At 44.4% G+C, this 144,179-nt stretch overlaps 5 protein-coding genes and 1 long non-coding RNA gene across 10 annotated transcripts in view; all 6 read left to right on the top strand.

The window, feature by feature from the left end:
- Positions 1-7,362: 7,362 nt before the first annotated feature.
- LOC115543049 (protein mono-ADP-ribosyltransferase PARP12-like) lies at positions 7,363-13,216 on the top strand. Its single transcript, XM_030355591.1, has 7 exons — positions 7,363-7,497; positions 8,482-8,581; positions 9,784-9,880; positions 10,863-10,902; positions 11,205-11,335; positions 11,645-11,796; positions 12,776-13,216. Exons 1-7 carry the CDS (start codon positions 7,363-7,365, stop codon positions 13,126-13,128), a joined length of 1,008 nt encoding a protein of 335 aa, XP_030211451.1. The 3' UTR covers positions 13,129-13,216.
- A 49,652-nt stretch (positions 13,217-62,868) lies between these two features.
- On the top strand, positions 62,869-106,646 carry LOC115542678 (protein mono-ADP-ribosyltransferase PARP12). Its single transcript, XM_030355044.1, has 11 exons — positions 62,869-62,975; positions 65,244-65,412; positions 98,024-98,123; positions 98,523-98,619; positions 99,571-99,652; positions 99,739-99,869; positions 100,202-100,353; positions 101,106-101,443; positions 101,747-101,877; positions 102,725-102,876; positions 103,649-106,646. The coding sequence occupies exons 2-11, from the start codon at positions 65,278-65,280 to the stop codon at positions 103,999-104,001; spliced, it is 1,671 nt and encodes a 556-aa protein (XP_030210904.1). The 5' UTR covers positions 62,869-62,975; positions 65,244-65,277; the 3' UTR covers positions 104,002-106,646.
- On the top strand, positions 81,477-90,799 carry LOC115542712 (uncharacterized). The gene is made up of 2 exons (XR_003976597.1): positions 81,477-81,594; positions 90,697-90,799. It is a non-coding gene; the product is annotated as an uncharacterized LOC115542712 (long non-coding RNA).
- Positions 106,647-109,309: 2,663 nt separating the features above from the next.
- Positions 109,310-126,583, top strand: LOC115542696 (protein mono-ADP-ribosyltransferase PARP12-like). Of its 2 annotated transcripts, none has more exons than XM_030355069.1 (11): positions 109,310-110,165; positions 113,342-113,453; positions 117,292-117,345; positions 117,496-117,622; positions 118,211-118,379; positions 122,926-123,025; positions 123,468-123,564; positions 124,288-124,360; positions 124,522-124,652; positions 124,956-125,107; positions 125,844-126,583. In XM_030355069.1, exons 2-11 carry the CDS (start codon positions 113,387-113,389, stop codon positions 126,125-126,127), a joined length of 1,254 nt encoding a protein of 417 aa, XP_030210929.1. In that variant the 5' UTR covers positions 109,310-110,165; positions 113,342-113,386; the 3' UTR covers positions 126,128-126,583. The 2 variants fall into 2 exon arrangements, with proteins under 2 accessions (XP_030210929.1, XP_030210928.1); XM_030355068.1 differs by having other exon boundaries at positions 124,285-124,360.
- Positions 126,584-127,266: 683 nt separating this feature from the next.
- si:ch73-252i11.1 (WWE and TCCD_inducible_PARP_like domain-containing protein) lies at positions 127,267-140,739 on the top strand. 4 transcript variants are annotated; one of them, XM_030355021.1, is made up of 12 exons: positions 127,267-127,675; positions 128,086-128,224; positions 128,753-129,212; positions 129,573-129,626; positions 129,777-129,903; positions 130,177-130,402; positions 130,673-130,772; positions 132,183-132,279; positions 133,242-133,320; positions 136,869-136,999; positions 137,328-137,479; positions 138,232-140,739. In XM_030355021.1, the coding sequence occupies exons 1-12, from the start codon at positions 127,395-127,397 to the stop codon at positions 138,762-138,764; spliced, it is 2,379 nt and encodes a 792-aa protein (XP_030210881.1). In that variant the 5' UTR covers positions 127,267-127,394; the 3' UTR covers positions 138,765-140,739. The 4 variants fall into 4 exon arrangements, with proteins under 4 accessions (XP_030210881.1, XP_030210880.1, XP_030210883.1 ...); XM_030355020.1 differs by having other exon boundaries at positions 133,239-133,320; XM_030355023.1 differs by having other exon boundaries at positions 127,268-127,675; positions 130,177-130,345.
- Positions 140,740-142,212: 1,473 nt separating this feature from the next.
- syn3 (synapsin III) overlaps positions 142,213-144,179 on the top strand; it is a 104,323-nt gene continuing 102,356 nt past the window's right edge. The window contains exon 1 of the mRNA XM_030355039.1: positions 142,213-142,310. The gene's annotated coding sequence lies outside the window, so the exon portion shown is untranslated. The remainder of the gene's footprint in view (positions 142,311-144,179) is intronic.

Raw genomic sequence — 144,179 nt, 5'->3', positions numbered from 1 at the left:
GGTGTGTCTGGTGTGTTTCCAGCATTCGTAGTGTTGATCAGCAGATATATAGTCCGCCAAGACGTTGAGGTTGCTTAGCAGCCAGAGACTCTGTCCATGCAAGTGAACGGAGCGTTCACTCTTCGTCATAACTATCAAACCAAACATCCTTCACATTCACCGAGCGAACATTCTGAAAGTAAAATGCACATTTCTCGCTAAAAATGTTTCCATAAACGCATTTAATGGCGTAACTATGTTACTATTTCCACCCAGAAAAAAGAAAGATGTCGGCCGTATGCTTCTGTGCAAGGGTCACTACTATGGTCACTACAGTAACGAATTGCTTTACGGCACAGACCCACAAACACGGAACCGGCTCGATATAAACACAAGTAACTAATGGATTGTTATATTCATCATAGATCAGCCGACTAAAAAGAGACAGAGAAACCCAATGTCGGAGGAACAAAAGAAGAGAAAAGGGAGACAGACCGGCAGAGAGGCCAGACACGAGTAAACGTTGGGCAAGCTTTTCAGGAATTGCGTGAACTGAAAGAAAAAGACTGCAAATCAGACGCCGACTCGGCCGTGTTGCTTTTGAAATTGAAAGTACCCTTGGGTGAACTTTGTCTGCGTAATATTCTTGATTCTGATAGTCTCTGTACACATGTGTTTGCTCAACCATTTTTTTGAGCCCTGTAAAAATTGTTTTCTCGACCGTTTTGTTGTGAGCCCTGTTTGTTTCTAGCTTGCTTGGTTGCAACCATATAAACACCTTTGTTTCCATGGGTGTTTTGCTGTTCGTCTGTCTCGTCCCCCAGATACAGACTGAATCCCCGAATCCAGGTTCTTGTTTATTTAGATTATTATGTTGGCCAAACCTCTTACACTGATTGTTCTGTTCAACCTAAGATAAAATAATTATAACCTAGGGTATAAATTCTCCCCGTCAACTATAAAAAATGATGGATTTATGTTTATTGCAATGCAAAGACACCATTTAAAAAATGTATAACCTTGCCTACACTTTATGAACATCTATTTCGGACATGGCTCCGCGCATTCGCCGGCTTCTTTGAAAACAAATGCACATGGCTCGCGTAGAAGAGCATGGGGAAGGGACGTCAACGAGTTGTTACGACAGTGTTGTGAAATATCTACTACGAAGCTTTAGGGGGCGCTGTGTAGAGAACTGTGCGTGCCAAAACCAAGAAAACAGCGAAGACATGCCCGAAGTTGCATAGTGGGCCTTTAAAGTGCCCCGAGTTTTGCCAGGCATTGGAAGAAATGTGTTTAGTCACAATACGGCACTTTCTCTTCTGAAGTGAAAGTGAGATATGGGAACCAGGTCGTTCCTGTAGACGTGTGTGGACGACTGGTTTTTAACGGTAGAAAATGTAATTGAGATAATGTCCGAAAGTAGATTGATCTGAGTGGTTTAAAAGCAAGTGTTGCCAAAGCGAAAGCTCCCAGTGACGTGTGTGTGTGTGTGTGTGTGTGTGTGTGTGTGTGTGTGTGTGTGTGTGTGTGTGTGTGTGTGTGTGTGTGTGTGTGTGTGTGTGTGTGTGTGTGTGTTGTTTCAGTCCGCCGCCCAGCCCGCCGGCCTCATGGAGGAGGACCCCGCCCGTCTACCCCCCCACCTGCGTGAGTCTCACCTGCGCCACAGACAGACAGACAGACAGACAGACCAGCACACACCCACCTGCATACTCATGCATACACGCAGGCACACAAGTACACACTGACACACACAAGGGTACTTACACAGACACGGACACAAGCACATACACAAACACCCGTACATGCTGACGCGTACACGCTGACACGCACACACTAACGCACGTACACGCAGACACGCATGCAAACATACACATGCATACGTTCAGTATACGCTGACATACACCTGCATCATCACAAACACACACACGCGCACACGCACACGCACACATATGCATTGCCTCTGGATTGCAGCGGTGTTCAACCATATCTGGGGGTGGTTGACGCTGGCCTGTGTTTATACAGTAGAGAGGTCCACTCCTCCACGGCTGGCCCACAGTCAGAATGGACCTGGGCCCCGTTTCCCGAAAGCATCGTTAGCCTAAGTGGATCGTGAAGTGCGTCGTACGAGCATCGTACAGTTTTCACAGTGTCCCGAAAGCATCGTTGGTAACGAACGTCGTGAAAACACTCGTAGCTAACGAGGACTCCAGGAGTACTCGTAGGATGCTAAGAGCATCGTTAGCCTACTCTAGCCTCAGTGGCGTCACCAACGGACATTCCGTGTATTGAATGCGTTTCATTGAAACACATCCAATACTACGGAATGCCCAGCTGGCGCAATTTCGCAACCAAAAACAGTGGTTGCCGCCGATATATTACTCATAGACTACTGTTAGATTTAAACAGCAAAGATAGAGACATGTTAGAAGTCAACAACAACATATTTTATTGCAGCAATTTAAAATTCCAAAAATACATGCGCAGCCGAAACGTACTGATCAAACGCCACGTCACAAGGCGTATAATAAAATCGAATGATTCCATTGCTCTTGTGTGGGAGGTCGCTTTCGAGCTGCACTTGCTGTCTCCCTCTGATTTTAATTCAACCATCGTGGTTAAAATGTCCTCATATTGATCAATGACAGAAGACATAGGCTACTGTAGACACGAATCATGCTGAGACCAGCGGGTGTCGGAGAATTTCCCCAGGCGTCTTTTGTTGCGATTGTTTGCATTAAGCACTGTAGGCACTTCGGTGAGGCTGTGATGAAGTTCACTATTTATTGAACCCTGTCTAGACAGTAAAGAACATCCCTTACCATAGTTAATCGCGTTTCTAGTCTACACTCAGACGTGAACTCATTATTGCATGCAGGTGCCCTCAATCATAAAGAAATTTAAACATTCGGGAGTATGCAATAATACATATTATTCTAAAGAGGTCAGAGACTCTGTGCGCAGCCCCGCCTTCCCCAGTGAATCAAGAAAGTCTGCGCCGTGACGAACGGGGGATTTGACCCCCTCGGTTTTACATAGGAAACCTTATAAGGAATCAGATAAAGTCGGCTCTCTTTGTTGCGCAAGGTATGTTTCAGAAATCAGCACATTAAGATAAATGTAGTTGTCACACAAGCTTTTTGGGATTTTTGTATTATGGATTTATTTCAGGGGGGGAAATGCCGGGAAAAAACATTTGCGTCCTGAATTAGAACTGATATAGAATGTCGGCCAAGGCCTAATCAATTGTGTTTTAATATCTTTAGCATGCATATTATTGAAGTATATTCTTTTCGGAGGCTACTCTGCTGTTGGCCTTGATGGGGAGGTATTTTAACCCTTTTTAACCCCATTTTCCTGCGACATTCCTGCGTCTCCCCCTCCTACATATCCCGTTTCAGGGCTCTGTCAGTGGACAGTTAAAATCCTATGAACGTCATGAGTGCAGTGAACACGCTTTCATGTTTAGAGGAGTTTCGGGAAACATCCCTGCCGCTGCTATTGAGCTAGCAGGCTGGACTGTTTACCGAGCAGACCAAACAGCTGACTCCGGTAAGGATAAAGGCGGCGGTGTCTGCATATACGTCTGCAACTCATGGTGCACCACAACTGAAATTGTAATTGAAAGATAGTCTTGAGTTCTCCCAACCCCAAATTGAAATTCTGATACATGAATGCATCAAACTAAAAGGAACCGTATCACCTCTCCACCCAAGTCACCAAACTTACGAGAGAAAACCAAATCATGCAAGAAACCATAATGGACATTCAGTGCCGCAGCATGGCGATAATCGCATATTATCTGGAATAGACTTACCTCCACAAAACACACCCGACGACCCAGAGAAGGAAAAAAAGATTTCATGCAGGACTCCCTTAAACTGCCCACCGCAACATTTAAGGAGATAACATTCCACCAAGTACACCGTCTCCCATCTAAAGACCCTAAAAAGCCACTTCCAAAAATCGTTAAATTTGAACACTATAATTACAAAGAACTTGTTAAAAGCAGAGGAAAACAGCTGAAGGATTCTGCATATGGGATGTATGACCAGTTCCCAAAAAATTCAAGAACGCAGAAGAAAACTAGTGCCGATAATGAAACAGTTCCGTGATGAAGGAAAGCGAGCTACATTATCGGCGGACAAACTCAACGTGTATGGAATACCGCGATCAAAACATCACTACTTGGCTGTAGCCTATCCTAGTGAAGCTACCATTCTCCATCCCAACACTGACTGTTCTGTTCCATACTCTGTATTCCGTCTAGCCAGATGGCTATAATCTGTCACTTGTTCCAATCGCCACGGCAATAGCTATGTCAGAGCTCTGATTATGCACCCTGACGTCTTTTTTTTCTTTTCTTTTCCTTCCAACAATGCAACTGCTTCTAGCACCGCAGGCACTGTGTCACTAGTTGTATCTGTTTCTTTCCTTGTTACTCGCTATTCTCTCTCTATCTCTCTGACATGGTCAGAATCTCTATCTATGTGTAACCTTCTGGTGACCCCTAGAGGTGGGTTATCTATGCTTACAGTCTTTATCTACGTTTGTATCATGTTACTTAAGATTCTAGGTTCACATTCGATTGGTAAGGAGATTGATTGTGGCTTGATACACGTTAGATTAATGAGACCTCCAACCCACACAACAAACACGGCACCACAACCTGAGAGAATGAAAGTTGTGTATGCATAAAAATACTTTCAAGAAATAAATTGTATTCGTTCTCTCAGCAATAAAGTAAACAAGATAAATATCGACCGAAAAGTGAAAAGGAGCGGTACCTTAGCTGAATTTGTGATTCCAAGGACATGCGTGTGTGCATGTGTGTACTCCCATTGCAAGACGTCGACCGAAACTTGGCCAGTCTTCCCTCCCTGATCCAGGGTCTGGAAGGAAGAGCAACACAACTGTTGTGCATTGTTTCGTGGCGTCTAAGAATTGCCAATGGGCTTTCGAGGTTCCCAGTATCACAAACTAAATCTAAGTCAAAAGGCGAATCCGAAAAACTGCGTGCATACACTCACACATGCATATATGAACACATAAATGGAAGGATGGAATGCATGTTGTGCATTGAGAACAGCCAGCTCATGATGTGATACAGCGTTCAGCTGTGTAACACATCATTTTCTTCTTTTTCAATCTTGATGACTTTTGTAGTGCTGTGTGTAGCTAGCCACACGTTTGCCCTGAACTTAAATACGTAGTTCATTTTCCTTTCCTAGCTCCTCTTGTTTATGTTGGTAGCTTAGCCAATTCATGTCACGTTGTCAACATTGGGTACATGGAGCAGAACATAGTGGGTCATATGTTCAATGCGTTTTGGAAACGTTTTCTTCATAAAACGTGCCAGACAGATTTTGCATACATTTTATTCCTTAGTAATTAGCTACATGGGTATAACGTCTTTCAGAAACTTTGATTACAAGCACTAAGGAGATAAAAAAAAGTCCATTCCCATTGTCCCCAGCACTTCTGAAAATATACTTCCGAATGCGTCTCTGTCCCCAGCACATTTCAAACCAAACTGAAGCTCATGATGATATGGATGATTTACTTCGCAACAGTGAAACCGAATTGTGATTGGTTATTTTCTATTCTCAAAGGCGGCAAAAGTGAGTTTTTGCATTCTTTGTCTCCCTTCAGTGGCTTTCCCCGGACGTAACAGTCGGTCAGCCTTCTGCCTTGAAAAGACACTTTGATTTTTTTTTTTTCACATTTTCATGTAATTATTGAGTAATAACCACACATTGCACATCGATAATATCTATTTTTTTTTTTTGGTTGAAAATCACGCGGAGGCGTTGCCTCTTCTGCTTCCTCTAAGGAACCGCCCCTGGTTGGCTGTTACGAAGGAGGATGCTAGTTCGATTCACCGACTACTTTTATCTGAGTGGCGAGGTGTCTCTGCGCGAGGCACCTCACCCTAACTGCTCCAGACAAGCTGGATGACGCCTTACGTGGCTGACACCGCTGTCGGTGTGTGAACGTGTGCATGAAAGGGTGAATGTTGGGCAAGATTGTAAAGCGCTTTGAGTGGCCACTTGTTAGACAAGCATTGCATAAATGCAGTCCATTTACTTTGATACATCTGCGTTTCAAAACAACGACTAAATATTATTTGAAATGCAACACAGAGTCATAAATGTAATAAATGATGACTTAGTAAGAATTGTTTTGAGTGCAACACGATGTCTGGAGAACTGCAGAACATCTTTAAAACCCATTTTAAACCTTCCATGGAAGTGGTTGTCCAAGTACCTGAAAACAGTTGTTCATTGTTTGTTTCGTCTTTCAGATAAAATCGAGATTTGCTTGTTCTTCCTTAAAGGCCACTGCATCCACCCCATAGGTGAGTTCAAACTACTGAATCATATTTTACAACCAATCGTATAGCAGAGTTCAAACCGGATGCCACCAGAGCACCAGAGATTACCTTTTGTTTTAGTCTCATAAATCACTGATACATAATACATTTTTCCTCTCTGTCTTCTCCAGAAAAATGTTGCGGAGCCCATTACAGGCTGCCTTACAGCTGGGAAGTTCTGGAGGGCAATCAGTGGACGCTGCTGGAAACTTCAGAGGATATAGAAGAGTTTTACTGTGACCCCCAAAATACATACAGGTATGCAATACACAACAGCATATAGGATTGATGGTGCTGATAGGATGAGGAGGCTCTAGTCGTTACAAGCAGACCTGCCACTGCTCTTACATCTCTAGTCAAAACTCTTTGGTGTAAATTAACCTACTCTGTTTAATCTAAATTTGAAACCCTTTTGGATTAAATTTGCCTAGTCTGTTAAAACCAACTTTGAAACCCTTTGTGTTTGTATTAGCCTACTCGGTTTAATACCAGTTTGAAACCCTTTTGTTTTAAATGTGTCTAGTCTGTTTAATACCAGTTTGAAACACTTTTTGTTTAAATTAACCTTCTCCGTTTATTCCCAGTTTGAAACCCTTTTTGTTTAAATTGCCCTACTCTGTTTTGTCCCATTTTGAAACCCTCTTTGTTGAAATGAGTCTACTCCATTAATACCAGTTTGAAACCTTTTTTGTTAAAATGAGCCCACTCTGTTTTATCCCACTTTTAAACCCTTATAGTTTAAATGATCGTACTCTGTTTAATCCCAGTTTGAAACCCTTTTAGTTCAAATTAGCTTACTCTGCTTAATCCTAGTTTGAAACCTCAGTTTGCTCCTGTTGATTTCTAGTGTCCCCTAAATCCTATCTATTTTTCATCATTGAATTGATTGAACAAATTTTGTGTTGTGTTTTTATTCTTCACTTGTGATCTCTAATCCCACATACTGAGGGTCAACGGTGTGTGATGTTTCCTGCAGCACGGTGGATGGAGGAGCGGTGTGCTTTGACACCATGACGTGTGGACTCAAGAATGTCAGACGTCTCTCCTCCGCCTCCTCGGTCCTCCAGCCCACCTCCATACTCACCACCGAGTGGCTCTGGTACTGGGAGGATGAGCATAGGAACTGGAACCAGTACGATACACCAGTGAGTTCAGGACCATCGCAAAGCGGTGCCAGCCTGACTCGGCTCACATCCGCAGACGCAATAATCCAGCCGATAGTTTATTTGTGGTTTTCAAACGTTAAATTCAGAGTACCTGCTAGGGGGGGCAAGGTCAAAATATGCCATCAATTCTGCTTAAATATTTTATTTGAAGAACTGATTTGAACAGACAAATAAACAGAAATTCCAACATGGTCTCACAGGAATCCGTGAAATTACTACGGTCGGACGCTTAACTCGAAATCCGTGGCCACATAGCGGAAACACGCCGATATCTGTGTGTGAGCCACGGAATAACAGTGTAATTTACTTGCATTGGAGCAAATTCCGTGGCCACATCACGGACAATTGAAGTGTTTCCGTCAGACCACCACAGATTTTGAGTTAAGCCCCCGCTGTGGTCAAATGTGGCACACACGAAGATTGAAACGGGAGCACACACACAGATTGAAACGGGAATCTGTGTGTGTGCCACGGAATATCATTGTCATTTACTTGCATTGGAGCAACTTCCGTGGACACAACAAGGACAGTGTTTCAGTCAGACCACCCCGGGTTTTGAGTTAAGCCCCCGTGGTCGACTCGCTCGTTGAAACGGGGACCCGTGTGTGAGCCACGGAACATCAGCGTCATTAACTTGCATTGGAGCGAATTCCGTGGCCACATCACGGAAATCGGCGTGTTTCCGTGATGTGTTCACGGATTTCGAGTTATTCGTCCGTAGTCATTTCACAGATTCCTGTGAGACCAGGTTGGAAATTCTTAACCAACGACAGCATTACTTAACGAATGTGTTTAAAACCATTGCTGTGTGTGTGTGTGTGTGTGTCTGTGTCTGTGTCTGTGTCTGTGTCTGTGTGTCTGTGTCTGTGTCTGTGTCTGTGTGTGTGTGTGTGTGTGTGTGTGTGTGTGTGTGTGTGTGTGTGTGTGTGTGTGTGTGTTCATTCGCCCGCTCGCTCTCTCCAGCCCAACAGCAGCACAGAGCTGGAGCAGAAGTTCCTGAACAACCCCCAGGAGGTGGTGGAGTTCACCGCAGGGACCCAGACCTACACACTCAGCCTCCAGGGTGAGGCCACCGTTACCCCCCAACCCCCGACCCACCCATCGGTGTACACCCCATGAGCTGGTATTCTCATACAACGGGGGACGAATGGTGACGATGCTAGGGAGTTTCAACCGCTGGGACCGAAGAGGTTGCTTGTTCAAACCCCAAGCTCATTACATAAAAATGTAGGGCATTTAGAATACACTTTCATCCAAAGCGACAGACAACCACACACACTCGTCAGGAGAGGTTAGGGTGAGGTGTCTTGCTTGGGGTGACGATTTCCCAATTCACCAGATGTGGGACAAATCATACGTTTGTGTGGGACAATGTGGTAGTCTAAAAGCAACAAAAAAAAATCTAAAAACATCAACATTTCTATTCTGCCCCTTTGCTCATAACATTAGCCTACTATGCTTTGCCATCTGGTTGATTCAGTAGCACATAAAAGCCTGCAAATAAAAACGTAACAAATATAAATTATTTAAATGCAACTTTCCCGTATGCATAAACTGGGAAGCCTCCTTTTGATCAACACGTTTTTGAGTCTTGCATTGTCTGTGTGGTTTCACGTCGTATTCACCTCCTCCTTGTGAAACGGGAAAATGACTCAATCAGACTTCACACAAAACCCAGACTCGCCTTGCACTGGTTTCACCCCGGGATTGATAGTTTCAAATCTCTATTGTAGCTGCATGTCCTCTTCTTAGCCGTACGGGTCATGCTTTCCTCCATGTGTGCTGCATGACGTTCTGACCTGATGCATTGTTTCTAGTTGCTGGGCGTACCCTTAAGCTGCGTCCCAGTTTGATTGACATGATCAAACAGCCCGCCCCGCCCTCTGAAGACAGCCCTCACTGATGTCTCCGCACACAGCTATTTGATAAATGCCAGATTATAAAACACGCATTTCATGAATCCAGTCTGACTGTCAATAATAATGTGGTACAACGTCACAATTTGCGGTACGTGTACAAAGTAATGGAAATGTGTGACCATCCCACACAAAGCGGGACATCTGGTCACCCTAGTCTTGCTCATGGATACCTCGACACTCAGCTAGGAGGAGCAAGGGATCGAAACTAGCAACCTTCCGGTAACAAGTCAACCCTTTATTAATGATCTGTTATGTGAACTCTCTGTGAGTCACTCCAGACAGCGTGTGCTGGATGACTCAATTGAAACGTAGCATCATAAGATTTGTGTTCCTTTGCATTTTGCAGACATGATTCAGACCAATATGACACATGGCACCAAGAGGATGGTGAGGCGACGGCCTCGTTTCCTGTCCTCCGCCGACGTGCAGGTCATCAGGACAAGGTGAGTTCCACCTGGAGGACAGACTGCCTCTCTGTTTGCTTTTAGAGAAGTTAAACGTCTTGGTCCAGCTACACAAGAGCCTCTCAATCTTTTTCTACTAGTGTAACCCCTCTAAGAATTTAGAAGGCAATAATCATGAACATTAAAAGGGTCAATTTTCAACCAGTTTTACATTTTCTAGATTTGTTATTGTCTAGCTTTTATAATTTAAAGTTGCTCAGTGAGAAAAAAAAAGATAGTTAACTTTAACATTTTCTGAGTACCCCTTGCAGTACTCCAAAGTACCCGAAAGGCTACACGTACCCTAATTTAAGAACCACTGCACGAGACAATATAAAAAAAACATGAATCAGCCCCCTTCATGCACACCCATACCCAGGCCAAATTCTGATGAATCCTATCGCTGTCACTTTACCTGCTTGATGACCATGAAGCTTTGGAAAATGTTACATTTTTTCTGTATGAAGATGTCTATGTACAGATAAGATAAGATAATTATTTATTGTATGTTTCACAAGTTTTATAGAAAATGTCCTTTGACATGGCTCAAGCTGACTGTGGTCTTTATTTTGTTCTGATCAGTAGGGCTATGGCAGAGGGGATGAAGGATTTATTGTAGGTGTTTTTACGGGCCAGTGATACAGGGAAACGCTTACCTGATGGTAGCAGCCAGAAAGAGTGATGGAGGGGGTGAGATGGGTCCTCTTTGATCAGATTGGCTTTCCTGACAGACAATTCTACGACCTCAGAAAGCGCAACTGAGTTCTCCAGTAAGGCGCCTTCGTATCGCCGTATCTGCAGTCACACCTTTGTCCTAACATTGACCCTCATATTTCAGTGAGACACCGGCCTACTTTTACATCAGGCACTTTGGACCGCTGCCCATGAAATAGACACAGAACCTTCGTATTACGCTTCAAGTGAAGTTATTATTGTTTTTTTATTTCAGTAATGGTCCACTAAATGTCCAACCTTTTCCAAGTCACTGGGACAAGACCCAGGTTCCTGAGACTGGATACAAGGTAATAATAATCCTAATTATAGGGTAAAAAGGCTTACATGCAACAAAATTACCTACACCTTCTTTCCTTAGGTCGAGATCATAAATTCTATGTGCTATTAGAAATATTATATTAATTATTAGAGGGATGATGTTCACCTTAATTCTGATTGTTATCCAGTGTTGATTGGGATGACCTCCTAGTGATAAATAAAGTTAGGTTGTTTTAAACAGTAGAAGAAGATGAGTCTCATGACATACACCTTTGACTGTTGTGACTGTTCTCAAATTTAAATTAAGAGCTCTCTCCTCGGTCTCTGGTAGAAAATACTGCTGCAAGATTCGTCTGAAGAATACAAGGTGGTGGAGACGCTGTTTCGTCAGTCGATGACCGACTTTGACATCGTGAAGATCGAGAGGATTCAGAACAAGAGTCTCTGGGACCAATTTCAGTTGTACGTCGCTCGATCGGAGGAGCACTATGTTCGACACAAAAAAATAACGGCTGTTCAACTGTCATTTTAACCATTTGAAAGAATGGTTGAAATACAGATTTTAAAACACGATTTTTTTATCATTATCATTAAACACAAATTTCTGATCATTATAAGCATTATCGTTTCGATAACGCTTTTATAACAGTATCTTACGTGATCTTGTCTTTACAACGTTATCGTTATAAAATGTTTTATGTAACGTTTAATGACGTAAAAAATAAATGCTTATAACAATCAACCGTTACTAAAAATTTTTTTTTTTAAAAGGCAAGGGGAACAAATGAAGACGAGGAACGGCGGGCGTTCCGTGGCCGAGAAGAAGCTGTTCCACAGCACAGATTCAAAGTATATCGAAGACATCTGCTACTCAAACTATGACTGGAGAATCTGCGGAACACACGGAACCGCCTACGGCAAGGGTGAGCTAACGGCTAAGACATCGCTGCAGGACTTAAATGTGCAGTTTATACGATAAATGGCAACTAGCAGTACAGACTTGGCAGATATTGTTTATTAATAAATGTGTTTCAGTTATCGTATAGCCCATAAAAAAGTATCCCAATTGTGTGATGTTAATTTTTACAATGAGCCTTTAATATCTACAGAGGGAGCGGGTCCGATGCCGAATACATGCAGAAAATGCACCAAATCGTATCCAATAAAGTTTGACCCATTTCGGCACATCTAATCTTTGTTTGTGTAACCTTTGGTTTTCCAAGCCAATCCAACACATGACAGTTCTTAAAGTGGCAGTCTGTATGATTTTGTGGCATCTAGAGGTGAGATGCAACCAAATGCTAGAGGAGATGCAACCAACCAAATGTGCCACGTTTCTAGAGTAACATAGGACGGACAACAAGAAGCTCAAGAATTTTGAATTTAGGCTCTAGACCTAATATTTGGTTCTAGATGGTTCTAGATGCCTGCCTACCTCTAGATGCCACAAAATCCTACAGACTGCCATTTTAAGAACTGTTATGTGTTGGATTGGCTTGGATAACCAAAGGTTGCACAAACTAAGAATAGATGTGCCGATATACTCGTCGGAAATGGGTCAAACTTTTTTGGATAGGATTTGGGGTATTTCCTGCATGTATTTGACAGAATGATGGTTTACGTTTCAAAACACAATCAAGTGAATTATCTGGAGATAAAGCAACACTTTTCCTCTCTTCTTATCTCGTCACACTTCCCTCTCCTCTCTTCCTCCTGTCTCCTCTTCTCCTCTACCTTTTCCTCTTCCCTCCTCTCCTCTGTCTCCTCTTCTCCTCTGTCTTCTTCCCCTCTGATTTCTCTTCTTCTCTCCTCTGTCTTCTCATCTCTTCTCTTCTCTCCTGGCTTCTCCTCTCTCCCTCTCCTCTCCACTCCCCTCCTCTACTCCTCTCTCCCCATCCCCAGGCAGTTATTTCGCCCGGGACGCCAGCTACTCCCACAAATGCACTGGGAATACCTCGACGGCCCACTCCATGTTCGTGTCCCGGGTGCTGGTGGGTCACCACACCCTGGGCACGGCCGACTACGTGCGCCCGCCCTCGAAGGATGTTAGGGACACCCTTTTCTACGACAGCTGCGTGGACAACATCCGCTCGCCCTCCATCTTTGTCATCTTCGACCAGCCTCAGATCTACCCGGAGTTCCTGCTCTTGTACAGGAAGAAGGCATTGGCCCTCAAGAAAACAGATGACTGGTTTGGCTGGCAAAGGTTACTGGCGGCCTGTTGTTGTAAATCGCAACAGAGTTCCGGCACCTAATTAATAAATAAATAGATTCACTCATATCAACTGTCGCGCGATGCTGTTTAAAAATAGCATTAACCCAGCTCTCTTACTCTCTCTTCATTGCGTTCTTCATCAAATCAAAACTTAGCCTAATATTGTCTCCTGGCCCCTCCTGCACAAATATGCGGCTATCTGCCTAAGTTTAACCTGTCATTTCCAAACGTTATGTTTTCAGTGCTGGTGGTCCTCATATCTCCTGTCTGGGTCGAGGCCGGTGCTTCACACATGCAGATAAAAGGTTTTGGAGTCAGTACGAAGCAACCATCAATGATAAGACAAAACAAATTCAGTTATTTGAAATAATTTCTGACTGGCACCACAGTGAGTGCAGTAGCAGGCTTCGCTTTGTCTGGTATTAATTACTACATTGCCATTGACCCACTCAAAAGACGATTGCACCGTGAAGATGAATGCCCATATGAATAAATTCTAAACAAGACTCCCGTAAAACGAGCCACTGATTTAAGCGCTTTGCGCAAACTGTTTGTTGACTGTGAGATACAGGTGCGTAGCCTTGATGTACTAGGTCTTGTAGCGGACAGCTATGGAGTTTATTATATCCAATCTTGTTGCAAATTATCCTAGAGGACATTGCTCTCGAATTCACCAAATCAGAAGCTGATAATGTTCTCAAAGCAAAAGAGTTGATGGACTTTCTGAAATAAGAGGTGGGGAGCAGAGAAAGAATAGTGAATCTCATTTAGAAGAAAGAAGTGTCTCAGAACGAATGGAGGAATGCTGGCACTGACAAGGAACGCACGCCAGAGCGCAGGACGAGAAGGCCCAACTTCAGAACCATGACATCCTCAGCTGCGGCATTCCTGTTTGTTTTGTGGCAAACCTGATCACAGATCTCCTGGCTTTATTGAATCAACAGTGGATATTAGGAGAGAAAAGTTGAGACGATTAGGCAGATGTTTTGTTTGTTTAGGGCCCAGACACATTGCGCGTAACTGCAAGGCGCATGGTATTGAAAGTGCAAACAACATCATAAAACAATTTGTACCCGAAAGTCAACCCAGAAAATAGAGACCACGACTATAACAGAGGTAGACACTGCTCAAACTCAATGTTCAGTTTCGCCAGGTGATTGCAATAGTAAAGCAGTGCTTTTATAAAATGGCAACCATTTTGGTAGATACGCCAGGACAAAGCCAAATTGCCATATGCTTGTTAGATGGGGGAAGTCGATGTAGCTTTATCCGTGAAGAAATTTCTTAAACTTTGAACCTGCCAGTAGTGGGTACAGAAATAATTAAGCTATACTTATTTGGTTCTGTAAATGCCCAAAGAAAGACAGCCAGAAAGGTTAAGGCTAATCTGATAAATCTTTAAACTAATTTGTCTGTTGAAGTTGAATTATTAGAAACCTAAAGTGTATGTTCATCGAACATTAAGCGGGACCATCAAAGAAATCAGACGCTCTCTTGAAGCAAAGGGCCTCAACCTGTGAGAGGCATGGAACAGGAAGGCCTTGGACTTCTCATCGGAGGAGACTACCATTGGAACATTGGGTCAGAACACCCAGAGAGACTGGACAATGGACTTGTGGCTGTAGGGAGCAAATTTGAATGGTTTATCCAAGGAACTGTGTCCATCCCTGTAATGAGCGTGACAAATGAAGCAGTGGACAAAATGCTCTGCATATCAGCGACGGCGAGAAACAAGCACTGACTGACCAATCGTCGGGGATCATGGACATCAAACAGAACCCAGAGACAGATGCGCTGTGGAAGTCCAAGCAGTCAGTAAAGTACCAACAAGGGTGATATGAAGTCATTTGGCGAGGAGAGTATATTAATTTTGCTACTAATTACTGTACTGCTAGAAATCATTTGAATGGCCTAGTGAAGCGTTTTCATGCCAATAATAATAATAATAATAAATATAACCACAAGCGTGATTAACAAAAAGGAAAATTAAAAGTCAAGAACACTAATGGAAGATATATTAATATGACATATAATTATGATGGACGGATGTTCCCATTAATGCCATACTGTGTCTCGGCTTTCAGGTTAGTGGGCTGCAGAGCAATGTCTGAATGTCATGTTCTGCTTTTCATAAGGTTCTAATCGGGATTCGAACACTGTTAAATACACACACACACACACACACACACACACACACACATACACACACACACACACACAAAAAAAGTTTAAATTCAGTGACGATTGATCCCATGTGGCTTCTCGTTGCAGCGCCATCCTTAAAGGCCACTATACCGCCTTTCACCTGCAGGGTGCGGTGCGGTTTGGTTCGCCTCAGTCCGGTTGGGAGGGGGCGTTATAGCCCAGCTCAGTTCCGAGGTAGCGTTTCCACCGCCGACAGTACCCTTTATGGTAGGCCGGATGTCGATCGCCGCGACAGCTACGTAAACATCGTGACATCATAGCAGCGCGACACAGTGTACCCTGCTCAATAAAAACAAAGTTGAACGCGACACATTAAACCAAGAGCTAGCATGGAAGTTGTCGAGCAACAGTTCCTGGCCTTGATGCTTTTCATATGGCAGTTAATCAACTTCCGAATGCAAGCTACTGTTTCGAGGCTACCGTTTGTTTGTTTTTATCCCCACGTCGCCCGGAAGTGATTCTGTCGACCAATCAACGGAGGAGGTGTGTAGCTCGAATTTTCTGGCAGCCTTTCAGGCGTCTCAGTACCCCAACGGAGGAGTATTGAAGACGAGGGCAAAACGAGTACGTCTCAGTCCGGGTCACGCCCACTTTTGGCGGTGGAAACGCAATCCGTACCGCACCTTTGCGAACCGAACCGTACCGCACCCTGCAGTGGAAAAGCGCCATATGCAAACGTCTCGTAGATGAGACTGCGCCTGGGTTATTTTGCTTCAATGTTAGTTATATTTTAAAACAGCCCATCATTGTAGCCTACCACTCGTGGAATAAGGAATTTAAAAGAGGTTATAGTGATTTGACTCAGAAGTGACGTTCGGCAAAGGAAGCACGAGATGTACAGAACAAATTCAACTTCTAGTTCAAAAACATCCACAACTAGGAAAGAAGGTAAGACAAATTGACAAGCAGGCACGTTTTGGGGTTATATACAATAAAATACGTGAACATGCATGTTGCGCTGTTGTAGGCTTGAGCCTGCGTTTCTTTGATATCGAGGCTTTCTTTTTTTTTGCAAAAACTAAAGTGCCTTAGCCCATATTATAGGCTAAATACAACCGGCGGATGGCGGGTGGTTGCGGTTTTGAAAATGGGTAAAAAAACGTTGTTGCAGATGGATGGCTGACGGATGATGCGTTTGTGATGCGGTTGCGGATAAAATAATAGCCCATCCGCGCATCTCTTATAAGCACACAACATCAAGAAAACTACAAGCACACATTTCGCAAATGATTTAAGGGCTTTCTTAAAAGTGTACATATCTGAAAAATGTGCAATGTTAATGGTATCCAGCTAATGATAGTTGTATGGAAGTTGGTCTTATAGGAATATCTTTGAACACTCTGTTGGGTCGGAGTTTTCGCTCAGAGTTTCATGCGGAAGTGGAGCTACCCGAGTCCTCCGAGTTCATGTCACAACAATGGCTGTCCATTTCATTGATCGACCAAAGTGAACTTGCAGCAAGACTTAAGAAACAAACTTAACACCCATTCCAAACAATTGCATTATGATACATTATAGAATAAAATTATAAACATCGGCTGGTAAATTCTCGCTCATGTTCAACTGGTTCAGGACAGCCCCATTAGCCCATCAAGCCAATTTCAGCTCTAGCGCCACCAACCGGTCAAAGCTGCACATGCATTCATGTTTATAACTTTGGACCCATTCATCCAATATTCACAAACCAGGTATCATTGGATTCCTTGAACCAAGTCAAGTTCAACGCACCCTATGACGTCATTTTGCGCCATGATGGATTTCTGCCATCTTGGTTTATGTCCAAAACCTTCAAAATACTCCTATCACACATTTTGTCTAATCATCTCGAAACTTGTCGCACATGATCTTCAGGCCATGCTTGATATAAAAAATGAAAGATGTTTCAAATTCAAATCCGTTTGGCCGCTACAGCAAATCAAATTTGGCGGCAAAGCCAATAACTGAGCTGGGCTATACTGCCCCTACCGGACTGAGGCGAACCGAACCGTACCGCACCCTGCAGTGGAAACGCGGCATTAGTGGCCTCTAAGGAAGGCGCTGCAACGAGAAGCCACATGAGATCAATCGTCACTGAATTTAACCTTTTTGTGTGTGTGTGTGTGTGTGTGTGTGTGTGTGTGTGTGTGTGTGTGTGTGTGTGTGTGTGTGTGTGTGTGTGTGTATTTAACAGGGTAAATATATTTTTAATGTGATTGGTTAAACCGCCAGCCGCCCAAATTTAATTAAAGTATAATTTTTTGTCACGTCATCCGCCCTATCCGCCCAGAGCCCATCTCAGAATCAGAATCAGAATCTCTTTATCGTCATTGCACAAATTGCAACGAAATTGGGACAGAGGCTCTCAAAATAAGTGCTTTTTAAAGCAAAAACTAAATGAGAAAAGGGTTATTTTTTAAAAAATTATATAGAATGTTAAAGAACTCAAACAAATAAATATATATTTTGAAATGTCAGCCAATTTTAAAGGTCAGATTGGTATGATAATGCAATAATTTATAATTCTGCATTATTTAGAGAAATAACAGCTCTGGGGTAGAAACTGTTTTTTAGCCTATTTGCTTTTGATCTGATTCCCCTGTAGCGCCCCCCAGAGGGAAACATTTCAAACAGGTTACGGCCTGGGTGGGATGAGTCTCTCAGGATGCCTTGAGCTCTCCTGAGGCAGTTTCTATTGTAGACATCTTCAAGAGAGAGAAGAGGACATCCAATGACTTTTTGTGCCGTTTTTATGACCCTCTGGAGCACTTTCCTCTCAGCTGCAGTGCAACTGGCAAACCACAGCGAGATGCCGTAGCTTATACAGTCTCAATGGTTCAGCGATAAAAGGTCATCTGCATTTTCTGCTGAAGAGAGCTATCTAAGGAGAGCCTTGGCACTATCTCTTGAGCCCCATTGTATCAAACTTGGTTGCAGTTCCATTACAATTCCACTGGGGTAGATCACATGAGTGCAGATTGAATGGGGGTGTATGGGGCTAGACGGCAAAATGTACAAAATGTTTCTTTCACCTGCTTGTTGTTGAAATATCGCAGATTTTATGGTAGATTCCGCAAGTTCAAAAAAGATTATAGTTCAAAAGTCGAATAAATTAGTACTTATGTCCTTTTGATTTCTTACAGTTTGGGCCGTTGTTGGCTAGCCTGGTCCTACCAGACTCTCGTACTTCATTTAATTTGCACAGAGAGTCTGGCCATTCTCCATTGACAAACGTTAACTCACTTGGAGGCGGCCGTCTGTTGGAGTTTAAAACTATTGGATCTGCCCAGTGCCACTCTGGATCTGCCATAACCAATCGCTAACGTTTGACTAGAACTGAAACTAGCGCAGAACCTCAACGTCATTGTTCTAGTATGTAGGCGGTCAGAGCCAGTTGTTGGCAGTACATGATAGCATTCTGCTACTGAATGCTGATGGATCAGGGACGGACTTGCGACTGATAACAACAAGAGACCCCGCTTGATGGCATCTGAAGCTGAAGCAGAATCAGAAACATTATCTTAAGGAGGACATTCCGTCAAAGTTAGTTATTTTTATATATTATTTGCATATATATATATATATATATAATTTAATATATTATATACAGAACTTGCCGTAAAGCAGGACCTCTGGCAGTGACGTCATTATCTTTTTAAACAGATTTTTAGAACGGATAGAATAACTTAAAAAAGTGTATTATCTTAGCCCCCCCTTTTGAATGCCACTTTCAAATTACTTGACAAAATTATGGAATTTGAGGGTGTAACCCTGTTGACTCCCGTTCATTCTGCACTCACCGGCGAGCATCCACGCATGGACAGAGATATGTTACCACAACCAGGTCAGAAACCGGAAGTTACCAGTTCAGAAACCGGAAGTTACCAGAGAGCGCCGGTTCTCTTCCTATTAGACATTCTCTGTTGCAACTCACGTCACGTGGTGGTACCCCTTTAATCTTATTGCATTGTCCTGCGTACTATGGTGAGGGTTTCAGTGCACCCTAAAAAATGAATCCCCCGCCCCCTCCCTTCTCCGTTCCATTTGGTAACATGTTGGTTTCATTTCGCTTGTTTCAAATATTTTAATTAATTAATTAAGGGCGTCACCAGAGGGAGCCCCCAATACATTTGCCGCCCTAGGCGATCGCCTGGGGTGCATATGCCGAGCGCCGGCACTGCAGCCAGGGAGGGGCCTCCCTTCACCAGGCCTCATGGCCCCACCATGCATAATAGTAAATCGGCCCTCACCTTCCAGGAACAAACTGGCACTCGCCGTACAGGTATGTTTTACAGAGATGTAAACTGCTGCATCCAGGTCCAGCGCACAACAGCCTTCTGCACAGTCGGAGAGCCGTCTTGGCAATCAGACGCTTCTCTCCATTATAATGCGCGTTGGGGAACCGGTCTTGGTTGCTGATGATCTCGTTCACCGTCGAGGCGTCACCGAACACACAGTTGGCCATAACAGGGGTTGACACTAACGGTTGCCCGCTTGCGGGGCGACAGATAATTATGTTTGGGCAAGTTGAGATGATTTCTGGTTGCCCGGAAGGGCAATTGCATTTTCGCCGCCGCGACCAGTTTAAGTACACGAAGTTGAATCTGATCTCATTAAACCACCATAAACAGATAATCCAGCAGCCAAATGTTGGAACTAAACATGGTGTTAACAAAAAATAACCAAGAGAAGGTTTCTTAGGAAAAAGGTAAATTGCCAAAATGGTAAGATAAGTGTCAAAATGGTAAGATATCTACCTGTTTGTGTCTCATAGTACGACATTAATACCAACTGGTAATGGCCAAATTATTTCAGGTTGAAATGTAACCTTCTACTTATGCCATAGTAGTTTCCACATTGAATATTTCACTTGCACAAGAATCTTTCTATTGGAACCAAGATGTAATATTACAGCCCTAGCAGTTTTGGAGATACTCCATTTACTTTGGGTACATTCTTTTCTGGAAAAAAAGTGTTTTCCCCTGGCAAAAAAAGGCGAACCCGACCTGTACTTGCCTGATGGACAAAGGCTTTTGAAACCTTAGTGTCAACCCCTGCATCAGTTCTTTCCTGTTAGTGGATCCGAGGTTCCCGCAGAGATATTTGACTATGGCTGATTCTGCCATTTCAACGCCCTGTATTCACTGGCCTCTCACTCAGTGGCGGATTTAGCAAATTGTAGGCCCAAGGCGAAGATATGTATGGGGCCCACCTCATCCGACCTTTAAAAGAGAACGGAGAAAAAAAAGTACAGAGTGAATGTTTGATAGGCAGGTAAAGCTAATCTACTGATTAAAGTGTCCTCAGAATACTCAGAGTAAGAATGTTTGTTATGTCGTCCTCATCCTCATCCTCATCCGCTTATCCGGGGTCGGGTCGCGGGGGGAGCAGCTCAAGCAGGGGGCCCCAGACTTCCCTTTCCCGGGCCACATTGACCAGCTCTGACGGGGGGATCCCGAGGCGTTCCCAGGCCAGTGTTGAGATATAATCTCTCCACCTAGTCCTGGGTCTTCCCCGAGGTCTCCTCCCCACTGGACGTGCCTGAAACACCTCCCAAGGAAGGCGCCCAGTGGGCATCCTTACCAGATGCCCGAACCACCTCAGCTGACTCCTTTCTAAGTAAAGGAGCAGCGGCTCTAATCCGAGTTCCTCACGGATGGCTGAGCTTCTCACCCTATCCCTAAGGGAGACGCCAGCCACCCTTCTGAGAAAACTCATCTCGGCCGCTTGTACCCGCGATCTCGTCCTTTCGGTCATCACCCAGCCCTCATGACCATAGGTGAGGATAGGAACAAAGATCGACCGGTAGATCGAGAGCTTTGCCTTGCGGCTCAGCTCTCTTTTCGTTACAACGGTGCGGTAAAGCGAACGCAATACCGCCCCCGCTGCTCCGATTCTCCGGCCAATCTCACGCTCCATAGTACCCTCACTCGCGAACAAGACCCCGAGGTACTTGAACTCCTTCACTTGGGCTAAGGACTCATTTCCTACCCGGAGTAAGCAATCCACCGGTTTCCTGCTAAGAGTCATGGCCTCAGATTTAGCGGTGCTGATCCTCATCCCAGCCGCTTCACACTCGGCCGCCAGCCGATCCAGTGAGTGCTGAAGGTCACAGGCCGATGATCCAATGAGGACCACATCATCTGCAAAAAGCAGTGACGAGATCCTCAGACCACCGAACTGCAACCCCTCCCCACCACGACTACGCCTCGATATCCTGTCCATGTATATCACAAACAGGATTGGTGACAAGGCGCAGCCCTGGCGGAGACCAGCACCCACTGAGAACGAAACTGACTGGCTGCCGAGAACACGAATGTCGTGTGACTCTTTAATAGACAGAGTTATTTTCTTCCTTCATTTCTCTTCAATGAGTCATCTTGTTGGGTTGGATCATTCATGTATTTCTTCATTCTTATCATATTACATACTTTAAAGGCAGCTATTCAGAAAGGTGCCAAGGCAAGATGGCCCACACAATTTGCACGCATACATGATTGTCATTGATGTAAATTATTTTAGTCCATGCTATTTCTGATGACATGTTTCAAACAGTTATGAATGGTCTCTTCTCCACATAATGGACAACACCATGTAAGGTTTTCAGATTTTTTAGAAAAGTTAAATACTACAAACATGGCCACTTTGCAAATTCTGCTAAAGCCAAGACTGACCAAAGGTTTACCTCGGTAAATGCGAACATGTAGGCGTGGCTTATTTACCATTCCAACCACTCCCAGTATGAAGTATTCGAAAGATGCTTCATGAACCACCTCAAGAACGAAAGCTTGTTTACCTTCTCTGTTAGAATAAATCACGTGTTGAAAATTTACCGCTCTCCGAGTCATACCATCAAAATAGTAGTATTGGAGAGCAAGCCAGGAGGACCACGATTCGGACAACTCAACTTGGCGAGCCTTGTATTCTCAGTCAACATCCGGCACAGGTAAGCAGAGCATTTCGAAATATGTTGTAGTGTTGGCTGGGTTTTACACGGTAAGCCAGTTTTGTTTATGGGATCCATTCTCCTAAAATAACGGTTGTTTATAAGAGGGTCTTAGCCCTCGGACGTTTGAATGACGACTGGACGGTCCACTGGTATTTACCAGTTAGTGCCCATTGTCAACCAGTGTAGATGAGTCTAATAAAGGCGTAAAGGCAGCACTCAGAGGCTCATTATACAAATGGTATCCATTATAAAGTCGGTTTTACAAACTAATACTCAAGAACTCACGCATCCTGTAGGATTGCTCGTTCTTAAGAATAAAGAGCCACGTTCAAACTAATGCTCGAGTACTCACAGACTTCGATAAGGATAAAGGGAGATGAACCTCATATGTTGGCAGGGGAGTAAGGGGGCATAATAACGGCCATAAATGCCTGTTGACCCTGGCGTTCGTAGGAGCCAGAATCAACATTGAGCCTAGGCAGATGTTTAACGGTACACTGGTGTTTACCAGTTAGTATCTTCCATTGACTAAAACTCGAGAACTCACGGATCCTGTAGGATTAAGGGCTTTTTATGGTACCATGTTCCCGCAACGCAAGGGGGATACGCCTTGTTCACAATACATGCGTCCTTCGACGGATGGCCGAGGGCGTGTTCGACATATCGGGGACTAGTCTTTGTAGAAGCATACAGCAGCCCAATTTTTCCTGCTTCTTCCTGCTTGTTTTGCAAAATGGATCTAGTAGACACGTGGAGTGTATTTGCATAACCGCGATCTGATTGGCCGACGGATCCGGCGCTGCCTCAAAAGTTGAACATTTCTAAAATATTTGACGTAGGCCACAGAGCCGAATGGACCGAAGGACCAACAATTCATTTTGTGAGCGCATAAAAAGCCCTTTACTCGTTCATACGGACAAAGTCAAGGTATGTCGACTGCATTCATGATTATGCAGCAAAACAAAAAGCTAAAATAGAGAGTGCACTGAAACCTAGGCAAAAACTTAAAATGGTACAATCATTTGATAAAAAAAAAAGCGCTACAAATGATCTTTGTAACCCCGGGGACTTGTTTGTTGGTCTGATGTATTTGTTGTGTTGTTTTTGCATCTATTGTTCTCTTTCCCGCTCTCCCCCCCCCCCCCCCCCCCCCCCCCTCACTTTCCCAACCTCCCTCAATTTGCTCACCCCTCTTGTTCTCTCTCCCCTGCTCTTCCTTCCACCCTTTCACAGCTTGTCTGTACCCTCACCCACCCTCTCTCTTGCTCCCCTTCCAATCTCTTGCTCCCTCCCAATCTCTTTCCATCCACCCCTCACTTTCCCCACCTTTCCCCTCCTTTCCACACTATCTCTACCTTCTCCACCTCCCTCCCCGGCTCATTTTAGTTACCCCTATTGTTCTCTCCCCCACTCTTCCTTTCACAACTCATCTGTACCCTCACCCATCCTCTCTCTTGCTCTCCCTCCCATCTCTTTCTCTCTCTCTCCCATCTCTTGCTCTCTCTCTCCCATCTCTTACACTCTCCCCAATGAGCTCTCTCCCTCCCCCATCTCTCTTGAAAAGTAGTATAAATGTTGTTGTCAGTCTAGTTGAGGGGTTTTATCTTATTCTTTAAAAAGCACAAAAATAGAACAATTTAAACAGTCCTCCCCCCTACCGCACATCCAAAGATTTCCAGGGGTCAACCAGCGCTGGGGACTCTTTATGACTTTAGGGAAATCCCTACCTCACCAAATTGAGGAACCCGCCCTATAGGACCCTATGGGAGTTTGGTTGTTAATACTGTCTAAACCTGACGTAGTTTAGTCTACGTTAACGTCTAGAAGCATAGTATATGTTTAGAGCTTGAATATTGGGCCCGTGTGTGTGTGTGTGTGTGTGTGTGTGTGTGTGTGTGTGTGTGTGTGTGTGTGTGTGTGTGTGTGTGTGTGTGTGTGTGTGTGTGTGTGTGTGTGTGTGTGTGTGTGCAGTGGCTGATTTAGAAAATTGGGGGGCCAAGGCGAAGATATGTATTGGCCCACCTCATCCGATCTTTAAAATAGAACAGAGAATTTAAATTTACCGACTGAATTGTGAATAGGCAGGTAAAGCTAATCTAATGAGTACAGTGTCCTCAGAATACTCAGAGTAAGGGTAAGCATTTTTGTACTGTCGTGTGATTCTCTAATAGACAGGTTAATTTGCTTCCTTCATTTCTCGTCAATGAGTCATCTTGTTGGGTTGGATTCTTCTTGTGCTCCTTTTCTCGGTACAGCCTTTACAGGCAGCTATCTAGAAAGGAGTCACGGCAAGGTGACACACCCAGACATGCACACACACATTATATAAGCAATGTCAGAGACAGTTTTTAATTGTAAAGCTTACAAATGTACAATGACTCAAGTAATGGGGTTTAAAAATAATCATTTTGTTTTTAACTTTGTTGTATTTTGCAGAAAATGCACTAGCAGCCTAAGTAAGCAGGACTACGCATGTAGGCCTACGTCAGTATTTTGTTTAATACTTAGTTTTTTTTATATTGTTTTCTGTATGGATGGCTGTTTCTTAGCGTGGTTTAATATGTTCTGATGAAGATCTGACGTCAATGCAAAATGTTCTATATGACTGCAGCTGTTGGTTAGATAGCATTAAAGGTTATAACCACCGGTTTTTCACTTCATCATCTTTCTGCACCCTTTACAGGCAGGCATTCACTGTGGCGGATTTAGCAAATTTGGGGCCAAAGCAGAAGATATGTATGGGCCCACCCAGTGGCGGGCCGTGCATTAAACACCTAGGCCTTCAGTGGTGTCCTAGATTAACTAATCCAACCCTTATTGCCATCATTATGACTCCACAGCTGTAGAAACCATCAACATTACACAGAAATGCAGTATAACAGGGTGTTGCCTCACAGACAGGTTTCTCATGTAGCAAGAAAGAATGCCATTACTAAAGCAAGAAACCCAATTAGGACAATTCAACAAGTTTATTTTCACTGTAGCCACAGCTGCCATACATACATCATCTTTAGCAGAAACGTCAATAATAACCTAATTAAATGACAAAATTATTAAAACAATGCATTAATCACCAAAACTACTGATTATTTGTACGGAGTCCATCCTCCTCTTTCCTCAAGAGTTTGATTACACTGTTGTACAGTTTATCTGTGCGTTTCAGTTCCAAAAATAAATCCCTTTCTATCGCCATTGAGGCTAACGCTGAAAGTCGAGTCTGTCCAGTTGTGTTTCTGGATTAAGTTTTAATTCGCTACAGGGAATCGCATATTTATTTATTTATTATTCACTTTTAGTTTGTGCCGGTAGCTATCGATGCTTTGCTTGCACTGACCTAGTACCTCTCTGACCATCAAAGGACGTGAAAATGCCGACGTCAATGGACGCCTGCTAGAGGGCCTCAGTGTTGCCAACACGAAATCTGATTGGTTAAAGCAATAGCGTCATTGCCACTTACTTTAAGCTACAGACGCCAGCACTATCGATTTTGAAGGTGTCAAGGCAGATTTATTTGACCCTGGCAACATTTGATGGCTGAAATATGATTGATAAAAGCTCTAACATAAAGCCAGAGAAAAGCTATGAAAGGAAGAGAATAGACTATTGGAAATAATTGAATACATATTCATGGTAAAAAATACATTAAAACATAAGTCAGTGATTCTGATAGTTATCCCAGGAGAGAAGGCCTGGCTGGCCCTGAGAGCCCACCACTGGGCCCACCTCATCCGATCTTTAAAAAGTTTTAACAGATCACAATACAATACAATGCCACATGATAAAGCATGGTGCAGTTGGGAGCAGGGTCAAGAGAAGGAGAATGATTGTCTCCAGCGGCGGCCATTTATAGTAGCTCCTCCAGCCCCTGCACCAATCGACAGCCAGCACCTGGAGAAACACCAATGGTGGTAGCACCACCCTGAGGCTGGGAGGAGCAGCACCTGGAGAGGGAGAGAGCCTAAGGGTGGTAACACCACCCTCAGGCCGGGAGGAACCACAGCACAGACGAAATCCATACAACACTGAAAAATACACATCTGACCCTGGGTCATAACAACACAAAGTGTAACATTACACAAACTAATAATCACAATGGAACCCAAAAGAGAATAAGGTTTCAGATAACACCGGTCTTTGTTGTTCCAACAAAAGACCGGTAAAACCAGCACTGTATAACCAGCACTGTATATTATTTTTTTAAGATCAAATCAATATCAATGTAGCCAGCAAGACAAGTTGGCTGTATCGTCAGCAGTAGCCATAAAAAAGTGTGTAATCTTTGACAGCGTTGCCAAATACTTATTTCCTAACTCTTAATTTTATTTTCGTGTTTAGACTTGTCTTGATTCGTCTGTTGTGTGCACAAAAAAAATAAATATATGAGGACATTTCTTTCTTTTTTTTTAGGTTGGTTAGCGGCCGCCTACCAATGCCTCCATGTTAAAACGACACTCTGTGTGTGTGTACTGAAATAAGCAGAGCCATTCCCGAGTTAAGATCTGCAGAACACGCGTGTATTTTGGATAAAAAAATTGAGTTCATAACAAGAGGAGATCCTTTATGGTGAAGTCTCTCCAGTCGCCAAGAAATTTGTTTGGTCACAATATGGCACATTCTCTTCTGAAGTGAAAGTGAGATATGGGAACCAGGTCGTTCCTGGAGACGACTGTTTTTGAACAGCAGGAATTTAAATTGAGATAATGTCCAAAATTAAATTGATCGGAGTGGTTAAAAAGAAAGCGTTGCCAAAGCCCCCACAGTGACGTGTGTGTGTGTGTGTGTGTGTGTGTGCTCTTTCAGTCCGTCGTCAAAGCCCCCAGCCCGACTCCACCTCCTCCCCCGTCCATGGCCTCCGCCGCCCGGCGCGTCAGGAGGAGGAACACCTTGCCCGCCCAGCTGCCCTCCCACCCATGTGAGTCTCACCGTCGCACCTGCGCCACAGAGACAGACAGACAAGCACACACACACCTGCGTACTCATCCATACAGGCATGCACACAAGTGCATCCTCATTGTGTCCAGCCCTTCTGAAAAGGCACTTCCGAATGTGACTTTGTCCCCAGCACATTTCCAACCAAACTGACGCCCATGATTGTATGGATGATTTACCGCGCAACAGTGATACTGAATGATGATTGGTTATTTTTTATTCTCAAAGCCGGCAGAAGTGAGTTTTGGCCTCATCTCCCTTCAGTGGCTGGCCCCGGACGTAAAAGAGTCGGTCAGCCTTCTGCCTTGGAAGGCGGAAGGCAGAAGGCTATATATATATATATATATATATATATATATATATATATATATATATATATATATATATATATATATATATATATATATTTAATATAAAAAAAAAATATATATATATTTTTTTTTTTGAAAATAACAAGGAGGCTTTTAGGAGGATTTTAAACCTTCCATTACCTGCTCGTCCATGGAGCTGAAAACAGTTGTTCATTCTTTTGTCTTTCAGATGTAACCGAGATTTGCTTGTTCTTCCTTGAAGGCAGCTGTATCCACCACGCACGTGAGTTCAAACTACTGAATCATATTTTAGAACCAATTGTATAGCAGACAGCGTTCAAACCTGATGCCACCAGAGCACCCGAGATGACCTGTTGTGTTAGCCTCATAAATCACTGATACATAATACATTTTTCCTCTCTGTCTTCTCCAGGCGAATGTTGCAGAGCTCATTACAGGCTGCCTTACAGCTGGGAAGTTCTGGAGGGCCATCAGTGGACTCTGCTGGAAAGCTCAGAGGAGATAGAAGATGATTACTGTGACCCCAAAAAAGCATACAGGTATGCAACACACGACAGCGCATATAGGATTGAAGGTGCTGATAGGATGAGGAGACTCTAGTCGTTACAAGCAGACCTGCCACTGCTCTTACATCTCTAGTCAAAACTCTTTGATTTAAATGAGCCTACTCTGTTTAATCTAAATTTGAAACCATTTTGGTCTAAATTTACCTAGTCTGTTAAATCCAAGTTTGAAACCCTTTGTGTTTGAATTAGCCTACTCAGTTTAATACCAGATTGAAACCCTTTTTATTTAAATGAGCATATCCTGTTTAATACCAGTTTGAAACCTCTTTTGTTTAAATTAGCCTACTTGGTTTAACACTGGTTTAAAACCGTTTTGGTTTAAATTAGTCTATTCTGTTTTATCCCAGTTTGAAACCCTGTTTGTTTAATCGATCCAACTTCGTTTAATACCAGTTTGAAACCCTTTTTTGTTGAAATTAGTCTACCCAGTTTATTCCCAGTTTTAAACCCTTTTAGTTGAAATGAGCCTACTCTGTTTAATCTAATTTCGAAACCGATTTAGTTAAAATAAACCTACTCTGTTTAATCCCAGTTTGAAACCTCAGTTTGCTCCGTTCTATTGTCCCAAAAATCCTGTCTATTCTTCATAATTTAATTGGTTGAGCAAATTATGGATTGTGTTTCTATGCTGCAATTGATCTCTAATCCCACATACTGAGGGTCAACGGTGTGTCATGTTTCCTGCAGCACGGTGGATGTAGAAGTGGTGTGCTTTGACACCATGACACGTGGACTCCAGAAGGTCAGGCGTCTCTCCTCCATCTCCTCAGTCCTCCAGCCCACCTTCCTACTCACCACCGAGTGGCTCTGGTACTGGGAGGACGAGCATGGGAACTGGAACCAGTACGATATACCGGTAAATTCAGCACCATTGCAAAGCGGGGCCAGCCTGACCGGCTCACATCAGCACACGTAACAATCCAGCCAATGGTTCGTTTTTGGTTTGGAAACGTTAAGTTTCGAGTACCTGCAAGGGGGGCAGGGGAGATAATTGGCGGGAGAGTAAAAGTATCCCATCAATTGTGTTTAAATATTTTATTTGAAGAACTGATTCAAACAGACAAGTAAACAGAAATTCTTCACCCACGACAGAATTACTTAACCCATGTGTTTAAGACCATTACTGTGTGTGTGTGTGTGTGTGTGTGTGTGTGTGTGTGTGTGTGTGTGTGTGTGTGTGTGTGTGTGTGTGTTTGTGTTCATTCGCCTGCTCACTCGCTCCAGACCAACAGAGCACTTGAGCTGGAGAAGCAGTTCCAGAACAACCCGCAGGAGGTGTTGGAGTTCACCGCAGGGTCCCAGGACTACACACTCAGCCTCCAGGGTGAGCCCACCGTTACTACCCCAACCCCCGACCCACCCATCGGTGTACACCCCATGAGCTGGCATAGATTGTCATATGACGATTGTGACGTTGCTAGGGAGTTTCAACCCCTTGGACCGAAGAGGTTGCTGGTTCAAACCCCAAGCTCATTACATTAACATTTAGGGCATTTAGCAGACGCTTTCATCCAAAGGGAGTAAGCGCCATACAACCACACACACTGGTCAGGAGAGGTTAGGGTGAGGTGTCTTGCTCATGGACACCTTGACACTAATCTAGTTGGAGCCAGGGATCAAACTAGCAACCTTCCGGTAACAACTCAACCCTTTATTAATGATCTGTTATGTGAACTCTCTGTGAGTCGCTTCAGACAGTCTGCTGGATGACTCAATTGAAACGTAGCATCATTAGATTTGTATTCCTTTTCATTTTGCAGACATGATCCAGACCAATAAGAGATACGGCACGAAGAGGCTGGTGAGGCGACGACCTCGGTTCCTGACCTCCGTCGACGTGCAGGTCATCAGGACAAGGTGAGTTCCATCCGGGGGACGGAATGCCTCTCTGTTTGCTTTTAGAGAAGTCAAGCGTCTTGGTCCCGCTACACCAGTGGTTCTCAAACTTTTTGTTCTAGTGTACCCCCTCTAAGATTATTTTTTTAGTACCCCCTTCACCGGCACGAAACATTTTGGGCAGAAAAAAATGGAAATGGAACATGAATAAAATATGTGCATGTAAACATGAACATTAAAAGGTTCCTTTTAATTTATTTTTCTATTATCTACCTTTCAGAATTTAAAGTTGCTCAGGGTGAAAAAAAAAAGATAGTTAACTTTGCGATTTTTTCATTACCCCCTGCAGCACTCCAAAGTCCCCCTAGGGGTACGGGTACCCCCACTTGAGAACCACTGCACTAGACAATATAAAAAAAAGCATACCCAGGCCCAACCCTGATGAATCCTATCACTTTCACTTTTCCTGCTTTATGACCAGGAAGCTTTGGGAAATGTTCCATTATTTCAGTATCAAAATTTCCATGCACAGACAATTACACAACCTCAGAAAGCACCAGTGAGTGCTCCAGCAAGGCGCCTTTGTATCACCGTATCTGCTGTCACACCTCTGTCCTAATATTGACCCTCATATTTCAGATCTACACAGCGCACTTTTACATCAGGCACTTTGGACCGCTGACCATAAAATAGACACTATTTTTTTTTTTTTTTTTTTTTCAGTAGAAATGGTCCACCAAATGTCCAACCTTTTCCCAATCACTGGGACAAGACCCAGGTTCCTGAGATTGGACACAAGGTAATGATAATCCTTATTATAGGTTTACATAAAAGGGTTACATGCAACAACATTGCCTACATTTCCCCATATAGGTCGAGATCATAAAATTCATGTCCTTTTAGAAATGTTATATTCATTATTAGAGAGATTATGTTTACCTTATTCCGATGTGTACCCAGTATTGATGGTGATGACATCCTGATGATGAATACAGTTAGGATGTATTTAAAAAGATGAGTCGACAGTATTTAAAAAGATGAGTCTCCTGACATACACCATTGGGTTGTTCTAACTGTTCTCAAAGGTAAATTAAGAGTTCTCTCCTCTGTCTCTGATAGAAAGTTCTGCTGCAAGATTCATCAAAGGAATACAAGAAGGTGGAGACGCTGTTTCATCAGACGATGACCGACTTTGACATTGTGAAGATCGAGAGGATTTAGAACAAGAGTCTCTGGGACAAATTTCAGTTGTACGTCGGTCAGTCGGCGGAAAAGCCGTAGAATGGCAGACACAAGGGACTCAAAACGATAATTCTTATTATGATCAACTGTCATTTTAACCATTTAAAAATGCAGTTTTTAAAAGCTTTGCGTTATCGGTTAGATCACGCTTTTATAACGTTATCTTACGTTATAACATTATCTTATCTTTATAACGTTGTCGTTTTTGTAACGTATTATAACGTTATTAGAAGAAGTACGTTTTTATAACGAAAACTTTTATAATGATCAACTGTAATTTGAATCATTTTCTTAAAAATCTTGTTTTTGAAAAAAAGGCAAAGGGAACAAATGAAGATGAGGAATGGGGGCCGTTGCGTGGCCGAGAGGAAGCTGTTCCACGGCACAGACTCCAAGTTCGTCAACGCTATCTGCTGCTCGAACTTTGACTGGAGGATCTGCGGAACCCACGGGACCGCCTACGGCAACGGTGAGCTAAGCGCTACGACACCGCTGCAGGGCTTAAAGGTGCGGTGTGTACGATGAGGAGCATCTAGCAGAACAGACTAGGCAGAGATTGCATATTTATAAGTGTATTTTAGTTATTGTACAGCCCATAAAAAATGATCGTTGTTAATTTTTACAATGAGCCAATGCCGTGTAGGCGGCCATGCTTCTACAGTTGCCTAGCCCTTAAATTCTTTTTTTTATGGTTCCGGTTTCCGACAGACCCTGTCAATTTATGTGCGACCTAAATTATTTTATGAGCTTTAAAAAAATATATATATATTTTTTTTTTTTTGATGCAAACTATAATTACGTTTTGGTTCAGCACCTCTGCATTCTATACAAGGATGAGCGACTTTCATCGTATTTAAATGAAAACAACCTACCTATCATTCGCTGCCGCTGGAAAAAATAAATTAAAAAATAAAATAAATTCCCTACCTACTGTGACCTCAACTGACAACTAACAGGAACCAAACTTTTTTTTTTTTTAGGCCCTAGGATGGACAAACTGCTCCAGAATTTAGAATTTAGGCTGTAGATGGCTGGTCAGTACCTACTGCCACATCACAGGCCAGTACAGGCCGCCTTACCTTTCCTATGTCTTTTGAAAGGGAAAGGTGAGGCAGGGGTGATATTCGGTTGGTTGCAATCTGCAACCTCACCTCTAGATGCCACTTAATCCTACAGACTGCCACTTTAACAACAAATGAGATGGAACGGCTTGGACAACCAAAGGTTGCACAATCAAAGTTTAGATGTGCCGATATACTCTTATCAGAAATGGGTCAAACTTCTTTGAATAAGATGTTTTGTTTTTTGCTATTTTCTGCATGTATTCTATATAATTATGGTTTATGTTTCAAAACACAATCAAATTAATTATCTGGACATTTCTTCATATTTCCTTTCTTATCTTGTCACTCTTCCTCCTCCTCTCCCCTTCTCTCCCCTTCTCTCCTCTGTCTCCCTTCTCCCCATCCCCAGGCAGTTACTTTGCCCGGGACGCCAGCTTCTCCCACAAATACACCGGGAACGACTCGACGGTCCGCTCCATGTTCGTGTCCCAGGTGCTGGTGGGTCACAACACCCGGGGTGCGGCCGGCTACGTGTGCCCGCCCTCCAAGGACGGCGGGGACACTCTCAGTAAGGGTGCACTTAGCAGGCGCACGTTCTACGAGAGCTGCGTCAACGACATCCGCTCGCCCTCCATCTTTGTCGTCTTCGACCGGCCTCAGATCTACCCAGAGATCCTGCTCACGTACAAGGAGAAGGCTGCGGTCGTGGACAACTCGTTTTCCGGGTTACTGGCCGCCGCCGCGCTGGCGGTGAAACCCACGCCTGTGGTGATACCCACGCCTGTGGTGATACCCACTCCTGTGGTGATACCCACGCCTGTGGTGATACCCACGCATGTGCCAAGAGCCACGCCCGCACAGGGGTTCCCCATCGCTTTCACGTACTCAAAAGCCGTCCCTCTGTCCCAGCCTTAATACCCACCCTCCTCCTTGACCCGCCTCTCTCCTCCTCATTCCTCTGCATTAAAGCTGCAGACACCAAAACGGCGTGTTTGGGGAAAGCTCAATGTGCGACTGGCTCGTAGTGGCTGTAATTGTGCACCACGGCTGAATTTTGGGAATGTCTTCAAATACTGTGTTTGGGGCCTACCAATATCAATATTAAAGCATCCAAAAAGTAGCATGGCATGGGACCTTTAAGTGATTCAGTCAGGCCAACACGGATTTTGAGTTAAGCACCCGTGCTCGACTCAGTCGTTGAGACAGGGATTTGTGTGCCACGGAATATGAATGTCATTAACTTGAATTGGAGCAAAATCCTTGGCCATATCACGGAAATTGGCGTTTTTCCCGTCAGGACTCTGATTTTGAGTTAACAGCCGTGGTCATTTCATGGATTCCTGTGAGACCAGGTTGCCTTTGCTTCAAGGTGACGCAGCCGCACGCTCTGCTGACTACATCATTCCTGGCAATACACTTTGTATATAAATAAATCAAAGGCAAACATGTAACTTTTGAACCATATTCAGCCCTTTAACTTCCAGGTAGAACCATAATCAGGCCATAAAGGCCATAAATTCGGACCTTAAACCTGATAAGGGTTCCACGTTAGGTCTCATATTCCAATGTGAATAACCCTGACTCACCTAGTCTACATCCGTGTAGAGGCCGGTGAATACAGGACATTCATATGGCCGAATTGGCTTTAGTCAAATATCTCTGCGGGAATAGCGGATCCACAAACAGGGAAGAACTGTAGGCCAATTGTGTGTTCGGAGACGCCTCGACAGATCCTCAGCAACCGAGACCGGTTCGCCAACGCGCATTATAATGGAGAGAAGCTTCTGATCGCCAAGACGGCTCTCCGACTGTGCAGAAGGCTGGTGTGCGCTGGACCTGGATGCAGCAGTTTACATCTCTGTAAAACCTACCTGTACGGCGAGTGCCAGTTTGTTCCTGGATGGTGAGGGCCGATCTACTATTATGCATGGTGCACCGGTGGGGCCCTAAAGGTCTGTCGGAGGGATGCCCCTTCCCTGGCTGGGCATATGTTGTCCGGTGATCGAAGGGCTGATCGTCATGTTTTGTTGTTGTGTTTATCATAAACGGTATATTACTCACTGTTGAATGCCTCTGGGAGGTTGCGCGTTACGACACTCCCGTTGAGTGACCTGCACTTCATTTCTACAGGGCCGGATTAAGTAATTTGGAGGCCTGGGGCTTTTTACCAGAAGGAAGCCCCTGTATCGCTCATATGCACATGACACGCACACAAACCCTCGGCAAGTGCACTGACACATCACGCTTTAAAATGCACAGAACCACTCTATGAATGATCGCACACTAGACAGTTCAAAGCCAAGGACAAAATGAATGTGCCATTACATACACTAGACTATAATAAACCAATCATGTAAATGTACACAGATTTCAATTTATTCCAAAGCAAAAAAAGAAATAGCCAGGGAAGGGCTAGATATTAGGGGTGTCAATAAAAATCGATTCGCCGATGCATCGCAATGCGGGGCATGCACGATTCAGCATCGATGCGGCATCGGGCCAATCGATTATGTCGCTGTTTATTTTCGGGCCTCGAGTGGACAATAGAGTTGTGAAGTACATGCTAAGCGGCGGCGCTAGCTAGCAACAACAACAACACTAGCCTGATTTCCACCGGGGACGTAAGCGCGGCGGAACGGCTGCGCTGCGGTCACCGCTGCTGATCGCTGCCACTAATAATCAATACGAAAAGTGGCTACAAGATCTGCCGTAGCTCGAAAGAAATGATGAGCCCACTGAAATGGTTGCTCACGTTCACTGAGTGCGCTGTGCACCGCACACACACTGGAGAACTGCGAAAAATCTGCTGTTCGCAACGTTCCTTACTGTGAGACATTCAATCGCTCGGTGGTCGGGCTGTTTTATTTACAAAAAGGTACCAAAAAGCATCACCTGGTACCTGAGTAACTCACTAAAAACGTTATTTGTATAGTATCCCATTCCCATATGATGGTTAGGAATGCTGTCTCAAGTCAAAACTCAAGCCCATTCATTAATATTTTCAGGCAAGGTTGAAAAAGTTGAAGATTTATTGAATCAGTCTAAAAAAAGAACTGGAGTCTCTGCAACAATCCACACTACACAGCCCAACAAGGTTCAGGGAGTAGGCCGCACATGGAATCCAGTCAGCAAGGGGGCTTATTTCATGAATAAGAGCCCTCAATCCCTTTTTGGCACATTTGACATATTGGACGCAATGTCAAAGCACTGTCCCCTGTTTTTGATATCGACGCACATCGTAGCACATTCGTAACCGAGTCAAAAAGGGACTCACCTGTATGGCTAAATATCGGCAGAGATGTTAAAAATCGCTCAGAGAATTTGCCCTCCTGAGAACCATAATGTACCACAAACGTCAGCTGGTCTATTTGACTTCAATCGGGTGTTGAGTCGACGATCAAAGAAAAGTACCTGGCTTTCTGCAGGTGAATAATTAGGTCAGCTTGAACCCGCTGACCCATTAGACCAATGAATTCTTCGTAGATAGTGGAAGCCAAATATGAGTGTCCCCCATCCTTTATTGCCATATTTTTTTAAACGTTCATCAAGAAAAGGTTCGAACTGGCATCTATTTAGCCTCGAATCAAACGTTTTATGGCTACCTTGACGAACGATTGGCTTGGTTCCAGGCTTAAAACTCTTTATATAATGATTTGACGAAAAATCAACTGAGAAAATGAATGGGACATTTTCTTCTGGAACCAGAGCTGTTCAAAAAGGGGGCGGTCACTGTTATGCTCTTTTGAGTCGTGAGGGGAACACCTGACATCACTTGATATGCTATGTGAACAGTTTTCCAAACGCGTGCGACTCCCTGACCGTTTCTCCGGACGTCGCCCCCCTCAGAACCCGTTGGATTTACAGGCGTGCCGAGTGTTCCTTCTCCCACTACCTCCACTCCGAACACAACGCCAGACTTCTGAGAACACACGGTTTGGAAGATCTGGACAAGAAGGAGTTATATGTGTTCAGGGACGGCTGGTATAAATGGGCTAACAGGGCTTAGCCCTCCCTACCTTTTACAGTAAAAATTAAAAAATATTATTAAAAACCTTAGAACATATTGTTTTAAATTTTGGTAGAACCTTTAGCAGCAACAGCACCAAAAGGTGACGGAAAAACCCAGGATATATGATATATCTTGTTGTTTTTCCTGTGAATGGGCTAAATGTATTCAGCCCAAGCGGAGTAGTGTAAGCTTCCATTCAATTTAGATTGACAGGTATCGTGACACGCCCCCTTCATATGCTTCCCATTTGGGCTAAAGTCATTCAGCCCAAGCACAGTAGCGTAAGCGGCCATTTCATTGTGATTGACAGGCGTCGTGACACGCCCCCATTTGGGCTAATTTCATTTAGCCCAAGCACAGTAGCGAGCTCCCATTGACGTTTGATTGACAGGTGCCCTGACACGCCCCCCTTCATATGCTTCCCATTTGGACTAAATTAGCCCAAAGGTTTACCTTGGACTACAGCTAGCACAGTATCTACAGTACAGTGACCTTCGACCAATCACAGCACAGTAGCGCAAGTGCATTATGGCGGGCGTTAGCATGAAAATGAACGAAGTGGATTATTTACTTTCTAATCGGTTTTCTTTAATGTTTTTGGAGGAAAAATTGGAAGTGAAGAGATTGGGTACACATCATCCAAACGATGTACAGATTTACTGGCAGGAGTGCGGTCAGAATATGGCTGGTAATAGTGCATTTGTAAGCGGGTCAACAACGTTTCATATCGAAACATTAAAAAAGCATATGTCTAAATAACCCAACATGACGTGACAAGTGTGCCCCTCTCCAAGCTGCATTTCAGCGACAGGCAGTAACAATAAGGTTCTCTAAGGAATCGGAAATTATCGAATTTGATGTTGCATACAACATTGCAATCAAGCCAGCCGACCCTGTTTTTGCTGTACCTGTTTATACTAGCCATTACGGTAATAGCGTCGCAGAACTAGTTTAAAATAAAAGCATTCGTCGGGTACACACAAAAAGACAGTCAATAAAAGCAAATACAATCAGAGGAAGTGTACGGCCGTTGTGATATTTACTTTCAAAATAAAAGCCCACCAAATATGAGACATATTACATATGATTTTGGATTCGATTTAAAAGAAAATGCCCTGTTATTCCAGGCTCATTTCACGTCAGGGTTATAGTTCACAACCCCATAGTGTCACCCACGAAGGTTCAGAACATTCTGATGTGGAGTTCCAAAATAAAAGCCCACCAAACATTCCAATATGAGACTTATTACATATGATTTTGGATTCGATTTAAAATAAAATGCCCTGTTATACCATGCTCATTTCACTTCAGGGTTATAGTTCATGGCCCCATAAGGTCACCCAAGAAGTTTCAGAACATTCTGATGTGGAGTTTCAAAATAAAAGCCCACCAAAAATCCCAATCTGAGACATATTACATATGATTTTGGATTACATTTAAAAGAAAATGCCCTGTTTTCCAGGCTCATTTTACTTCAGGATTATAGTTCATGACCCCCTAGGGTCACGCAAGAAGTTTCAGAACATTCTGATGTGGAGTTTCAAAATAAAAGCCCACCAAACATCCCAATATGAGACATATTACATATGATTTTGGATTCGATTTAAAAGAAAATGCCCTGTTATTCTATGCTCATTTCACTTCAGTGTTATGGTTCAAAACCCCATAGGGTCACCCAAGAAGTTTCAGAACATTCTGATGTGGAGTTTCAAAATAAAAGCCCAAGAAGTTTCAGGATATTCTGATGTGTAGTTTCAAATTAAAAGCCCACTAGATATTGAAATATGAGACTTATTACATCTTTTTTTTGGTTTCGATTTAAAAGAAAATTCCCTGTTATTCCAGGCTCATTTCACTTCAGGGCGACAAGTCAAGACCCCATAAGGTCACCCAAGAAGTTTCAGGACATTCTGATGAGTCTGGAATAACCGGGCGTTTCCTTTTTGAAATATGAGACATATTACATATTATTTTGGATTACATTTAAAATGAAACGCCCTGTTATTCCAGACTCATTCCACTTGAGGGTCATAGTTCACGACCCCATAGTGTCTCCCAAACAGTTTCAGGACATTCTGATGTGTAGTTTCAAATTAAAAGCTGACTAGATATTGAAATATGAGACATATTAGATATGATTTTGGATTAAATTCAAAAGGAAACGCCCTGTTATTCCAGACTCATTCCACGTCAGGGTCATAGTTCACGACCCCATAGTGTCACCCAAGAAGTTTCAGGATATTCTGATGTGTAATTTCAAATTAAAAGCCCACTAGATATTGAAATATGAGACTTATTACATATGAATTTGGATTAAATTTAAAATGAAACGCCCTGTTATTCCGGACTCATTCCACTTGAGGGTCATAGTTCACGACCCCATAGTGCCTCCCAAACAGTTTCAGGACATTCTGATGTGTTGTTTCAAATTAAAAGTCCACAAGATATTGAAATATGAGACATTAGATTTGATTTAGATGTGAATTTGGATTAAATTTAAAAGGAAACGCCCTGTTATTCCAGACTCATTCCACTCACTTGAGTACGCTAATTTTTCAGATAAGAGTGCTGTTCCAAATCGAGTACTCTGTGGTGCACTTACCGGAAATGACGATCACGACTGCCGCCGCGGCTCCTCCCCCGCAATAAACATCCCGCTTTGAACGGTGAACTCTTTACGCCTAGCAGCTATAAAAAGCTATAAAAACTACAAAATGACTATTAATCCAGGCTATGTGGATTTTAAATTTAATCCAAATTCATATGTAATAAGTCTCATATTTCAATTTCTAGTGGGCTTTTAATTTGAAATTATACATCAGAATATCCTGAAACTTCTTGGGTGACACTATGGGGTCGTGAACTATGACCCGGACGTGGAATGAGTCTGGGGCCGTGTTCCAATACCCGTACTGTCCGTACTGCGTACTCAAAATTTGAGTACGCAGTACGTTCCAATTCAGATCCGGCGAAAAGAAGTATACTTCAAGGACCCGGATGCCGTACTCAAAATGGGCTGATCGTGAAGTGTGGATCGAAGGACACTCTCCGTACTCAACGGCAGCCATCTTAGCTACGTAGCGGAAGAGGCAGAGCCAGGCTGAGCCAAAGTCGGCGCATTTTCCACATAGCCTGGATTAATAGTCATTTTGTAGTTTTTATAGCTTTTTATAGCTGCTAGGCGTAAAGAGTTCACCGTTCAAAGCGGGATGTTTATTGCGGGGGAGGAGCCGCGGCGGCAGTCGTGATCGTCATTTCCGGTAAGTGCACCACAGAGTACTCGATTTGGAACAGCACTCACATCTGAAAAATTAGCGTACTCAAGTGAGTACGGATAGTGCAGATGTACTTCCTTTAAGTGTACTCATGGAAGTACGGGTATTGGAAAACGGCATCGGATAACAGGGCGTTTCATTTTAAATCTCCAATAAACTATTGGTATAAGCTTACATTTGTCAATTAGTTGGGCTTTTATTTTGCAAGTAAATATCACAACGTCCGTACATTTCCTTTGATAGTATTTGCTTTTAATGACTGTCTTTCGGTATGTACCAGACAAATGCTTTTATTTTGAAACTAGTTCTGACGCGCTGAGGCGCTATTACCGTAATGGCTAGTATATACAGGTACGGCAAAAAACTGGGTCGGCTGGCTTGACCGCCGATCTCGATGGGTCGGCTGGCTTGACGGCTGGCTTGCGGTAATAGGCGACACCTTAAAGCAAAAAAAAACACCACATACATGTCCTTCATGATTGACAGCGACACAGACGTCTCTACCAAAGAGTGTGTCGTCTACAGCCGCATTTTGCGCAAAGGGAGACCGGTGTAAGTACCATATCGGCTCGGCTTCCAGATCGGCTCGGGGTCCGTCGTCTGCTGATTACGTTACACAATATCATTGGCTGTACGCTTGAATGGGCGTACATTGTGATTGGCTGTATGTCGGACAGTTGCGATTGGCTGTTTTGTGCTGTAGCTCTGGCTGTAGTCATAGCAACCACGAGGCAACAGCGAGCACATGTGTGAGCGCGAACAGGTCTATGTCTAGTTTCGGTTTGTGTTGCCAGATTGGGCATATGTCCCGTTTTCCAGCCTAACGTGATTCAAAGTAGCCAAATCAGGCTGAAAATGTGCCCAATCTGGCAACACGGACGGCTTATCTTAACAGCCAAGATGATTCCGAGGGATGTTTTGTTTTTAGAAGAAAACTATCCCTACAGATAGGTTGGGAATGGTCTGGTCTATGTTCAAAATGAAAGGTCATTACAGGCTCTTTAATTTAAGCCATAAAAAACCTTATTGCTGTAGATAGCTATTGTGTGACGTAATCAGCAGACGACGGACCCCGAGCCGATCTGGAAGCCGAGCCGATATGGTACTTACACCGGTCAACATTTTACAATTGTGCTTCAAATAAAGACACGCATTTCTCTGCACCTTATTCTTGTTTAAAAATCATTCACATTATATGCAAGTTATGAACAGAGATATAAAGGTGACCTCATGGCGTCTGGATCCCTGTGAAGTATTGATAAATGTAATGCATTCGATAGCCCACCTACCCAAATTCAACACCAGCCGTCACTGTATGTGTTGCTGCTGCAGAACGACATGGCACTGCTCTCCGCTGTAAGTGTGTGATCCGGTGATGGATTGATTGTTCACTGTAGCTCAGCACTTGTTTGGTTTAACGTTGGTTCAACGTCGCTCGGCCCCCAGTCTGGACACTTTTAAAAAACATCTAAAGACTCACTTATTTCAGCTGTTCCACCCTGCCTTAGACGCTTAGGGTCCAGATCACTCAGTCCTTCTAAAAACAAATGTTCACTTCCCCTTCTTCTATCAGTTTGTGCTATGTTGGCACTTACTGTCATGATGTGTTTTCTGTTGTATGTTGTATCTCTTTTGACAAAGGCGTCTGCCAAATGCCGCTAAGTAAAGTAAACGTTAGCTTGAGTGGGGTTTTTTTGTATACTGTCAGAAGGCAACATAAAGAAGGCTGATGTGATTCTGTCGCACAAAATACACTTTAATTTTAATTTTGTAAGCAAACATTACCAACAGTTAAATTACTTTTTATTTTGGAATCCAAATTAGAAATTTGATTCTGATTCTGATTCAAATTCTTCAAAACGACTGTAATTTATTTATTTTTTACCATGCAGATCAACATTGCCTTGCCATCCGAATTACCCTGCACAAAATAAGAATCATGCAACCTCCACCTCCACCTCCTCCATTGGTGAGGAGGGATGATGGATGGAGAAGCCAGCCTCCAGGTAAAGCCAGAACGTTTATTTGATATTTTTATGTTTGTTGTCATTGTATGTTTCTTGAGTGAGTGAATCAGCACGTTGGCGGCACATAGCTTAGCAGGCAGAGTGGCTTGGCTGGTACCCGGGAGATTGCTAATTCGATTCCACGGCTACTCCTAGGTGTGTGGCAAGGTGTCTCTGACCAAGATACCTCAGCCTAACTAATGCCTTGCGTGGCTGGTACTGCTGTCGGTGTGCATGAATGGGTGAAACTTCGCCAATATTGTAAAGCACTTTGAGTGGTCACTGTTTAGAAAAGCGCTGTGTAAACAAAGTCCATTTACATTGATATATCTGCGTTTCAAAACAACGACTAAATATTATTTGAACTGCAACACTGTCATAAATATTATAAATTATGACGTAGTAAAAATGGTTTCAAGTGTCAACTGGAGAACATCTTCAAAACCCATTTTAAACCTTTCATGGAAGTGCTTGTCCATGGATCTGAAAACAGTTGTTCATTGTTTGTTTTGTCTTTCAGATAAAACCGAAATTTGCCTGTACTTCCTCGAAGGCAAATGTATCCACCCCATAGGTGAGTTCAAACGATTGGATCATATTTTAGAACCAATCGCATAGAGGACAGCTTTCAAACCTGATGCCACCAGTGCACCAGAGATTACCTGATGTGTTAGCCGCATGAATCAACAATAAATAATAAATTGTTCCTCCGTCTTCTTCAGAAAAGTGTTTTGGAGCTCATTACAAGCTGCCTTACAGCTGGGAAGTTCTGGAGGGCCATCAGTGGACGCTGCTGGATAGCTCAGAGAAGATAGAAGAGGATTTCTGTAACCCCAATATAACATGCAGGTATGCAACACACGACAGTCTATAGGATTGAAGGTGCTGATGGGATGAGGAGGCTCTAGTCGTTACAAGCAGACCTGCCGCTGCTCTTACATCTCTATTCAAAACCCTTTGGTTTAAATTAGCCTACTCCATTTAAACTAAATTGAAACCCTTTTAGTTTAAATTTGCCTAACCTGTTTGAAACCCTTTGTGTTTAAATTAGCCTACTTGGTTGAATACCAGTTTGAAACTCTTTTATTTCAATTAGCCTACTTGTTTAATCACAGTTTGAAACCATTTTAGTTTAAATGATCTTACTGTAGGAGATCGCAATGAAATGGAGACGGAGACTTGATTGCCGGTGAAAAACACGAGAAGGATTTATTTCCCAAAACACAGAACCCGCACAGCCAGAGGTGCGTTCCTTAAGACCTGCGTTGTAACACCAGGTGGGTGCCACGCCCCCTTCCCTTAAACATACACAGTGAATACGATACCGCTACAGACGCCCCCCCAGAATTCACACTCCCGAACAGTCAAGGCCAACGGGAAGGAGCCCTGAGCACCCGCCCGAAACGACTCAGCGGAACCGGTGCGGGGGCCACAGCAGGCAGTGCCGGAGTCATGAGGCGGTGTGGCTTGGAAACCGGAGGACGACCCCGCCGCGGGGGCAGAGCCAACCCCATGGGCTGGTCCAGATCCAGGTGGGCTGGCTTGAGGCGATCGACCGAAATGTAGTCAGGCCTGCCCCCGATGTCTACCAAGAAGGCCTTGTCACCGGCCTCCAGGACGCGAAACGGACCGTCGTAGGGAGGACGGAAAGGACCCCGATGGGCATCATGGCGGATGAACACATACCCCGCCGTCCGCAGGCTGGGCGGCACACAAGCCTTCGGGAGGCCGTGCTGCGAGGTGGGCACCGGCGTGAAACCCCGGACCCTGTCCTGGAGCGAGGTCCGCTCCTGGGCTGCCGACCAGGGAGCTGTGGCGGTGGGGATGAAATCCCCAGGAACCCGTAGTGGCTGTCCGTAAACCAGCTCGGCCGACGAAGCCCGCAGGTCCTCCTTAGGGGCAGTCCGGAGGCCCAACATGACCCAGGGGAGCCTATCGACCCAACCGTCATCCGTAAGGCTGGCCCGGAGTGCAGCTTTCAAGGAGCGATGAAACCGCTCACACAACCCATTAGCCTGGGGGTGATAAGCGGTTGTTCGATGGAGCCGCACACCCAGGCCCCCGGCGACCGCATTCCACAGCTCGGAAGTGAACTGAGGTCCCCTGTCAGAGGAGACATCAGAAGGGGGGCCAAACCGGGCGACCCAGGTGCCTATGAACGCCCGGGCCACGTCAGAGGTCGTAGTGGATGCCAGCGGGACAGCCTCCGGCCAGCGGGTGGTCCTGTCCACCATCGTTAGGAGGTAGCTGAACCCTTGAGAGGGCGGCAGGGGCCCCACCAGGTCCACATGCACGTGGTCGAACCGCCGCTCCGGCACTGAAAAATGCGCCAGCGGAGCAGTCACATGCCGATGCACCTTGGCTCGCTGGCAAACCACGCAGGCCCGAGCCCAGTCCCGAATGTCCTTCTTAAGGCCATGCCAGACAAACTTCCCGGCCACCAGCTGCTGTGATGTCCTCCGCCCAGGATGGGCAAGGCCGTGCACGGCATCGAAAACCTGACGCCTCCAACTGCCGGGCACAACCGGCCTTGGCTGTCCAGTGGAGACGTCACACAGGAGCGTGGCACCGACGTTGTCGTACTTGATGTCCTCCAACCTGAGTCCCGTGACAGCTGTCCTCAGAGCCTGGACCTCCGGGTCGGAGGCCTGATCACCTGCCATGCTGGTGTAGTCGATTCCCAGGTGGACAGCTCCTGCGATGGCCCGGGAGAGGCAATCAGCCACGTGATTGTCCTTACCCGCCACATGGCGGATGTCCGTGGTAAACTCGGAGATGTAGGCCAGCTGTCGCTGCTGACGGGCAGACCACGGCTCCGAAACCTTCGCCATCGCGAACGTCAACGGCTTGTGGTCCACGAAAACGGAGAATGGCCGAGCCTCCAACAGGAAACGGAAATGCCTAATGGCGAGGTAAAGGCCGAGGAGCTCTCGATCGAAGGTGCTATATTTCCGTTCGCAGGGGCGGAGCTGCCGGCTGAAGAATGCCAGCGGCTGCCAGACGCCGTTCACCAACTGCTCGTGCACGGCACCAACAGCATAGTCCGAAGCGTCAGTGGTCAGGGCAATCAACGCCGCAGGCAAAGGATGCGCCAGCATAGTCGCCTCGGCCAATGCCCGTTTAGTGTCCCCAAAGGCCGCCTCTCTCTCAGCGGTCCAGTCAATAATATGCTTCGTTGTCTTACCCTTGAGTGCCTCATACAGGGGCCGCATGAGCCGGGCTGCACGGGGAACAAAACGGTGATAAAAATTCACCATCCCCAAAAACTCCTGCAGGGCCCGAACTGTAAGAGGGCGCTGGAAGTCCGCCACTGCAGCCACCTTCGAGGGCAGGGGAACAGCTCCCTCCTTGGTGATGCGGTGGCCCAGGAAGTCAATGGCGATCCGGCCGAATTGGCACTTGGCTGGATTGACAATCAGGCCATGCTGGCTGAGCCGCTCGAAGAGTGTTCGCAGATGCTTCATGTGCTCGGCCGTGGAGGCGCTGGCGATCAGAATGTCATCCAGGTAAACGAACAGGAATGGCAGGTCCCGCAGCACGGTGTCCATCAGGCGCTGAAAGGCCTGGGCTGCGTTCTTCAGGCCGAACGGCATCCGTAAAAACTCAAATAGTCCAAACGGAGTGATCACCGCCGTCTTCGGGACGTCCTGCGGCTGGACGGGCACCTGGTGATAGCCCCGAACGAGGTCCACCTTGGAGAAAACTACCGCACCGGCCAGGCGGGCAGAAAAGTCCTGGATGTGGGGAATCGGATAGCGGTCGGGCACCGTAATGTCATTGAGCCGGCGGTAATCCCCACATGGACGCCACCCACCGCCAGGCTTCGAGACGATGTGGAGCGGGGAAGCCCAGGGGCTGTCCGATCGCCGGACAATTCCAAGACGCTCCAGGGTGTCAAACTCAGACCTAGCAACGGCGAGCTTAGCAGAGTCGAGGCGCCGGGCCCTGGCGTAGACCGGCGGGCCAGTGGTCGCGATGTGATGCTCCACTCCGTGCTTGGTGGCGGCAGCTGAGAACGTGGGCTCCGTAAGCTCCGGGAATTCCGCGAGGAGGGGGGAAAACACATCGGAGGGTGAGAGTGCGCCCGACAGCTTCGTCGTGCCCGAGCCACTGAGCTCACATGCCAGGGAGCTAAAAGTCTCAGCACTTATCAAGCGCCGGTTCATCACATCCACCAAAAGGCCATTGGCGCAGAGGAAATCGGCGCCGAGGAGGGGTGTGGAGACCTCCGCGGTGACAAAATCCCAGCCGAAACGCTGACCCCCGAAACATAAATTAACAGTCCTAGTCCCAAAGGTGCGGATGGGGCTGCCGTTGGCGGCCTCCAGGGCGGGGCCGTGGCCGCCCCCTATTCTGTCAATGCGTGACGCGGGCAGAACGCTCACCTGGGCCCCCGTGTCACACAGGAACCGTCGCCCAGAGCCTGTATCTGTGATGAATAACAGACCCCCAGAACGGCCGACACACACGGCAGCTAGCGAGTGCCGGCCCGTGCATTTCCCGATGCCACGAAACTGCACGGGGGGCGGCACCTCCTAGCTTTGGGTCCATACAGGGCGTGGAAATAGCACAGGCCTGCAGACTGCTGTGGCTGTCGTCGTGTCGCCGCGGCCACAGCGATGGTGTCCGTCATCTCCAGGTCGCCAGTGGTGTGAGCCAATACGGCCGTGCAGCGCTCGCGCCCGGCGGCGAAAAAGCGATCCGCCTCCCTAGCCAGAGCCCGAAAGTCTGTGGTGTCGCTGTTGGCTAGAGCTGCCCTAACACGCACTGGCAGCTGCTGCATAAATAAAGCCCGAAACAAAAAACAAGGCTTATTACTCCCCAGGAGATTGAGCATGTGATCCATGAGCTCCGATGGTTTGGAGTCCCCGAGGCCATTCAATGCCAGAAGCTGCTCGCCCCGTTCAGCCTCCGACAAACAGAACGTCTCCATCAGGAACCCCTTTAGCAATGCATACTTCCCACGGGCCGGGGGGTCCTCGAGAATATACATCGCTCTGGCCGCCGTCGAGCCACCAAGCGCGGAGACTACATAATAAAACTTGGTTTCATCCGCAGTAATCCCCTTCAGCGCGAATTGCGCCTCCGCTTGCGCGAACCAGACCCGCGGCTGCCGTTCCCAAAACTCCGGGAGCTTCAGGGAGACTGCCATCACCGGAGCAGCAGCCACGGAACCTTCCGCCGAATCGAACTCCATAGCCCAATCTCCGATCTGCGCGTCCTCGCTCTTCCAGCGCATAGAACAGTAATCCGGTAAAACGTCCGGAAACTGTCAGGGTCACCAATGTAGGAGATCGCAATGAAATGGAGACGGAGACTTGATTGCCGGTGAAAAACACGAGAAGGATTTATTTCCCAAAACACAGAACCCGCACAGCCAGAGGTGCGTTCCTTAAGACCTGCGTTGTAACACCAGGTGGGTGCCACGCCCCCTTCCCTTAAAGGGGGCACGCACCATACAACATACACAGTGAATACGATACCGCTACAGAACTCTGTTTAATCCCAGTTTGAAAACCCTTTTTGTTGAAATGATACTCGGTTTAATTACGGTTTCGAACCCTTTTCATTTAATTTTTAATCCAAGTTTGAATCCCCTTTGTTTGAATTGGCCTACTCCATTTCATCCCAGTTTGAAACCCTTTTTGTTGAAATGAGTCTACACCATTCGTACCAGTTTGAAACCCTTTTTTTTTTAAACGAGCCTACTCTATTTTATCCCAGTTTTAAACCCTTTTAGTTTAAATGATCGTACTCTGTTTAATCCCAGTTTGAAACCCTTTTAGTTTAAATGAGCCTACTCTGTTTAATCCCAGTTTGAAACCTCAGTTTGCTCCAGTTGATTTCTAGTGTCCCCTAAATCCTGTCTATTTTTCATAATTGAATTGATTGATCAGATGTTGTGTCGTGTTTTCATGCTGCACTTGTGATCTCTAATCCCACATACTGAGGGTCAACGGTGTGTGATGTTTCCTGCAGCACGGGGGATGTAGAAGCGGTGTGCTTTGACACCATGACGCGTGGACTCCAGAAGGTCAGGCGTCTCTCCTCCATCTCCTCAGTCCTCCAGCCCACCTTCCTACTCACCACCGAGTGGCTCTGGTACTGGGAGGACGAGCATGGGAAGTGGAACCAGTACGATTCACCGGTGAGTTCAGGACCATCGCAAAGCGGTGCCAGCCTGAATCTGCTCACATCCGCAAACGTAATAATCCAGCCGATAGTTAGTTTGTGTTTTGTAAACGTTAACTTAAGAGTATCTGCCCGGGGGGGGCAGGGTAGATAAATGGCGGGAGAGTAAAGATATGCCATAATTTGTGCTTAAACATTTTATTCGAAGAACTGACTTGAACAGACAAAGAAACTGAAATTCTTAGCAACGACAGCATTACTCAATGCGTGTGTGTGTGTGTGTGTGTGTGTGTGTGTGTGTGTGTGTGTGTGTGTGTGTGTGTGTGTGTGTGTGTGTGTGTGTGTGTGTGTGTGTGTGTGTGTGTGTGTGTGTGTGTGTGTGTGTGTGAGAGTGTGTTTGCCTGCGCGTTTATGTGTGTGTTTGTCCGCCCGCCCGCTTGCTCCAGCCCAATAGCAGCGCAAAGCTGGAGCAGAAGTTCCAGAACAACCCCGAGGTGGTGGTGGAGTTCACCGCAGGGTCCCAGACCTACACACTCAGCCTCCAGGGTGAGGCCACCGTTAATACCCCCCACCCCCGACCCACCCGTCGGTGTACACCCTATGAGCTGGTATTCTCATACGACGGGGGAGGGATGGTTCCAATGCTAGGGAGTTTCATCCACTGGCACCGAAGAGGTTGCTAGTTCAAACCCCAAGCTCTCTGTGAGTCGCTCCAGACAGCGTCTGCTGGATGACTCATTGAAATGTAGCATCATTAGATTTGTATTCCTTTGCATTTTGCAGACATGATCCAGACCAATAAGAGTTACGGCACCAAGAGGCAGGTGAGGCGACGGCCTCGGTTCCTGTCCTCCGCCGACGTGCAAGTCATCAGGACAAGGTGAGTTCCACCTGTAGGACGGACTGCCTCTCTGTTTGCTTTTAGAGAAGTCAAACGTCTTGATCCCGCTACACCAGTGGTTCTACTAGTGTACCCCCTCTAAGATACTTTGTCAGCTGAGTACCCCCTTCACCGGCACAAAACATTTTGGCAGAAAATAAATGAAATGGAACATGAATAATATCTGTAATATACAGAAAATGGTAAGAAGCAATAAAGACACGAATGCTCAGTTCGTCATCGAAGTTGCGTCTGAGGACGCGGCGGAAGTGCTCCTGTCTAACAACCCGGAAAGCAACTACTAAGGCCCCGTCCACACGAAGCCGAAATGGGCGAAACCGTTACGGTTTCGATCTATCCGGTTTCGAAGTATCTCCGTAAAGACGAAGCCAAACGAAACCGGATAGATCTGTAGAAACGCTGTAGTAAACATTCAAGGCCCATAAGGGGCGCTGCTTCTGGTACACAAATCCAGAAGAAGAAGAGGCGAGCATGCGCATAAAGGCTGCCCCCCGAACCACTAACAAAACAAACAAACAGCTCTTCTACGATGGCGAACTAGATTCTCAATAAATAATGGCGTAGCAACCCAACAAGGGACATGATATGCTGCAGAACGATTACAAGCTTGTAGTCCGCCATCATCTTTTTTGTTGTGATTTCTGAGACTCCGCGGGCTTAAGAGCCATTGGCTAGGAGGTCGAGGGGTGGGGCGATGACGTCATGGTTTGCGGTTTCAGTCAGTTTCAAGCGTCCACACAAAACCAAAACGAAACCGGGTAGATTTGAAACCACCTCCGAGGGTGGTTTCAGAAGTTTGCGGTTTCGGTCAGTGGATTCGCCGGCTTCGTGTGGACGGAAGGCCGAACCGTACAAGACCTTTGCGGTTTCGCCATGAAATCGGCTTCGTGTGGACGGGGCCTAAGTGTCAACAGTTCCACCTGGGTGTTGCTTACATTTTAAGTTCCTCTCAACATAAATGATGAGGAATAAATGAATGCACTGGTCTCATATATTTATAAAAATCGTTTAAAGCCCTTAAATTCAAAGAAAATTACCTTTTGCTAATTTAATTATAATAAACAGTTTTGAGAGTACCACATAAACATGAACATTAAAAGGGTCACGTTTTAACCACTTGTGCATTTTCTTGATTTTCTAGAGCTGGAGCTACGGGCGGTGCTGGTGCTGCTGGAGGTGGTGGTGCTACTGGAGGTTATGAAAGGAGAAGCCCGCCTCCGGGTAAAACAGGACCTTTATTTGATACTTTTATGTTTGTTGTCATATCTTTTTTTAGTGAGTTAGCAGCACATTAGGGGCACGTGGCTCAGGAGGCAGAGTGGGTTGGCTGGTACCCGGGAGGTTGCTAGTTCGATTCCCCGGCTCCTCCTAGCTGAGTGGCGAGGTGTCGCTGAGCAAGACACGTCACCCTAAGGGCCCGTCCACACGAAGCCGAAACAGGCGAAACCGTTACGGTTTCGATCTATCCGGTTTCGCAGTATCTCCGTAAAGACGGAGTCAAGCGAAACCGGGTAGATCTGTAGAAACGCAGTAGTACACATGCCTGGCCCATAAGGGGCGCTGCTTCTGCTACAGAAATCCTTGTTGTTGTGAGTTCTGAGACTCCGCGGGCTTAACAGTCATTGGCTAGAGGGTCGAGGGGTGGGGCGATGACGTCATGGTTTACGGTTTCAGTCGGTTTCAGGCGTCCACACGAATCCAAAACGAAACCGGGTAGATTTGAAACCACCTCCGAGGGTGTTTTCAGAAGTTTGCGGTTTCGGTCAGCGGATTCGCCGGCTTTGTGTGGACGGAAGGCCGAACCGTACAAGACCTTTGCGGTTTCGCCATGAAATCGGCTTCGTGTGGACGGGGCCTAACTGTTCCAAACAAGCTGGATGTCACCTTACGTGGCTGACACCCAGTGATGCCAGTAACGTGTTAATTAGTAACGCGTTACTGGCCTCGGTTACTGGCCCCCCCCTTTTTTTAGTAACGAGTAATCTAACGCGTTACTATTTCCAAACCAGTAATCAGATTAAATTTCCTCATAAAAGACACTGTGCGTTACAATTTTTTTTACTGGATCGCCGATTGGATTGGGAGCGATGGAGTGTTGTGTGTTTGTGTGTGTGTGTGTGTGTGTGTGTGTGTGTGTGTGTGTGTGTGTGTGTGTGTGTGTGTGTGTGTTAGGGATGAGTAGGTCGCGACCGATTCGTTCACAACGAACGAATCCCGAACTTGAACGACAAGAACTGGTTCCCCAAAACAAGAACTGGTTCTTTGATTCTTTTTTTTTTAACATAAAACAAAAATATGGTCACGTAAATAAAATGTACAAACGAACAGAGCTTCGTCTCCCCGCGACCTTATATCGATTGAGTCTACAACGTTCTCAAAGATTCAGCCAATGAGAGGTAGCAATGGTGTTGCCATGGCACCTGGGTAAACAAATGACAAGGTGACACCGTCGAATTTGTGCGCTTTCTCTGTCTGACGTATCTTGGGTCATACCATTCGACATGGGGCCACTCGTATATCCCCCTACATTTCCGAAAATAGACTTGACCTCCATCTGTTTATTGGATAAACGCATTAAACAATCCCAGGAGTCTTTGCTCCATTCTACGTCAATTCAAGAACAAACAAAGAAATGAAACTGCAGTTCGTATTTTTTATTTATGACCATGAAAGTTCTGTAATGCCTGAATTATGAAGAATTAAATGTAAAGTAAAATAAAATTGAATGACAAAAACCATGAATGACATATAGAGAGTAAGCAAGTGGTATAAATATTGGTGGGACGTTTAGTCATACTATATAGTATATCTTGTCGATTTTAACGGGGGGTAGAGCCTAGAGGTCGCTTAAATTAAGCTCAGGGCCGTCTCTGGGGGGGGGGGGTCAGACATCTGTGAGATTCCCTGTCAAATTACGTAATCTGACGTAACGAACGAACGAATCGTTATAGTGAATTGAACTGAAAGAACAAGTTCCCGGAAAATAATCATTTTGCCCATCCCTAGTGTGTGTGTGTCTGTCTGTCTACCTGTTTGTGTGAGAGTGCGTGTGCGTGTGAAGCGTATGTCTCTGTTACGGTTGCGGACCGACGCCCTCATGGGTAAAACCCTCCGATGGCCATGCAAATTGGCATGTATTTTTCCATGCGTGTGATTAGTCTACATTTATGTTAGTTTTGATGTGCCTTTCCCCGGACGTGATTGGTTGCTGCATCGGAAAGCCGAGGATCCAGGAAGACAAAATACGGGCGGGCTCAACATTCGCAGCAGCTTGTCTCGGATTTGCAGCTTGCCATTTAGGTATTCAAATGCTTAGTTTGTTATTTGATTGAGGCTCTTGTTAGCTACCAGGGAACTGGGCCAGGATAAGATTGTTAGAGGTTATCGAAAACCGACACGCAGTTACACCTTTGTTAAGAAACACTAGGCGCACGTGTATTTTGGGAGCCTCTCTTTGGTTATATTCATTTCTTTGATTTGGACAGCACCCAATGGTCTTTTTCCTTTTCTAGTTTTGCCTCCTCTGTTAGTGTTTAATTGATCACCCCAAGCTCCGGGTTAAATAAACAACTTTAAGTTAACCAACGACGTCTGGTTTTATGTTGCCACCCCTTCCCCTAGCGGGGGACGTAGCAGTCTCCAAAGACTTCAATCTATCAGCGGCGAGTGTCGACCTTGACTCTCCAGAGTCCGCGCCACCAGTTGTTTTTTGCGGCGGTATTAGTCGCGCGGTGCTGCGTGTGTGTGTGTGTGTGTGTGTGTGTGTGTGTGTGTGTGTGTGTGTGTGTGTGTGTGTGTGTGTGTGTGTGTGTGTGTGTGTGTGTGTGTGTGTGTGTGTGTGTGTGTGTGTGTGTGTGTGTGTGTGTATGTTGCGCTGGAGCGACGGCAGCAGAGAGAGCGTGTGGGAGCCTCTACGTTATCGCCAGAGAACCAAACCCACGGGGAGGTCCGATCAGCTCGAGCGCTAGAACGCGCTGTTTACGTCATGCACGTGGAGATGAGTCCGGTGATCACCCCGTAAAGCGCACGGTGATATTTTGTCTAGCGTGTGTCAGTGTGTGCATGAACAGTGTTAGTGTAGTTACCCAAAAAAAGTAATTAGTTACTTATTACTAGTTACTTCTGTAAATTGTAATGAGATTACTTTACTAGTTACTGCATTTGAAAAGTAACTTCACTACTTATTACTTTACTTTCCCGTTTCTTAATTTACTGTAGATACATGGACAAACATCATAGCCCTATCATCACCTCTATACTAAATAGCATATACAACCACAAAAGGTAAAGACATGCAATGGTGGTTATCTTGTTGTGGCACGACAAATTCGAAATTAGGCCTATAATACACCGTTTATTTATTTTTAATCATTGCTTTATTGACCTAATCTGAGGAGAAATCTATGCCATAAACAGACATATTATAGGCCTTTATTACACGGGTCTTCTCAATGGCGTGGAAGGCTCCGTTCACTTGCATGGGTAGTAGTCCGGTAACTTGTCATCCCAGCGTCTTTGGTTGCAACCAAAGACGTTCGGCGGACTATTTCTCTGCTGATCAACACTACGAATGCTGGTAACAAATTATAAATTGTAAAAAGAAACACCATGTGAAGTTATTTTTTCGTTTTGGCAAGTAGCCCTGTAATAAGCGGGATAATGTAGCCTATAGAACGTCGCCGGTCATTATCGAAAGTAAGCCCCTTCAGGGCGAAGCAAGACACCTCCGCTGTGCGATGTCCTGTTCGCCCTGTCGGTGCTTATTTTCCCGATGATGACCGTCGTTCTATACATTATCCCTTAGCCTACATATATATTTAGCAGAGTAGGCCTAAGTAACAAATGTGTACAAAGTTACACATGTATGAAACCGGGTTCGGGCTCATAATTACAGTTAATGTGTCGGGCCGGGCTCAGACAGAACGTGCACGGGCTCGGGCCGGGTCGGGCTTGATTTTCTGGGCCCGATCTAAACTTTACCCTGCATTGGTCGTATAGCACGACTGCGGTCCACTTAAAAAAAAAAAAAAAAAAAAAAAAACGGTTAACCGTGTACACGAAAAAAAGGGATCGTGTAACCGTTTACAATTTTTTGTAACCGTTCACACCCCTAGAAAGAACGATATCCCTTTCTGCACAAAGAAATGCCTCACTGTAAAATCTACAAACAGGATAAGGTAGGCTATGGTGGTCAATCAGTAGCAACACACAAGTTTCAAAACGCAGGCTTTGGGAAAAATGAGAACAAAAATTAAGTGGTCAAGGGAAAATATAAAAAGGTCAGTTTATCCCATACAATTAAAACAGAAATGCACTTCAGTGGCGTCGACACATGCTGTTACTTTATGTGGTCCAAAGGCTGAATGAACCTGATCTATTTTGCAAGCTGACATCGTAAGTGTGTCTTCTTCTCACCCTCTTGCACGCAATATCAGCCTTCTCAAGTTTTAAAGTAATGCTCTCTATCCAGTGAACCGTCATTCCTAAGTAACTTTTGTTGTTGGCGGACCAAATGTCCCCAGTGGTGGACACATGATCCCGGGAGGACTCCATAATTATTTTGAGCTTCGATTCCACGTCGGTATAACACTTCAGGTAATGGGAAAATGTCTTCCTGTCGGATGTTGGCTTGCGAGTCTCGGGTATTTTATCTAGTTTTTCTAAATCATGACGATTCAATAGTCGACGGGGGAAGCATGTCTTCTGCAATGAACCCTGCAACCAGCCGGTCTTTCTGTGTCACCTACTTCTGCGCTCAAACACTTGAACAATCCTTCGCACAAGCAGCTACGTCACTCAAATCGATTGCTATGGCAACGTGCCGAGGCAAGCAGGTGCTGCAGACAGACGCTGCAGACACACGCATGCACGCACCACAACAGATCGGAACTTTACACGCAGGCAAACACGGCTTGGGTAACGCAGGAAAGCGTGTTACTATAGTCTGGTAAAGTAGTGTAGTTACCGATATTTAAAATGTAATGCGTTACTTTACTTCGTTACCCGAAACAGTAATATCGTTACTGTAACACGTTGTAACGCGTTACCCCCAACACTGTGCATGAATGGGGGAAAGTATGGCAATATTGTAAAGCGCTTTGAGTGGCCACTGATTAGAAAAGTGCTACTATAAATGCAGTCCATTTACTTTGATATATCTGCGTTTCAAACAACAACGACTAAATATTATTTGAAATGCAACAGTGTCATGAATGTTATACTGTATATAATGACATGTTAAAAAAAATAAAGTGCAACACCTTGTCTGGAGAACTGCAGAACATCTTTAAAACCCATTTAAAACCTTTCATGGAAGTGCTCGTCCATGGATCTGAAAACAGTTGTTCATTGTTTGTTTTGTCTTTCAGATGAAATGGAGATTTGCTTATCCTTCCTCGAAGGCAACTGTATCTACCCCATAGGTGAGTTCAAACTACTGAATCGTATTTTAGAACCAATCGTAAAACAGACAGCGTTCAAACCTGATGCCACCAGAGCACCGGAGATGAACTGTTGCAATAGCCTCATCAATCACCGATACACAATACTTTTTTCCTCTCTGTCTTCTTCAGAAAGGTGTTTCCGAGCCCATTACAGGCTGCCTTACAGCTGGGAAGTTCTGGAGGGCCATCAGTGGACGCTGCTGGATAGCTCAGAGAAGATAGAAGAGGATTACTGTAACCCCAAAAAAACATACAGGTATGGGACACACAACAGTGTATTGGATTGAAGGTGCTGATAGGATGAGGAGGCTCTAGTCGTTACAAGCAGACCTGCCACTGCTCTTACATCTCTAGTCAAAACCCTTTGGTTTAAATTAGCCTACTCCGTTTAATCTAAATTTGAAATCCTTTTGGTTGAAATTTGCCTGCTCTGTTAAATCCCCCCTCCTCTGCATTCCCCCATGGACGATGACCTCCAGCCTCATCTCTCCCATAGCCACAACAACAACTCCAGCCCCAATGTCTCCTCCCTTTGCGATTTTCCAGCTGAATTTAAGAAACTGGAATATGTTCAATTCAATTTTATTTATATAGCCCTTAATCACCATTACAGTCTCAAAGGGCTTAACAGGCCAAATATTAGTGACACCCCCCTTTACCCATGCCCCCACACGGGCATGAAAAAACTCCCTTGAAATCAGTAAGGAAGAAATCTTGAGAAGAAACGCGTTGTAGGGGATCCCTTCTTCCAGGGATGGTCAGGAGTGCAATGGATGCCACAATTGACATACAGGTAAATACATGCACATCATATTAAAATGGTGATGGGGTTCTGGCCGGTTATCCATGAGGAGAGTCCAGGCATCCAGTCCAGTACCCGCAACACGCTAGAACAGACAGAATAGTGAATTAGAACGGAAAAGTACATAGTGGGAATGTATAATGTAATAAGAAAAGCACAAGCAAACAGAGTGGTCTTCACTTCGCATCTGTCGTTTTTACACTCCAAATGCAAGATTGTAGAGGTGCGTTTTGAGCTTTCCTTTGAATAGCTCCACAGAGTCAGCTTCCCTGATCGCTGATGGCAGCCTATTCCATAGGAAGGAGGCTCGATAGGCAAACGCCCTCTGGCCAGCCGATTTCTTTTTAACCTTCGGCAATGAAAGAAGGCCGGTTCCCGAAGACCGGAGGGACCGAGAAGGACTATAAGGAATGATCAGGTCCTTCAGGTAGGATGGAAATAATCCATGCAAGGCTTTATAGGTTAGCAGTAGCACCTTAAAGTCTGATCTGAAAGTTATTGGTAGCCAGTGCAGAGAGGCGAGAATAGGTGTGATATGATCAAACTTTCTCGTTCTCGTTCTGTGTACCAACTGTAGACTTTTTGTGGTACAGTTTGGTAATCCCGAGAACAGTGCATTGCAATAGTCCAGTCTTGACGAAACAAATGCATGAATCAGTGTCTCTGCATCCGCTGCAGATAACATTGGTCTGATTCTTGCAATGTTTCTCAGATGGAAAAAGGCAATTCTAGTTATACTTCTTATATGTTGGTCAAAGCATAGTTGAGGGTCAAACAGGACACCAAGATTTTTGACGGATGGCAAAGCCATCCAACCACAGAGAGACATCCTCAAACTCTTCCCGGTCCCGCTTCGAGACGATAATTATCAGCTCTGTCTTCCCAGTGTTAAGCTGTAGGAAGTTTTGTGACATCCAGTCCTTCACAGCAGCCAGACAGGACTCAACCATTTGAATCTGGGCCGAGTCCCCTGAATCTACAGGAATGTAGAGCTGGGTGTCATCCGCGTAGCAATGGAAACTAATTCCGAAGCCGTGGATAACGTCACCCAGGGTAGCATGTAGATTGCAAAAAGTAATGGACCAAGGACCGACCCTTGTGGTACGCCAAAGCGTAATTTACAGTGCTTTGATTCTGAACCCTCATGACGCACAAATTGGGTGTTGGCATCAAACTTGCATCTGTGTCAATGATAGCATCGCCAGGTCATGGCCACAGGCTGATAACACCCAAGAGGATGGCGCCCCAGCCCCCTCCCTGTACTGATAGTAGTACTGAGTATTACTGAGACAAAAAAGGGTTCAGCCGTAGACACAGTATAAAGGAGGTTTCACATCATCTGCTGAACTCAAGGTTGCCTACGTCAAAACAGGGCAACTTTTGCATTCATGCTGTAACCACTAAGAGAGTAAACAAAGGGAAACTTAGACACACTGCTTACCTCACAAATCTCATATCTATTGCCTCCAAACCAAAACCAACCTTAAAGCCTATCAACAACACAATCAGGATGGCTCTACTTAATGTGAGGTCCCTTAATAACAAATCATTTTTAGTTAATGATTTTATTACCACTTCTAAACTGGATTTTATGTTTTTAACTGAAACATGGCTGGAACAAAATAACAGTGCAACCGTTCTGATGGAGACAGCTCCTCCCAACTGTAACTTTTTTGCATGTAGATCTGGAAAAAGAGGTGGAGGGGTTGCTGCTGTATTTAAAAATGTATTTCAGGGGAAACGGATGTTATTTGGTGATTTTCCATCATTCGAATACCTCAGTGCTGTATTGAAATGCTCCCCCAGAGTTCTCCTATTAATTATTTACAGGCCACCCACATATTCTGCAAAAAATGTCGATGACTTCACAGAATTATGATCTAGCATCTCCACATAATTTGACTGTCTAGTTATAACTGGTGACTTCAATTTTCATACTGATGATTTGAATGACAAGTGTGCAAAAAAACTTTTTACCATTTTGGACACATTTGAACTGTCTCAACATGTGAAAGAGGCTACTCATTGTAAGGGGCACACTCTAGACCTGGTTATCACAAAGGGCCTCAATGTTTCTGATCTCTCTGTGACTGATCCTTCCTTGTCTGACCACATTTGTGTTCTCCTTAACATATCTTTTAATCCCGACATACAGATAAAATCAAATACTGTAAAAAAAACAGTATATCAATGAAGATTCTAATATACTTTTTAAAAGGCCATCTCCTTGCTACCACCTCTCAACCCATGTTCTGCTGATGATCTTGTAGAAAACTTTCATTTGAAAATGTTGAAAGTCATAGATGTCATTGCACCATAAGGTCATTGCACCATAAGGTTAAAACGATTTCTGGAAAGCAAAAGGCACCCTGGAGAAAAGCTACTTCTGTAACAGCACAGAAAAAAGAATGCAGGAAGGTTAAACGCATCTGGCGTAAAACAAAACTTCATATTCACCATGATATCTATAAAGAGAGCCTCCGTGCCTACAATTTAGAATTAAAAAAAGCTAGCGAAACATTTTTCTCCAATATCATTAAAACCAACAGTAATAATACAAAAACCCTATTTGCAACTGTTGACAGACTGACCAACCCCCCAACACAAATTCCACCTGATCTCCATTCCACGCAGAAATGCAATGAGTTTGCAGCTTTTTATACTGATAAAATTGAAGGCATCAGACAAGCCATCAATATCTCCACTTCAAACAAAAATGTTGGACCACCACCCTGTTCAGGCAAAAGTAACGTGGCAAGGATGGCATGCTTTAATGTTATAGACTCTCAAAATCTTGTGGAAACTGTGACACAACTAAAGCCACCTGTTGCCTTGATACTTTACCTACCAACCTCTTTAAGAATGTTTTCGACTGCCTAGCAGTAGACATATTGCAGATAGTTAACAACTCTCTCCAGTCAGGCAATTTCCCAAAAGCTTTGAAAACTGCAGTTATTAAACCCCTTTTTAAAAAAACGGAGCCTAGATGCCTCTATTATTAACAACTACAGACCAATATCAAATCTACCCTTCATAAGTAAAATCATTGAGAAAGTTGTCCTCCAGCAACTTAATCACTTCCTGGCATCAACTGGTTGTTATGACACCTTCCAATCATGATTTCGACCCCTGCACAGCACTGAGACCGCCCTTATTAAAGTTGTAAACGACATCCGTCTTAATACAGATTCTGGCAAAAGCTCAATACTAATGCTACTTGACCTCAGTGCTGCATTCAACACTGTAGACCATACATTACTTCTGGACAGGTTAGAAAACTGAGTCGGGCTTTCAGGCACTGTCTTAAATTGGTTCCGGTCCTACCTACAAAATAGGAACTACTTTGTTTCCATTGGCGACTTTGTATCAGAATCAACCAACGTGACATGTGGAGTCCCACAAGGTTCAATCTTAAGTCCCTCTTTATTCAACATTTATATGCTCCCACTTGGGCAAATCATGCAAAATAACAATATTGACCATCATTGCTATGCTGATGACACGCAAATCTATGTATCGCTATCACCAAATGACTATCGGCCCATAGATCTGCTGTGCCAGTGCATTGAGCAAGTGAAAGAATGGATGTGCCGAAATTTCCTTCAACTAAATGAGGACAAAACAGATAATTGCATTTGGTTCTAAAACGGAAAGGCTTAAAGTAACCCAACACGTTCACTCTCTGTCCCTGAAAACCTCAATCAAAGCCAGAAATCGAGGGGTTATCATTGATTCAGATTTACATTTCGACAGTCACATCAAATCAGTTACAAAATCGGCATATTATCACCTTAAAAATGTAGCAAGACTTGGAGGGCTCATGTCCACCGAAGACTTACAAAAACTTGTACATGCCTTTATCACTAGTAAGCTTGATTACTGCAATGGTCTCCTTACAGGTCTCCCAAAACAAACTGAGGAAGCTTCAGCTTGTTCAGAATGCTGCTGCTACAGTTCTAACAAAGACCAAAAAATTTGAACATATTACACCAATTCTGAAATCGTTACATTGGATTCCTGTAGGTCAGAGAATTGATTTTAAAATCATGTTGCTTACCTATAAATCCCTACATGGTTTAGGCCCAAAATATTTAACTGATATGCTTCCACTACATAAGCCTTCTAGACCACTAAGATCCTCTGAGACCAATCTGTTAATTATCCCCAGAGTAAACACGAAACATGGGAAAGCAGGATTTAGTTACTATGCAACAAATAGCTGGAATAAACTCCCAGAGGATTTAAGACTTGCCCCAACTCTGAGCACCTTTAAAACAAGACTGAAGACTTTTATGTTTGCTTTAGCTTTCTGCTAAATCTTAAATACATTGCACTTTCTAAAAAGCTTTTTTAACTTTGCCTTTATTTTCTATTTTAATACTAAAATGCCTGCTTAACTTTCTATTTTACCCATTTCTTTGCATATGTTTTCTTTTACTTATCTATTATTTTATTTTATTGTATGACAATGTTTACATGTGAAGCACTTGGAGTCTGCCTTGTGTATGAAAAGTGCTATGTAAATAAATTTGCCTTTCCTTGCCTTAAATCCGAGTTCGAAATCCTTTTTAATTTAAATGAGCCTACTCCGTTTAATACCAGTTTGAAACCGCTGTAGTTTCAATTAGCATACTCTGTTTAATACCAATTTAAACCCTTTTGATTTTGCCTGGTCCATTTAATCCTAGTTTGAAACCCTTTTTGGTTTAATTTAGCATATTCTGTTTAATTTTTAAACTATTTTACTTGAAATTAGCCTACTCTGTTTAATCCCAGTTTGAAACCCTTTTTGTTGGAATGAGTCTACTCGGTTTAATACCGGTTTAAAAACCCTTTTTTGTTTAAATTAGCTTAGTCTGTTTTATCCCAGTTAGAAACCCTTTTTGTTGAAATGAGTGTACTCCATTAATACCAGTTTGAAACCTTTTTTGTGGAAATTAGCCTACTCTGTTTAATCCCAGTTTGAAACTCTGTTTGTTGAAATGAGTCTACTCTATTAATACCTGCACTTATGATCTCTAAACCCACATACTGAGGGTCAACGGTGTATGATGTTTCCTACAGCACGGTGGATCTCAAAGCGGTGTGCTTTGAAACCATGAGGCGCGGACGCCAGAAGGTCAGGCGTCTCTCCTCCGCCTCCTCGGTCCTCCAGCCCACCTGCATACTCACCACTGAGTGGCTCTGGTACTGGGTGGACGTGAATGGAAATTGGAACCAGTACGATTCACCGGTGAGTTCAGCACCATTGCAAAGCGGCGGCAGGCTGAATTGGCTCACATCCGCAAACGCAATAATCCAGCCGATGGCTAGTTTGTGTTTTGTAAACGTTAAGTTTAGAGTACCTGCCGGGGGGGGGGGGGGGCAGGGTACAAATATGCCATCAATTGTGCTTAAATACTTTAACTGAAGAACTGATTCAAACAGACAAATAAACTGAAATTCTTAACCAACAGCCTTACTTAACGCATGTGTTTAAAACCATTACTGTATGTGTGTGCAACGTTTGTTCATTTGCCCGCTCGCTTGCTCCAGCCCAACAGCAGCACAGAGCTGGAGCAGAAGTTCCAGAACAAAACCCAGGAGGTGGTGGAGTTCACCGCAGGGTCCCAGGCGTACACACTCAGCCTCCAGGGTGAGGCCACCGTTACTACCCCCCAGCCCTCGAGCCACCCATCGGTGTACACCCCGTGAGCTGATATAGATTGTCATACACCGGGGGAGGGATGATGACGTTGCTAGGGAGTTTAAACCCCTGGGCAGAAAAGGTCGCTGGTTCAAACCACAAGCTCATTACATTAACATTTAGGGAATTTAGCAGACGCTTTCATCCAAAGCGAGTAAGCGACAGACAACACATACACTCGTCAGAAGAGGTTAGGGTGAGGTGTCTTGCTCATGGACACCTCGACAGAGCCAGGGATTAAACTAGCAACGTTCCGGTAAAAAGTCAACCCTTTATTAATGATCTTTTATGTTTTGAGTCATTTCAGTCATCCAGCAGACGCTTCAGACAGTGTCTGCTGGATGACTCAATTGAAACGTAGCATCATAAGATTTGTATTCCTTTGCATTTTGCAGACATGATTCAGACCAATAAGAGATACGGCACCAAACGGCTGGTGAGGCGACGGCCCCGCTTCCTGTCCTCCAATGACGTTCAGGTCATCAGGACAAGGTGAGTTCCACCTGGAGGACAGACTGCCTCTGTTTGCTTTTAGCGAAGTAAAACGTCTTTGTCCCGCTTCAAAATGTAACATGAATAATATATGTGCGTTCTATTTGGCAGTGTAAACATGAACATTAAAAGGGTCACGTTTCAACCACTTTTTCAACCACTTTTTCAACCACGATTTTCTAGAGTTGTTGCTACTGGCGACTCTGGTGGTGCTGGTGCTACTGGAGGTAAATCAGAACGTTTATTTTATGTTTTTACGTTTGTTGTTGTCATATGTTTTTTGAGTGAGTGAATTAGCACATTGGGGGCACGTGGCTCAGGAGGTATAGTGGGTTGGCCGTTACGCGGGAGGTGATAGTTTGATTCCCCGGCTACTCCTAGCTGAGTGGCGAGGTGTCTCTGAGCCAGACACCTCACCCTTATTGCTCCTGACCAGCTGGATGTTGCCTTACGTGGCTGACACCGCTGTCAGTGCTGCATAAATGCAGTCCATTTTCATTGATATATCTGCGTTTCAAAACAACAACGACTAAATATTATTTGAAATGCAACACAGTGTCATAAATGTAATATTTTATATGACGTAGTACTTTTTTTTTTTACTTTGTTGCCTGGAGGACTGCAGAACATCTTTAACCCATTTAAAACCTTACATGGAAGTGCTCGTCCATGGGTCTGAAAACAGTTGTTCATGTTTGTTTTGTCTTTCAGATAAAATCGAAATTTGCTTATTCTTCCTTGAAGGCAACTGTATCTACCCCATAGGTGAGTTCAAACTACTGAATCGTATTTTAAAACCAATTGTAGAGAAAACAGTGTTCAAACCTGATGTCACCAGAGCACCGGAGATTAACTGTTGCGTTAGCCTCATAAATCACTGAAACATAATACATTTTTCCTCTCTGTCTTCCTCAGAAAAGTGTTTTGGAGCCCATTATAGGCTGCCTTACAGCTGGGAAGTTCTGGAGGGCCATCAGTGGACGCTGCTGGATGGCTCAGAGAAGATAGAAGAGGATTACTGTAACCCCAAAAAAGCATACAGGTATGCAACACACGACAACGTATAGGATTGAAGGTGCTGATAGGACGAGGAGGCTCTAGTTGTTACAAGTCAAAATACTTTTGTTTAATTAGCCTACTCCGTTTAATCAGAATTTGAATTTAAATTAGTCTAGTCTGTTAAATCCAAGTTTGAAACCCTTTGTGTTTAAACTACCCTACTCGGTTTAATACCGGTTTGAAACCCTTTTTGTTTGAATTAGCCTACTCCGTTTACTCCCAGTTTGAAATCCTTTTAGTTTAAAACCCCCATGGCATGATAATTTCACTTTATCATTATCACTTTAATCACATCACTTTAACATTAATATGAGTTATCCTAGTCTGCCTATGGTCCCCCAGTGGCAAAAAAGGACGTTAAGTGTAAAATGAGCACTAAGTATCCTGCTCCGCCTTGGAAAAATGAAAGCTCAGACGCTCCGTTTTCTAATTTGGCCCTATGTGTCGTCATAAGGGGCCAAGTGACCTCCCCTTTCTCTCACTTGCCTGCCAAGAGAATTTGGCCCCCCAATGAGCTGCGACTTTGCAAAAAGTGTGTGTCTGTGTGAATACATACACTGTAACACAATTTTTTAACACTTCTTTGTTAGTTTGATAACCGTTCTAGTGTTGGTGTTATGGCGCACAACACGTCAGGTTCTCTGACGTCTCTGGTATTTCCACAACGAGACTCGTAGTGGGGGTTATCTCAGCCATGGTTGAGAAGGATTCTGGGGAAAGACACTTTGGCTTTGACTCTCTGAAGTACATGAACCGCGACATGGAGGAGAAAGGGATTGTTGCCCGTGTTTGTCTACCGCCGGAGCCCCGCTGTCTGCTGCCGAGGCATCACCACAATCGCGGACAGCAATCCCTTTCTCCTCCATGTTGCGGTTAAGTATACTTCAGATTGATGTGGAAGTGGAAGAACCATCGCAGTCGTTTGAGATTCATACTATCGTCTGGAGTAGGGCCCGACCGATATTGATTTTTGAGTGCCGATGCCGATTATTTTCAGAGAAAAATTACGATTACGATTTAATCGTCCGATTAACAAAAAAAAAAAAAAAAAGCATATAAAACGTAGTTTTTGATACCTTCAATATACTTTAAACACTTTTCACGAATATGTGAATGGAATGCAGAACCTTTGAGTGTTTTAGAATACATTTACAGTCAAAAATGAGTGTAATGTAAAATGTAAAATAAATAACTAACTCCCAATGTGCTGCGCTCGTGAGCAGTGACTAACACGTGCGTGCTGAGCAGTATGGTCTCACCGTTAGAGTCTACAGTATAACAAATTAACATGGCCTGGGACCTAAAGAAAAACAGGCACAACATGCTCAAACAACGCGTCTTGTGTACATTGGTGAGGTGAGCGCGCAGCTGCCTGAGCGAGCGTGCTTTCATGTTGTACGGTAAAATTCAATCTCCTCTTTTTTACTCCAGCTAAAGTTGTTAGTTAGCAAGGCGAGTAGGAGCGCAATCTGCAGGATACTAAGCGCAATAACATTTAAAAAAAAATAATAATAAAAAAATAAATAAAAAATAATAATAATCGGTTGTAATCGGCGTCTTTTTGGCCGATGCCGATTATTTTCAAAAAGGCTATAATCGGCCGATTAAATCGGCAGGCCGATAAATCGGTCGGGCCCTAGTCTGGAGACGCACAGCTTTAGGCCGGGATAATATATATTAAATGCTATAAATATCTATGTATGATATGATATTATGTACATAGAGCTCCAGGACTCCTGCCGGAGCAACCAGAGTATTCTAGAATATTTACAGAACACGGCCGAAAGCTGTGTACGCCTCACCATTGTGATGCATCCACTGTAAACACGTGCGCATGGTACCGTGGTCGCAAGCTGCTCAGGGCCACATCCCCAACCTCCATCTTGACCTGCCTCTAATAAACGGTATGTTTGTGGAAAGCTCATTGTGGGACTGGCCCGTAGTGGCTGTTATTCGGCACCAAGGCTGAATTTCTTGAACGTCTTCAAGTACTGTATTAGTGGCCCACTAACAGCTATATAAAAGCATTCATGAATTAGTATGCCATGGGATCTTTAAATTAGCCTACTATAAACCAACTCTGTTTGATCCCAGCTTGAAACCTGTTTGCTCTGTTTTCTATTGTCCCCTAAATCCTGTCTATTTTTCATAATTTAATTGGTTGAGCAAATGAGTGGTTGTGTTTCTATGCTGCAGCTGTGATCTCTAAGCCCACATACTGAGGGTCAACGGTGTGTGATGTTTCCTACAGCACGGTGGATGTAGAAGCGGTGTGCTTTGGCACAATGACGCGTGGACTCCAGAAGGTCAGGCGTCTCTCCTCCGCCTCCTCAGTCCTCCAGCCCACCTTCCTGCTCACCACCGAGTGGCTCTGGTACTGGGAGGATGAGCATGGGAACTGGAACCAGTACGATTCACCAGTGAGTTCAGGACCATTACAAAGCGGCGCAATGTAATAATCCAGCTGATAGTTAGTTTGTGGTTTGTAAACGTTAAGTTCAGAGTACCTGCTAGGGGGGGCAGTAGGGATGGGAATCGAGAACCGGTTCTTGTTCAGAACCGGTGCCGAGTAAACCGATTCCTTGGAATCATTAACAAGCCTGCCTAACGATTCCGCTTATCGGTTCCGGTCGCGGCAAATGCGTCATGACGTAACACACACGCTGTTCAGAACGCAGTAAACATGGCGCCGCCGAGGAAGAAGCGCATTGTGCGTTCAAACCAAACGATGCGTCAAGATCCCATACAAAGTGAACGTAGAGACTCGTATCGGGCGAATTTTTCGCAAGATAAAACCTGCGACAAGTTTTTGTCGTGATGACAGCCAATCAGCGTTCAACAGCGTGACAACTGAGTGACATATCTAACGTAACAGCCAATCAGCGTTCAACCGTCAAACTCATTGCAGTGCAGTCCGGGGTGAACTGCAGCATGGAGGAGAAAGTGATTGTTGCAGTTTGCAACTCCCGGAGCTATAATATAATATAATTGTATATATAATATCATGGCCAACAGCTCTGTGCGCCTCCGGATGGCTGTAGCGTGAGGAGCTCTCATAGGGATTGGGCTTCTCGGGGTTTGCTACCGGCGTTGCTATGGTTTCCGGGCTTGTGTGTTCCAACGGTTTATTAGGTAGACCCATCTAATAAATCTCTGTCCAATCAATACTTCATTTTGTGATTATCAGTTGAATTTTGTTATAAGTTGAATGCAAATGAGCACTGTTAGCATTCCAAAAGGCACAAGCTCTTACTTGAATGTTTACAGTCTGTGTTTTTAGTTATATGGCACATAATGATGGCATTTGGATTAAAAAAGCCAGACATATATTTATTTGTCTAGACCAATTGATTTGAAAATGTACAATTTCCTAATACTAGACGCACTTCTGATCAGATATTAAAGAGATTTAATACAAACAAACACTTTTGTACTTATTTTCTCACCCAATGAGAATCGATAAGAGAATCGATAAGGAATCGGATCGATAAGCAGAATCGGAATCGTGAAATTCTTATCAATTCCCATCCCTAGGGGGCAGGGTGGATAATTGGCGTGAGAGTGAAAATATGCCATCAATTGTGCTTAAATACTTTATTCAAAGAACTTATTTGAACAGAAAATTATAAGAAAGTCTTAACCAACGATAGCATTACTAACCACATGTGTTTAAAAACATTAGGGTGTGTGTGTGTGTGTGTGTGTGTGTGTGTGTGTGTGTGTGTGTGTGTGTGTGTGTGTGTGTGTGTGTGTGTGTGTGTGTGTGTGTGTGTGTGTGTGTGTTCATTCACCCGCTCGCTCGCTCCAGACCAACAGCAGCACAGAGCTGGAGCAGAAGTTCCAGAACAACCCCCAGAAGGTGGTGGAGTTCACCGCAGGGTCCCAGACCTACACACTCAGCCTCCAGGGTGAGGCCACCGTTACCCCCCCCACCCCCGACCCACCCATATGTGTACACCCCGTGAGCTGGTATCGTTTGTCATACGAAGGGGGAGGGATGGTGACGTCGGGGCCAGGGAGTTCCAACCCCTGGGCAAAAAAGGTTGCTGGTTCAAACCCGAAGCTCTTTACATTAACACTTAGGGCATTTAGCATATGCTTTCATTTAAAGGGAGTAAGCGACATACAACCACACAACATCGTCACGAGAGGTTAGGGTGAGGTGTCTTGCTCATGGACGCCTCAACACTCAGCTGGGAAGAGCAAGGGATCGAACTAGCAACCATCCGGTAACAAGTCAACCCTTTATTAATGATCTGTTATGTGAACTCTCTGTGAGTCACTCCAAACAGCCTCTGCTGCATGAACGTAGCATCATAAGATTTGTATTCCTTTGCATTTTGCAGACATGATTCAGACCAATAAGAGATACGGCACCAAGAGGCTGGTGAGGCGACGGCCTCGCTTCCTGTCCTCCGCTGACGTGCAGGACATCAGGACAAGGTGAGTTCCACCTGGAGGACAGACTGCCTCTCTGTTGGCTTTTAGAGAAGTTAAACGTCTTGGTCCCGCTGCACCAATAAAATGGAACATGAAAAATATGTGTGCGTTCTGTTTGGCAGTGTAAACATGAACGTTACAAGGGTCACGTTTCAAACACTTGTCCATTTTCTCGATTTTCTATTGTCTAGCTTTCAGAATTTAAAGATGCTCAGGGTGAAAACAAAAGATAGTTAACTTTAAAGGGGACATATTATGAAAACAACACTTTTCCAGGGATTTGGGGTATTGTTTTGGTTCTCTGGTGCCCCCTTCTTACGTAGGAAGGGGGTACATTGGAATGTTACCTCGCACTTCCCGACCCCCCTCCAATCAGAGCACAGCTACGATTTTGTGGAGCAGCGGACGAGCGCTGGGCGGAGATTTTCGCATTTCAGAAGCAGGATATTCGATGCAAAAAAAAGATGTCCAATTTGTCAGTTTGCCATGTGACTGCTGGGCAGGGAGCGGTGGAGCTGTGCCGGACTGCCGCCGAAGCTCCTCCGCCGGAGCTGCAGGGCAGTTATTATAATTCTTTTTTTTTTTTTGGGCTCAAAACAAAGAAGCAGTAGCCTGACTGCTGTGTTCGAAGCAGTGTCTTTGTATGTTTATCGTTGAATTGCACTATAGGCTTTTTTTTTTTGTATCGTCCTGTTTTGATCAGTATATGCCAATGTTGTTATCAATAAAAAAACATTTGCACAAGGCAAGCCGATGCACTTCTCTATGTTGATAAGAGCATTAAAATGAGAAGAATTAATGGGACAAAGAAATCAAGGGATATTTAGCATAGAAAAAAATGTGTGATTAATCGTGAGCTAACTATGTCATTAATGTGTTTAAATATTTTAATCGCTTGACAGCACTAATTATTATATTATATTATATTATATTATATTATATTATATTGTATTATATAGATAAAGAGCTCCGGGAGTCCGCAAACAGCAACAATCACTTCTCCTCCATGCTGTGGTTCACTCTGACAGCTCATTGGTCAATGGGCAGCAGCTCATTTGCATTGGGACTGAAACAGAGGAGCATAGCGGTAGGCAAGATTTTTTTTTCTGGAACTCATAGGTTACTTGTTGGGAAAACACCATAATGTGTCTCCTTTAAGATTTTCTGAGTACCCCTACTCCAAAGTACACCTATGGGTATACTGGTACCCCCACATGAGAACAACTGCACAAGACAATATAAAAAAAAGCATAGCCAGGCCCAACGCTGATGAATCCTATCAATATCACTTTTCCTGCTTTATGACCAGGAAGCTTTGGGAAATGTAAAAAAAATCTGTATGAAAATGTCCATGTACATGCAATTGTACAACCTCAGAAAGCGTGCACAAGTAAGGCGACTTTGTATTGAAATACCTGCGGTCACACCTGTGTCCTAAGTTCCTTGACCCTCATATTTCAGAGAGACACAGCCTACTTTTGCATCGGGCACTTTGGACCGCTGCCCATAGAATAGACAAAGAACGGGTCCTTTCTATTGCGTTTCAGGTGAAGTTATTATTAGGGATGTCCCGGATATCGGAGGGGAGAAATAAATATGATCCGATCCGCGCAGCGTTTCTCGTGATAACAACAATAATCACAATTAGGCGCAAGAGCAGAACGGTTGAATTACTTTACGGTTGAATTAGAAGTAATTCAACCGTAATGAAGAAACAGAATGGCTGTTGCAGGGCTCACCTCGGCTGTTGCCGAGCGCAGTCACGCGTGTCACATCAGACGCTCAAGCTTGGGCAAGAGCGAAAACAGCTGTTGTCGCATTAGCGAACCACTTCGGACGTTTCGGACGTCCAATGTATTAAAATGATTAATCGAGTGGAAATATGATTATTATATATCGGGTATTCGGGTGTGGGGACCCCCATTTATGGTTAGAGGCTTGCTGCTACTTACTTATCCGATGTACCTTAGTAGAAGCTAACGGCTAACGTAGCCGCTACCTTCGTCTTTAATATTTTTCACGTCATGGTATCTACACAAACGATAAACCATGTGAAAGAGACTCCAAGGAGTCCACCCGTACAAGCCTTATCTTTTTGTGAGCTTATCGCGATTAACTAGATGTGAAAGAATAACGTTAATAATACTTCCTGGTAACTACAAGTGATGACACACATGCATGCAGAAGCGCACACATTCAACCATTTCAAACTATAAGCTTTAACAGCTTAGCTATTCTATATATTATCTCAAATGTATTCAAACTTTAACCATTTAACCTATTTGTTTAACTCTTCTTTTTCCAACAATTTAATTTATTTTAAATGTGGGCATGTTTGCATTGTTTACTTACTAGCTAAATGTGCGGAATCAGTATCGGTATCAGAAGTGAAAAAGTGGCATCGGGCATCCCTAGTTATTGTTACTTTTTTATTTCAGTAGAAGGCCTCCAAATGTTCCACCAAATGTCCAAGCTTTTCCCGGACATTGGGACAAGACCCAGGTTCCTGTGACTGGACACAAGGTAATAATAATCCTTATTATAGTGTAAGAAGGGTTACATGCAACAACATTACCTACATTTACTGTTATGTTGAAATCATAAATGCCCTATGCTATGCTTTTACAAATATTATATTAATTATTAGAGGGATGATGTTAACCTTATTCAGATTTGTATCCAGTTTTGGTGATGACATCCTGGTGTATTTAAAAAGATGAATAAACATTATTTAAAAAGATGAGTCTCATGACATACACCTTTGGGTTGTTGTAACTGTTCTCAAAGGTAAATTAAGAGCTCTCTCCTCTATCTCTGCTAGAAAGTACTGCTGCAAGATTCATCTGAAGAATACAAGGAGGTGGAGACGCTGTTTCGTCAGACGATGACCAAATTTGACATCGTGAAGATCGAGAGGATTCAGAACAAGAGTCTCTGGGACCACTTTGAGTTGTACGTCGCTCGGTTTGAAAAGCCATAAAATGGCAGACTGGAGGGAAATCAAACACAGCGCGGTGTTAGACACAAAACAAGATTTTTTCTGAATCATTAAAATTACAGTTTTTAAAAATACGTTTTCTTATCATTATCATTAAACAACAATTTTTATCATTGTAAGCCTTATCTTTCTTCTTATCTTACGTTATAATGTTATCTTATCTTTATAACGTTATTTGTTATAAAAACGTTATTTTATAAAACGTTTTATAACGTTATAAAAAAATAATATTTTTGTAACAACGCTTATAACGATAAACTGTAAAAATCTGTTTTTTTTAAAGGCAAAGTGAACAAATGAAGACGAGGAATGGCGGGCATTCTGGGGCCGAGAGGAAACTGTTCCACGGCACAGACTCCAAGTTCATCGACGCCATCTGCTCTTCGAACTTTGACTGGAGGATTTGCGGAACCCACGGGACTGCCTACGGCAAGGGTAAGCTAAGCGCTAAAACACCGCTGCAGGACTTAAAGGTGCAGTGTGTATGATGAGGGGCATCGAGCAGAAGAGACGGCAGAGATTCTATATTCATAAGTGTGTTTTAGTTATCATTTAGCACAGAACAATTTTTCGGTGTTTTTTTTTTTCATGCCGTGGAGGATACCATGCTTCTACAGTATCCTAGGACGGACAAACTGCTCCAGAATTTAGAACTTAGGTTTTAGAGTTTAAAATTTTATATCATATTCGCGATCATACTTACACTATCAAACTATGATCTAAAGCTGGTCAGAACCTACAGGCACATCACAGGCCAGTACAGGCTGCCTTAACTACCGTCCTATGTCTTTGAAAGGGAAAGGTGAGGCAGGGGAAATATTCTGTTGTTTGCAATCTGCAACCTCACCTCTAGATGCCACTAGGTCCTACAGACTGCCACTTTAAAAACTGACATGTTGGCTCGGCTTGGATAACCAAGGGTTGCACAAAAAAAGCATAAATGTGCCGATATACTCGTATCAGAAATGGGTCAAACTTTTTGGATAAGATGTATTGTATTGTTTTGTTGTTGGTATTTTCTGCATGTATTTGACAGAATGATGGTTTATGTTTTAAAACACATCAAATTAATTATCTGGAGATAAAGCAACACTTTTTTATCTTGCCAATCTTCCTCCTCCTCTCCGCTTCCTTCTCCTCTATCTCCACCTCTGTCGTCTCTCCTCCGTTTCTCCCCTTCTCTCCTCTCCTCTGTCTCTTCCTCTCCCCCCCCCCCCCCCCCCCCTTCCTTTCCTCGTCTCTCTCCCCAACCCCAGGCAGTTACTTTGCCCGGGATGCCAGCTACTCCCACAGCTACACCGGGAACGCCTTGACGGTCCGCTCCATGTTCGTGTCCCGGGTGCTGGTGGGCCATCACACCCTGGGTGCGGCCGACTACGAGTGCCCACCCTCCAAGGACGGCGGGAAAACCCTAAGTTCGGGCGCACTTAGCCGGCGGACGTTCTACGACAGCTGCGCCAACAACATCCGCTCACCCTCCATCTTTGTAATCTTCGACCGCCGTCAGATCTACCCGGAGTTCCTGCTCACGTACAAGGAGAAGGCGTCGGCCGGGGACGACTTATTTTCCAGGTTGCTGGCCGCCGGCAATGCCGCCGCCACCACCGCCGCCACCGCCGCCACGCTGTCAGTGAAACCCACGCCTGTATTGAAACCCAAGCCTGTAGTGAAACCCAAGCCTGTAGTGAAACCCAAGCCTGTAGTGAAACCCACGTCTGTGCCCAGAGCCATGCCTGCACAGCGGTTCCCCGGCGCTTTCACATACTCGAATGCCGTCCCTCCGCCACAGCCCTACAGACCCCTAGCAACAGCCCTAACCGTCCCCCCCCCCGCCTGCGAGACACAGCCCCAAGCCCCCGACCTACCGGCCTCAAATTTACCCGGAGTTTGTGCTCACGCACGAGAGAAGGTGGGAGAGGCCATCGGCCGAGGACGACTGGTACAGTGTCCCGGCCACCAAGCCGGTGGTGAAGCCCACACACCTGTGCCCAGAGCCACGCCCGCACAGCGGTTCCCCGGCGCTTTCACGTACTTGAATGCAGTCCCTCTGCAGTCTGTCCAGACTCAGCCCCCTGCCCCCGACCTACCCTAGCCCGAAGCCAAAGGACTCGTGTGTGGTGAGCTAGGGTGGGGCGGGGCAGGGAGGCGGGGCTAACACGCTGGTGTCTGTTAGGGCTTTGGATTGGATTGGGGCTTTTGGAAAGGAGGTAGTTCTTTAGAAGGGCTTTGGGGTCTGGACCCGTCGTTCTAACCTTGAAAGCCTGAGGTATAATAATAAGAATACGTATTGATGTACATTCAAATTTTGCAAAATACACAGAGAAAAATGTTTAAATATATATATCCATGACATTTTCTAAGTGTTGAAAAAAATAATTAATTAACGATAGCAAACTTGAAGAAAAAATGTATACTTTGCAACACATATGCTAATTACCAATGTACATTACAAAGTACAATACAAATAATAATAAAGACTAAAATAAATACTCACAGCTCACTTCCCCCTTGTTTTTTTTCACTTTGGTCAAATTATTCAAAAACAAAATAGACTGTGACGCAAAACGTCAAACCCGTTGCCGCACCACAGGCCCGTTGCCACACCGCAGGCTCCGGCTCCGGGGCTGCAGCCCTTTTATAATATGTCCATGCTGCAGCTGGACGCTACTCGGTGGTGGCCCACAGTTCCAGACTCGTCCCCTGAGAGGCGTGATGCGTCTCCCCCACCAGAGGGAGCCAGAGACACATACTGCAGAGTTATTCATACGGTTCATCTACGTCACGTTTTCTGGAACGCCGCCATTTGCACAACCGATCTCGCCAAGTATGACCGTCCAAACCGCTCATCTGAATGTTAGGCCCCGTTTACACAAGGACGCTTGCGGGTAAAAACGACAAAATATTTTATCGGAAGTGCCTTTCGTTTAGACGGTGACGGCATTTTTGGGGCATGAAAATGCATAAATCTGAGACCACTCTCCAGAGTGGAAAAGTTGAATACGCTCCGCCGTAGCGTTTCCGTCTACACTGCCAAGACGCAACACTGCTCAGATCTGCTCTCGTCGCGTACACGTTCACGTCACATATACGTGCCAGTACAAGGAAATAAACAAACATGTCAGATTATTTCCATGCGTCGGACCTTCAAGCTGCTCTGGCAGCTCTACAAGCGTACAGGAGTCTTTCCACGAAATGTACAGGATATGTACAGATAGTATTACTGAACAGAGAAGGATGTTTTTGGTTTTCGCGGCACGGATAAGAGAAGAAGGAAGATTCTACGCATGCGCTCAGACATGGTGGTGTTGTGTGATAGTGCATCATAGCAACACCTAGCCGCCTGGCATGCATACCCAATTGAATTCCACACACTTTTGCGTCACCGTATGCACGCAGATTTCCTCCCGAAAACGCTCATCTAAACGGGGAATAAGACGCAACGCCACTTTTGCGTCTTCTGTTCAGACCGTCATCCTGTAAACGTAGCCTTACGGTACGGCCACACCAAACGCGTTACTCGCATTAGGGGCGTCAAAATTCGGCATTTTTGCATAGGGAACCATTGGTATTGGCGCGTAGACGCGTTACATGCGATGAAGCGTCGCGTTAGGGGCGTTACGCGCGTCAGACGCACGTAATTACGCACGTAAACGCAGTAACGCGCCCAACGCGCCAACGCCCGGAGTTCAGAAATCTGAACTTTCAACGCTCCAACGCGTGACGCTTGGCCGCGATAGCCAATCAGCGTTGAGCTTGACCCGAAGTCACTGGTAGAGAGTAGTGAGCTTGGACAGAAGCATACGGCCGACATCTTTCTTTATTCTGGGTGGAAATAGTAACATAGTTACGCTATTAAATGCGTTTATGGAAACATTTTTAGCGAGAAATGTGCATTTTACTTTCATAATGTTCGCTCGGTGAATGTGAAGGATGTTTGGTTTGATAGTTATGACGGAGAGGGAACGCTCCGTTCACTTGCATGGACAGAGTCTCTGGTTACTAAGCAACCTCAACGTCTTGGCGGACTATATCTCTGCTGATCAACACTGCGAATGCTGGAAACACACCAGACACACCATGTGAAGTTATTCAACCCGATTATTGTTATTTATATCAGAGATTATTTAATCTAACCCGATCTAAACTCTATCACCCAAACACGGCGGTGTTTGGGTTTCCTACCTCGGACTCCAGCGCAGCCACGGCCGACAACTATCTTTATTCAGGGTGGAAATAGTAACATAGTTACGCCATTAAATGCGTTTATGGAAACATTTTTAGCGAGAAATGTGCATTTTACTTTCATAATACTCGCTCGGTGAATGTGAAGGATGTTTGGTTTGATAGTTATGACGAAGAGGGAACGCTCCGTTCACTTGCATGGACATGGACTCATCTAGCTGCGTTGGCGCGTTGGAAGCGTTGAACCGAGTAACCACCACACAATGATCAAGCGTCAGGTTAGGCGCGTTACTCGCGTTATCCAACGCGAGTAACGCGTTTGGTGTGGCCGCACCAGAGAGAGACAGAGATATTATCGATTTTAGGCTCCGATCCTTATTTGTTATCCCTAGTTTTTTTTTTGTCCATTAGTATGCCTGCCTAAAATCAATCTTCATGATATATTTATTTAGTCCACAACCCCTCCCCATACAGTGGAGATATCTTGAAAGCGTTCAAGAGCACTGATGCCTACCAATATGCTGTGGCTGGATGGGTGAAGGACGCTAAAGTGAGGCACTTGGCCACCAATAATCTTTATCTGATAATGGCAAAGTTAAGTACTATATATTTGTGACTTCTTGTGAACAGTTTGTGGTGGGTAACTATCATTGATCGTTGAAATCAGTCATCAAATCATAGACGATAATTTCACCGGGGACGCTTTGGACGAGTTTTCTTCAAGATTAATTTTGTACCCATAATGAAAATAATAACTAAATAATAAATAAAACTTGCCTCTGAGTTGTGTTTGCTGTGTTTGTGAATAGCCCTTAGTTGTGCTCGATATATTTATTGTATATCTACTTTTTATCTCTACAACAATAAAATTATAATAGATGAATTGATAACGATTCATGGTGCTGTTTATTACCCTTGTTTACAACTTGTGTGTACCCTCAGTCATTCCGGAAAACGCTTCTATGTCGACACAACGCAATAACCACACAGTCGCTTCGACGCAGTCATGAAACTGTTTTGGTTCTGAGTGTGAGGCACATTAATTTACGCGCTATTATTCTGTAAAAAGTGGAGATGTTTTTTGTATGGTAATCATAGACTTCGAATGTAATGACCAGACTGGACAACGACGACCAACTAGCCAATCTTCTGTTTTTGTTGCACATTATCTGGGTTTTATTCAGCTTTCAAGTTGCTAGAATCCCTACCATACCATAATAAAAACTTCTAGTAGTAGACCAATATAAAGTAATAGCATGCACAGACAAAGACCAAGAGAAATGCATAGCAACACCATAAAGCAGTCATACTCAGTAGCGGCCCGCGGGCCTTTTGTGGCCCGCGGGGTGTCTATTAATGCCCCTCGAGCTGTTTTGAAAAGTTTTTTTAATTATAAAAAAAAAAAAAAAAACGTGCTGGGCGCTCTTATTTTGAAACCGCGCGCCGCGATCTCAATACGAGGCTGGGGGTTGCAACGATAAACAGATAGCACTCCAGCCCACAGACCGCTCCAGCCCTCCCAAACTCGAGGCAGACAGTCCATCTCAGCAGCAGTCAAGGCCGATTTAGGGTCGTTTTAGACGCAGAGACGTAAGCACGTAATTTACACAAGGGACTTGTTTTAGACAAGTTTTGATTTACGGTTCCTTTAAGGTTCCTTAAGGATTGCGCGTGTTGCAAGGGGATTCTCCGCCAGAACAGTAGGGGGAGCAACGAACGAATCTGTGGGCGTGGAAGTGGAAATCGCTGGCTTGTTTATATTTATAATTATCATAATTCGTTCTTGTGTTTTCTTCTTCTCCTTCTTCTTCAAAATTCTTCATTCGCTTCTGTCACTGCCTTTTAAAAATGGCGCTATTATGCTGTAAAACCGGAAATGTGAGACTCCTGAAAGGATGTGGTTAGCTGGCCAATCACAGTCTTTGCAAGCTGCGTAGGGCCGTAGTGTTTTAGTCGCATAGTCAGGAATTTTGGCCGACGCACTTAAGCACGTAAGGGGGGATATTTTACCGCGCAAGGGGGGGTTATGTATCTTACGTGCTTACGCGTTACGTCTAAAACAGAGCATATATCGGCCTCAGTCACACGTATACCGACCGGCCCCTTGAGTCACTGAAAAAAATGTTTGTGGCCCCTCATCATTTCTACTTGAGTACCCCTGCCATAAAGGTTCACGACTACGTCAAAGTGCCGGCCTGGTCATTGCGTTGTGTCAACGTGGAACCATAATCAGGCCTTTTTTGGGCGGACTGGCCATCGGGAATACCGGTGGGCCGATGGCCGAAAATATAAACCCACCGGCCCATCATTATTATGTACCGGCCCACGCCCATCAGCGCATCAGCCCTACAATGGTTAACACAGCGGCACAAGCGTAATTTTCTCCATGAGCTATAGGCCTACCTATCTAATCGCACTGACTGACTTTTATACTGCTACTCGCAATCCGTCTTCACACTCATGGTGACTATTTTTCGATTTATTTTTAAGTGTCTTCTAATATGTGTTTTACAGACTTCGGAAGTCCAAAGTAAGAAAAGATCTCCACCTTATTAATAAACACCTCTAAATTGGTTCTTACACCAGTGGCGCCTCCAGAAGATTATTCCAGGGGTGGCCAATGGGGGCCACGGCAAATCTTAGGGTGGCATTTTAATAAAAAGTAAATAACGTATACAAACCCCCCCATAACGTGGGGGGTTTGTATCGTGGTCCTACGGACTTCAGTGGGAGTTTCATTCCGTCTATACAGGCAGAGGTGTGCGCCTGTGCAGCCAGGGAGGGCGCAAAAATACCTATTCCCCACACAATGTTATGTCGTACTTCATTGATAACCGCTACGCAGCGCATTTACTGCATTTACTGCTCGTTTTCACATTAGCAACTATTGTCAATTCAAAAAAATATAGACTACATTATATATTTCAAATAAATATGCATAATAAAAATTGTCTTAGGGGTGGCAAAGAATAATTTTGGGGTGGCAGTAGCCACCCCTCGCCAACCCATGGTGGCGCCACTGTCTTACACAGCCGAAGTGTTCTCAGCTGTGCGGATCACCTTAGCCCATAAGGCGAAGCCTAGACGGCGTAGCCTACATGAAATAGAACGATAGTTATGATATTATAACTCTAGTTCTATGATTGTAGGCGTAGCCGTCTAGTTTCGCGCCTGCTGTACCCTCCAAATGGGACAAGCCCATAAGGCTAGTCATCTTGCAAGGACTGTCCAATCTGTTGCTACCGAGTTCTGAAGCAGTACAACCTCCTGACAGATGCATACCACATCATAGGCCTTGCATACAGGTTCCTGCTTACCCTCTCTGTCACACAGGTAGCATGTGAGCGAAGCTTTTTTTTTAATGTATTTCAACCCTGAAATACATAAAAAACAGGCTCAGGAGCTCACTCTCTCAACAGCACCTGGAGGCTTTTATGTTGATGGCTACTCAAACAGATGTTTTGCAGATGCTGGACAGTGAGAAAATCATTGACGGTGTTGCAGAAAAGAGTGAGCTGCTGCAAAAACTACTCATGTAGTGGGCTTATAATAAAACTGTTATAGTATGGAGTATACTTATATTGTTTTTTATATCCATATATATATATATATATATATATTTATTTATAACCATATATATTTATTTATTTATGACCTTAAAGAACCTGGGCTGACAGAGTTAGTTTAGGTTCTGTTATGTAACTTACTGTTTTGTTATGCACCTTCAGCACCCCTACACACACAAACAATCACACACCCAGCATGCAACACTACTGATACCACTGATGTTCACACCCCATCGTATGTTCTGTTCTGTTCATTTCTAATATATTGTTCATACTAATTCTACCCTCTGATTCCAGTTTCTTTATTGTGTGGTCTCTGCTGACATTCATTCCTTAAGGCTTTGTAGTTATACTTGTATAACCATCTGATACTAGCCAAGAGGTAAGCATATTCATCTAACAAACTACCTTGGAGTGTTACAATAGCCAATAATCATTTTATTCCATGTGTCCATCCAGGCAAATTGGTGGATCCAAATGTTATTAAAAAACAAACATACATATATGATGTAATTTCTTTGTAATCATCCAAAATAATGTTAAGTGTATGGGTATTTTTCCCAGAAGGCCACTGACTGTTCGATACGCGCGATCCATTGAGTGGGCAACGCGGCGTGTACTTAAGGCCGATTTATGCTCAGTTACGTAAGCGTAAGCGTAAGCGCAAGCGCAAGAGGCCCTTGCGCGCCCTTGCGCACCCCTTGCGCGACTTCTCACGTCTTGCGTGCATCGGGCGATTTTTCTAGACTTGCGTCATTTTTTACGTAAGCTTTTACGCGAGCCGCGCAGCCTGCAAGGCTGTGATTGGTCTGCTCGTCTGGTTACTACTTCCTGTCTGGAGTATCACATTTCCTGTTTTCATACCGCCGCCTACCACACGATCTGGCATGCGATCCTTTATTATGTCCATGATGCGAACCCTTTCACAGGGGCAAAGTGCTATTTTGATGCGCGACATCAAACAGCTGATGCGGGATTGTGAGCCATTTTAATGATCTTGTCACCTGATATTCGTTCTATTAGGCCTACTGGCCTTATTTGTTTTAGTGTTAGCCTATTTGAATTAATTACGTAATGTTTTGTGTTCACGTTCTATGTGAAACATAAGTGTTCATGTTCTGTGTGAAACATAAGTTCAGTAGCCTCTTTGAGTGAATGACATTTGAAAGCGTGAGTGTGTAGTGAATGAAAAATGTGTGCGTGTATGGTGGGACTATTTTCTGTATTTGATAAATAAACCCCTTTTCTCTAATAATGCTGCCTACCATATAATTTATGTGGACATTATGCGCTATAGCTTAAAGCCTTTGGCTATAGGCCTACACTTAAATAATTAATTCATCTGTCAAGGCAGTAGCTGTTGTAGGCTATAAACATTCTATATGGATATGAATTAAAGAGTTTGACGTAAACCAAATTAGGTAGGCTTTGTGTAACATGATAACTAATGAATCAAAAATCATGCTTCCAAGTGACCAATGTATATATATTTATTGGTCAGTGCGCATACCCAATCGTAGCACATTGTACTGGTGGGGAAACACGCCAGCATCTGACAAAACATAATCTGCAAGCTGCTCCCTGACAAGGGCCGGTTTTGGTGAGAGTCGGGAAGATATCGGATGACTCGCGAAAGGAGATCATCGAACTTTGGCACATAAACAAACCAACGACTCCCACAGACAAAGACGTCATTCTCGAGGTCGTCTTCAACGAAAAACTTTACTCCACATATTACTCCACCTACTGTTCTGGCGGTAAATTGCTTGGCAACACGCGCAACCTTAAAGGGAGCATGAATTGCTTTGAGTAAATTTTGCGCAACAACGTAACACCAACGCTGAAGCATGCAGCCGCCTTTAGTGGGCCGCGCGCAGTGTATTTAGTGGGCCGGTCCGACAGAAACTCCCGGGCCACTTTTTTCCCCCAGTCCGCCCTTGCGTAGAACCATAATCAGGCCATAAAGGCCATAAAGATGGCTTTTCAACCCTGATAAGGGTTTCTCGATAGGCCTTGTTTTACAATCGTCACAAAAGGATACTCACCCCGAATGCTGCCGTGAATAACCCATACCGGCGACCGAGTCACTTGACAAAGTCCACAGCCGTGTACAACTTGGATTGAGAGGCCAGTGAATACAGGGAATTGAAATGGCAGAATTGATCTTAGTTAAGTATCTCGGATCCACAAACAAGGAAGAACTGTTGGCCAACTGTGTGTTCGGAGACGCCTCGACGGTGAACGAGATCATCAGCAACCGAGACCGGTTCCCTAACGCGCATTATAATGGAGAGAAGCGTCTGATCGCCAAGACGGCTCTCCGACTGTGCAGAAGGCTGGTGTGCGCTGGACCTGGATGCAGCAGTTTACATCTCTGTAAAACCTACCTGTACGACGAGTGCCAGTTTGTTCCTGGAAGGTGAGGGCCGATCTACTTTTATGCATGGTGCACCGGTGGGGCTTGGAATCCCTCGAAGGGCAGATCGTCTTGTTTTGATGTTGTGTTTATCATATACGGTCTATCAATCACTGTTGAATGCATCTGGGAGTTTGCGCGTTACGACACTCCGGTTGCGCCGGATTAAGTAATTTGGAGGCCTAGGGCTTTTGACCAGGAAGAGGCCCCTATCGCTCATACGCACATGACACGCACACAAACCCTCAGCAAGTGCACTGAAGCATCAGCGCTTTAAAGTCCACAGAACCACCACACTAGACAGTTTAAAGCCAAGGACAAAATTAATGTGCCATCACATGCACTGTAGACTATAATAACCCAATAATGTAAATGTACACCGATTTCAATTTATTCCAAAGTAAAAACGAAATAGCCAGGGAATGGCCATTATTACTCACAAACCCAGACACAAAAAAAAGGCAGTCCCATATGCCTACAGTGCAAGTGCAACATCTCCATCTCGAGACTCGTTGTAGAAATACCAGAGAGACCCGACGTGTTATGCGCCATAACACCAACAGCACAACGGTTATCCAAATAAAGAAGTGTTACACACACACACACACACACACACACACACACACACGTGGCCATAGGCGTCGATTACGCCGGGGACGCGTCCCCACCAGTTTTCGTAAAGACTAATTTTGTCCCCACCAGAAAAAAAAAAATGAAAAAAAAAATATATATAGTTTTTTAAAAATGAATGTTTATAGTGCGAGACAGATGCGAACCAATCCACAAAAAAACAATCTGCATACGGCACACAGGCCAGCCGTCAACAATTTGCAACAATTATAACATTTGGATGAGAAGTTCTAGAATGGGGGAGGGGTGGGTGGTACGGTGGGCGGCTCCTTCTCTGTGTAATCTGAACCTGACTGCTTGCTGCGCACTTCCATGGACAATCTGCTGCGGTTGCAGCCTCATGCATTTGAGGAAAGGAGGTCCGGAGGAGGTAACGTAAGGTATCTATATTTATTCATGATGATGACAATCTGTACAAACTCCTTTGTCGTAGTTTGACCGAGGGCAGCGAACGATTTATCTTGATAATTTCTAAATTCTATCATTGACGTTGAAGCTATAGCCAATATTAGCTTCACTAAGTTCTGATTGACTTAGTTCTGAAGGGAAAAACGGTCTGTCTAGTTACTGGACCAGATGAAATGAGACGGAGAGGTAATAAAGTCTGTCGGCACGAGGACCTTGGATTTATTAAGTAAAGTGGCAACGGTTATACAGAGTCATAAGCGTGAGAAATCGAATATGTCTAAGTCCCTAATCAGCGCTGATGGTTCGTCCGGAGCTTCGCCTCCGTGGAAGGTCTGCTTCAGAAGAAGGTGAAGAGTCTCTGTGTGATACAGTCTTATACTGTATCTTCCTCCTGATGAGGTGTGTGCGTTTGAGATGTGTGTGGTTCTGTGTGTTTTACTTGACCTTGGCTCCCAGGCCCTGCTGTGTATGCCTCCTAACGGGGGAGAGCTCCTCGTGTCTCTCAGGCCCTTGGTATGGGCAGATAACGGGGGAGAGCTTCAAAGTGTCTCCTGTGTGCGGCTCTCCCGTTCTTGAAGATGCTGCCAGCCTGGGAAATGGGGCCTTCGGCTCCGGCCTTGACCTGACTATATTCTCATGTATGTGTTATGTGTTAAAAGTTGACTATATTGTAAGTTGACTGCCATGTGATGTGCTCATTAAGCTAGGGTAGGAGTTAGCTATACTTATAATGTACATGTGATGTACTCAGCAGGTTATTTTGCCCAACATATCCCCCTCAAGTCGTCGCAAGACGACTTTTACTCATTAGGGGTACGAGGGATAGGACTCCAGCGCGGGACTACCATTATAACAATATTAGAAATAACAGAAAGAAGGCAATTGACCATAAAAACAAACAACCATGAGCTTGGGACGAAAACAGCTCGCTGGACCGGGTGTATGGGGAACCACGTGGGAGAAACGCCATGCCTCAGACATGGGCATGCCATACACACCCCACCTAGGGGGTGGCATCCACCCCGGCCCTACATCGCGAGCAGACAATACCAACAATACTAGCAGCAGATAATACACAAAACATACCATAAACATACAATAATACAAAAACAAATACCAAAAAAAAAACGACAACCAACAACAAAGCTGGCCACATAACAAAACCAACACCAAACCATAACAATAACAACAAAATGCAACAATAAAACAAACTCCAAACATAACAACAAAATGCAACAATAAAACGAACAGTAAACAATAACAATATAAAAATGCAACAATCACACAAATACTACACTAACGATCACAGGAAAGAAATGTAACCACGAAACGTGTCCCTAAATAATAGCGAAGATATGAGGCGGATAACGAATGGCAATCCCCCTCAACCCATCCCTAGAGGACCACACACTAAGGATGTGAGGAGGAGTTGACCGGTCGTGTTACAACAAGCAATCACACGCATGGGGCATCCAGGGTCGGCTCGGGGCACGGGAACAACTGAAACCATGGAATAGTCCTGAGCGTCATCATGGGCAGGTGGTCGCAAGGCGCCACCTGAGCATTAGACCCTTTTATTCAACTGCGCTCAGGACCTCATCTGATAAACGGGCAATCAAGGCCCCTGGAATCTCGCCCGTGTGTATCCCCGAGCTCCATCTAGTGGGACAGCGATATAAACAACAACATTTACGTTCCCGGCGTCGGTTTGCTTAGACGCGGGCATAGATATGGGAGCGGCTAAAAACAGTGAAGCGTACAGAAGCGAATACAGCCAGGGGTGCCCTCAAGCCTTAAGGGAGCGGGCCGCAGCCCCTGGTACCGGAACGCAGATCCCTGGTCCGGGCGTCGTGGGTGCTTCAGGTGGGAGGGGGGTGATGCCGTTGGCGGGGACGGGAATGGGGCAGCCCACCCGGAGAGGTTACTAGCACGTCACAGGCGGGGGGGGGGGAGAGGGGAGGTGTCGTGGTGGGGTGTCAGCATACGGTGGTGGAAACAGGACACCGGGGCCGTGTACCTGGAGAGGCCACTCGCACTCACGGGTAGATGTCCGGCTCGGCGGGGACACAGTCGTCGGCGGGGGTTGGGAGTGTGTAGGGGAGCTCGTACTCTGTAGTTGGTGGTGGGGTCCGTTTGCAGTGGCTGGGATGGGAAAAGGGGGGGGGGGGGGGAGGTCAGGTGATCTTCATGTATTGGTGCGCTGCATGGCGTGGGGGCTCTTGGACAATGGTGCAGGAGGTCTATTCTATGTTCTCCAGCCAGATCAGGTCGGGCCCCTCTGGTGGTCCCTCGTCCAAACTCTCCGGTGTATACTCGATCCCCAGGTAAGCTTGGATGGCACCTGCTGCACCTGTAGCGCCCATCACTCATTGGGCTCTCCATCCATCCTGTGAAGGGGTCATTAATGCCGGAGCTCTCTGCCAACTCTAATCTGAGGGACTGTAACCCTGCCAGCACCCTGGCCACCGACCCATCCGGTGCTGTGTTATTGGGGATAAAAGTACAACATGTCGTCCTTATCATCCCACACACCCCTCCTTGCTCTGCCAATAGCATATCTATATCTATAAAGTCCCTTGACCTTATCCGTGGAAAAATTGACAAACCGTTGCTGATTATAGTATATATTATTTATCCAATCAACATTTTTGTTAATAGTGGACCACCAAAACAGGACTGATTCAAACCCTGCCGAAATCTGATGGCATCATCCTTGGGTAGTTGGTCGGCTCCGGGCGTGTCTGCATCTGGCTCCTCCTCTGGCCCTGGAACTTTGTGTTTCTCTTGCTTGTCTTGACTTCTCCAGTCAGAAACTTGATTACTGTAGTCGCACTTTGGTCTTTTGATGGGACTGCTTCTACCCATCTGTCGAACACTGTATTTCACACTCATTTAGCTGGATGTCAATCATTGTTTGCAAGTATGGTGAAGAAAAACCTTGTTTTCTAATTATTATTATTATTATTTTTTTTTTTTAAATTCTCCTCAATACTTCCCCTTTGCGCAACGGTCAAAACCATGCGCATTAAATGATAAGCAAATCTAAGAACGCCGTTGGTGCAACCAACGTCGAAACGTCTAACCTTAACCATCAGCAAATTAAAGCCAATCTTTTGGGAAGGGAAATCGAAACCAGTATGTCCAAATCCAAAGCCCAATATGGGTGGGTTTACCATCAGCCGCCTGAAACCACGCTGTTCCAAAGTCATGCACTAAACCGAAAAAACTTACATGCGTTAGTGGCCTTCTATACCACAAAGGTAAAATAAAATAAAATAAAACGCGACATGCCCCGTTCCAAGACCACCTCTGCTGCAAGAGCTGACATATCTGACTCCTGTTCCTCCTCCACCCTACACCCCACCCGGCACTTCCTATGATTGTTGCAGCTTGTGACTTCATGATCAAGTAAGCCAGTGCCCACAGCGACTCTGCCAAGTAATCGTGACTGTGCCTGCCTTAGGTCGTCCCGGGTGTCAAGGTGGGATCTTACCCGTCGTTGGCTAACCAGCCTTCCATACTGGCTCGCTGCAGGATGCCGTACCTGGGATACGATCAATCCCCACCTATATGGTGGTATAGATCGCAAGGTGGAGGGATGGAGACAGCCGCTTCTGCCCTATGCAGCGTGTGTGTGCGTAAAAGATACACCTCAGGGAAACTATAAAACAAAAGGTCATTTATCAGAGTTAAAATTATTAAAATGTTGCAGCAGCAGTAGTGGCATTTGAAAGGTAAACCCACTACTTCCGAATCCAAATTGACAACATAGCATGTGGGATCCCTTCCCAGCAGATGTAGCGCCAATCCCCGTCATCCTTGACCAAAGAGATGTACCCTATATTTTAATTGGTGTAGTCCTACTTGTACAGTTTATCAAGATTACGTTTTTACTTTATGCATATATTTTTAATTATTATCCTCATCTTTATCATCCCATATTTATTCAATTATTCTTTCCTGTGTGAAAATAATAATAAACACTTAGTCAATAGCAACACCTTCTTTAGTCCAATTGCATTAGATTATCATTACTGTGGTCCTAGGAAGACAAAAAACAAAATAAAAACTAAACTTAAAGAAAAACAAATTAGCCATAATGTGAAAATCCACCGCGTGTCTCCCTGTGACTCTCTCCCTCCTTGAGGAGAACACGCTCTCTCTCCCTGCGTGTCTCCCTCCCACTTTGGGTGCGGCCATAACGCCTTGAAGCGAGCGTGCTCCGGGGGCTGGGTGTGGGAGAAACCAGTGGTAGTTCCTTTTCTCGGCCAGCAGAGGGGTTGTTCAGGTGAAACCTACGGACAGAGACTACAAAGAACTTCAAACATGGCAGACGGGGAACTACAAATTTATCAAAGCCTGAAAACTCAACAGAGCTCTACCTGTATTCCTTGGATATGTGGTATTTTATGGCGTATGGCCACCACACGCTTTCAGTTGAACACACTCTCTATTTCCTTTCTCTGTACTGTGTGTTAGTGTGTCTCTCTGTACTGCCTTAATGGTGTAGGTCGACAAATGGGGGTGGTCGGGGTTGTGGACGCCCGTGCACTGAAGGCCGGGTGCGGGGAGGTTTGTCTTCTTAACTTTTTTAGTAACTGGGATAATTCTTCTAGCAGGGGGTGATCAAGAGTTGGGGTTGGATTGGTATTGATGCTGTCCAGTAGGGGGCGGTGTAGTTGGGGAAGGGTAAGGTTGGAGTTGTCCAGCAGGGGGCAGTCTAGTTGGGGAAGGGTAAGGTTGGAGTTGTCCAGTAGGGGGCAGTCTAGTTGGGGAAGGGTAAGGTTGGAGTGGTCCAGCAGGGGGCAGTCTAGTTGGGGAAGGGTAAGGTTGGAGTGGTCCAGCAGGGGGCAGTCTAGTTGGGGAAGGGTAAGGTTGGAGTTGTCCAGCAGGGGGCGCTGTAGTTGGGGAAGGGTAAGGTTGGAGTGGTCCAGCAGGGGGCAGTCTAGTTGGGGAAGGGTAAGGTTGGAGTGGCCCAACTTTGGCGGAGGGGGAGGTGTGGCTTGGGACTGAGTGAGAGAACTCTATAACTCTGTGTGGCCTGTCTAGTACACGAGAGCGGATGAGAGACTAGGGGGTAACTTTTGTCACTCTTGGAGGAGGAGAACGAGAAAAAAGGAGGAAAAAACAGGGGGAGGGAAGCAAAAAACAACAACAGGGCCTAAAGACGTTATTCAATACATCCAGATATTCTTCATAGCCAATAATCGTTATCTATCTTTATTGATTAATCTGCTTCAACAGACTAAACCGTCAACCAACACGGCAAAGAGATGTTGTTTAGTATCATAGTTTATCAATGCGACAGGTCCGGCAGTAATTCAAAGAAACACAGAGAAAAAAGAGATATCATTTATCCTTGTCAACTTGTCTAGGTCTAGTTTCAATGGTTCAAACAGTAAATTGAAGCGACACAGTAAAAAAGGTTATTTATCATTGTCAATTTATCTATTTCCGCAGGTTACGCCGTAGAGCAACGCAATACGTCAGAGAGACATTTATTCATTATTATCAATCTATCTATTCCTACATTTACCCGTTTTAACGGACAAAGATAGAGCGGATCTCGCATACACACCCACTGATTCACTCACAGATTCCCTCTTTCCCGCAGACGCACACAGAAACATATCGACAGACTTCTCATTCTGTGTCCCGCACCCACAATCATTAGACACGGCAAAATAGCGTTAAGCATAGCAAAGCAGGCAAGCGTTGCACACATAGCCGGGTTATCACTGATTGATTTATTTCCATATTTCAGCCGGCCCAAAAACACGCTCGCTCTCTTTCTTTCTCTCACACACACACTGTCTCTCGTTCACTCGCGCATACACACGCTGTCTCTCTGTTTCTCTCTTTCACCCGCACACACACACTGTCTCTCTGGTCGTGAAGGTGGGGGTGAGAGGTCTCTGCTCCCTCTCACACACACACCTAAACAGACCTTTCTCATTCTGTCTCCTCCAAACGCACACACAAAAACATCGCCTCTTGCGTACCCGCGCACACACAGAGTCGCTCACAGCCTTTCTCTCTCTCTCACGCGCATACACACACTGTTTCTCTTTGCAAAGGGACTTTAACCCTGATAAAGGACTCCAACCTTCTCACCACATAGAATTATTTAATACACAAACGCCGGTGGGGATACTAAACCCTCTTTAACACGCCGGTGGGGATACTAAACCCTCTTCAAAACGCCGGTGGGGATACTAAACCCTCTTTAACACGCCGGTGGGGATCACAAACCTCTTAAAACGCCGGTGGGGATACTAAACCCTCTTTAACACGCCGGTGGGGATACTAAACCCTCTTCAAAACGCCGGTGGGGATACTAAACCCTCTTTAACACGCCGGTGGGGATCACAAACCTCTTAAAAACGCCGGTGGGGATACTAAACCCTCTTTAACACGCCGGTGGGGATCACAACTCTCTTAAAACGCCGGTGGGGATACTAAACCCTCTTTAACACGCCGGTGGGGATACTAAACCCTCTTCAAAACGCCGGTGGGGATACTAAACCCTCTTTAACACGCCGGTGGGGATCACAACTCTCTTAAAACGCCGGTGGGGATACTAAACCCTCTTTAACACGCCGGTGGGGATACTAAACCCTCTTCAAAACGCCGGTGGGGATACTAAACCCTCTTTAACACGCCGGTGGGGATCACAACTCTCTTAAAACGCCGGTGGGGATACTAAACCCTCTTTAACACGCCGGTGGGGATACTAAACCCTCTTCAAAACGCCGGTGGGGATACTAAACCCTCTTTAACACGCCGGTGGGGATCACACACACCCATTACTTGGCCATCGGTAGTCTTGTATCACTATGCCCGATTCTTATAGGCCCTATGGTCTCGAGGGTATTCTTTCACCATGCAACGAGCCGATATTCGATGTGTCACGCATTCAGGGTCAATCGGGTTTTTATGGGGAAATGCTGGGGTGCAGTTCTATTCGTCCCCACGAGATATCCCGTAGCGAACCGTTCTCACAGTCTCACCTCCTAATGTGGTTCCTATATAACTATGCAGAGTTTGGATTTTATCAACAGGTTCTGCCTACCTTTTGTTGCGCGCGCGAGGTGAGACTGCAGGAATCGGTCCGGTGCTCCGGGGTCCCGAGGTCGTGCCGCTCTCCGTCTCTCGTTTCCCAGTTGCGGTCCAATTCAGAAAAAATCACGTCGTGGGTCACCAAATTGAAGGGAAAAACGGTCTGTCTAGTTACTGGACCAGATGAAATGAGACGGAGAGGTAATAAAGTCTGTCGGCACGAGGACCTTGGATTTATTAAGTAAAGTGGCAACGGTTATACAGAGTCATAAGCGTGAGAAATCGAATATGTCTAAGTCCCTAATCAGCGCTGATGGTTCGTCCGGAGCTTCGCCTCCGTGGAAGGTCTGCTTCAGAAGAAGGTGAAGAGTCTCTGTGTGATACAGTCTTATACTGTATCTTCCTCCTGATGAGGTGTGTGCGTTTGAGATGTGTGTGGTTCTGTGTGTTTTACTTGACCTTGGCTCCCAGGCCCTGCTGTGTATGCCTCCTAACGGGGGAGAGCTCCTCGTGTCTCTCAGGCCCTTGGTATGGGCAGATAACGGGGGAGAGCTTCAAAGTGTCTCCTGTGTGCGGCTCTCCCGTTCTTGAAGATGCTGCCAGCCTGGGAAATGGGGCCTTCGGCTCCGGCCTTGACCTGACTATATTCTCATGTATGTGTTATGTGTTAAAAGTTGACTATATTGTAAGTTGACTGCCATGTGATGTGCTCATTAAGCTAGGGTAGGAGTTAGCTATACTTATAATGTACATGTGATGTACTCAGCAGGTTATTTTGCCCAACAGTTCCTCTCCCTGATCAAATGTAAACAAAGACAGAAGATTGATAACTTAATTGATTTAGCTCTGTCTTATTTATTTATTTTAAAATGCAGTGTTTTCTCCTTTTAGCAGTGGTGTATAAAGTACTCAAAAGCCATACTTGAGTAAAAGTACAGATACCTTACTGGAAAATTACTTAAGTAAAAGTAAAAGTCACCTTTTAGAATAGTACTTAAGTAAAAGTATTAAAGTATCTGATCTTTACTGTACTTAAGTATCAAAAGTACTTTTCTGATATTAAATGTACTTAAGTACTGAAAGTAAAAGTACAAGTAACTGCTGTTAATAAAAAAGCAAAGGGTCAGAATTTTGAGAATAATGGAGTTTATTTCAACTAACACAAACACAATAGGCAAAACTCCACAAGGCCATAAACACTTCCGGTCCAACCTACCTCCAGGACCTCCTCACCGCTCATTTTAAATCAAGGAGACTCAAACCTCCTTGCAGTGTTAAAGTGTGCTATACAAATTAAATTAATTATTTATCATTATTAAAACCACCGAAAGTGTGTGTGTCTGTGCGTGTGTGTGCGTGCGTGTGTGTGCGTGCGTGTGCGTGTGTGTGTGTGTGCGCTGGTACACGTTACTTAATATTGATTTTGGTGTCATCCAGGATCGCGGATTTTCGGAAAACTTAAGTCCCTGCCCAAAAAGGCTATTTAAATTAGCTTTGTAGCAAAAATGGCACATATACAGCGTATTGAAGTGTATAAGATAGTGTTGTAATACTGCGTGTACAAACCAGCCTGATACAAACAGTAGAATTTTGATAGCCCTTGCCCTCGTCCTAGCCATGCATTTGTGTGTTGACAGTCGTAGGAGTTTTGATCGACGTAGCAACAGTAACTAAGGAAGGGGGCTTTGCGAACGTGCGCTGGGACAGCTGATTCGCCAAACAGGGTCGCAGTCTGTGTTCTACCACAGTCCCCAACGTTATTCTCATATCTCTCATGATTAATTTTTTTTTTTCTAAAGATGAGTTGATTTTGTAACGAGTAACGAAGGTTTCAAGGGAAATGTAGCGGAGTAAAAGTATCAGTTTTCTTCGCAAAATGTAGCGAAGTAAAAGTAAAAGTACAGAGAAATATAAGTAGTAAAGTAAAGTACAAATATCCAAAAAAACTACTTAAGTACAGTAACGAAGTATTTCTACTTCGCTACTATACAACACTGCCTTTTAGGAACTTGTTTCTGCCAACTCACCTCTTCATTGCCATCTACCAGTTCCTGCCTTTCATTAAGCTCTGATGTTCCTTATAAATAAATAAAAATGTGTTAACTCAATTGATTATGCCCTCTATTTTATGAGATTTATGTGGTGTACAAACAAAAGTCTTAACCTTTATTGTAATGATTTGACCACTATGACGGTATGTTGGTTGTGGTATATGTTATCAATATTGTAATTGGTTTTTGACAAAATATTGGTGTGGAGTGTGCGGTTGCCTGGTACCATGGTTGTTACTTGGTACAAATAATATGGATGATTTACGACCATCTAGTGGGGAGTCTGAAAACTGCTAACGAAACGTCATTGAAGTGAAAATAAAATAAATCATTCGTACTGTTGTAAATTCAAAATGATTTAAATAGGAAAGCTAAACGTTGAAGCACATAGGGCAAAACACTCCAGTAGCACTAGGCATGCTAGCCAACAGTGTGTCGCGCTGGTAGAGGCTAGCTAGCTAAAAAAAACTCAAGAATTACAATATATTTCTAGAATAAATATTAATTTAGCTGAGCTCATAAGACACTAGCACACTTACTGTGCATGTCAGCTTCAATTACTTGGCTTTAAAAATAAATCTGATGTCCTGTCCACTCCTTTTTGACATTTTGCTGTATAATTAACTAGGTAGGATCAGAGAATGTCGGGCTCTGGTTGTATCGCTATCTCGTCTTTTTTCAGTTGTGACTAGATGTCCCCTCTGCGGCACCGTAGTTGTGGATTATTTTCGTATGAGGTGCCAGCCTGACTTGGACAATGAATGAGATATTAATACCAATACTATGGCTGGTATGCAATGATGAGGCATCAGACAGTCAATTAATTTTAGCCTGAATACATAGGTAAAAAGCACCAGACCGCTAGTACCATGGATGGACAGTGTCAGAGCGAAAACCTGTTGAACTAAATGGATGTGGTTAGGCAGCAGGCACGCAGGCTACACCGCGGGATACATCTGCAGACCATGGCACGTTAATAAAGGTAAGATGCGATATTTATTGCTTAAGGTTTGCTGGTACTTTGGTGAGATCTTTTGTGTTTTTTGCCCTCATGTGGTCAGCTGTTTTAACTTGAAATAGTACTACTAGCCATAGCCTCCAAGTAGCCTAACTTAAATTATCCAGTGTTAGCGTTCTTACGGTGTTGGGTATAGACTAGTGGAGATTACGATAGTGGAGTCGGTGGAGTCAGTCTCTTGTTGACTCAAAGTGACTTTTGGTCATTCGCTTTGCTTTAATTATGGAATGATTGTGTGTGTGTGTGGGGGGGGGGGGGGGGGGGAGTGCATGGGTTTTGGTCAGAATGCCATGTAGATTGGATGGATGTGTGTTGTGAATTGAGAACAGCCAGCTCATGATGTGATATAAAGCGTTCAGCTATAATTATGTTTAGCTTTTTCGATCTTGACATTTGTAGTGCTGTGTGTATACGTTTGCCCCTTCTGAACTTAAACACGTAGGTAATAAGCCCCTCTTTGTTTATTTTGGTATAGCTCATGTCATGTCACGTCAACATTGAGTGCATCATGGAGCAGAACATTGTGGGTCATCATGTCCAATGCTTTTTGAAAACGCTTTCTTCATAAAACGTGTCAGACATAATTTTTTTGTAAAAATCTTATTAATTAGTAAGCTACACAGGTATCCCGTCTTCAGAACCTTTCATGACCTGCGCTAAAGAAAAATAAGGTGCATCCCCAGCACTTCTAAAAATGCATTCCAGATTGCGTCTCTGTCCCCACCACATTTCAAACCATACTGACGCCAATGCACGTGGCGCATGCAAAGTCGTAGCTCATTGGCGGGCCAAGTTCTCTGGGTGGGCAAGGCAGAGAAAGGGGAGGTAACTTGGCCCCTTATGACAACATTGTCACATTATTTTAGAAAAGATAATCAAATCATCTTCGCTTCTAACTCATTTTATTTGGTAAAGTTTTGTTATGGTTACTATGAAGCAAAAGGAGGGGAAAATTAATATACACGTGTGGAGCGACGCTTAGCAGGGCATCCGAGGTTGCCCTGCCTCTAGAGTCTTCTGCCTCTCCTGGGTCCTGCCCTCATACAGGGCAGGTGTGGCATGAGTGTAATGTGTTCTTATTGGCTATGGTTTTGAGAGCCCGCCTCCCGTTTACCTCATGTGTAATGGTGCTGCCATCTTGTGGCATTTACCACATCTTATATTTTTGGTCCTGCTCCCCTTGTGGCTATGTTCAGTTACCACAGCTTATATGTTTGGCCCTGCTCCCCTTGTGGCTATGTTCAGTTATTACAGCTTATATGATTGGTCCTGCTCTCCTTGTGGCTACTAGCGGATATTGCAGCTTATGTGCTTATTTGCGTAACAACATCTGGGCCCAAATTTGAAATCGGAGCGTCTGAGCATTAATTTTTTCAAGGCGGAGCAGGATCAGGATACCTAGTATTCGTTTTACAACTAACGTCATTTCTAGCCACTGGGCGACCATAGGCAGGCTACTAGGGGAACTCGTATTAAAGTGTAATCCGGCGAAAATAGAACCAAGGGCCTTTTTCAGACTGAAAACCCATTAATGTAGCCCTCCAGACACTTTTTTTCGTTGATAATCGAGGATAGAGCTTGCCCAGGGAAACGCCTTCAGCTAACGCTAACCAATTAGCTTCCATGTTATTGGCTTGGGGCGGTGAGAATCGCTTCCAAATCTGCATTTTTTAACCACTAACATTGCTAAAAATATAGCTAGTCTGTAGTAGCATGACTAGGGTCCCTAAAGATAAAACGAAGCACCAACAACTTAGTTTGCAAATCCAGAGTTTATTAAAAAAGACTGTTTTACAAGCATTACCGTTAGGTCCATGTTTACAGGAAGTCCCCACAAGTCGAATGCCAAATGCACCGGAATTCATTCCAAGGAGGAAAGTTTTGGAATGAATAATTTCTATAATTTCTATTTATAAATAATCTATAGCAAGTGTTGACACGTGATTAAAGGACTTGCATACGTAAATTGCAGTTACCAAATATCTTTTTCGCTACAATCTCGCATGGCCAGTTGTTTACGGAAGACGCACTGCACATGTGATTGATGCATAGAGTGAAGGACAGCTTAATCACCGGAGAAGACGACCCGCCTACAGCTTTAAGTCAAGCGAGAGGGATGGATCTTGTTTCTGCTTTCCCCGGCTGTGGAAAAAAAATGAAAAGTTACAACCCAGGAACTTTCCCTTCCCTTACCCCTTCAATCTATGCGTAAATAAGAAGGATAAGTCAAAGTTAGACCAGGGGGGCCCCCAAGTGGCTATGCCCCTGGTCCTCAGTCTATTCTTAAAGGAGAAATCCATTGTAAAATGGACCTTGGATATGTTTAGAATGATAACGAGTTGGAATGTTCGTTTGGGAGCAAAAAAGCGGACATAGACGCATTTCTTAAGTTGCCTGTTTTTAGCAGATTCTACCAGAACGCTATGAACTTGGAACGATAGGGGCATGTCTCATGGTAAAAACTAAATCGCTATTTTAAACCACTTACGAGGCTAGAAGTAGCCCGATACTTCTTTGGTAGTATTACAATGGTCTTAACATGTAAAACGAGGCATTGATAACTTTGTAAGTGTAAAGTTTGTTTATTAAAAAGGACATTTTAAACACAGAATACCATCATCAGTTTGGTCGAAAGACTTGAAAAGTAGATTGGCGACCACAGAGCTTGCGTGTTGTTGGCGGATGTCACAAGCTCTGTGTTCGCCAATCGACCTACCGAGTCTTAAAGACAAGATGGCGTAGACGGGTGAACTACTGAAGGTATTGTGTGCAAACCCATATGATTTACAGGTGGGCCGAGTGTTCCTTTTCCCACGATCTCCACTCCGAACACAACGCCAGACTTCTGAGAACACACGGCTTGGAAGATCAGGTCAAGAAGGAGATATGTGTGTTGCTGCTGCAGAATTACATGGCTCTGCTCTCCGCTGTAAGTGTGTGATCCGGCGATGGATTGATTGTTCACTGTAGCTCAGCACTTGTATGGTTCAACTTTAGCTTAAGTAATCGATAACTGTTTTGTGTTTTTTTTGTATACTGTCAGAATGCAACATATAGAGGGTTGATGTGATTCAATCACTTTTTATTTTGTAATCCAAAATAAAAGTTTAATTCTGATTCTGATTTAAAATTCTTTAAAGTGTCACTTATTTATTTTGACCATGTAGATCACCATTGCCCTTCAATGCAAATTTCCCTGTACAAAATGACAATCATACAAAACCAGCCCCTCTCCTCTCCCTCGAAGGTGTGCTTCGACTACAACAACGCCGGATGCCAGGAGGGCTGCAAAAGGATCCACACCTGTGAGCAATACATGCGTCGTAACTGCTGCTGCTCGCGGGCCCACGACTTCTACGAGCCGCAGCCCTTCGAGGTGCTGCAGAAGAGCCGCATCCCCAACGACCTCATGGTGGCCATGAAGCCGCTGTACATCAACAAGAAGGTCCTGAGCAGCATCACTGGTGCTGGTTCTACTGGTGGTGCTGGTTCTACTGTTGGTGCTGGTGCTGCTAGTGGTGCAGGTGCTACTGGTGCTACTGGTGGTGCTGGTGGTACTGGTGGAGCTGGTGGTACTGGTGCTACTGGTGGTGCTGGTGCTACTGGTGGTGCTGGTGGTACTGGTGGAACTGGTTCTACTGGTGGAACTGGTTCTACTAGTGGTGCAGGTGCTACTGGTGGTACTGGTGGAGCTGGTGCTAGTGGACCTCCACCTCCTCCATGGGGGAGGAGGGATGATGGATGGACAAGCCCTCCTCCAGGTAAAGCCAGAACGATATTATTTGAAGTGCAACATGGTGTCATAATTGCAATATATTATGACGTAGTATAAATAATTAAGTGTAACACGATGTCTGGAGAACTGGAGAATATCTTTTTAAAAGTCCCATGGCATGCTACTTTATCGACGCTGTAATATAGATTTTAGTGGGCCCAATGGCGTAGATTTGGGAGGGGGCCAGGGGACGTGTCCCCACCAATGTTAAATGACGACTGAACTGTCCCCACAAATATTGAGGTTGAAACGAAAAGAAAGCCCCTAATGCGGTACACAAATGGTTCAATTCTCACTTCGGTACCGCCTCCCAACATACGCCTTCCTTTCTACACTACCCAGCCGGTTTGGTCGCAACTTCTTGTAAGGAAAGTTCCTCTGCGTCCTACTGCCGCAGAGTAGGCCCCGGGCATCCCCTAGCGGCCGCTGTATCGTAGGTGACGCGAACGAGCAGTCGTGAAATGCACGAGAGATCCCCGTTAGGGCCTCCCCCCCGCCTTAAGGATCTCTCGCTAAACTCCCCCCCCAGAATTACAGCCACTACGAGCCAGTCCCACATTGAGCTTTCCCCAAACGCGCCTTTTCGGTGTCTGTAGCTTTAATGCAAATGAGGAGGAGAGAGGCGGGTCAAGGAGGAGGGTGAAGTGTGGCAAGTACAGTGTGTGTATTCACATACACATATGTGGCGCTCGCATGGTCGTAGCTCATTGGGCAGAGTAGAGAAAGGGGAGGTAACAAAATAATCCAAATCGGCACCTAATGCCATTTCTAGATACTGGGGGACCATAGGCAGGCTAGGGGAACTCATATTAAGGTTAGAAAACTTGATGAAGTGAATGCCATGGGACCTTTAAACCTTCCATGGAAGTGCTCGTCCATGGATCTGAAAACAGTTGTTCATTGTTTGTTTTGTCTTTCAGATAAAACCGAGATTTGCCTGTTGTTCCTTGAAGGCAACTGTATCCAACCCGTAGGTGTGTTCAAACTAATGGTTGTATTTTAGAACCAATCTTATAGCAGACAGCGTTCAAACCTGATACCACCAGGGCACCAGAGATGATCTGTTCTGTTAACCGCATGAATGACCAATAAATATTGCATTTTTCCTCAATGTCTTCTTCAGAAAAGTGTTTTGGAGCACATTACAGGCTGCCTTACAGCTGGGAACTTCTGGAGGGCCATCAGTGGACACTGCTGGATAGCTCAGAGAAGATAGAAGAGGATTACTGTAACCCCAAAAATACATACAGGTATCCAACACACGACAGCGTATGGGACTGAAGGTGCTGATAGGATGAGGATGCTCTAGTCGTTACAAGCAGACCTGCCACTGCTCTTACATCTCCAGTCAAAACCCTTTGGTTTAAATTTGCCTACTTCGTCAATCACAATTTCAAACCCTTTTGGTTTAAATTGGCCTACTGCTTAAACACTTTGTGATAAGCATAGATGTTTTAATACCATCTTGAAACCCTTTATGTTTGAATTAGCCTTGTCGGTTTAATACCAGTTTGAAATATTTTTTGCTTAAATTAGCCTTCTCTGTTAAATCCAAGTTTGAAACCCTTTTGGTTTAAATAAGGCTACTCTGTTTAATCCAAGTTCCAAACCCTTTTTATTTAAATTAGCCTACTCGGTTTAATAGCCTACCAGTTTGGAACCTCTTTTGTTTCAATTAGCCTTCTCTGTTTAATACCAGTTTAAAACCCTTTTGGTTTAAATTTGCCTGTTTGTTCAATCAAGCCTACTCCGTTTAATCGCAGTTTGAAACCGTACCTTAGTTTGCTCCAGTTTGAAACCGTACCTTAGTTTGCTCCAGTTGATTTCTAGTGTCCCCTAAATCCTGTCTATTTTTCATCATTGAATTGATTGATCAGATGTTGTGTTGTGTTTTTATGCTGCACTTGTGATCCCTAAACCCACATACTGAGGGTCAACGGTGTGTGATGTTTCCTGCAGCAAGGTGGATGTAGAAGCGGTGTGCTTTGACACCATGACGTGTGGACTCCAGAAGGTCAGGCGTCTCTCCTCCGCCTCCTCGGTCCTCCAGCCCACCTCCATACTCACCACTGAGTGGCTCTGGTACTGGGAGGATGAGCATGGGAACTGGAACCAATACGATACACCGGTGAGTTCAGCACCATCACAAAGTGGCGCCAGCCTGAAACGGCTCACATCAGCACACGTAATAATCCAGATGATAGTTAGTTTGTGGTTTGTAAACGTTAAGTTTAGAATACCTGCTAGGGGGGACAAAGTAGATAATTGGCGGGAGATTCAAAATATGCCATCAGTTTTGTTTAGATATTTTATTCGAGGAACTGGCTTGAATTGAGAAAGAAACAGAAACACTTAACCCATGAGTTTAATACCATTACTGTGTGTATATGTGTGTGCGTGCGCGCATGTTTGTGTGTCTGTGTGTGCGTGTGGGTGTGCGTGTGTGCGCGTTTGTGTGGGTGTTTGTACGCCCACTCGCTTCCTCCAGCCCAACAGCAGCACAGAGCTGGAGCAGAAGTTCCAGAACGACCCCCAGGAGGTGGTGGAGTTCACCGCAGGGTCCCAGACCTACACACTCAGCCTCCAGGGTGAGGCCAACGTTACTACCCCAACCCCCGACCCACCCATCGGTGTACACCCCATGAGCTGGTTTTCTCATATGACGGGGGGAGGGATGGTGACGATGCTAGGGAAATTCAACCTCTGGGACCGAACATTTAGGGCATTAAGCAGACGCTTTCATCCAAAGTGACAGACAACAACCCATACTCGTCAGGAGAGGTTAGGGTGAGGTGTCTTGCTCATGGACTGCTCGACACTCATCTAGGAGGAGCAAGGGATCGAATTAGCAACCTTCCTCTAACAATTCAACTCATCATCAATAATCTGTTATGTCTAACTCTCTGTGAGTCGCTCCCGACAGCGTGTGCTGGATGACTCAATTGAAACGTAGCATCATAAGATTTGTATTCCTTTACATTTTGCAGACATGATCCAGACCAATAAGAAACACGGCACCAAGAGGGTGGTGAGGCGACGGCCTCGGTTCCGGTCCTCCGCCGACGTACAGGTCATCAGGACAAGGTGCGTTCCACCTGGAGGACGGACTGCCTCTCTGTTTGCTTTCAGAGAAGTCAAACGTCTTGGTCCCCCTACACCAGTGGTTCTCAAACTTTTTCTCCTAAAAAATTCTATTTGGCACTGTAAACATGAACATTTAAAGGGTCATGTTTCAACCACTTGTCCATGTTTTAGATTTGTTATCGTCTAGCTTTCAGAATTTAAATTTGCTGAGAGAGAAAAAATAAAGACTTAACTTTAACATTTTCTGAGTACCCCTTGCAGTAATCCAACGTACCCCAAGGGGTATGTGTACACCCATTTGAGAACCACTGAACTAGAAAATATAAAAAAAAGCATGAACCAGCCAACTTCACGCACACCCATACCCAGGCCCAACTCTGATGAATCCTATCGCTGTCACTAATCCTGCTTCATGACCAGGAAGCTTTGGAAAATGTTAAATTTTTTGTACAGGTAAGATAAGATAAAATAAGACTTTATTGTCTGTTACACAAGCGTTACAGAAAATGTCCCTGAGTGTTTACTTGAAATTTTGGCAGACGACAGCATTCACGTTGTTGTTCTCCATTGTTGTTATGGCGGCGAGGACGCTTGGTGATGACGTATTTATCGTATTACGACGTGATGACGTATGTATGAAGGAGCAATCGTGCACAGGCCACTGCCTTTGGGAGCACTGTGACCACGGGGCAGCGGGGGGAGTGGGGAGGGGGGAATCGTGCTGAATCTTCCTGCAGCACGGAACAGGCAAACTTGCCTGGTGTGAATGCGCCCTTAGTATCGCTGTGTCTGCAGTCAAACCTCTGACCTAACATTGACCCTCATATTTCAGTGAGACACAGCCCTACGTTTACATCAGGCACTTTGGACCGCTGCCCATGAAATAGACACAGACAAGGTTCTTTCTATTACGCTTCAAGTGAAGTTATTATTGTTTTTTCATTTCCGTAGAAGGCCTCCAAATGGTCCACCAAATGTCCAAACTTTTCCCAGTCACTGGGACAAGACCCAGGTTCCTGAGACAGGATACAAGGTAATAACATAAATAAATAATAATCCTAATTATAGGGTAAGAAGCGTTATATGCAACAACATTACGCTCTTCTCTGTCTCTGGTAGAAAGTACTGCTGCAAGATTCATCCGAAGAATACAAAGAGGTGGAGACGCTGTTTCGTCAGACGATGACCGACTTTGACATCGTGAAGATCGAGAGGATTCAGAACAAGAGTCTCTGGGACCACTTTCGGTTGTACGTCGCTCGGTCGGAGAAGACTGGAAGGAAATCGAACAAAGCACGCTGTTCGACTCAAAGCGATAACGGCTGATCAACTGTCATTTTAACCATTTAAAAAATAGAACGTTTTTTTTTTAATGGTTAAAATTACAGGTTCAGATAATTTTTTTTCATCATTATCATTAAACACAAATTCTTGATCATTATAAGCATTATCATTTTGATACGCTTTTATAACAGTATCTTACGTTATAAAGTTATCTTACCTTTATAACGTTCACGTTATAAAAAAGTTTAATATAACGTTATAAAAAGAAGCTTCTTTTTTTTAATCTTGTTTTTAAAAGGCAACAGGAACAAATGAAGACGAGGAACGGCGGGTGTTCCGTGGCCGAGAAGAAGCTGTTCCACAGCACAGACTCCAAGTATATCGACGACATCTGCTGCTCGAACTATGACTGGAGAATCTGCGGAACACACGGAACCGCCTACGGCAAGGGTGAGCTAACGGCTAGGACATCGCTGCAGGACTTAAAGGTGCAGTGTATACGATATGTGACAACTAGCAGAACAGACTTGGCAGCGATTGTATTTTGATAAATGTGTTTTATTTATCGTATAGCCCATAAGAAAGTATCCCAATTGTGCGTTGTTAATTTTTACAATGAGCCTTTAATATCTACAGAGGGAGCGGGTCCGATGCCACGGAAGCGGCCATGTTTCTACAGTAGCCTAGGACAGACAACATGCTCAAGAATTTAGAATTAAGGCTTTAGAGTTTAAAATGTTCAATCATAATCGCTGTCATACTTACGTTGTCAAACTATGACCTAATATACGGTTGGTTGCAATCTCCAACCTCACCTCTAGATGCCAATAAATTCTATAGACTGCCACTTTAAGAACTGACATGTGTTGGATTGGCTTGGATAACCAAAGGTTGCACAAACAAAGATTAGAAGTGCCGATATACTCGTCAGAAATTGGCGAAACTTTATTGGATACGATTTTGGGTATTTTCTGCATGTATTCGATAGAATGATGGATTATGTTTTAAAACACAATCAAATGAATTATCTGGAGATAAAGCAACACTTCATATTGCCTCTCTCCTTAACTTGTCCCACTTCCCTCTCCTCTCCTCCTTCCGTCTCCTCCTCTGCTCTTCTCTCCTCTTCTCTCCTGTCTCCTCCCCTCCCCCTCTCCTCTCCTCTCCACTCCCCTCCTCTACTCCTCTCTCCCCATCCCCAGGCAGTTACTTTGCCCGGGACGCCAGCTACTCCCACAAATGCACTGGGAACACCTCGACGGTCCACTCCACGTTCGTGTCCCGGGTGCTGGTGGGCCACCACACCCTGGGCTCGGCCGGCTACGTGCGCCCGCCCTCCAAAGACGGTGGGGACACCCTCTTCTACGACAGTTGTGCTGATGACATCCTCTCTCCCTCCATCTTTGTCGTCTTCGACCAGCCTCAGATCTACCCGGAGTTCCTGCTCACATACAAGGAGAAAGCGTTGGCCTTCAAGCCAAATGTCCAAGCCTTTCCTAGTCACTGGGACAAGTCCAAGGTTCCTGCGACTGGACACGAGGTAATTATAATCCTAAGTATAGGGTAAGAAGGTTTACATGCAACAACATTACCTATATTTCCTGTTTTAGGTCGAGATCATAAATTCCATGCGCTATAAGAAATATTATGTAAATTATTAGAGCGATGATGTGAACCTTATTTCTGATCGTTATCGAGTGTTGATGGGGATGACATCCTGGTGATAAATAAGTTATGATGTTTTTCAACAGTATTTAAAAAGATGAGTCTCATGACTTACACCTTTGGTTGTTGTGACTGTTCTCAAAGGTAAATTAAGAACTCTCTCCTCTGTCACGGGTAGAAAGTTCTGCTGCAAGATTCGTCCGAAGAATACAAGGAGGTGGAGACGCTGTTTCGTCAGACAATGACCGACTTTGACATCGTGAAGATCGAGAGGATTCAGAATAAGAGTCTCTGGGACCACTTTCGGTTGTACGTCGCTCGGTCGGAGAAGACTGGAGGGAAATCGAACAAAGCACGCTGTTCGACTCAAAGCGATAACGGCTGATCAACTGTCATTTTAACCATTTAAAAAATGGAAACGTTTTTTTTAGAGCTGTCAAGCGATTAAAATATTTAATCGTGATTAATCGCATTAATGTCATAGTTAACTCACGATTAATCGCGATTAATCGCAAATTCTTTTTCTATGCTAAATATCCCTTGATTTTTTTGTCCCATAATTCTTCTCATTTTAATTCTCTTATCAACATGGTGAAGTGCATCGGCTTGCCTTGTGCAAATGATTTTTTATTGATAACAACATTGGCATATACTGATCAAAACAGGACGATACAAAAAAAGAGCCTATAGTGCAATTAAACGACTGCTTTGAACAAATGTCATTTGAACATAGCAGTCAGGCTACTGCTTCTTTGTTTTGAGCCAAAGAAATTATTATTATTATTTTTTTTTTTTAATAAAATAATTGCGTCAATCGCGCGATAATTTTTTTAACGCCGTTAAATTTGGTTTGCGTTAACGCCGTTAATAACGCGTTTAACTGACAGCTCTAGTTTTTTTTAATTGTTAAAATTACAGGTTCAGAAACACAATTTTTTCATTATTATCATTAAACACAAATTCTTGATCATTATAAGGATTTTATCGTTTTGATAACGCTTTTATAACAGTATCTTACCTTATAAAGTTATCTTACCTTTACAATGTTCTCGTTATAAAAACGTTTTATATAACATTTTATAACGTTATAAAAAAATGCTTATAAAGATCAACTGTCATTTGAACCTTTTTTTTTTTTAAATCGTGTTTTTAAAAGGCAACAGGAACAAATGAAGACGAGGAACGGCGGGTGTTCCGTGGCCGAGAAGAAGCTGTTCCACAGCACAGACTCCAAGTATATCGACGACATCTGCTGCTCGAACTATGACTGGAGAATCTGCGGAACACACGGAACCGCCTACGGCAAGGGTGAGCTAAACGCTAGGACATCGCTGCAGGACTTAAAGGTGCAGTGTATACGATATGTGACAACTAGCAGAACAGACTTGGCAGCGATTGTATTTTGATAAATGTGTTTTATTTATCGTATAGCCCATAAGAAAGTATCCCAATTGTGCGTTGTTAATTTTTACAATGAGCCTTTAATGTCTACAGAGGGAGCGGGTCCGATGCCGCGGAAGCGGCCATGTTTCTACAGTAGCCTAGGACAGACAACATGCTCAAGAATTTAGAATTAAGGCTTTAGAGTTTAAAATGTTCAATCATAGTTGCTGTCATACTTACGTTGTCAAACTATGACCTAATATACGGTTGGTTGCAATCTCCAACCTCACCTCTAGATGCCAATAAATTCTATAGACTGCCACTTTAAGAACTGACATGTGTTGGATTGGCTTGGATAACCAAAGGTTGCACAAACAAAGATTAGATGTGCCGATATACTCGTCAGAAATTGATGAAACTTTATTGGATAGAATTTTGGGTATTTTCTGCATGTATTTGATAGAATGATGGATTATGTTTCAAAACACAATCAAATGAATTATCTGGAGATAAAGCAACACTTCATATTTCCTCTCTCCTTAACTTGTCCCACTTCCCTCTCCTCTCCTCCCCTGTCTTCTCCTCTCCTCCTTCCGTCTCCTCCTCTGCTCTTCTCTTCTCTCCTGTCTCCTCCCCTCCCCCTCTCCTCTCCTCTCCTCTCCTCTCCACTCCCCTACTCCTCTCTCCCCATCCCCAGGCAGTTACTTTGCCCGGGACGCCAGCTACTCCCACAAATGCACTGGGAACACCTCGACGGTCCACTCCACGTTCGTGTCCCGGGTGCTGGTGGGTCACCACACCCTGGGCATGGCCGACTACTTGCGTCCGCCCTCGAAGGACGGCGGGGACACCCTCTTCTACGACAGCTGCGTGGACAACATCCGCTGGCCCTCCATCTTTGTCATCTTCGACCCGCCTCAGATCTACCCGGAGTTCCTGCTCACGTACAAGAAGAAGGCATTGCCCCTCAAGAAAACAGACAACTGGTTTAGCTGGCAAAGGTTAATGGCGGTCTGTTGTTGTAAATTGCAACAGAGTTCCGGCACTTAATTAATGAATAAATATCAACTATCGCGCGATGCTGTTTAAAAATAGCATTAACCCAGCTCTCCTACTCTCTCTTCATTGCGTTCTTCATCAAATCAAAACGTAGCCTAATATTGTGTCCTGGCCCCGCCTGCACAAATACGCGGCTATCTGCCTATCTTTAACCTGTAATTTTCAAACGTTATGTTTTCAGTGCTGGTGGTCCTCATATCTCCTGTCTGGGTCGAGGCTGGTGCTTCACACATGCCAGTCAGTACGAAGCAACCATCAATGATAATGAACTTTGAACAAGACAAAACAAATTCAGTTATTTGAAATAATTTCTGACTGGCACCACAGCGAGTGCAGTAGCAGGCTTCGCTTTGTCTGGTATTAATTACTACATTGCCATTGACCCACTCAAAAGACGATTTGACCGTGAAGATGAATGCCCATATGAAGAAATTCTAAACAAGAATCCCGTAAAACTAGTCACTGATTAAAGCGCTATGCGCAAATTGTTTGATGACTGTGAGATACAGGTGCGTAGCCTTGACGTACTAGGTCTTGTAGCGGACACCTATGGAGTTTATTATATCCAATCTTGTTGCAAATTATCCTGGAGGACATTGCTCTCGAATTCACCAAATCAGGAGCTGATAATGTTCTCAAAGCAAAAGAGTTGATGGACTTTCTGAAATAAGAGGTGGGGAGTAGAGAAAGAATGGTGAATCTCATTTAGAAGAAAGAAGTCTCTCAGAACAAATGGAGGAATGCTGGCACTGACAAGGAACGCACGCCAGAGCGCAGGACGAGAAGGCCCAACTTCAGAACCATGACATCCTCAGCTGCGGCATTCCATATGTAGAGTCTGAATGACAGCGACTGTTTGTTTTGTGGCAAACCTGATCCCAGATCTCCTGGCTTTACTGAATTAACAGTGGATATTAGGAGAGAAAGTTGAAACGATTAGGCAGATTTTTTGTTTGTTTAGGGCCCAGACACATTGTGCGTAACTGCAAGGCGCATGGTATTGAATATGCACTGTGTGGCAAACATCATAAAACAATTTGTACCCAAAAGTCAACCCAGAAAATAGAGACCACGACCTGCAACAGAGGTAGACACTGCTCAAACTCAATGTTCAGTTTCGCTAGTGATGGCAATAGTAAAGCAGCGCTGTTATAAAATGGCAACCATTTTGGTAGATACGCCACGACAAAGCCAAATTGCAAAATGCTTGTTAGATGGGGGAAGTCGATTTAGCTTTATCCGTGAAGAGATTTCTTAAGCTTTGAACCTGCCAGTAGTGGGTACAGTTAGTACTTTTGTCCTTTTGATTTCTTACACTTTGGGCCGTTGTTGGCTAGCCGGGTCCTACCAGACTCTCGTACTTTAATTTGCACAGAGAGTCTTGCCATTCTCCATTGACAAACGTTAAATCACTTGGAGGCGGCCGTCTGTTGGAGTTTAAAACTATTGGATCTGCCCAGTGCCACTATGGATCTGCCATAACCAATCGCTAACGTTTGACTAGAACTGAAACTAGCACACAACCTCAACGTCATTGCTCTCATTCACTCCCTCTGTGCAATGAATGGACCGGCAAAAATGTGGCCCAATAAAAACCGCGAATAAAGCGCAAACCCAGACGTAGTACTGAAGCAAAATCAACCAGGCTAGTTGTTGGCCGTACATAGCATTCTGCTAATGAATGCTGATGGATCAGGGATGGACTTGCGACTGATTACAACCAGAGACCCCGCTTGATGGCATCTGAAGCTGAAGCAGAGTCAGAAACATTATCTTAAGGAGGACTTTCCGTCAAAGTTAATTGTTATATATTATTTGCATATATATATATATATATATTATTTAATATATTATATACAGAACTTGCCGTAGAGCAGGACCTCTGGCCGTGACGTCATCATCTTTTTAAACAGATTTTTAGAACGGATAAAGTAACTTGTATGTGTATTATCTTAGCCCCCCCCTTTTGAATGCAACTTTCAAATTACTTGGCAAAATTATGGGATTTGAGGGTGTAACCCTGTTGACTCCCATTCATTCTGCACTCACCGGCGAGCACCCAAGCATGGACAGAGATGTGTTACCACAACCAGGTCAGAAACCGGAAGTTACCAGTGGAGAAACCGGGAGTTACAAGAGAGTGCCGGTTCTCTTCATATTAGACATTCTCTGTAACAACTCACGTCACGTGGTGGTACCCCTTTAATCTTATTGCCTTGTCCTGCGTACTATGGTGAGGGTTTCAGTGCGCCCTAAAAATGTATCCCCCGGCCCCTCCCTTCTCCGTTCCATTTTGGAACATGTTTGGTTTCATTTAGCTTGTTTCAAATATTTTTATTAATTAATTAAGGGCATCACCAGAGGGTGCCCCCAACACATGATCTCGTTCACCGTTGAGGCGTCACCACAGCCCTAGCAGTTTTGGAGATACTCTATTTACTTTGGGTACATTCTTTTCTGAAAAAATGTGTTTTCCCCTGGTATTGAAAATGGTATAGAATATCCATATTTTTCCATGTATAGGATCGAAGTTAGAAAATCCAGTATTGTGACAACAATACTATAAACGCGATTGTGATTATTCAGTTAGACCTACAAGATACTTGAAAGGTAAAAAATGAAGATGTTTGCTACTACCTTGGACATTTAGTTAATTACATTAGCATAAAATCCAGATGAAAGCATGCAGTTCTACAAATAACTGGGCGATAGCTTTAATAGGTGCAGCGATGGACTGAAATCACTTCATGGCACGATGTGACCATTTGGTAAATAAGTAAACAAAGAAGAAGTTTGTTATTTTTTTAAAGGCCCACTATGCAACTTTTTTAGCCAAAATTACATTAAGTATGCAGGTTGAGAGTTATGCTGATGGTTCTGCATCCATTTCTGGGTTGATTGGTGGGTGTGTCATTTACCCATGTCGCCTCTCCAGTGAAAAAGCGCATATGCAACTTGATCTGTTCGGACCGACACAATCCGGATGTGACGCAGCGGAAGTATCCTCGAAAATGTAGTCAGATTGTAGTTTCGAAAATGCTTTACGGCACAGACACACACCCAAACATGGCACCGGCTAGATATAAACAGCCAGTTGCGAGGCAATTGTTGTCCGAGGTAGGAAACCCAAACGCCGCCGTGTTTGGGTGCATGATAGAGTTTAGATCGGGTTAGATTAAATAATCTCGGATATAAATAACGATCTCATCTCATCGTCATCCGTTTATCCGGGGTCGGGTCGCGGGGGGAGCAGCTCAAGCAGGGGGCTCCAGACTTCCCTTTCCCGGGCCACATTGACCAGCTCTGACGGGGGGATCCCGAGGCGTTCCCAGGCCAGTGTTGAGATATAATCTCTCCACCTAGTCCTGGGTCTTCCCCGAGGTCTCCTCCCCAATGGACGTGCCTGAAACACCTCCAAAGGGAGGCGCCCAGTAGGCATCCTTGCCAGATGCCCGAACCACCTTAGCTGACTCCTTTCTAAGTAAAGGAGCAGCGGCTCTAATCCGAGTTCCTCACGGATTACTGAGCTTCTCACCCTATCCCGAGACGCCAGCCACCCTTCTGAGAAAACTCATCTCGGCCGCTTTTACCCGCGATCTCGTCCTTTCGGTCATCACCCAACCCTCATGACCATAGGTGAGGATAGGAACGAAGATCGACCGGTAGATCGAGAGCTTTGCCTTGCGGCTCAGCTCTCTTTTCGTAACAACGGTGCGGTAAAGCGAACGCAATACCGCCCCCGCTGCTCTGATTCTCCGGCCAATCTCACGCTCCATAGTACCCTCACTCACGAACAAGACCCCGAGGTACTTGAACTCCTTCACTTGGGCTAAGGACTCATAAATAACGATAATCGGGTTAAATAACTTCACATGGTGTGTCTGGTGTGTTTCCAGCATTCGTAGTGTTGATCAGCAGAGAAATAGTCCGCCAAGACGTTGAGGTTGCTTAGCAGCCAGAGACTCTGTCCATGCAAGTGAACGGAGCGTTCACTCTTCGTCATAACTATCAAACCAAACATCCTTCACATTCACCGAGCGAACATTCTGAAAGTAAAATGCACATTTCTCGCTAAAAATGTTTCCATAAACGCATTTAATGGCGTAACTATGTTACTATTTCCACCCAGAAAAAAGAAAGATGTCGGCCGTATGCTTCTGTGCAAGGGTCACTACTATGGTCACTACAGTAACGAATTGCTTTACGGCACAGACCCACAAACACGGAACCGGCTCGATATAAACACAAGTAACTAATGGATTGTTATATTCATCATAGATCAGCCGACTAAAAAGAGACAGAGAAACCCAATGTCGGAGGAACAGAAGAAGAGAAAAGGGAGACAGACCGACAGAGAGGCCAGACACGAGTAAACGTTGGGCAAGCTTTTCAGGAATAGCGTGAACTGAAAGAAAAAGAAGACTGCAAATCAGACGCCGACTCGGCCGTGTTGCTTTTGAAATTGAAAGTACCCTTGGGTGAACTTTGTCTGCGTAATATTCTTGATTCTGATAGTCTCTGTACACTTGTGTTTGCTCAACCATTTTTTTGAGCCCTGTAAAAATTGTTTTCTCGACCGTTTTGTTGTGAGCCCTGTTTGTTTCTAGCTTGCTTGGTTGCAACCATATAAACACTTTTGTTTCCATGGGTGTTTTGCTGTTCGTCTGTCTCGTCCCCCAGATACAGACTGAATCCCCGAATCCAGGTTCTTGTTTATTTCGATTATTATGTTGGCCAAACCTCTTACACTGATTGTTCTGTTCAACCTAAGATAAAATAATTATAACCTAGGGTATAAATTCTCCCCGTCAACTATAAAAAATGATGGATTTATGTTTATTGCAATGCAAATACACCATTTTAAAAATGTATAACCTTGCCTACACTTTATGAACATCTATTTCGGACATGGCTCCGCGCATTCGCCGGCTTCTTTGAAAACAAATGCACATGGCTCGCGTAGAAGAGCATGGGGAAGGGACGTCAACGAGTTGTTACGACAGTGTTGTGAAATATCTACTACGAAGCTTTAGGGGGCGCTGTGTAGAGAAATGTGCGTGCCAAAACCAAGAAAACAGCGAAGAAATGCCCAAAGTTGCATAGTGGGCCTTTAACACGTACATGTGTGGAAGCTAACATTCAGCTTCAGTCTGAGCTAGGATGAGTTTTCTGAGTTCTCCAAAATTAGGCCAGGTGCCTGGCAAAAAAAGGCCCGTTCACGATTCATATTTTATTTGGGCCAGTGAACATTACATTCGGGCAAGTCGAACATGACCTGTACTTGCCCGATGGGCCAGTGCTTTTGAAACCTTAGTGTCAACCCCTGCATCAGTTCTTTCCTGTTAGTGACTCCGAGGTTCCCACAGAGATATTTGACTATGGCTGATTCTGCCATTTCAACGCCCTGTATTCACCGGCCTCTCACTCAGTGGCGGATTTAGCAAATCGTAGGCCCAAGGCGAAGATATGTATGGGAACCACCTCATCCAACCTTTAAAAGAGAAAGGAGAAAAAAGTACAGAGTGAATGTTTGATAGGCAGGTAAAGCTAATCTACTGAGTAGGCCTACAGTGTCCTCAGAATACTCAGAGTAAGAGTAAGAATGTTTGTTATGTCGTGTGACTCTTTAATAGACAGGGTTATTTTCTTCCTTCATTTCTCTTCAGTGAGCCATCTTGTTGGGTTGGATCATTCATGTATTTCTTCATTCTTATCATATTACATACTTTAAAGGCAGCTATTCAGAAAGGAGCCACGGCTAGATGGCCCACACAATTTGCACGCATACATGATTGTCATTGATGTAAATTATTTTAGTCCATGCTATTTCTGATGACATGTTTCAAGCTAACAACAGTTATGAATGGTCTCTTCTCCACATAATGAACAACACCATATAAGGTTTTCTGATTTTTTTGAAAAATGTAATACTACAAACATAGCCACTTTGCAAATTCTGCTAAAGCCAAGACAGACCAAAGGTTTACCTCAGTAAATGCGAACATGTAGGCGTGGCTTATTTACCATTCCACCCCGCCCGAGACGACCATACTACAAAGGATCAAAATAGTAGTATTGGAGAGCATGCCAGGAGGACCACGATTCGGACAACTCAACTCGGCGAGCCTTGTATTCTGAGTCAACATCCGGCACAGGTAAGCAGAGCATTTTGAAATATGTTGTAGTCTTGACTGGGTTTTACACGGTAAGCCAGTTTTGTTTATGGGATCCATTCTCCTAAAATAACCTGGCGTGTGGTATAATGCTTGTTATCATATGACAAAGTGATAAAGTCAAGGACGGTTGTTTATAAGAGGGTCTTAGCCCTCTGACGTTTGAGTGACGACTGGACGGTCCACTGGTATTTACCATTTAGTGCCGAAGGTCAACCAGTTTAGATGAGTCTAATAAAGGCGTAAAGGCAGCGCTCAGAGAAACCTTATTTCTCAAAACAAAAGCATTTTCTTCAAGTATAATTATTTACAATTTCAAACACAAATTATATTAACTAAAAAAATCATGGACAATATGGATCCATTATACAAATGGTATCCATTATAAAGTTGATTTTCCAAACTAATACTCATGAACTCACGCATCCTGTAGGATTGCTCGTTCTTAAGAATAAAGAGCCACGTTCAAACTAATGCTCGAGTACTCACGGACTTCGATAAGGATAAAGGGAGATGACCCTCCTATGTTGGCAGGGGAGTAAGGGGGCATAATAACGTAAAGCTAATCTACTGAGTACAGTGTCCTCAGAATATTCAGAGTAAGGGTAAGCATGTTTGTACTGTCGTGTGATTCTCTAATAGACAGGTTAATTTTCTTCCTTCATTTTTCTCGTCAATTAGTCATCTTGTTGGGTTGGATTCTTCTTGTGCTCCTTTTCTCGGTACAGCCTTTACAGGCAGCTATTCAGAAAGGAGTCACGGCAACACCCAGACATGCAAACACACACATTATATAAGCAATGTCAGAGACAGTTTTTAAAAATGTAAAGCCTACAAATGTACAATGACTCAAGTAATGGGCTTTAATAAAAAATAATCATTTTGTTTTTAACTCTTTGTTGTATTTTTTGCAGAAAATGCACTAGCAGCCTAAGTAAGCAGGACTACGCATGTAGGCCTACGTCAGTATTTTGTTTAATACTACGTTTTTTTATATTGTTTTTTCTATGGATGGCTGTTTCTCAGCGTGGTTTAATATGTTCTGATGAAAAAATCTGACGTCAATGCAAAATGTTCTACATGACTGCAGCTGTTGATGGTTAGATAGCATTAAAGGTTATAACCACCGGTTTTTTACTTCATCATCTTGCTGCACCCTTTACAGGCAGGTATTCACTGTGGCGGATTTAGCAAATTTGGGGCCAAAGCAGAAGATATGTATGGGCCCACCCAGTGGCGGGCCGTGCATTAAACACCTAGGCCTTCATGGTGTCCTAGATTAACTAATCCACCTCTTAATGCCATCATTATGACTCCACAGCTATAGAAACCATCAATTTTACACAGAAATGCAGTATAACAGGGTGTTGCATCACAGACAGGTTTCTCATGTAGCAAGAAAGAATCCCATTACTAAAGCAAGAAACCCAATTAGGACAATTCAACAAGTCTATTTTCACTGTAGCCACAGCTGTCATACATACATCAACATATTAAAACGTTTAAAATGCATTAATCCTCAAAACTACTGATTATTGGTACGCAGCCTCAACAAGAGTTTGATTACACTGTTGTACAGTTTATCTGTGGGTTTCAGTTCCAACAATAAAGGCCAATTTCCACCGGAATCGGCACGGAAGCGGCATGGCAGCGAACCGGTCGCCGAAAATAATAGAAACCATTAAAGTCAACGTAGGCTATGCCACTGGATACGGCACCGGCACGGCAAGGAACCGTCCCCAAACCGGCACTTCGTTTACGATAGTTGCCTCTTCTATTTCTGAAGGTTGCCGGTTCGCTGCCGTGTCTCAGAACACGACTACAGCCAATCAGTTTGCCTTTGCTCATGAATATCCATGAAATCACATCGATCCCTATGCAATTCACAGGCTATTGTAATATTATACAGTCTATCTATGGTATCAATAGCTAATCAGGGGCAAAGAAGAAATGAAAGAGGGCCTCGGTGTTGCTAACACGAAATCTGATTGGTTAAAGCAATAGCGTCATTGCCACTTACTCTCAGCTACAGACGCCAGCACTATCGATTTTGAAGGCGTCAAGGCAGATTTATTTGACCCTGGCAACATTTGGTGGCTGAAATATGATTGGATAAAAGCTCTAACATAAAGCAAGAGAAAAGCTATGAAAGGAGGATAATATAATATTGGAAATAGTTTAATACATATTCATGGTAAAAAATACATTTAAACATAAGTCAGTGAGAAGGCCTGTCTGGCCCTGAGAGCCCATGGGCCCACCTCATCCGATCTTTAAAGAGAACGGAGAAAAAAAAAGTACAGACTGAATGGTGGATAGGCAGGTAAAGCTAATCTACGCGGAAGTAAAGGTTGGAGATCAGAAAAAAAAAAGCATCCCCTTTAATCCCTGCATACACTTCTTTGCTCCAAAATGAAGATGAAAACAGGGTACACACAAAGTGTAGCACTACACAAACTAATAGTCACGATGGAACCCAAAAGAGAATAAGGTTTCAGATGACACCGGTCTTTGCCAAAATGCCAGGAAAACCAGCACTGTATATATATTTTTTAAGATCAAATCAATATCAATATAGCCAGCAAGACAAGTTGTCTGTATCCTCAGCAGTAGCCATAAAAAAGTGTGTAATCTTTGGCAGCGTTGCCAAATACTTACCGGCGTCTTTTCGCTTTTATTTGAGCCGCTTAGGTAACTTTATTTCCCAACCCTTAATTTTATTTTCGTGTTTAGACTTGTCTTGATTCGTCTGTTGTGTGCACAAAAAAATAAATATATGAGGACATTTCTTTCTTTTATTTTTTTAGGTTGGTTAGCGGCCGCCTACCAATTGAAATAAGCGGAGCCATTCCCGAGTTAAGATCTGCAGAACACGTGTGTATTTTGGATAAAAAATAGAGTTTATAACAAGAGGAGATCCTTTATGGTGAAGTCTCTCCAGTCGCCAAAAAATTTGTTTGGTCACAACTATGGCACATTCTCTTCTGAAGTGAAAGTGAGATATGGGAACCAGGTCGTTCCTGTAGACGACTGTTTTTGAACAGCAGGAATTTAAATTGAGATAATGTCCAAAATTAAATTGATCGGAGTGGTTTAAAAGAAAGCGTTGCCAAAGCCCCCACAGTGACGTGTGTGTGTGTGTGTGTGTGCTCTTTCAGTCCGTCGTCAAAGCCCCCAGCCCAACTCCACCTCCTCCCCCGTCCATGGCCTCCGCCGCCCGGCGCGTCAGGAGGAGGAACACCTTGCCCGCCCAGCTGCCCTCCCACCCGTGTGAGTCTCACCGTCGCCACAGAGACAGACAGACAAGCACACACACACCTGCGTACTCATCCATACAGGCATGCACACAAGTGCATCCTCATTGTGTCCAGCCCTTCTGAAAAGGCACTTCCGAATGCGACTTTGTCCCCAGCACATTTCCAACCAAACTGACGCCCATGATAATATGGATGATTTACCGCGCAACAGTGATACTGAATTATGATTGGTTATTTTTTATTCTCAAAGCCGGCAGAAGTGAGTTTTGGCCTCATCTCCCTTCAGTGGCTGGCCCCGGACGTAAAAGAGTCGGTCAGCCTTCTGCCTTGGAAGGCGGAAGGCAGAAGGCTATATATATATATATATATATATATATATATATATATATATATATATATATATATATCAGTGGCGGCTGGTGGTTTTTAAAGTGAGGGAGGAAGGACTGCGCGCTTGGTTGCCATTGGCCTGCTTGCACTGTTGGTGTATGGTGGCATAAGAATGTGAGACTCAAGTTGTTTCAGGGTGTTTTGGTGAACTACAAAATAGCAGGGAGGGAGTTATGTGAATAAAATGTATACAAAGCCACCAGTGGCAACACCGTAATTTGAGAAGGAAAGGATGCAAAGCATATTAGTCAAATCAGGCCTACTATTGATTTGTAAAAGTAAATAGAAAAAATCTGGGCCTATCATTGGGCCTATTTTTGCCCTCACTGACTGAAGTTATTTAGCTATGTTTATTTTCAGTTACAATTGTTTTAAGAAAAGACTCAAGAACCAAAGTGATGCCATTTAAAATGCATCATGCTCTGAATCATTCACTAACACCCTTTCCACAATATCAAACAGAGCGGTCTGAGTAACAAACTAGTAAAAGAACAACAAGAACATTATTTCAAAACTATTTACATGGGCTGTAAGCCTAACTATTCAGATTGAGGGACTTCATTTATAGATCAGGTCAATCCTCCTTGCTGTTTGCGTTGCGAAGACAACATCAGTGAAACCATGAACAGCCCACGTTGGAGATTTGCTATTATTCATAAGCAAACAAGGCCAGCAATAAAGTCGATTGCTTGTAATGCTACCAGTAAGCCCATAGACATCTTATAGATAGACGGAGCATTGGCTGCTGGGACGCGAGAAATACGGCCGCCATCTTGGAGTGGTCAACCGGGAGCAGCAACAGCAGCACAAACAGGATGCCGGGCTGTTGTTCAGCGTATTCCTGCTCTAATCGGCGGACAATCCATAATAGGAATCGGGGGATTACTTTTCACAAGCAAGATTGAACATTACCGTACTATTGGTATAATTAATATTGAATAATAAAACACGCCAAACCATGTGGCCTTTATCATAGCTACACGTATGACAAAAAACCGCATGAAAATCAGTGGTATTCAGTGAGGTATGATTAATTAAATGCGCTGACAGTTCATTGAACTCCAGCCAAACGGATTACACTGAGTGGAGCGGATGACCACTCCAAGATGGCGGCCCCGCGTCTCATCAGCGCCAGTAGGCGGTAGCATTCGATGCTCCGTCTATCATATAAGATGTCTATGAGTAAGCCATGCGTACCTAGCAAACCATGTAGCACTCACAACACTGACGTTGCCATTACCTTGATTTTGGGAAGTGGTCTACCTCTTTCTTTGGTCGCTAACTTAGCACTGTAACTGAATGAATGGAATGATTTTTGTAATAAGACGTTAACAATGTCCTCCGTTTCCAATGTTTCCATTGTTCATTTACTGTACGTCCACACCAGGAGCGACCAAAGCGTCAAAGACGCTTTGGTCGCTCACAAAGTTTCGCTGCGAATTTTTCTGTTCGCTTTGGTCGCTCATGACGTACAATTCAATTATGCAGACGCATTTAAGGGAGCCGTATGCGTTTAGTAGGCCCTACAGACAGCCATATCAAATAGTGAACTCTGCCATACACCTTGGCCATATTGCCGAGACGGTTTTGCTTGTTCGATAAAGTGCTTCGACAACAAGTAGGACAGTGATTCCCCCCAATACAAAAAAAAACCTAAAATGTAGGCTAATTACAACCGAGAACAAAAAACCCTGCGTGCTGTAGTAGTTAAAATATGTTTCACTGATCTGGATCTGCAAATCATGATCTGCACTCATTCGTCGCATTCAAAACAAATAGACATTCGCGCACATGGCTAATTTGCATACGTGCACAGGACTGGTTGGCTCCGCAAGGCAAATAATGGAACATATCGATCTATCTAGGCTTTTCTGTCTATCTATCTATCAACGCGTGTCTAGTTTTAATGTGATGTATTGTGTGTATGTCCAGTCAGACTTGTTCTGTGTGGTCTTTGTAGGCTACTGTCCTGTGTGGGCCGAACCACCTAAATGGATTCCCGACGATGTGTCGTTTGGTATTAATAAAGACTTGACTAGGCTTTCTATCTATCTAGACTAGATATATCCCTTGTCATTTATCCCTCGTCTTGTCGATTAGTTTGTTTATGTGACGATTTCAAAAACTTTTTTGGTTTTGTTTAAAGCATGCTACACGCGATTGGTTGGTTAGATTGGTGGCATGGAGAGCAAATTAAAATGATTCCCGCTTAAATACGAACGTTCTAGATGTAGCCTATAAATACTCCCGCTTATCATCGTAGTGGTTTGATATCCAAACCACTACGGCGTTTCGATCTCTGAACTGAAAAGGGGTGGGTTCGTACAACACCGGGTGCCCAGTTACAGCCGCGATTAATACTTCAGCCGACATTTTGTTCAGTGAGTGAATAAAGGTAGGTAGGAACCAAAGTGCCTGCCGATGTTCCCTGGGATCCACGCAAGCGAAGAGCGTCTACATTCCGATTGGCTGTCAGTGTTTGGCCGCTGAAGCGAATAATAGTCATTTGCATAAAGTTAAAAAGTTTTCAACTTCTTTTTGACGCTCTTGTCGCTCAACTTTGGCCGCTGGTAGCGTTGGTCGCTTTGGTCGCTCTTGCCCATAGAAAGTGAATGACTTCCGGCGATTTGGTCGCTCAATTCGCTTCTGGTGTGGACGGACAGATCTCGCTATCGCAGATTTCAATTGCTCTGCGTCTCGACTGAGCACCGCTGCAATGCAGACCGGGTTTGTTATCGATAGCGTTGCCAGATTGGGCAGATTTCCCGCCCAAAGATAATTGTCCCAGCCTAACATGGTTAAAAGTAGCCCAATTGGGTGGGAAATCGGACCAATCTGGCAACACTGCTCAACGTCCAGGGATCCTGCTTATTGGTTCATAGTGCAGACGGATAGATTTTTGCGCGAATCAGACCCCTCGAGGTCCCACCCACTCAGAGGAGGATTTTCCTCCTCTCTCCCATTGAAACCCATGTTATCCACCGGCCGCCAGTACTTTCGGGGAAATGGATGGGAGTCAACGGAGGCGGAGGGAGGACGTTCCTCCCTGAAGTAATTGTCAATAGGCGATAGGGGGTGCTAATGTCCCTTTACCCAGGGAAACGAACATTATATATTCAAAGGCAATAAAGTAGTCATATTTAAGGGCATTAATTCATTACAATAGTCTGGGCAATCTACATTTTTTATTCTCAACAATGTTAGGGAGGATATTCCTCCCTCTCCTCAATGGAGAAGCCTCCACTGATATATATATATATATATATATATATATATATATATATATATATATATATATATATATATATATATATATATATATATATATTTATATATTTTTTTTTTTTTTTTTTTTTTTTTTTTTTGAAAATAACAAGGAGGCTTTTAGGAGGATTTTAAACCTTTCATGGAAGTGCTCGTGCATGTATCTGAAAACAGTTGTTCATTGTTTTGTCTTTCAGATATAACCGAGATTTGCTTGTTCTTCCTTGAAGGCAGCTGTATCCACCCCATAGGTGAGTTCAAACTACTGAATCATATTTTAGAACCAATTGTATAGCAGACAGCGTTCAAACCTGATGCCACCAGAGCACCCGAGATGGCCTGTTGTGTTAGCCTCATAAATCACTGATACATAATACATTTTTCCTCTCTGTCTTCTCCAGGCGAATGTTGCGGAGCTCATTACAGGCTGCCTTACAGCTGGGAAGTTCTGGAGGGCCATCAGTGGACGCTGCTGGAAAGCTCAGAGGAGATAGAAGAGGATTACTGTAACCCCCAAAAAACATACAGGTATGCAACATACAACAGCGTATAGGATTGAAGGTGCTGATAGGATGAGGAGACTCTAATCGTAACAAGCAGACCTGCCACTGCTCTTACATCTCTAGTCAAAACTCTTTGATTTAAATAAGCCTACTCTGTTTAATCTAAATTTGAAACCATTTTGGTCTAAATGTACCTAGTCTGTTAAATCAAGGTTTGAAACCCTTTGTGTTGGTTTAAAACCGTTTTGGTTTAAATTAGTCTATTCTGTTTTATCCCAGTTGAAACCCTGTTTGTTTAATCGACCCTACTTCGTTTAACACCAGTTTGAAACCCTTTTTTGTTGAAATTAATCTACCCAGTTTATTCCCAGTTTTAAACCCTTTTAGTTGAAATGAGCCTACTCTGTTTAATCTCATTTCGAAACCGATTTAGTTAAAATAAACCTACTCTGTTTAATCCCAGTTTGAAACCTCAGTTTGCTCCGTTCTATTGTCCCCAAAATCCTGTCTATTTTTCATAATTTAATTGGTTGAGCAAATTATGGATTGTGTTTCTATGCGGCACTTGATCTCTAAACCCACATGGGTCAACGGTGTGTAATGTTTCCTTCAGCACGGTGGATGTAGAAGCGGTGTGCTTTGACACCATGACGCGTGGACTCCAGAAGGTCAGGCGTCTCTCCTCCATCTCCTCAGTCCTCCAGCCCACCTTCCTACTCACCACTGAATGGCTCTGGTACTGGAAGGACGAGAATGGGAACTGGTACCAGTACGATTCACCGGTGAGTTCAGCACCATTGCAAAGCGGGGCCAGCCTGACCGGCTCACATCAGCACACATAATAATCCAGCCAATGGTTCGTTTTTGGTTTGGAAACGTTAAGTTTCGAGTACCTGCAAGGGGGGCAGGGGAGATAATTGGCGGGAGAGTAAAAGTATCCCATCAATTGTGTTTAAATATTTTATTTGAAGAACTGATTCAAACAGACAAGTAAACAGAAATTCTTCACCCACGACAGCATTACTTAACCCATGTGTTTAAGACCATTACTGTGTGTGTGTGTTTGTGTGTGTGTGTGTGTGTGTGTGTGTGTGTGTGTGTGTGTGTGTGTGTGTGTGTGTGTGTGTGTGTGTGTGTGTGTGTGTGTGTGTTTGTATTAATTTGCCTGCTCTGTTGCTCCAGACCAACAGGGCACTTGAGCTGAAGCAGCAGTTCCAGAACAACCCCCAGGAGGTGGTGGAGTTCACCGCAGGGTCCCAGGACTACACACTCAGCCTCCAGGGTGAGGCCACCGTTACCCCCCTAACCCCCGACCCACCCATCGGTGTACACCCCATGAGCTGGTATAGATTATCATACGACGATGGTGACGTTGCTAGGCAGTTTCAACCCCTTGGACCGAAGAGGTTGCTGGTTCAAACCCCAAGCTCATTGCATTAACATTTAGGGCATTTAGCAGACGCTTTCAACCAAAGGGAGTAAGCGCCATACAACCACACACACTGGTCAGGAGAGGTTAGGGTGAGGTGTCTTGCTCATGGACACCTTGACACTAATCTAGTAGGAGCCAGGGATCAAACTAGCAACCTTCCGGTAACAAGTCAACCCTTTATTAATGATCTGTTATGTGAACTCTCTGTGAGTCGCTTCAGACAGCGTGTGCTGGATGACTCAATTGAAATGTAGCATCATAAGATTTGTATTCCTTTTCATTTTGCAGACATGATTCAGACCAATAAGAGATACGGCACGAAGAGGATGGTGAGGCGACGGCCTTGCTTCCTGTCCTCCGTCAACGTGCAGGACATCAGGACAAGGTGCATTCCATCCGGAGGGCCGACTGCCTCTTTGTTTGCTTTTAGAGAAGTCAAACATCTTGGTCCCGCTACACCAGTGGCTCTCAAACTTTTTCTAGTGATGTACCCCCTCTAATACCCCCTTCACAAGCACAAAACATTTTGGGCCGAAAAAAAATTCAATGGAACATTAATAATATATGTGAGTTATATTTGGCAGCGTAAACATGAACATTAAAAGGGTCACGTTCAACCACTTTTCCTTTTTCTTTATTTTTCTAGAGCTGGTTTAAGTGGCGGTGGTGCTGGTGCTGGTGCTGGTGCTAGTGGTGGTGGTGGTGCTACTGGACGTGATGGAAGGAGAAGCCAGCCTCGAGGTAAAGCGTTTATTTTATATTTTTACGTTTGTTGTCACCGTATGTTTTTTGAGCGAGTAAATCAGCACATTGGCGGCACGTGGCTCAGAGGTAGAGCGGGTTGGCTGTTAGGCGGGAGGTGACACCTAACCCTAACTGCTCATGACGAGCTGGATGTCGCCTTACCCGGCTGGCACCGCTGTTGGTGTGTGAATGTGTGCATGATTGGGTGAAAGTTGAGCAATATTATAAAGTGCTTTGAGTGGCCATTGGTTAGAAAAGCGCTGTATAAATGCAGTCCATTTATATTTATACATCTGTGTTTCAAAAAAACAACGTCTAAATATTATTTGAAATGCAACACAGTGTCATAAATGTAATATATTATGACGTAGTAAAAAAAAATGTAAGTGCAACACCTTGTCTGGAGAACTACAGAACATCTTTAAAACCCATTTAAAACCTTCCATGGAAGTGCTTGTCCATGGATCTGAAAACAGTTGTTCATTGTTTGTTATGTCTTTCAGATAAACTCGAGATTTGCCAGTTCTTCCTCGCAGGCAACTGTATCCACCCCAGAGGTGAGTTCAAACTACTGAATCATATTTTAGAACCAATTGTATAGCAGACAGCGATCAAACCTGATGCCACCAGAGCACCGAAGGTGAACTGTTGCGTTAGCCTCATAAATCACCGATACATAATGCATTTTTCCTCTCTGTCTTACCAGAAAAGTGTTTTGGAGCTCATTATAAGCTGCCTTACAGCTGGGAAGTTCTGGAGGGCCATCAGTGGATGCTGCTGGAAAGCTCAGAGGAGATAGAAGAGGATTACTGTAACCCCAAAAAAGCATGCAGGTATGCAACACACGACAGCGTATAGGATTGAAGGTGCTGATAGGATGAGGAGGCTCTAGTCGTTACAAGCAGACCTGCCACTGCTCTTACATCTCTAGTCAAAACCCTTTGGTTTAAATTAGTCTACTCTGTTTAATCCAAATTTGAAACCGTTTTGGTTTAAATTTGTCTAGTCCGTTAAATCCAAATTTGAAAACATTTTTGTTTATACTAGCCTACTCGGTTTAATACCAGTTTGAAACCCTTTTTGTCTGAATTAGCCTACTCGATTTAGTACCAGTTTGAAATCTGTTTTGTTTAAAATAGCCTACTCGGTTAGATCCAGGTTTGAAACACTTTTGGTCTAAATAAACTTACTCTGTTAAATCCGAGTTTGAAACCCTTTTCATTTAAATAAACTCACACTGTTTAATACCAGTTTGAAACATTTGTTGTAACAATTAGCCGACTCGGTTCAATACCAGTTCAAAGCCCTTTTGGTTTAAATTTGCCTGGTCCGTTTAGTCCCATTTTGAAACCGTTTTTGTTTAATTGAGCCTACTTCTTTTAAACCCAGTTTGAAACCCTTTTTGCTACAATGAGCCTACCGGTTATTACCGGTTTCAAACCCTTTTTGTTTAAATTAGCTTTGTCTGTTTTATTCCAGTTTGAAACCCTTTTTGTTAAAATGAGTCTACTCCATTAATACGTGTTGGAAACCCTTTTTGTTGAAATTAGCCTACTCCCTTCAATCCCAGATTGAAACCCTTTTGGTTGAAATCAGCCTACTCCGTTTTATCCCAGTTTGAAACCCTTTTTGTTTCAACGAGTCTACTGCATTAATACCAGTTCGAACCCTTTTTGTTGAAATTAGCCTACTCCGTTTAATCGCAGTTTAAAAACCTTTTAGTTCAAATGAGCCTTCTCTGTTTAATCCCAGTTTGAAACCCTTTTAGTTTAAAGGTCCCATGGCATATAAATGCCACTTTATGAGGTTTTCTAACATTAATATGATTTATCCTAGCCTGCCTATTGTCCCCCAGTGGCTAAAAAAAAAAGAAAAAAAAAAGAAAAAAAAGAAAGCTCAGACGCTCCGATTTTTAATTTGGCACCATTTGTCTTTATAAGGGGCAAAGTGACCCTCCCTTTCTCTGCCTTGCCCCCCAGAGATTTTGGCCCGCCCATGAGCTGCGACCGTGCAAGAGCCACGTGTGTGCGTGTGTGCGTGTGCGTGTGCGTGTGTGTGTGTGTGTGTGTGTGTGTGTGTGTGAATACACACTGTAACACAAGTGTTGTACACTTATTTTTTAGTTGGATAACCGTTCTACTGTTGGTGTTATGCTGCATGCATAACAAGTCGGGTTCTCGAATGTCTCATGTATTTCCACAACGAGACTCTTAGTGGGGTTACCACCAAGGCTGAATTTCTTGAACGTCTTCAAGTACTGTATTAGTGGCCCACTAACAGCTATTTAAAAGCATTCATGAATTAGTATGCCATGGGATCTTTAAATGAGCCTACTCTGTTTAATCGATTTTCGAAACCGATTTAGTTAAAATAAACCAACTCTGTTGAATCCCAGTTTGAAACCTCAGTTTTGCTCCTAAAAAAAGTATATTTTTCATAATTTAATTGATTGAGCAAATGAGTGGTTGTGTTTCTATGCTGCAGCTGTGAACTCTAAACCCACATACTGAGGGTCAATGGTGTGTGTTGTTTCCTGCAGCACGGTGGATGTAGAAGCGGTGTGCTTTGACACCATGACGTGTGGACTCCAGAAGGTCAGGCGTCTCTCCTCCATCTCCTCGGTCCTCCAGCCCACCTCCATACTCACCACCGAGTGGCTCTGGTACTGGGAGGATGAGCATGGGAACTGGAACCAGTACGATATACCGGTGAGTTCAGAACAATTGCAAAGCGGGGCCAGCCTGATCGGCTCACACCCGCACACGTAATAATCCAGCCGATGGTTCGTTTTTGGTTTGGAAACGTTACGTTTCGAGTACCTGCAAGGGGGGCAGGGGAGATAGTTGGCGGGAGGGTAAAAGTATCCCATCAATTGTGTTTTGTAGATTTAAAGAACTGATTCAAACAGACAAATAAACAGAAATTCTTCACCCACGACAGCATTACTTAACCCATGTGTTTAAAACCATTACTGTTTGTGTGTGTGTGTGTGTGTGTGTGTGTGTGTGTGTGTGTGTGTGTGTGTGTGTGTGTGTGTGTGTGTGTGTGTGTGTGTGTGTGTGTGTGTGTGTGTGTGTGTGTGTGCGTGCGTGCGTGCGTGCGTGCGTGCGTGTGGGTCCGTGTGGGTCCGTTAATTCGCCCGCTCGCTCCAGCCCAACAGCAGCACAGAGCTGGAGCAGAAGTTCCAGAACGACCCCCAGGAGGTGGTGGAGTTCACCGCAGGGTCCCAGACCTACACACTCAGCCTCCAGGGTGAGGCCACCGTTACACCCCCAGCCCCCGACCCACCCATCATTATACACCCCATGAGCTGGTATTCTCATACGACGGGGGACGGATGGTGACGTTGCTGGGGAGTTTCAACCCCTTGGACCAAAGAGGTTGCTGGTTCAAACCCCAAGCTCATTACATTAACACTTGGGGCATTTAGCAGACGCTTTCATCCAAAGCGAGTAAGCGACATGCAACCACACACACTCGTCAGAAGAGGTTAGGGTGAGGTGTCTTGCTCATGGACACCTTGACACTAAGCTAGGAGGAGCCAGGGATCAAACTAGCAACCTTCCGGTAACAAGTCAACCCTTTATTAATGATCTGTTATGTGAACTCTCTGTGAGTCGCTTCAGACAGCGTCTGCTGGATAACACAATTAAAAGGTAGCATCATAAGATTTGTATTCCTTTGCATTTTGCAGACATGATCCAGACCAATAAGACATACGGCACCAAGAGGAGGGTGAGGCGACGGCCTCGTTTCCTGTCCCCCGGCGTCGTGCAGGTTATCAGGGCAAGGTGCGTTCCACCTGGAAGACGGACTGCCTCTCTGTTTGATTTTAGAGAAGTCAAACGTCTTCGTCCCGCTACACAAGTGGCTCTCAAACTTTTTGTACTAGTGTACCCCCTCTAATATACTTTTTTTTACTACGCCCTTCAACGGCACGAAACATTTAGGGCAGAAAAAAACAGAAAAAAACAGAAAAATATAAAATACGTGCATGTAAACATGAACATTAAAAGCTTCCTTTTATTTTCTTTTTCTATTATCTACCTTTCAGAATTTAAATTTGAAAAGATAGTTAACATTGCGATTTTTTCATTACCCCCTGCAGCACTCCAAAGTCCCCCTAGGGGTACGGGTACCCCCACTTGAGAACCACTGCACTAGGCAATATTAAAAATAGCATACCCAGGCCCAACCCTGATGAATCCTATCACTTTCACTCTTCCTGCTTTATGACCAGGAAGCTTTGGGAAATGTTCCATCATTTCAGTATCAAAATGTCCATGCACAGACGATTATATAACCTCAGATAGCGTCAGTGAGTGCTCCAGTAAGGCGACTTCGTATCGCCGTATCTGCTGTCACACTTGTCCTAATATTGACCCTCACATTTCAGTGAGACACAGCCCACTTTTACATCGGGCACTTTGGACCGCTGCCTATAAAATAGACACAGAACGGGTCCTTTCTATTATGCTTCAGGTGAAGTTGTTGTTAATTTTTTATTTCAGTAGAAATGGTCCACCAAATGTCCAACCTTTTCCCAATCACTGGGACAAGACTCAGGTTCCTGATATTGGATACAAGGTAATGATAATCCTTATTATAGGGTTACATAGAAGGGTAACATGCAACAACATTACCTACATTTCCCTTTATAGGTCGAGATCATTAATTCCATGTGCTTTTAGAAATGTTATAACTGTTCTCAAAGGTAAATTAAGAGTTTTCTCCTCTGTCTCTGGTAGAAAGTTCTGCTGCAAGATTCGTCCGAAGAATACAAAGAGGTGGAGACGCTGTTTCGTCAGACGATGACCACCTTTGACATCGTGAAGATCGAGAGGATTCAGAACAAGACTCTCTGGGACAAATTTCAGTTGTACGCCGGTCGGAAAAGCCGTAGAATGGCCGAAACGAGGGACTCAAAACAATAATTCTTATTATGATCAACTGTCATTTTAACCATTTAAAACTACAGTTTTTAAAAACGTTGCGTTATCGGTTAGATCACGCTTTTATAACGTTATCTTGCGTTATAACATTATCTTATCTTTATAACGTTGTCGTTATTTTTTGTAACGTATTATAACGTTATAAAAAAAACATGTTTTTATAACGAAATTTTTTATAATGATCAACTGTAATCTTAACCATTTTCTTAAAAATCTGTTTTTTTAAAAAGGCAAAGGGAACAAATGAAGATGAGGAATGGGGGTCGTTACGTGGCCGAGAGGAAGCTGTTCCACGGCACAGACTCCAAGTTCATCAACGCCATCTGCAGCTCGAACTTTGACTGGAGGATCTGCGGAACCCACGGGACCGCCTACGGCAACGGTGAGCTAGCCGCTACCACACCGCTGCAGGGCTTAAAGGTGCAGTGTGTACGATAAGTGGCATGCCGCACAACAGACTATGCAGAGATTTTATATTTATAAGTGTATTTTAGCTATCGTGTAGCCCATAAAAAATGGGCTACACGAATCTACATGTTTCTACAGAAGCCTAGGACAGACAAACTGCTCCAGAATTTAGAATATAGGCTGTAGATGGCTGATCAATACCTATTCTGCCACACCACAGGCCTGTACAGGCCGCCTTACCTTCCTATGGCTTTTGAAAGGGAAAGGTGAGGCGGGGGCGACATTCGGTTGGTTGCAGTCTGCAATCTCACCTCTAGATGCCACTAGATCCTACAGACTGCCATTTTAACAACATACATGTGTTGGAACGGCTTGGATAACCAAAGGTTGCACAATCAAAGTTTAGATGTGCCGATATATTTGTATCAGAAATGGGTCAAACTTTTTTGAATAAGATGTTTTGTTTTTTGCTACTTTCTGCATGTATTCGATAGAATGATGGTTTATGTTTCAAAACACAATCAAATTAATTATCTGAACATTTCTTCATATTTCCTTTCTTATCTTGTCACTCTTCCTCCTCCCCTCCTCTTTCTTCTCCTCTCCTCTTTCTTCTCCTCTATCTCCACCTCTGTCTCTCCTCCTCTACTCTTCCCTTCTCTCCTCTCCTCTGTCTCCCCCTCTTCCCTCGTCTCTCTCCCCATCCCCAGGCAGTTACTTTGCCCGGGACGCCAGCTACTCCCACCACTTCACCGGGAACGCCTCGACGGTCCGCTCCATGTTTGTGTCCCAGGTGCTGGTGGGTGACCACACCCGGGGTTCGGCCGGCTACATGCGCCCCCCCTCCAAGGACGGCGGGGACCCCCTCAGTAAGGGTGCACTTAGCCGGCGCACATTCTACGACAGCTGCGTCGACGACATCCACTCACCCTCCATCTTTGTCGTCTTCGACCGGCCTCAGATCTACCCGGAGTTCCTGCTCTCGTACAAGTAGAAGGATGCGGTCGTGGACGACTCGTTGTCCATGTTACTGGCCTCCGCCGCACTGGTGGTGAAACCCACGCCTGTGGTAATACCCACGCTTGTGCCCAGATCCAAGCACCCTCGGCAGTACTAAGGCCCTTTCTCGTACGTTCGCAAAAGCTGGAAAGAGGACAGCTCGGACGAGGACAGCTGGGCCTGGGACTAACTACCATAGCCCGAAGCCGAAGCCAATGGACTCATGTGTGTTCTGTAAAAGGGCTTTGGGGTCTGGGACCCGTCATTCTCATCTGGAAAGCCTGGGGTATAATAATAAGAATATGTATTTATGTACTTTCAAATCTGGCAAAATACACAGAGAAAAATGCTTTATGTTAACCGTTGGTTAAACATAGATATATATCTCCCACATGACATTTTGTAAAGTGTTAAAAAACAATCCGATATAAAGACGCTAAATACTCACAACTCACTTCTCCTTGTTTATTTTCACTTCACTCATATCATTTAAAAACGACTGTTATCACCAGAACAGTGAACGCACCTATAGTCAATGAGATCCGTCGACGGACGTATGTAGTGTACTAGGCGTTGTTCACACTACATGCGTCCGTCGACAGGTGGCCAGTATGGCGTGTTCGCTCTGATCTGGAGACACACGCTGGGCTAAATTGTCCCATCGGTATCTGTGCACGGTGGCCCACATTTCCCGACTCGTCCTCTGAAGGGAATGATGCGTCTCCGCCACCACAGGGCGCAAGAGCGCTGTACCGCCCATAGGAGAGACAGAGAATCGTCTGCTGCAGTTTTTAGCCGTCAAGAAAGGTAACACAAAAGGAAATAATGGGATGTATGGTATCATTAAACCAAGTAGACCTACAACATAACTCTGAGTTGTGTTTGCAAATGTGTTTGTAGCCTACAGCCCTATATTAGTTGTACTCTATGTCTTTATTGTAGCCTATTAGTAAGCCTATAATTGGCAACAAAGAAAACAAATAATACACATGAAATATGAATCCATAACTAATAATATGATCTAATACAGCCTATTATACAATGATGGTAATAAACCCGAGGTAGCTCGGTGCGTCTACCCTTGTTTACATCATGCGTGTTCCTTATTTGGTCATCCCGGAAAAACCTTAGGTTTCGTTTTCCAATCGTAAGACCAGGAAACTCATCCCGAGTCCCGACTGCTGCGGTGAATAACAGCGACCCACCGAGTCTACAGCCGTGTAAAACTTTGAGTGAGAGGCCAGTGAATACAGGGAATTGAAATGGCAGAATCTGCCATAGTCAAATATCTCTGCGGGAACCTCGGATCCACAAACAGGGAAGAACTGGTTGCCAACTGTGTATTCGGAGACGCCTCGACGGTAAACAAGATCATTAGCAACCAAGACCGGTTCGCCAACGCGCATTATAATGGAGAGAAGCGTCTGATCGCCAAGACGGCTCTCCGACTGTGCAGAAGGCTGGTGTGCGCTGGACCTGGATGCAGCAGTTTACATCTCTGTAAAACCTACCTGTACGGCGAGTGCCAGTTTGTTCCTGGAAGGTGAGGACCGATTTACTATTATGCATGGTGCACCAATGGGCCCTAAAGGCCTGTCGGAGGGAGGCCCCTCCCTGGCTGAGCGTGTGTTGTCCTGTTTTCGAAGTTCTCTTGTTTTAATGTTGTAAATTATGTTGTATCTCACCGAGCGTTAAAACACTCCCTTAGAGTGAGAAACCTTTAAATGCACTCTATATTGATCTATTGATCTATCTATTTATATAATTCAAAACAACCATAACATGCCACACAGTGTGGTTGACGTTGCCCAGTGGAGTTAAAGGGGCTCTATGCGAGATTAAAGGGGTACCATGTGAGTTGTAATTGTGTTATTCTTCGGCTGCTCGTGAGGGGAACGCCTATCATCACTTGGTAGGCGTTCCTTGAACACGTGATGTCCCCCCCACCCACAGGCGGGCCGAGTGTTCCTTCTCCCACGACCTCCACTCCGAACACAACGCCGGACTGCTGAGAACACACGGTTTGGAAGATCTGGACAAGAAGGAGATATGTGTGTTGCTGCTGCAGAACGACATGGCACTGCTCCCCGATGTAAGTGTATGAGCAGGTTGATCGGAGGCGAGAGTGAGTAAACGGAAAAGACTGCGAACCAGGCGATGGATTTCGGGTTCACTGTAGCACTTCCAGTCATGCAATATAATGTATATTGTTGTTATTCAACGTTAGCTTTCATAAAAGTTTGCTTTAGTGCTTTTTATTGCCTACTGACGGTATGCAACATAAAATACACTTTAAATGTCAGTTTTGTGAGCGAACGATTACCAATATTTAAACTGCTTTATTTATAATAAGAATTAATGCAATTCTATAATTTCCGCGGAGAGTGTTTTCAACTATGTAGATCAATTTTCAATTTCAATTATATTTGTGTAGCTCTTAGTCACAGGTACAGTCTCAAAGGGCTTAGCACGCCATATTTTGACAACCCCCCTGACTCTAGCCCCCCAGAGGGCAAGAAAAAAACTCCCTTAATTAGCAAGGAAGAAATCTTGAAATCCATGCGAATTCCCCTGTCCTGAATGACGATCATCAAAACACCCCCTCTCCTCTCCCTCGAAGGTGTGCTTCGACTACACCAACACCGGATGCCAGGAGGGCTGCAAAAGGATCCACATCTGTGATAACTACCTGCGTCGTAACTGCTGCTGCCCGCGGTCCCACGACTTCTACGAGCCACAGCCCTTCGAGGTGCTGCAGAAGAGCCGCATCCCCAACGACCTCATGGCGTCCATGAAGCCGCTGTACATCAACAAGAGGGTCCTGAGTGGAATCGAGCACAAGGCCAAGCAGGCAGGACAGACCAATCAGGTCCCTGGGGCTCTTGGAGCTGGTGGTGGTGGTGGTGGTGGTGGTGGTGGTGGTGGTGGTGGTGGTGGTGGTGGAGATGGTACTGCTGGCGGTGCCGTTGCTATTGGTGCTGCTGATGCTGCCGTTGCCATCGGTGCTATTGGTGCCGGTGTTATCGGTGGAGCTGGAGCTCCAGGAGTTGGAGCTGGTGGAAGGAGAAGACAGCCTCAAGGTAAAGCCAGAACGTTTTACCTTGATATTTGATATTTTACCTTTCTTGTCCCCTCGTATGTATCTTTGGAGGTTTTCAAGTGAATCAGCACAATGGCGGCATGTGGCTCAGGAAGGAAAGCGGGTTGGCTGGTAACTGTAAGGTTGCTAGTTTGAACCCTGGCTCCTCCTAGCTGGCGCGTATCGAGGTAGCAGGACCACTGATCCTAGCTGCTCCAGACGAGCAGTGAATGTGTCGATGAATGGGTGAATGTTAGGCAGTAATGTAAAGCGCTTTAGGTGACCACTGGTTAGAAAAGCGCCGTATAAATGCATATAAGTGCTCGTTGTTACAGTTGTTCATTGTTTGTATTGTTTTCAGATAAAACCGAGATTTGCCTGTACTTCCTTAAAGGCACCTGTAGACACACCGTAGGTGAGTTCAAACTACTGAATCGTATTTTAGAACCCATCGTATAGCAGACAGCGTTCAAACCTGATGCCACCAGTGCACCAGAGATGACCTGTGGCGTTAGCCGCTTAAATCACCGATACTTAATCCATTTTTACTCTCTGTCTTCTTCAGAAAGGTGTTTCCGAGCCCATTGCAGGCTGCCTTACAGCTGGGAAGTTCTGGAGGGCCATCAGTGGACGCTGCTGGATAGCTCAGAGAAGATAGAAGAGGATTACTGTAACCCCAAAAAGACATACAGGTATGCAACACACGTTTACCGTCTCAGTTTGAAACCCCTTTCGTTTTAATGAGCCCTGCTGTTTTATCCCAGTTTGAAACCCTTTTCGTTTCAATTAGTCAACTCCGTTTTACCCCAGTTTGAAACCTCAGTTTACTCCTGTTGTGTTCCCAAAGTCCGGTCTATTTTCAATCATTGAATGAATTCAACAAATGTTATGTTGTTTGTTCATGCTGCACTTGTGATCTCTAAACCCACATACTGAGGGTCAAAGGTGTGTGATGTTTCCTGCAGCATGGTGGATGTAGAAGCGGTGTGCTTTGACACCATGACGCGCGGACTCCAGAAGGTCAGGCGTCTCTCCTCCATCTCCTCAGTCCTCCAGCCCACCTTCCTACTCACCACCGAGTGGCTCTGGTACTGGGAGGACGAGGATGGGAACTGGAACCAGTACGATTCACCAGTGAGTTCAGCACCATCGCAAAGCGGCGCCAGCCTGAATCGGCTCACATCCGCAGATGTAATAAACCAGCCGATATTAATTTAGGGTTTGTAAAATTTAAGTTTAGAGTACCTGCTAGGGGGGTCAGGGTATATAATTGGCGGGAGAGTCAAAATATGCCATAAATTATGCTTGAATAATAATTTATTCAAAGAACTGACCTGAATAGATAATAAATACTTAACAGTTTTTCTTTCAAAAACACCCTTGTGTGTGTGTGTGTGTGTGTGTGTCCACGTGTGTGTCTGTGTGTGTGTGTGTGTTCATTCACCCGCTCGCTCGCTCCAGACCAACAGCAGCACAGAGCTGGAGAAGCAGTTCCAGAACGACCCCCAGGAGGTGGTGGAGTTCACCGCAGGGTCCCAGGCCTACACACTCAGCCTCCAGGGTGAGGCCACCGTTACCCCCCCAGCCCCGACCCACCATCGTTGTACAACCCATGAGCTGGTATCGTTTGTCATACGGCGAAGGAGGGATGATGACGTCGTGGCTAGGGAGTTTCAACCCCTGGGACCCAAAGTTCATTAGATTTACCTAGCAAGCGCTGTTATCCAAAGCGACTTACAACCGCTCATACACACACTGGTCAGGAGTGGTTAGGGTGAGGCGTCGATACTGCTTAACGATCCGAGTCTTTATTGATACCACTATCGACACTTTTCTATTCATTGGTGAAAATCAGATGCGTTTACTTTTTAGTGATGAGGAAAATATTAAGGAAATAAATAATTGTATTTTAAATTAAGGATGTAATTCTTAATAAATATTAAGAATTACATGCTTAACATTGTGTTAATTATATATTTTAAAATGATTAGAGCACTATACAACTGTATTAGTAATACAGAAACATGAGTAATACAGTACTACTCATGTTTCTCACCAAAAACTAAATTTCCCGTTTCTTTATGTTACATTTGAACGCATCATGATAACCTAACAGTCGTTTTACTGAGCCAACCTCAACACATCATCACGCAGCACGTCAAGCTTTATTTACTTTTTAAGATAACTAGCTTGTATGCTGCCAATTACAACACAGAGTTCACAATTGGATTACTATTTTTAGCTACGGGACTAGCGTCAAACTCTGTGTGTGCGATTACCGCTCGTACTTTGAGTGGATGATTAAGGCGGGCCCGTCTGTGGTGCAGCAGGAGAAGGAGGAGACAGAGTCTTTTCAACTCGGAGACAGTCGAAGGTAGCCTACTGCATTTTCCCTTTATTTGATGCACAATGCTAATGTGCTTGGCCATTGAAGTTGTGTTCTTTACAATAAATGATTTGCGCCCTTTTCGCTCGTTCAGCCATCGTCGCGAGCAAAGTTAACGGCAAGACTTACAATTCAATTCAAAAACATTGGTGGACCAGCTGGAGTGATTGGATTGATTTGATTTAAATGCGGTGTCCAGACTCGAGGGACACAACATTAACTTTCAGGACCTACGGGACAAAAAAAATAAAATGATAGTGGTATCGATAAGCCCAAACGTTAATGATTTTCGTATTTTGAAAAAAGTTAAACCGGGTCCTTGATAGAACCGGGTTTCGATCCCCATCCCTATCAAGGACACCTCGACACTAAGGAGTCACCAGGGATCGAACTAGCAACCTTCCGGTTACCAGCCAACCCGCCCTACCTCCTGATCTAAGCCAACCCTTGATCAGGCAGCGAACTCTGCCTTCGCTTTATTAATAATCTGTCATGAGAACTCTGTGAGTCGCTTCAGACAGTGTCTGCTGGATGACTACGTGGAAACGTATCATCATAAGATTTGTATCCCTTTGCATTTTGCAGACATGATCCAGACCAATAAGAAATACGGCACCAAGAGGGTGGTGAGGCGACGGCCTCGGTTCCTGTCCTCCGCTGACGTGCAGGTCATCAGGACGAGGTGCGTTCCACCTGGAAGACAGACTGCCTTTGTTCGCTTTTAGAGAAGTCAAACGTCTTGGTCCCGCTACACCAGTGGCTCTCAAACTTTTTCTACTAGTGTAGAAAAAGTTTCTACACTAGGGGGGAGAGAGAGAGAGAGAGAGAGAGAGAGAGAGAGAGAGAGAGAGAGAGAGAGAGAGAGAGAGAGAGAGAGAGAGAGAGAGAGAGAGAGAGAGAGGGAGAGGGAGGGGGAGGGGGAGGGGGAGGGGGAGGGGGAGGGAGAGGGAGGTAGAGAGAGAGGTAGAGAGAGAGGTAGAGAGAGGATGGAGTACCCCCTTCACTGGCACAAAACATTTTGGGCAGTATAAAATTAAATGGAACATGAATAATATAAGTGCGTTCTATTTGGCAGTGTAAACATGAACATTAAAAGGGTCACGTTTCAACCACTTGTCCAGTTTCCCCGATCTGCTATTGTCTAGCTTTCAGAATTTAAAGTTGCTCAGGTTTGATTTTTTTTAAATTACTTTTCAATTCGCTGTGTATCCATTGTGGTACCTCAAAGTGCCCATAGGGGTACGCGTACCCCCATTTGAGAACCACTGCACTACACAATATAAGAAAAGCATGAACGAGCCCCCTTCATGCATACCCATACCCAGGCCTAACCCTGAAGAATGCTATCGCTATCGGTTTTACTGCTTTATGACCAGGAAGCTTTGGGAAATTCCATTCCTACTGTATGAAAATGTCCACGTACAGACGATTGTACGCCCTCAGAAAGCGCCACTGACTGGCGACTTTGTATCGTTGTATCTGCCGTCACAACTCTATGCTAATATTGACCCTCCTTTTTCAGTGAGACACAGCCCTACTTTTACATCAGGCACTTTGGATAGCTTCCAATAAACTACACAAAGAGCTGGTCCTATCCATTACGCTGCAAGTGAAGTTATTATTGTTTTTCTTTTTCCGTAGAAGGCCTCAAAATGGTCCAACCAATGTCCTAGTTATGCCAAGACACTGGGACAGGACCCAGGTTCCTGCGACTGGACATAAGGTAATGATAATTATAATTTATCAGAAGAGTTACAAGCAACCACATGATCTACATTAAAAAAAAATGTTTGAGATCATAAAGGCCATCTGTTAATACAAATATTATATTCATTATTAGGCAAGGCAAGGCACCTTTATTTATATAGCACTTTTCATACACAAGGCAGACTCAAAGTGCTTCGCATATAAACATTGTCATACAATAAAATAAAAGAATAGATAAGTAAAAGACAACATATGCAAAGAAATGGTTAAAATAGAAAGTTAAAAAGGCATTATAGTATTAAAATAGAAAATAAAGGCAAAGTTAAAAAAGCTTTTTAGAAAGTGCAATGTATTTAAAATTTTGCAGAAACTAAAGCAAACATAAAAGTCCTCAGTCTTGTTTTAAAGGTGCTCAGAGTTGGGGCAAGTTTTAAATCCTCTGGGAGTTTATTCCAGCTATTTGTTGCATAGTAACTAAATCCTGCTTTCCAATGTTTCGTGTTTACTCTGAGGATAATTAACAGATTGGTCTCAGAGGATCTCAGTGGTCTACAAGGCTTATGTAGTGGAAGCATATCAGTTAGAGATGTTGGGCCTAAACCATGTAGGGATTTATAGGTTAGCAACATGATTTTAAAATCAATTCTCTGACCTACAGGAAGCCAATGTAACGATTTCAGAATTGGTGTAATATGTTCAATTTTTTTGGTCTTTGTTAGAACTCTACCAGCAGCATTCTGAACAAGCTGAAGCTTCCTCAGAGTTTGTTTTGGGAGACCTGTAAGGAGACCATTACAGTAATCAAGCTTATGTATTGTGTACAAGTTTTTGTAAGTCTTCGGTGGACATGAGCCCTCTAAGTCTTGCTACATTTTTAAGGTGATAATATGCCGATTTTGTAAATGATTTGATGTGACTGTCGAAATGTAAATCTGAATCCATGATAACCCCTAGATTTCTGGCTTTGATTGAGGTTTTCAGGGACGGAGAGTGAAGGTGTTGGGTTACTTTAAGCCTTTCCGTTTTAGAACCAAATACAACTATCTCTGTTTTGTCCTCATTTAGTTGAAGGAAATTTCGGCACATCCATTCTTTCACTTGCTCAATGCATTGGCACAGCAGATCTATGGGCCGATAGTCATTTGGTGACAGCGATACATAGATTTGCGTGTCATCAGCATAGCAAGGATGTTCAATATTGTTATTTTGCATGATTTGCCCTGGTGGGAGCATGTAGATGTTGAATAAAGAGGGTCCTAAAATCGAACCTTGTGGGACTCCACATGTCACGTTGGTTGATTCTGATACAAAGTCGCCAATGGAAACCAAGTAGTTCCTATTTTGTAGGTAGGACCTGAACCAATTTAAGACTATGCCTGAAAGCCCCACCCAGTTTTCTAACCTGTCCAGAAGTAATGTATGGTCTACAGTGTTGAATGCAGCACTGAGGTCAAGTAGCATTAGTATTGAGGTTTTGCCAGAGTCTTTGTTAAGCCGGATGTCATTTACAACTTTAATAAGGGCGGTCTCAGTGCTGTGCAGGGGTTAAAATCCTGATTGGAAGGTGTCATAGCAACCAGTTGATGTCAGGAAGTGATTAAGTTGCTGGAGGACAACTTTCTCAATGATTTTACTTATGAGGGTAGATTTGATATTGGTCTGTAGTTGTTAATGATAGAGGCTTATAAGGTGCAATGACATCTATGACTTTCAAAAGTTTTCTACAAGATCATCAGCAGAACATCGGTTGAGAGGTGGTAGCAAGGAGATGGCCTTTTTAAAAGATCAGAAACATTGAGGCCCTTTATTGATAACCAGGTCTAGAATGTGCCCCTTACAATGAGTAGCCTCTTTCACATATTGAGACAGTTCAAATTTGTCCAAAATGGTAAATTGTTTTGCACACTTGTCATTCAAATCATCAGTATGAAAATTGAAGTCACCAGTTATAACTAGACAGTCAAATTCTGTGGAGAAGCTAGACAATAAGTCTTTGAAGTCATCGAAAAAATTTGCAGAATATGTGGGTGGCCTGTAAATAATTAATAGGAGAACTCTGGGGGATCATTTCAATACAGCACTAAGGTATTCGAATGATGTTTCCCATCTGTTTCCCCTGAAATACATTTTTTAATATAGCAGCAACCCCTCCACCTCTTTTTCCGGATCTATATGCATCAAAAAAGTTATAGTTAGGAGGAGCTGTCTCTATCAGAACGGTAGCACTGTTATTTTGTTCCAGCCATGATTCGGTTAAAAACATAAAATCCAGTTTATAAGTGGTAATAAAATCATTAACTAAAAATGATTTGTTATTAAGAGACCTCACATTAAGTAGAGCCATCCTGATGGTGTTGCTGATAGGCTTTAAGGTTGTTTTTGGTTTGGAGGCAATCGATATGAGATTTGTGAGGTTAGCAGTGTGTACGTTTCCCTTTGCTTACTCTCTTAGTGGTTACAGCATGAATGCAAAAGTTGCCCAGTTTTGACGTAGGCAACCTTGGGTTCAGCAGTTTATGTGAAACTTCCTTTATACTGTGTCTACCGCTGAACCCTTTTTTGTCTCAGTAATACTCAGTACTACTATCAGTACAGGGATGCGGCTGGGGAGCCATTCTATTGGGTGTTATCAGCCTGTGGACATGGCGATGCTATCATTGACACAGATGCAACATATTCCAGTTTCTTAAGTTCAGCTGGAAAATCGCAAAGGGAGGAGACATTGGGGCTGGAGTTGTTGTTGTGGCTATGGGAGAGATGAGGCTGGAGGTCATCGTCGATGGGGGAATGCAGAGGAGGGGGTTGGCCGTTCCTCGCCAAGCCAGCATCAGCAATGGGGGGAGGCACAGTGTTGATGGCGTCGGGCGGGCTGTTGTCTCTCTTCAAGGTCTGTGGGCTGTCTGCTATCTGTGTGTCAGATAGTGTCAGAGTAGATGTGTGGGGGAGGCTGTAGTCTCGCTTCTTCTCAACCTGTGCTCTGTGCTCTTACTGTGGCCTGTGCGTGAGACCATGGAGATTTGTGGGAAAGCGAGAAGAGAAGATTGTCCCTTAACAGTTTTGAGCCTAACCTGTTTGGGTGTAGGCCATCTGCCAGTCTCGTTTCAAATAAAGCCACTGTCTGTTGCAGTTTGGTGCAGTCTGTGCATTTCCCAGTCTCCACGCCTGAGATATCCGAGTGCACAGGCATGTTGGCGATGGGAAAGTCCAAGGCTTGTTCTGCCGTCTGATCCGCGAGTCATAAAAAGTGCCAAAATGTATTGTTGAATCGAGCGATGGAAGACGACGGAAACAAAATAAGTAGTTTTTCCAATGCCTAGCGGAGCTTCGGGAAACATGACCTCTCTCTCTGCTGCCTCTTATCATCACTCTTATTATTAGAAAGATAATGTTAACTTCTTCTTCATTTCTGAGTTATCTAGTGTTGATGGTGATGATATCCTCATGATAAACAGTTAGGATGTATTTAAAAAGTAGCTAAAAATACGAGTCTCATGATATACACCTTATGGTTGTTTTAAACGTTCTCAAAGGTAAATTAAGATCTTTCTCCCCCGTCTCTGGTAGAAAGTTCTGCTGCAAGATTCGTCCGAAGAATACAAGGAGGTGGAGACGCTGTTTCGTCAGACGATGACCGACTTTGACATAGTGAAGATTGAGAGGATTCAGAACAAGAGTCTCTGGGACCACTTTCAGTTGTACGTCACTCAGTCTGAGAATCCATAAAATGGCCGAAACCAGGGGAATCGAACACAGCACACTGTTCGACTCGAAGTGACAACTTTGAGTCAAACAGCGTGTTTAATGCTTTTTATCATAAGCATTAAACACTATTATTTTTATCATTATAAGCATTATCGTTTTGAGTCGAACACCATACAGTGTTTGATTTCCCTCGTGTCGGCCATTTTACAAACGGTGTTCGACTCGTACGGTGCAGACCTGTGCGGTGTTCGACTCAAAACGATAACGTCTACAACGATCAACTGAAATATTAACTCTTTTTGAAATCGTGTTTTATAAAAGGCAAAGGGAGCAAATGAAGACGAAGAACGGGGGCCGTTGCGTGGCCGAGAGGAAGCTGTTCCACGGCACAGACTCCAAGTACATCGACGCCATCTGCTGCTCGAACTTTGACTGGAGGATCTGCGGAACCCACGGGACCGCCTACGGCAACGGTGAGCTAGCCGCTACGACACCGTTGCAGGGCTTAAAGGTGCAGTGTGTACGATGAGGGGCATGCAGCACAACAGTCGTGGAAGGTATTGTATGTACATAAGTGTGTTTGAGTTATCAAACAGCCCATAAAAAAATATTCCAATCGTGTGTTGTTGATTTACAATGTCCACAGAGGGAGTCTAATGCCATGGAAGTTGCCATGTTTCTACAGTAGCCTAGAATGGACAAATGGCTCCAGAAGGACTAGTTTCAAATGTTAAATCATAATCGCTGTCATTCTTAAGCTGTCAAACTATGACCTAAAGCTTGTTGATACCTACTGGCACCTCACAGGTCAGTATCGCCGCCTTACCTGGACGGATGGCATTAAATCCTACAGACTGCCACTTTAACAACTGACCTTTGTTCGATTGGCTTGGTTAGCCAAAAGTTGCACAAACAAACTTTAGATGTGCCGATATACTTGAAATGGGTGGAACCTTTTTAGATAAAATGTATTATTCTGGGGGTATTTTCTGTGTGTATTCGATGGATTCAGGGTCGATGTTTCTAAACACAAGCTCAAGCTGAAGATAAAGCAACTCTTCATATTTCTTCTCTTCTTATCTTGTCACACTTCCCCCTCTGTACTTCTCCTCGTCTCCTCTCCTCTCTTCCTCTGTCTTCTCATCTTCTCTTTCTTCTTTGTCTACTCCTCTCCCCTTATCTCCTCTCCTCTGTCTCCTCTCCTCGTCTCTCTCCCCATCCCCAGGCAGTTACTTCGCCCGGGATGCCAGCTACTCCCACAACTACACCGGGAACGCCGCGACGGTCCGCTCCATGTTCGTGTCCCGGGTGCTGGTGGGCCACCACACCCGGGGCAAGGCCGGCTACGTGCGCCCGCCCTCCAAGGACGGCGGGGACACCCTCTTCTACGACAGCTGCGCCGACGACATCCGCTCGCCCAAAATCTTTGTCGTCTTCGACCGGGCTCAGATCTACCCGGAGTTCCTGCTCACGTACGAGGAGAAGGCGTCGGCCTCGGATGACTGGTCCTGGGTCACAGCCCGTGCCGCGCCGGTGGTGCAGCCCACGCCTGTGGTGAAGCCCACGCCCGTGCCCACAGCCACGCCTGCGAGGGTGTACGGCAACACTTCCTCGTTCTTGAATTCCGTCCCTCCACCACAGCGCTACGCCCCCCCACTGCAACCCTACGTCAGCCCCCAACCTACGAGATACAGCCCCCCGCCCCCGACGTACCCCAGCCCGAAGCCGAAGCCAAAGGACTCATGTGTGGTGTGCTAGGGCGGGGCAGGCAGTGTTGGCAAAGTTCACTTTCTAAATGAACTAGTTCAAAGTTCAGTTCACAAATTTTTTAACTATTTTCTTAGTTCAAAGTTCCAAAAATTAACTACCGGTAGTTCATAATAATTTTTTCAATATGTTGCTGAAAGCTATTATTTTTCAAAATTATGGCCACAGCCCATATAGAATGACAGACAGCAATTATTTGATCAGTTTTTAACCCTGAAACTATGCGTCAGATTTCATCTTCATATCCAATTATGAATCCTTATCCAACCAGGGTTTACATTAGCATTTAGGGGACAGCCTTTCCCCACTGATGCTTTAACGCTTGGTTGTTGTCCAATCAGTCCACACTACTGGCCGCTGCAGCTTTCACCCCTGCAGTATATTCTCAAAAACATGAGGAAAAACTTGCTGTCTTTTTAAATGAGGAATTATTACAAGAAAAACAGGAAAGAATTCCTTAGGGTGCAATAATAATTTTCCATTTCAAATTCTATTTCACTACATACTTAAAAGGAATACTTGAATCCTCGAAAAGACAGGTTAATCAAACTAGTTTTGCTGAACGAGTGTGTTACGAGTGGCGGGGCGTGCACTTATTTAACATGCCCGCGGTATTCAAAGACTTGGAATATTTAAATATTCTATGAAACTTAAAACTGAACCATTTATTCGTTAGAGTTGGATTTATACTCAATGCAGGAACACTATTGGAAGGATTTGGAACTAAATGAATTGTTTGGAGTGCCGCGGCAGAACAAATCAAGGAATGGGTGCAGTTAGCAGTTTTTTGCCCATAGAAGGCAAATCCGTTAAACATAGACTGTTAAACAATATCCCCCCGACCTCGGAGATAATCAGAACAGCTGGTCAGGTGAAATGAATTGATCGACAGAATAAAAACATCCTAATTTTTACATGACATAGGTCTGCATGCATTTGTTAGATTGCTCAAACCATGTTTGCATATTTAGTCTTCTTTTTCTCGACTCTCCAGCATTCTCTCAGCATCCCCATAATTAATGGCCTCGTGTGCAAAGAAAGGCGGGATTTCCGACGCTCCTTTTACAGTAAACCACTTTGAACGTTCAAATAACCCTGAGAGTTAAGTCTCTATCGGTCCCAACATTTCGAAACAGAATCGAAAAAGTCCAAGAGTGAATTGGGTCAGTGGGGGTGAGGGTCGGTGAGTGAGGGTCGGCGACTATCCCCAATGAAGAATGTCGTGTAGAGACTAAAGCGCATGACATTAAGAAATAATCACACTAATTAAGAATAACGATAATTTGAATGAAATTTATATTAATGACCAATTGGGGCGCAGGCCTCATGAAGGTCGCGTCCCCGGTGTTTTGCTGAGTCATGGTGTGTCGAGTCATGGAGACACGTACGCCCCTGGAGGACTTCGGGAATCTGTTTTGGTTTTAGTACCTTTCCCATCTGTAGAAGGGCTTTGGGTCTCGACTCGTTCAACATGTTTCATGTTTCATCTAATCTGAAAAGCCTGAGGTTTAGTAAAAAGACAATGTATTGATACATTTTCTGTTGTACATTAAAATGATATGATATATACATAGAGAAAAATGCTTTATGGTAACCAACATTTGCGTAGCGATGCGCTGCTATTTGATTGCCCAGTTGAATGATTTTTCAAATCTATGGAAACCACGGCTGGCCTTAACGAAGGATTCACTCCGAATCCTGTTCGTCCACACGTCAGGGAGAGGACTTCATCAAGAGTGTAAATAAAACATTTAAATGTCTGTACCGACTGTGGCCAGCAGAGGGCAGCAACTACACACGAATCAACGACCAGTCATAATTGTGTTTAATTACTTTAAAAAACAGGTTGGTTTGCAGGGTTATATACATCATTTATTTGCTACAGTGTGTATCATCCTGAAGGAGCAATCTGTGATAGCTTGTGTAACTCCAAAAAAAAAAAAGTATATAAATTGATTGAAAAATCGAACCGTTTTTGAGACTGCATTACTTCTGTGACAAATGTAGTTTACATAATCAGTAAGTTAATTTATTTGGCCAATGTATTTAACACAGACTAACACATTACACTGTGATCTGTGATGACCAATGCCACCAGCGAGTTACACCGCATCACGTCGCGAAGTTACACCGCCTCACGTCGCGAAGTAGCCAGAGAAAGAGAGGGTGAACACGGCCAACGGCGAAAGAAAAACAGCATGTTGCTCCAGCCATCTGGGACCAGTGTTGCCAGATTGGGCGGGAAATCTGGTCCAATCTTGCAACGCTTTCAGAGATGTGAGGTGTGGAAAATGATATTATCCGAGTGTTTAATCATTGCGTTATAATCCTAAAGTATAGGCCTGCCTACATGTTGCCTTCGTCTCTGCTGTTAACATAGAACCGCTTGATCCAATACGATCCAGCGTCTAACCGCTCATTTCTAATTCAACACCAGTGGTTGTAACTTCTATTCCGCTGTAAGGCAGCTCTGATCTCCAGCTGCAGAGTTTTTTTAATATAAATAATAATAATGTCCATGGTCCAGGCCTCCCTGTGAACGGGGGCCGCCTCTTCCTCCGGATCCCGGCCGCCCCAGCAGGTGCGTCTCATCCCGGTCATTAGGGGCGGGATCGAGGCGTGGGGCTGAGGCTCATCAGAGAGTAGATGATCCATGGATCGGAGAGGGGTTGGGTCTGGTGTGTGAGATGCTTCGCCTCCCTCCCCTCCCGTTCCCGTTGTGTTTTGCTGAGTCATGTGTGTCGGGAGACTTGGAGAGACGACCCTGCATGGCTTTGGGAATCCGTTTGGTCATACTGTGGGTCTATCTTTGGGTGGGCGGGTGATTTCTGTTGTAGGGATTAGGTTTCCTGCAGCTACAGCCGTTGAGCTGCTGGTTGGAAGTGATCCTTGTTGTTTATGTCAACATAATCACTACGAGGATGATTTTGGTAATCATACGTTATCGTGGCAATGCAGGTGGAAACATGTTGCATTGAGAGATTATTGCTCGCTTCCAGTATTAATAGTAGGCTATTGACAACTACATAATTGATAATTACAGTATTTTAATTGGCATACTCTTGTATAATGATGGCGATTATGCAATGGGCTTTTGATTCATTCATTCATGTTTTTTTATGATCATTATGAATATTATTTATGCATCCATCATTAATAACAATCAACCATCATTTATTACAATCTGGTTATAGTAATTCGGAATGAAGCTGTCTGTCTAAAGCAGCCTAACTGCATGCAGACAATCAGGTGTCTCCAGGCTTGCGGTCCTGAATGCATAAGACTACACTTCCTGGCATGCATCGGGGGAACACGGAGCGATCTGGACAGGGAGGCTGAGCGCCAGCCTATGAGGGATCGTGATCAGCGTTGCCAGATTGGGCCTGGTTTCCCACCCAATCTGGCAACCCTTGGTGCAGTGCAGGTTAGCAGATTGGGCAGGAAATCTGGCCCGATCTGGCAACGCTTATCGTGATTGTGACACGAGCGCATAAGGAGAACCACCCGACGCTGTAGGGACCCCTGAGCTCCGCGTAGGTAAGTGTTTACATCTTTTAAATTAAAATGTGTGCAGGATGTTGTGCAACTCGTTCACCTGATCAACCGAAGATTTAACCGCGTGTCCATCGCTTTGGGGGGGGATCTGAGTTTTTACGAGCATCCTGTCCCCCGTTTCCTCCAGTTAATCTACCTTATGCATCCAATTGGCGTGAGCCTTGCTTGCTGCATGCACCGTGCTTTGATCGTCCTGAGATGTAACAATGCAACAATGCATTTGCTGCGGCGGTCGTCGTCAGATGCATCAGTTTTACGGTCTCCGGTGCGTGCATCGAGCTCCATTCGACGCACCGGAGAGGGGATCCCTCGGCCGTGTCCCTGTGGTGCATCAGCCTCCATTTGTCACACCTTAATCGTAGTCTTACCGGGTCCCGACCTGGACAAACGCAGAATGCAGAAAAAGTAGACTAATTGTTATGAATATTAACTTAATTAAATTGGACTGCTAAATCTTTGCAGATAGTTTGCCTTTTGTGTAAAAACCAAACGCTTTTTTTGCCTTTTTGTTGCGGTACTTTTGCCAGTTTTTTTCTTCCTAATGTGTTTTTTTTATTTTTATTAGAGGCACCGCTGCACTTTTGTATGATGTCATGCTGGTAAATATGACCGTTGTCATGAAATATCCATTAGGCGTTGAGGGAACCAAACTGCTCCTTAATAGACCACACAGTCTGGGCTAGGGTAGAACGACCCTAACATCTCTAAGGTCTCTCGTTAATAGACAGAGTCTAGTACACAGTCCTGGGCTAGGGTAGAACGACCCTAACATCTCTAAGGTCTCTCGCTGGAAAGACGCTTTCTGTTTTACCAGCAAATCAGACCAAGCTCTGCTGGGTTGCGATGGGGAATGTATAATCATTCATAACGAGTTTGATGGCGTTAATACAATCATGTTTTGTGGGATATAATAACATATTTTACTTCCAGACAGTAAGGCTGGTGTCCCAGCCCTATGTACCACATTTCCGAAGGCAATTTCCTGTGTTTTTAAGAGTCCTATTTCTACACACCTAGATTCCCGTACCCAGTTCCGTTCGATCCGTCCAACGTGCGTCTGACGCCAGGTGGATTTGTCTGAGCTATTAGAGAGTCTGCTCTATTTGTCCAGCCCTTAATCACCGCTTCGGCCACAAAGGGGTTCCCGTTGTACTACGCTCCCGGGCCGAACCCGTCCCTCTGTTGGGCTTTGGGGTTCCCACTGCTGTCCTGCTGCTGTACCCCGCTGTTCGCCTCTTCTCACATGACTCGCTTCACTTACCTCGGATATAGTTTGGTTCTTACCATCTATTCGATTCTAACCGAGGTCGGAATACTGTAGGATACTGTGGAATAACGTGGAGTACAGGGAATACCGTTAAGAAGGGAATACCGAATACCGTAGAATATTGTAGGATACCAGGGAATATCGTAGCATACCGTAGAATACCATGGAATACCAGGGAAGACGGTATACTGTGGAATACCATAGAATACTGAGGAATATCTTAGGATTCCTGGTCTGATCTGGTAGAGATTCTAAACATAGGAAACTCCACCAGACTCGCAGTCTCTCGGTTCAGCGATATAGCCATACGTGGAGCCAGCGTGAGTTCAATCACATCTCTGTGCTTGTGTGCGTGCGTGCAAGGGTGCGTGCGTGCGTGCGTGTTTGCGTGTGGAGTTCCATCTGGCCACGGTTCCGCCGCCGGGACACGGGGTTCTGCAGTGTAACGTGAGGCGAGGGGGTCGACCTCAGGGTGTGTGTCAACAACGTGAAGACACGAAACCACGAGTCCACCCAGATTCACCGACGTCAGGCTGCAGGAAACGCTCTCCCCTCGTCTCAGCGCAGTCTAGACGCAGACACCG

The sequence above is a fragment of the Gadus morhua genome, chromosome 4 (genome assembly GCF_902167405.1).
Source record: "Gadus morhua chromosome 4, gadMor3.0, whole genome shotgun sequence".
Taxonomy (NCBI): Eukaryota; Metazoa; Chordata; class Actinopteri; order Gadiformes; family Gadidae; genus Gadus; species Gadus morhua.
The sequence above is the reverse complement of the archived record's forward strand: the minus strand, read 5'-3'. Positions and strand labels throughout refer to the sequence as shown.

Bases quoted from the DNA above. Each gene is read 5' to 3' on its own strand.
- LOC115543049 (XM_030355591.1), top strand. From the start codon at position 7,363: ATGACGTGTGGACTCAAGAATGTCAGACGTCTCTCCTCCGCCTCCTCG. The intron at 8,582-9,783 runs GTGAGGCCACCG...TGCATTTTGCAG, and splicing joins CTACACACTCAGCCTCCAGG to ACATGATTCAGACCAATATG. The intron at 11,336-11,644 runs GTACGTCGCTCG...TTTTTTTAAAAG, and splicing joins CTCTGGGACCAATTTCAGTT to GCAAGGGGAACAAATGAAGA.
- LOC115542678 (XM_030355044.1), top strand. From the start codon at position 65,278: ATGACGCGTGGACTCCAGAAGGTCAGGCGTCTCTCCTCCGCCTCCTCA. The intron at 100,354-101,105 runs GTGAGCTAACGG...CCCCATCCCCAG, and splicing joins CGGAACCGCCTACGGCAAGG to GCAGTTACTTTGCCCGGGAC. The intron at 101,878-102,724 runs GTACGTCGCTCG...TGTTTTTAAAAG, and splicing joins CTCTGGGACCACTTTCGGTT to GCAACAGGAACAAATGAAGA.
- LOC115542696 (XM_030355068.1), top strand. From the start codon at position 113,387: ATGGCCTCCGCCGCCCGGCGCGTCAGGAGGAGGAACACCTTGCCCGCC. The intron at 113,454-117,291 runs GTGAGTCTCACC...TTTGTCTTTCAG, and splicing joins CCAGCTGCCCTCCCACCCGT to ATATAACCGAGATTTGCTTG. The intron at 117,623-118,210 runs GTATGCAACATA...TGTTTCCTTCAG, and splicing joins AACCCCCAAAAAACATACAG to CACGGTGGATGTAGAAGCGG.
- si:ch73-252i11.1 (XM_030355020.1), top strand. From the start codon at position 127,395: ATGGCAGAATCTGCCATAGTCAAATATCTCTGCGGGAACCTCGGATCC. The intron at 129,904-130,176 runs GTATGCAACACA...TGTTTCCTGCAG, and splicing joins AACCCCAAAAAGACATACAG to CATGGTGGATGTAGAAGCGG. The intron at 137,000-137,327 runs GTACGTCACTCA...GTTTTATAAAAG, and splicing joins CTCTGGGACCACTTTCAGTT to GCAAAGGGAGCAAATGAAGA.